Source organism: Dromiciops gliroides, chromosome 1 (assembly GCF_019393635.1).
Source record: "Dromiciops gliroides isolate mDroGli1 chromosome 1, mDroGli1.pri, whole genome shotgun sequence".
Classification (NCBI taxonomy): Eukaryota; Metazoa; Chordata; class Mammalia; order Microbiotheria; family Microbiotheriidae; genus Dromiciops; species Dromiciops gliroides.
The window spans coordinates 528500931-528645109 of record NC_057861.1 but is presented as its reverse complement, the minus strand read 5'-3'; the positions used below and the strand labels follow the sequence as shown (position 1 = coordinate 528645109).

The 144179-nt window shown below is 42.6% G+C and overlaps 1 protein-coding gene across 3 annotated transcripts; it reads left to right on the top strand.

Annotated features, from left to right (window-relative positions):
- Nucleotides 1–85635: 85635 nt before the first annotated feature.
- On the top strand, nucleotides 85636–142417 carry SLC29A4 (solute carrier family 29 member 4). 3 transcript variants are annotated; one of them, XM_043978315.1, is made up of 11 exons: nucleotides 85636–85752; nucleotides 102156–102328; nucleotides 107010–107153; nucleotides 115866–115979; nucleotides 120286–120414; nucleotides 125477–125551; nucleotides 127709–127974; nucleotides 135330–135465; nucleotides 136574–136761; nucleotides 140005–140245; nucleotides 142208–142417. In XM_043978315.1, exons 1-11 carry the CDS (start codon nucleotides 85742–85744, stop codon nucleotides 142348–142350), a joined length of 1620 nt encoding a protein of 539 aa, XP_043834250.1. In that variant the 5' UTR covers nucleotides 85636–85741; the 3' UTR covers nucleotides 142351–142417. The 3 variants fall into 3 exon arrangements, with proteins under 3 accessions (XP_043834250.1, XP_043834251.1, XP_043834249.1); XM_043978316.1 differs by lacking the exon at nucleotides 85636–85752 and adding an exon at nucleotides 86555–86695; XM_043978314.1 differs by lacking the exon at nucleotides 85636–85752 and adding an exon at nucleotides 87300–87513.
- The last annotated feature ends 1762 nt before the right edge of the window (nucleotides 142418–144179 follow it).

Genomic DNA, 144179 nt, shown 5'->3' with positions numbered 1-144179 from the left:
GGTGAGGTAGCTACTATCAGTGCCTGTGTTCCCATTTCATGGATAAAGTAAACGGAAGATCAGAGAAGTCAAGTGATTTGCCCCAAGTTAGTTAGTTTGGAGATGGAATTCACACTTAGCCCTTTCTGACCCCAGGCCCAGCATTTGATCTGCTACATCATGCTGTCTCTCAAGTCACTTCCCCTCTTCTGCCTCAGTTACCTTAATTGTAAAATAAAAGACTCAAATGATCTCTAAGAGCCTTTCTGACTCTAAACTCATGATCCTTTATACAGCTTTTCCCACTTAATTCCTCATCTGTAATGTGTTGTAGTCGGCTCACTCCCACCATAACCCTCTCCATAGTTCTTTGGGTGTTATTTAATATCAGCCCTTTGGAGAAGATGGTATTCTGTGATATCCCTGGAATATCAACAGAGAGGATTACCTTCAACACTTGACTCATGCATTTTTCAGTCAGTCAACAACATATGTTGAACCATCACCATGGAAAATACTGAGGGAATTTTATAAAGGAAGTAGACAGCACGAACACTCCTTTTAATTTTCTATAACCAAATTAATAAGCAAGGGTTAAAAAAAACCCCAAAGCAACAACATTCTACCAGGTAGAATGAAGATCACTTGGATTATTGGCCCCGGGAGCCAACAAAAATTTAAAATAATTAGACAAATGGTTAAAAATAGAGAGACAGATCAGTGGAAGATATTAGGTACATTAAAAAAGAGATGCAGGGGCAGCTAGGTGGCGCAGTGGATAGAGCACCAGTCCTGGAGTCAGGAGTACCTGAGTTCAAATCCAGCCTCAGACACTTAACACTTACTAGCTGAGTGACCCTGGGCAAGTCAGTTAACCCTAATTGCCTCACTAAAAATTAAAAAAAAAAAGAGATGTAAATGTATCGAATACGCTAGTGTCCAATAGACACAAAGAGGCGAAGAGTTCACTTCCAAGTCATTTTGGATTCATACCAGTTTTATATTTCCTTCTAGTTTCAATATTCTAGGATTTTAGGACCATATTTTATTTCCTGTGGAAAGAGCTTTAGATTTGGACTCAAAGGATTTGAGCTCTACTTCGGTGACCCTAAGTGATCACTCTGGACCTCCGTTTACTCCTCCAATCATAGCTCACATTCATATCATGCTTTAAGGTTTGCAAAACACTTTCACAAATGTTATCTCATTTGATCCTCACCATCACACTATGGAACAACTATTATTATTTCCATTTTATAGATGAGGAAAACCAATGGTCAGAAAGGTTATATTATTTGCCCAGGGTAATCCAGCCAGTGAGTGTCTAAGATGGGAATGAAACCAAAAGCTTCCTTTCTCCAAGACCAACATGTTATAAAACTGCATCAAGTTACCTCTCTGTAGAGACATCTCTACAGTCCCTTCCAGCCATACAACCTACGACCCCATAATCACTCAATATATACTGATAGGGATCCAGGATATGGGGTTGGAGAGAGTTAACAATGAGGGATTATGTCTGTTAACTATACTGAGGTAAAATGAGCTCCTGAGACCAAAACAGAGCGAAAGGTTTTGTGTCCGTAAGATTAAAGATGATGCTTCTGAGATTTTTAGGAACAGATGAGAAATCTGTAACTTTCACTAACTGATCCTTCCCCAAGTCCCTGTCACACCCCTGTTAAGATCTCACTTTATAAGGATTTTCTCTCACACAGAGGATTTACTGTTGCCTTAATCCTTTGGTTTCTTATTCTGGGCTCTGGGAATTGGTCATTTTAGCTCAAGTATAAAGAGATGTGTAAACAGAGGCAGCCTGGGGTAGTGTATAGAATGCTGGACTAGGAGTAGGGAAAACATGTGTCTGAATCCCATCTTAGACACTTCTGCGTTGGGTAACCATGAATAAGTCATGTAAACTCTGAGCCTCAGTTTCCTCATCTGTTAGTTGGGGACTGCACTGACTCTTTTGAGGCTTAAATGAGGTGATGCACATAGCGTGCTTTGTAAGCCTTAAAGGACTGTTATAAATGTCAGTTATTCTTAGTAACTATGGATTGCTGGAACATGATTTTTTTTATTTGTAAAACCCTTTAAGATTGCTCAAATTCATCTCACCTTTCAGAGGACCCTGGGAAGTAAAGTGAGTGTGCTTAACCCCATATTACAGGTAAGAAAATTGAGGCACGAAGCAGACCAGAAACTTGGCTGAGTTCACACAACCTCAGTGGGCCAGCTTACATCAGAGTTCCCATAGTTTCCAGTCTTTTTTATTCAAAATAAATTCATTATTCATAATAAATCACATATTTAATGCTTTAAGATTTACAAAGCACCATTTTAATGATGAAAAAAGGGGCAGCTAGGTGGCACAGTGAATAAAGCACCAGCCCTGGATTCAGGAGGACCTGAATTCAAATCCTACCTCAGACACTTGACACTTACTAGCTGTGTGACCCTGGACAAGTCACTTAACCTTTATTGCCCCACAAAAAACCAAACAAACAAATACAAAGACACAGGTCTAACATGGAGGGCAATTTGTTGATCAAAGAATGGAGATTCCAGGTATATGGAAAAATTGGAACACTAATGTATAATGTTGGTGGAGTTGTGAACTGGTCCAACCATTCTGGAGAACAGTGTGGAACTATGCTCAAAGGGCTATAAGACTGTGCATACACTTTGACCCAGCAATAGTGCTACTGGGTATGTACCTCCCAAAAAGAGCAAAGAAGCCCTGCATGTATAAAAATATTTAAAGCAGCTCTTTTTGTGATGACAAAAAAATGGAAATTGAGGGTATTTTTATTAAGTGGGGGGTGGCTGAACAAGTTGTGGTATATGATTGTGATGGAGCACTATTGTGCTGTAAGAAATGATGAGAGGGTTGGTTTCAGAAATACCTGGAGAAACTGATATGAACTGATACAAAGTGAAGTGAGCAGACCCAGAACATTGCACACATTAACCACAATACTGTAACAATGATCAACTGTGAAAGACTTAACTATTCTGATCAATACAATGATCCAAGACAATTCCAAAGAAAAATAAAAAATGATGAAAAATGCTCTCTCCCTCCAGAGAGAAAACTGATGAACACTGAGGGCAGACTGAAGAATGTTTTCTTTCGCTTTATTTTTGTTTGTAGGTTTTTTCCCTCCTGCAACATGGCTAATGTGTGTGTGGGCTGGAGAAGTGAAAAGAATGGGAATTCAACAAGGCAGAAAGGGTGGTTTAGGGTTGGATAGGATCATAGTGTGAGTTCTAACATGATTAGATATAACATAGGCTAATATGATTGGGTATAAGAGATTAGGGAATGGTGGCTTAAGGAAGCCAACTTTGCATGGTCTTCCTACAAGTCAGAATCACAGGAATTCTGGGGGTTTTGTTTGTTTGTTTGTTTGTTTGCGGGGCAATGAGGGTTAAGTGACTTGCCCAGGGTGACAAAGCTAGTGTCAAGTGTCTGAGGCCAGGTTTGAACTCAGGTCCTCCTGAATCTAGGGCCTGTGCTTTATCCACTGCGCCACCTAGCTGCCCCAATCACAGGAATTCTGAATCGAGCCATAGGACAGTAGATTGTCACATCTTTCAAAATAGTAATGATACTATTGATTTGACTATTATTCCTAAAACAAAAGCTGAAGGGGCTGGGGAGGATACACATAGAGCCGCAAGGCAGATAACCGGTCTGTGGTCTGCCTGATGTTAAAAGCAGGGATAATTAGACTCTTGGAGTACATAGCTGCTTATAGGGGGATGAGGTATGTCCCTCCCTAATCCACAGGGTACTCTGGGAGGGCAGGGGAGGATATGCTGGCAAAGGGGCTATTTTCCTGATTACCTTTATGTATCTGCTATCGTGGGCACCTGAGTGGTGGTAAGGCCTTTTTTTTTTTTTTTTGGTGAGGCAATTGGGGTTAAGTGACTTGCCCAGGGTCACACAGCTAGTAAGTGTTAAGTGTCTGAGGCCAGATTTGAACTCAGGTACTCCTGACTCCAGGGCCAGTGCTCTATCCACTGTGCCACCTAGCTGCCCCGGTGGTAAAGCTTTAACTGTCCTGATAGGCTGAACCCCAGTTCAGAAGGGGGAGGTTGGGAGTTTGCATGAAGAGCCAGGAATTGAATTCAGAAGACCTTGCAGCTTCCCAGTCCCAGACTGCTAACAAAGCATTTATGAAACAACCATGGATTCAAAGTCAATGCAAAAATAAACAGTAACAATTCTTTACTTACTAGCTGTGTGACCTTGAGCAAGTCACTTAACCTTTTATTTTCCTCACCTTTAAAATTGGAATAGTAATACTATCACTATGGTTGTGAGAAAATAATTTTGTAAACCATATGGCACTATATAAATATGTCCTGTTGTTATTTATATAGTGCTATAGAGTTGTAAGGTATTCTCTCTGTTTTATCGCATTTGATTCTCACACCAACCCGTGAAGCAGGTTATGAAAGTGTTACTATCCCCATTTTCCAGGTAAGGAAATTAAGGCTTGGAAAGGTTGTATCATTTGCCCAAAGTTACACAGTTAGTAAGTGGCAGAGCCTGGATATTAACCCAGGTCCATTGACTGTAAATTCAATGCTTTCCCCCGCCACTATATAATGCTAATGTATAATCATTTTGCTAAGGCTGGCTGACAGGGACTTCAGAGTGCTATCCTTTGAGGAAGCCTTATTAGATTCACACATGTTGCCTATGTAAAACAACACATGGATGATAAAGAACATTGAAACCAATTTGTGAGCCTTCAGTCATGCATAATTATAGCTTAAACACCCCCAGCATGCTTTCCAAGAATCACAGAACCCTGGGATTGGAAGGAACCTCAGAGGGCATCTAAGCCAACCCTTCCCGAAATCAGAAGTATGTATAGGCTGACATTTCAGGCAAACTATTTGAAGACTGTTTTTTATTAATAAAGTCATGATGGATGAGCCAAACAGACACTACACTCACTGTGGGCATTGGGTGGTTCTGTAAGGTCCAGAAATGGTTTATTATCATCTTGACAGAGCCACAGAACATTTCAATTTGAATCAACAAGCATTTATTGTTTGTGCCACAAGCATATTATTACATGAAACCATCCCTACCCTCAGAGAGCTTACATTCTTTGGGGGGGGGCAATGTGGGTTAAGTAACTTGCCCAGGGTCACACAGCCAGTAAGTGTCAAGTGTCTGAGGCCAGATTTGAACTCAGGTCCTCCTGAATCCAGGGCTGGTGCTCTATCCACTGTATCACCTAGCTGCCCGAGAGCTTACATTCTAACAGAAGGCCACAACATATTAACAGATAAGTAAATACAAAGTAATTTCAGAAGGAGGGGACCACCACAAAATGGAGGAGAGGGGTGGATCAGGAAGGTTTTGTGTAGAAGGTGGTACCTGAGCTGAGCTTTGAGTGAAGTTGTCATTTCTAGGATGAAAAGGGGAGGAGGGAGTTCATTCCAGGCAGGAGAGGCAGCCATGGAAAAGAACTGAAACAGAAGATAGGTTATCATATATGAGGGACAGCAGTAGACCAATTGGTTAGAATGGAGTATATGAGAAGATATAAGATGAAATGACTCTGGAAAGGTAGGTTGGATCCAGACTTTTCAGGGTTTTAAGTAACAGACGGAAGAGGTTGCATTTTGTTTTCCCTTTAGTTATTAGGGAGCCTCTGAAAACTCTTGAGGGGGAGGTGACCTGGTTAGACTTGTGCTTTAGGAAGATGATTATAGCAGCTGGTGAAAGGATTAGAGAGGGGAAAAAGTAGAACCAGAAAGAGCAGTCAGGATGCTAGTGTATGTCGAAAAGTAAATATGTTTTATTTGCCTGTCTCCTACAAAAATAATAATAAACAGATCAGAGAAATCAGTTCTATAATATCTCCTACAATTTGTTTCCATACCTGTCCTCTCCTATGAACAAAACAGATCAGAGAACATAATGTCTCTCCTATAGGAAAAACGAGATCAGAGACAGACAGGAAAAACATAATACCAATTTATTTTGTCCCAAGAAGAATTAAACATGATCATGTTGGAGACTCCTTCCAAGGGAGTTCCAAGATTCCCTCTTTCTAAGAGTATTTATTTAAGGTTTCTTTGCTTACTGGTTACAGGGTGATGTCAGGTTTTTTTTAGCATGATACAAATTAACCTAAAGCAAATACTGTATCAGGCAGCTTAAAGACACAGGAAGGGTCTACCAAGGACAGCCTGGATATTTGCTAAGGAGAATGATAAGATCTATTTACTCTTTGGGGGAAAGAAGATAGTGAATAGGGACTCATTAGTTGAAGTTTAGTCAAAAGGGACATTTTGATTTGTTTACTCTCTTGGGGAAAGAAGTTAGTAAATAGGGACTTATCTGCTAGCTATCTGGGTTCAGCCTGAAGTTTTAGTCAAAGGGCATTTTCCAGGGTCTCATAAAATCCATTTGGATAATAAGGCAGCTCCATCAAATCCAGGTGATCTGTACATTCATATTAACACATAATACCCCAGGCAAAGGTAATGAGAGGTGGCCTTCTGAGTGGAGAGCAGGAGACAGATGGAAGAGCTGTAGGAACAGAATTCATAAGAGTTGGAAATTGATTGGATGTGCCAGGTAAGGAAGAGCGAGGGGTTGAGAATGGCTGACTGAAGGCATGAGCCTTACTGACTGGAGAGAGGGTGGTGCCTTCGACCAAAATAGTAAAGTTGAGGAGAAGGGTGTATGAATTTAGGCGGAAAGGTAACAAATTCCATTTAGGACTTAAGTTCAAGATGCCTGTGGGAGATGGTAAGCAGTTATCTGGTGATATGACACTGGAGCTCAGGAGAGAGGATGAGACTGGCACAGCCCATTAATACTCATTATGTCACCCTCCCTAACTCAGTATGACATCCCAAATGATAGACACCAACTCTTAGAATTTTGAATCCCAGTATTTGCTCTGCAGGCAGTGGGGCAGAGAAAGAATCAGACAATTTCAGGAAAGTGCCTTCAGCCATACCTTTTTTTTCCCCCAGTCATACCTTTTGCTTTCTTTCTTCTTTGTCTGATTTTCCATTTTTTAGAACTGGGTCAAGAAGCAATTGCAAATGCCCTTCAGCTACCAAATGGAGACTCAGGACAAGGGAGATATAAATTATTAAACATCATTTAAAACATTTAAAACCCTACGAAAATGGAGATGTAACCAAACAAGAAACAGTCAGACCTTTCTCAACCTCTGCCTATAAAGAAAGGCCACACTAGGGAAAAAAAAAATAAAAGTGGTATTAATCCAAGATGACTTGGAAGTGAGTTAACTCCTTGACTTCTGATGCCAATAATCCAAATGATTTTTTAGAGGGTGGGGCAATGAAGGTTAGGTGACTTGCCCAAAGTCACACAGCTAGTAAGTGTGTCAAGTGTCTGAGGCTGGATTTGAACTCAGGTCCTCCTGAATCCAGGGCTGGTGCTTTATCTACTGCACCACCTCACTGCCCCAAACCAAAGGATTTTAACATCACCTCGTGCAATATGGGTGGATTTTTTTAAGCCTGCTCAATAATTTGGTTATGGAAAATTAAAAGGTATTTTCATGTCATTTGTTTCCTTTACAAAGTCCCCCAGAATTCTCCATTGAGATTGCCTACCATATGTATCATTCAGGTGCTCTCTGAATGCAGTTCTCCCTGTTGATGTTGTAGGTCTGTGATTTATAGAAGGCTCACAAGAGCAATGGAGAGGTCCATGATGGGCATGATCCTGCTGCAATACATTACAGACAAGGAATTAGACAGGATAAGTTGTGCAAAGGATCATAGATTTAGAGCTGGAAACGACCTTAGAGATCATTGAGCCTAAACCCCCTCATTTTGCAGATAAGGAAACTGAGCCTCAGAGAAGTTAAGTGACTTGCCTAAAGTCACAAAGCTAGTAAGTGTCCAAGGTGGAATTTGAACCCAGGTCTTTCTGACTCCTAGTCTTTCTTTCTACTACACCATGATATCATTAGAGAAATATATAATTGGGGGGGAAAAGCCAATGGACTGGTACATTTCAGGATGAGAACTAATAGACATCCCGTATGTTCCACTGATATTCCTGTAAGGTAAAGAGAGTATGAAGAAGGGCAGCTAGGTGATGCAGTGGACAGAGCACTGGCCCTGGAGTCAGGAGTACCTGAGTTCAAATCCGGCCTCAGACACATAACACTTACTAGCTGTGTGACCCTGGGCAAGTCACTTAACCCCAATTGCCTCACTAAAAAAATAAAAAAAAAGAGTATGAAGAAGGCCTTCAGCATGAAAAGTGGACTCCTTGTAGAGAATTTACTGGAGGATATAGATGAGAACTGCATAGGATGGACAGGCATGAATGGGTTTATCTCTGTACCATAGGAGGGAATACCCACATGGATAAGACCCCAAAACTGTGGAATATTGGAGTGAAATTAATATGGGAATACCCATCTCTGCTATAAAGACTGAGTGCTATGGAGTTGGAGGTACTGGTGGACTATCCAGGCCACATTGCCCCCCCCAGGCAATTGAATGCACAGGTCTAGAGATGGGTTTGGGACCCATCTGTTTCCTGCAGATGCTGATTCCTTCCTTCCCACACTATGTGATATCTCTTTTTGTATCTCCCTGTGCATATACCTGGAGTTTCCCTGAGCAAAATTGTAAACTCCTGGAGATCGGAATGTACCGTATGTGGTCTTTGTATGCCCAGGGCCTCATATATAGTAGGCACTTAGTAAATGCTTGTTGATTAATAAATCACCTTTCAATTCAATTCAATTCCATACACACAAAAAAAGACTGAGTGCTCCTAATTGGTTGCCATGTTTTTAGAGATAACCAATCACTTACCAGGTTGGAGAGTTCTAATCCGGCTTGATTGCTTTCTTTTTTTTGTTTTGTTTTGTTTGTTTGTTTTTGTTTGTTTTTTTGCGGGGCAATGGGGGTTAAGTGACTTGCCCAGGGTCACACAGCTAGTAGGTGTCAAGTGTCTGAGGTCGGATTTGAACTCAGGTACTCCTGACTCCAGGGTCGGTGCTTTATCCACTGTACCACCCAGCTGCCCCCTGATTGCTTTCTTAATGAGCTCCCTCTACCCCGATTGCCCCCTGAGAAGCTTCCAGCCAGAGCAGTGTCCTCCCAAGCAGCCTCAGCAGCCAGGACTAATTTCAACTACCGGCACTGCATCAGAATATACCACCACTGGAACCCAGAAAGGCAGCTTGGCCCAGAAATGGCTGTGCTTTAAGATGGAGCAATTTATTTAAAAGCTGAAGCAGGTGACTTGCCAAAAAGAGGATGACAAATGTCCAAGCAACAAATTCCCGAGCTCCTGACAGATGAAGATTGGGATCATGAGCAAGAATAGAATCAAATATTTTTCACTCCTTTCTTTGGGTACAGTCCTTGGGAATTTCAGTCTCAGTAATAGGATATTGAAGCTAGAAGGAACCATCTCTCTTCTACTCAGCTGTCAAATTGATCTTCCTAAAGTAAAAGTCTGACCACGTCCCACCCCCTCCCCATTCAATCTCCTCCAATGTTTCCCTAGTAAAACCAGGAGCAAATATAATCTGTTTGGCTTGTAAGGACTCTCTCTTTTTTTTCTTCTTTCTTTTGTTTTCCCCCATCGGGGCAATGAGGGTTAAGGGACTTGCCCAAGGTCACACAGCTAGTAAGTGTCAAGTGTCTGAGGCCAGATTTGAACTCAGGTCCCCCTGAATCCAGAACCAGTGTTTTATCCAGTGTGCCACCTAGCTGCCTCCCTAAGAATTCTCATAACATGGCTTCTTCCTCCCTTTGCAGTCTCCCTACACCTTACTCCCTGCAATGTGCTCTGTGATCAGTGAAATTCCATCTCCCAACTGGCCCTTTTCACTGGCTGTCCTCCATGCCTGGAAGTCTCTCCTCCTCATCTTTACCTCCTGGCTTCCTCCACATCTCACCTAAAGTCTCACCTTTTGCAAGAAGTGTTTCCTGGTCCTTAATCTCAATGCCTGCCCCTTGTGATTATTTGCAGTTTATCCAGTATATGTCTTGCTTGTGCAAAGTTGTGTTTATTTTGTCTCCTCCATTAGACTGTGAGCTCCTTGAGAGAAGGGACTATATTTTCCCCCTTTTCTTTGTATCTCCAGTGCTTAGTACAGTTCACATAGTAGGCATTTAATAAATGCTTATTGGTTTGATTCATTGACTGGTACATAGTAGGCACATAATAAATGCTTGTTGATTTAACTCATTGGCTTGATCATCTTTCATTTTGTTTTTGGTTTTTGGTTTTGGTGAGGCATTTGGGGTTAAGTGACTTGCCCAGGGTCACACAGCTAGTAAGTGTCAAGGGTCTGAGGCAGGATTTGAACTCAGGTCCTCCTGAATCCAGGGCCAGTGCTCTATCCACTGTGCCACCTAGCTGCCCCCAATCTTTCATTTTATATTGCAATGATTGGAGTGACGCCACCTGCTGGAGAATTACTGTAGGAAAGCTCCGCCATGAGGAAAAGGCGTCTGAGGGCAAGCCATGCGGCTTTTCCTTGGTGTCAAGAAGGGACATTTGCTTGTGGGTACTGTATATCAAAGCTACCAGCCAATTAGCTTGGATCTGTGTGTGTGTGTGGATGGGGGATGTTCCCAGTTTCACAGGAGGCTTCTGGGAGGAAGGAGAAAGTGTTGGGTCCTTTTTGTTCCTGACATTGCCATGGCAGGTGGGATGATGGGGTCTCTTAGAAATAGTTAGATTTTTACCTTTCTTTCTGATCATGAGATCCTAATGCTCTTTAATAAATACTTAAATACTCTTGCTAAAGCTTATAATTTATTGGCAACCACTTATTAGATATTTTAGACAGTATAGCTAGGATTTTAGCCCCTTACAATATAGAAGGGAACTAAAGCCCAGAAAGGAAAGGGGACTTCCCAAGGTCACATAGCTGGTTTGGGACCTGAGTCTTGAGTCTCTCCTGTCCAGTGCTTCCCCTGCCATACCATGTTACTTTTCTTCTTGATTCTTTACTTTTAATTCTACTGGGCAATCATTTATTAAGTGACTACTTTGTGCCAGGTACTGCATTAGTTGCTGGGGATATAATACAAAGTCACAAATCCCTGCCCTCTAGGGAGTCTATGCTGTACTGAAGTGAACAACATATAAATCAATAAGAAAATACAAAATAAATATAAATTAGCTTCTGAGGGTCAGAGAGAAATAACAACTGGGAGAGTATCAGGAAAGTCTTGTAGGAGGTGGCATTTGAGCTAAGATTTGAAGGGTGCTACAAATTTTAAGAGGTAGTGATGATAAAGGAGAACATTTTGGTTTTGCCCTTCCCTTCCTCTTATCTCCTTTTCTACTTCTTTTCTCACTCATCTCTTCCACTCTTTCTTTTGTCCATTCATTCATACATACCACAAATATTTTAGAGCCAATAATAATAACAATAGCAATTATAACTGGAATTTATGTAGGGCTCTAAAGTTTGCAAGGTACTTTATATAGGTCTCATTTGATCCTCAAAACAACTCTTTGAGGAAAGTAATAATAATTTTACAAATTGAAGGAACTAAGGCTGAGTAAGGTTAAATGATTTACCCAGAAGCTGAGAGAGATTAAGTGTTTCATCCAGAGTCACATATTTAGTAAGTAGCTGGGGCAGGATTTGAACTTAGGTCTTCTTAATTCCAAGGCCAACACTCTATCCTTTGTACCCATCTAGCTGCTACATATATATGAAGGATGACATGGTGTGGTGGATAGAGAGCTGGCCTTAAAGCCTAGAAAATCTGGGTTCAAGGCTTACCTCTGGCACATTCTGGCTGTGGGGTCCTGGGTAAACCACTTAACCTCTGGGTATTCTAGGAGAAACACTAAGGCCGGTGTTGATCCCCATTTGTAGAAGGAATTTACTCTTTGGGAGTTCCCTACACTAAGGAAGTGACAAGACCAAAATAATAATAAAATGCTTAGGCATATCTGTAGAGAAGGTACTGACCTGCATCAATAGAAGTTCTTTATACCAGTGAAATTACACATTCAGTACCTATTTGTTACAATCCATAAGGCACTGTGCTAAGTGCTATACTAATCCATCTTGTAATTGCTTTCCTAATAGACTGAAGATTATTTTCCCCCACTCAATGCAATAGGGTTGTTTGTTTGGGCTGCCATTCACAGTTTTGGTCAATAACAAAGTCTGAAGGGTCATTTGCTAACCAATGAATTTTTCAGAGAAGTAGGTTCTGGACCAATGAACTTAGACTTAACATAAAAAGAGGTCCTTGTTATTGGAACTCACAAAATTGTGTGAAAACTTGTCCAACCATCAAGCTCAGATTTCCCATCTCCTGCCTCTTCTTCCTCAATCACACAAAATCAAAGTGTTCTCTTTTTCCATACCTATTACATACCCATGACATTTATTTGGCATTTATCATTTATTGCCAGGTATTATTAATTATTTTTCCACAGGGGTTATGTCCTCTCTCCCTGACTAGACTCTAAGCAACTTGAGGGAGAAGGATCATAGTTTATACAAGATTCTTTGCTTTTACTATTTATCTTGAGAAATTCTTTTTATGTAGGCATTCAATTAATATTTGGTGGTTGACTGCACAGTGTTTTGTGGATTTTGTTGGGTTGGGGGGTTTTTTGTAGCTCATCAAGCTCTGGAAGGAAAGACCTTAAGTAACTTCTCCAGGAAGCAAGCCAGTCCAGATATTCTGACCTCAAAGAGAAAAGGGAGGGTAAAGTAGGGCAACAATGAATGAGGTGAAAGCGCTTGAGTTCATGCCATTCAAGGGATGATTAAAAGAGTTAGGCACATTTAACCTGGAGAAGAGTAACCAGTAGGGACATGATCATAGTCTTCAAGTAGTTGGAGGGCTCTCACCTGAAAGAGGATTTAGTCTCATTCTGTTTTAGAAAATCAAGTTAAGAGAAATGGATAGAAGGTGGAAAGAGGGAAATTTAGGCTCGATATGAGGGAAAATTCAGGAAAAATTAGAGCTATCCAAAAGTGGAATGGACTGCTTTGAGATGAAGTCAGTTTCCCTTTGTGGAAGCAACATATTGAACTGAAGTCATTTCCAATTTTGAAATTTTGTGATTCTGTAGCTAACAACAATATGTCATACTGATAGCTGGATCTTTATTCATGCTTCAGAATGGTTAATTGAAGTGAGTTGGTGACATTTTAGAAAGTAAAAAACCAAACAAACAACCCCACCAATTAAATTGAATTCAACAAACATTTATTAAACACCTAATGTGTGGGTCAGTACAGTATAGTGGAAAGAGCACTGGATTTGGAATGAAAGGTCCTAAATTTGAATCCTGACTCCTCTGATGACTACCTATGTAATTTTAAGCAAGTCTCCTCCTCTCTCTGAGCCTAGGTTTCCTCATCTGTAAAATAAGAAGAATGGCCAAAGGTTTCTTCCATCTCTAGAGCTATGATCCTATAAACTTATGGGAATAGGGCCCTGTCCAAGGTTCTGGAACAGAGATTCTTCAAGTCATAGTCGCTGAAGGATTGTAGGAAATATGCCTTTCCTGGAACATTGATGCTGTGGAATTTCTAAAGATAAATATTACTACTTAGCATGGAGGACATGATACTAAATGTAATTAGACACAGTTACTTCTTCTCGAGGGGTGGGAAGAGCCTTCCACCCGTGGCCTCAGATCTGCTCCTGTGCTTTACTGATCCCTCAGCTAGCTAACCTGATGGATGGGGTTGTCTTTGTTGGACTCCAAGGTGAAATAACAGATAACCTCAGGCCAGTAGCACTGATGTAAATTGCAGAGACTTAAATCAATCATCAGTAGTCTGAAAGCTTGTCATTTAGAAGCCGTGTTTGTCTCCTGGAAAAAAAATCCAATTTCAATTTTAAAAAAAGGATTCTATTAAAGATGCCTCTTAACTCTGCAGACTTTAACACTGCATTTGAAGCCTCACCAATTCCATCCTATTTCTGTTCTGCATTTTTTTAATTATCAGAGATGCCACTGTATTTGTCTCCTGCTCACAGCCCATCGTCATTTTCTGCCACTGAACTTGGCACAGAGCTCCTGGGATGAGTGCCATAGAGCCCTATGATATTATCAGACATCAGAGGCTGCTGCTTCTGTCACTGTAGAGCTCTACAGGAGGAGGAGGGGGTAGCACAGAGAGGGAGAGAAGGGTAGCAAGGTTGTAAAATGCAAGAGCTGCAAGGGACCTTTGAGGCCATCTCCTCCACCCCCGTCAGGATACAGAAAAGGAAACTGAAGCCAGAGAGAAGAAGTGACAACCAATGCTCACATAACAAATATTTGACAGATCTGAGACTAGAACCCAAGTCTCTTGGCTATCTGTATGCACAAGTTGATGCTAAAGTATTTTTATAAGCACTTGAAAACAGATGGCTGGCCTACACTTCTAAGTAGGCTAAACATTTTCCTTAGCTACGTTATTAATTTACTTAGCAAACACCCCTCTTTTTTAATTTAATTTTTTTTTAGTAAGGCAATTGGGGTTAAGTGACTTGCCCAGGATCACACAGCTAGTAATTGTTAAGTGTCTGAGGCCAGATTTGAACTCAGGTACTCCTGACTCCAGGGCCAGTGCTCTATCCACTGCGCCACCTAGCTGCCCCTACCCCTCTTTTTTTTTTAATAGATAGTGAAAAGGCAAACCTTAGTCCCAATGTGCATGAATTGTAAGCGAAGTCCAGAACACTAAGGCTTATTCAAATACATGCATATATGTGTATATATACATATATACATGCATATGTGTACATGCATAAACATTTGAAGATATATATGTGTATATATAATATAAAGAGACATTTACATGTGAACATAAACAAAGATATCCTTAGCTATGTATATGTGCTTTAGTATTTCAAAAACCCTTCTATTCCACTAATGCGATCCACTGAATATACCGTCCACTGACACAGACAGACCCCTCCAGGTCTGTCAGTCTTCATAAGCTGTTATGATCCTCTTCCCTTTAAAATCATCATGAACCTCTTCAGACTTAACTGACCCTCACATAATAGATAAATAAGCTAACACTAGGTCTGGAAACCAAAGAACTTTGGACTTTGTAAAAACTCCCAAGTTATGCCATATAGTATGATGACCTTGGGTCACATCTACACTATCATAAGGCATCAATAGATTCTTAGTGGAGAAGATATGTATATCTCTACACAAACATATACATATTACACACATACACAAACACACATAGATATATGTTGTTGTTTGGTCATTTCAGTTGAGTCCAACTTTCTGTCACCCCATTTGGGGTTTTCTTGGCAGAGATACTAGAGTGGTTTGCCATTTCCTTCTCTGGCTCATTTTACAGATGAGGAAACTGAGGCAAACAGAGCGAAATCATTTGCCCAGGGTCTCACCACTAATAAACGTATGAGGTCAGATTTGAACTCAGGAAGATGACTCCAGGCCTAGCATACTATCCACTGTGCCATCTAGTTGCCCTACATGCATGCATGTGAGTGTGCATGGTTACACATATGCACACCTGTATATACATACACGTGTCTGCATGCACATATATATGTGCATATATGTATTTGTGTGTGTATATATATGTATATATAAAAATGTGCAGGTGTACATACTTACCTAGGGCTATCCACATAGCCCATAAAAACATGATCCCTTTTACAAAATGTAAGCACACAACTCTTTTCTCGTCCATGGAAACCAGAATAAAACAGTGAGAACTTGATGTTAGGAAATTAGATAGTTTCTTGATGAAAAAACCCTGGAAGTCTGGTCACTGCCAATATCACCATTTTGACACAAAGCACCTCAGTGACTGTTGGGGAGGAAGTGCTGCTCAGGCTAAGTCTGGCATCCCTTTGAGCCATCCATCTGACCCTTTTCACCAGCTCAAGGGAGACACCAGATCTAGCTGGTTATAAGCCTATATCCTCCTGGATTCTGGAAAAGGGAGTTGGTACCAGAGGTTCACAGCTGGCAAAGTCCCAGTCAGTCCCCAGGAGAGGCCCTTGCTCTCTTCCAGGTAAAACATAATCACACTTAGGCCACAGGTTCCTTCCCCTTTGAGGCCTGGAATAATGAAGTGCTTCTTAATGTTAGAAGCTCTTCTCTGAGTAAAAAGGAACAGTTTGTCATTGTCTACCCTGGGCAAACCTCCAATAGCACAGTACTGCCTGGCCAGCCTTTTTTCCTTTCTCTTTGCCCTGACCAGGACTTTAACGGTAAAGGATGGAGATCCTGGACTGTAAGCTTTGACCTCATAGTTAAACAGCCTTAGGGTATGATGGGGATTTAGTCTCTTTACTGCCACCAACTCCTCAACAGTAACATTCCAATTCAAATAAACAAATATTTATAAAATTATACTAATCAAAAGGAACCGGAGATACAAAAACAAAATTGCCCCAGATGTCAAGAGCTTATATTCTATTTATTCTACCACGGAATTATCCAATCAACAAGCATTTATTATTATTTATTTGTTTATCTGAGGCATGAACCCAACCCTCCAGCCTGCACAACAACAAAATTTCAACTTTTTCTTCAACCTTCATAGAATGTTAGGGCTAGAAAGCACTTGGTCCCAGAAAGGGCACCCTGAAGACTTGGGTTCACTCCTGCCCCTCTCTTCCTGAGTCTTGCTGATGACTGGAACTTGAGTCCAGGATCTTGTACATAGAGTATTCTGAGAACCTTAAAGCATTGTATCAACGAAAGTTATTCTTCCAGAAGTCAGGGCTATAGAGTTGAACCATTCCAACTCTCCCTCCTCCTCTGCCACATTCAAGTTTGAAAAGTTGAAACCTCAAGTGTCTTGAGGTGCTTAATAGGTAGCAACATTTTATGCTAAAGAAATGGGCAAGATGACTGATTTGGTTGGTGTGACCTTAGTCTCTCCACCAAAGCAACTTCCCCATTCTCCACCCGGTTATATCCCTATGGTTATTTTTTATCCCTATATAATCTTTATTTCCCTGAAGAATTAAGGGGGTGGTTTAAAGAGCTAACTCTCACAAATGACTACCACTGTCCAAAACATGTTAACTTCATAGGAGGGCTACCTATGATGTAATAAGTAGGTGTAAATCCATCACCAATACTTCAATTTAACGGGAAATCTTCAGTTTAGTACTTCTTGGTTTTGCTACTCATCTGACACTTATCATTTTCTGCCTTTTGCTATTTTATTTTTACAGCTATTGATCTTGTCTGTCCAGATAGAAAAGTCGCTGCCCCTCCCTGGGCCTCAGTTTTCTCATCTCTCAAATGTGGACTTTGGACCACAAGATCTCTAAGATCCCTTGAGTGGTTGTAGTCAATGAAGTGAGCAGAATCAAGAGAACAATTTATCCCATAACAACATTCAAAAAAGGACCAATTTTGGAATACTTAAGAACTCTGAACAACACAATCATCAACCAGAGGACCTATGTATGAGAAATCATGCTTTATCCTCTGGACAAAGAGGTGTTAGATTAATATGCAGACTGAGACATACTTTTTTGGACATGGCCAATATGGGAATTTTTTTATCAACTATATTTATTTGTTGCAGGGTTGTTTTTCTTTGTTCCCCCTGGGGAAGGGGTAGGAAGGAGAGAAAATAGATTCTTGTTAATGCAAAAGTTTTAATTAAAAATACTGTAAGCCAAGGAAGGATGAACATATTAAGAAGGACCCAGAGGCCCATAGATGCCAGCAACAAGAATTTGGGCAGCATAGAGTGAACTTTATTGTTACTCATCAGTCTTCTCCCCTCAATTCTCCCAGTCAGTTCTATATTTCTCTTTTCTTTCCATGGATATCTTTATAGCTGAGACACCTTTCTGAAAGAGGCGATTGAAACTGAGACAGAGGATAGAAATAATGAATTCTAGAAGTCCCCAGGGATCCTAGAATTTTAAATCAGATATTCTCTCTAATGTAACAGAGTTTCTTACTCTTCTGGCAAAACCTTAGAGAACACAGGGCCTCCTGCACAGGACAAAGGGGCAGCAGAGAACTTTATGGTAGTAGCTCAGGGATGGACTGCCTACCAAAGTTCAGAGACAGCCAACCCTAAGCTGACCAAAGGGTGTAGAATTTTTTGGGGCATAGTAACTCTCAAAAACCATATAATAAATTGTAGAAGGGTTTAAGATCAGAACAGTTAGATCTACAGCTAGAAAGAAATTTACATGTCATGAAGTCAGATTCCTACATTTTATGGACGAGGAAGCTGAGGCCCATATTAGTTAAATGACTTGTCCAAAGACACAAGGCAGTAATGGGCAGAAATTGGATTTAAAGGCAGGTCCTCTGATTTTAAATCCATTTCTCTTCCTCACTGGACCATGCTCCCTCTCTTGAGAGAGTGACCTCACCATTGAAATTACAGGTCCCGGAGAAACTAGGTGGTGCAATGGATAGAGCACTGGCCCTGGATTCAGGAGGACCTGAGTTCAAATCCGGCCTCAGACACTTAACAATTACTAGCTATGTGACCCTGGGCAAGTCACTTAACCCCAATTGCCTCACCAAAAAAAAGAAAAAAAGAAATTACAGGTCCTTCAAGTATGGAAGTCAATATTCCTCAGAATTAATTCATCATCATTTCCTATCATTCACTGACATAGACATAAATTTCCCCATGTCCCCATGCCTTTATAATGAACACAATTTTAAGCATTTTAAAATAATGAAAAAGAAGAAAACACAGGGTTAGATCAAAGGAGACTCTGATCAACTCTACATCTAAAGGAGAAAGCAGCCCCCTCCTAAAAAGCATTTTCTGCTGATTTTTACAAGAGATGGAGTCACTAGTTCCATTCTATATTCTATCACAATGGGCAGTTAGGACTAGTCACTTCACTGTCAGCTTCAATTTCTCTCCTGGTAATAGTAGGCTGGGTCTTTATTTCAGACTCTTTAGAATCATTGTAAGAAATAACAATCTGCCTGCCTATATTTGATCATTCATCCATTTTAATTCATCAAACAAATATTTATTGAGCATCTGTTATGTCTAAGGTCCTTCTCCTCCTTATAATTCAGCAGAGGAGACGAGCGATACGAAAATAACCAAAGGATCAGGGAGCCAGTGATGGGTGCCTTATGGAAGCACAGCATCATAGATTTAGAGCTGAAAGGGACTTTAGAAGCCAGCTCTCATTTTATAGATGAAGAAACTGAGACCCATGGGGGTTATTTGGGGGGTTTTTATAGGTTTATACACACATATATGTATATGTGAACAAATACAGATCTATATATGGGGCAGCTAAGTGACACAGTGGATATAGCACCGGAGTCAGGAAAACCTGAGTTCACATTTGGCCTCAGACACTTACTAGCTGTGTGACCCTAGGCAAGTCACTTCACCCTGTTTGCCTCAGTTTCTTCATCTGCCAAATGAGCTGCAGAAGTAAATGGCAAACCATTACAGTATCTCTGTCAAGAAAACCCCAAATGGGGTCACAGAGAGTCAGACACGACTGAACAATAACTGTCAGCAATGTTGCAGATGAGACTCCTTCTTTTGGTTGTATTTGTACTAGGTGGCATCTGAGGTCCCCACTAGCTCTATGATTCCATGAATGTGAATTATTACTGAATAATTAATTGCATTGGAGATGGGGCGAGAGCTGCCATAACACTAAATACTGTGGGACAAAAGAAAGAAGAGATCCGGATCTGTTTTGTGACCCAGTGAAGCCTTTCCATCCCGATGTGAAGTTTCTTTCTCATGCCTCATGCCTCATGCCCCAATGACAATGCAGATTAGGTGACCTGGAAAAATAGCTAACATTTAAAAACACTTTAAGGTTTGCAAAAGCACCTTACAAATATCATCTCAATTTGTCTTCACAACAGCCTTGGAAGGTAGTTGTTATTTTTTTAAATCATAAAAGTATTTTATGATTTTCCAGTTATATGTAAAGATAGTTTTCAACATTTGTTTTCATAAGATTTTTCGTTCCAGATTTTTCTCCCTCCCTCCTTTCTCTCCTTTCTCTCAGACAGAAAGCAATCTGATATAGGTTATATATGTACAATCACACTAAACATACTTCTGCATTAGCCATGCTGTGAAAAAAGAATCAGAATAAAAGGAAAAAAACTAAAAAAAGAAAAAACCCCAAAAGTAGAAATAGTATGGTTCAATCTGCATTCATAAGGTAGTTGTAATTATGATCCCCATTTTCCAGATGAGGAAATTGAGGCAGAGGTTAAATTACTTGCCCAGAGTCACATAGCTAGCGTCTGATACTGGATTTGAACTCAGGGCTTCCTGCCTTCAGGCTCAGCTCTTTATCCACTGCTAGACCTGACCCCAAAAGTAGTGGGGGATGGGGGTCTCCCCAGACCTTGTGTATGAAGTGAGCTGGCCATGTTTTGCTGCTCCACAGAAAGGTGAGCTGGACTCACTGGGAAATCTGAATGTACATTCTTCTTTATCACTTCCTATAGATACAGAAGACCAAGCCTCAATTAGTCAGGGACTAAGGCAGAAATTCTTCATCATTTTTTGGGGGGGAGGTACTTTTGTTATTCCCATCTTACAGATGAAGATAATGAGGAAAATAGAGGTTGAATGACTTACCCAGGGTCACACAGCTATTAAGTGTCTGGGGTTAGATTTTTTTTTTTGCGGGGCAATGGGGGTTAAGTGACTTGCCTAGGGTCACACAGCTAGTAAGTGTCAAGTGTCTGAGGCCGGATTTGAACTCAGGTCATCCTGAATCCAGGGCCAGTGCTTTATCCACTGCGCCACCTAGCCGCCTGGGGTTAGATTTAAACTGAGGTCTTCATGAACCCAAGCCTAGTGTTTTATCTACTGCTAAGGCAGAAATTCTTCATCTTTTTTCTGTGTGACCCCTCTGGCAGTCTTGAGAAGCCTATGAACCCCTTCTCAGCAAAAAGTTTTTAAATGCCTAAAAGAAAAGACATAGGATTACAAAGGAAACCAACTAGAATGAATGCCAGTTATCAACATATTTTAGGAGCCGTGATGTTGCTATCATCTTCTGAGGGAGCACCTAGATCGTCTTAGTCACTAAAGAAACTTTCTATGGCCCTCATCTTTCTCTGTCTGCTCATCTTGCCTCTCTTTTACTTTACTTTTAACTCTTTCTTAAAGTGGGGCACTACTTCTAGGATGTACTGTCCCAAGCTTCAGGGAATCTAAGGTGGTATTTAAGGAGGGAAAGGTTTTTTACTTGCCTGGCTTGTTCTCTGGTCCATAGATAACCCCAAGCCAAGTTGCTAATTAACCAGGCAGTAAAACTTTGTGTTCTGTGGTTGTTAGCTCCAATGAGCCTATATTCCTCCCCAACCTGGGCCACCACTACTCAAGCCTACATCCTGTTTCCCAGCAGGGGTGAAACACCCAAGTTCCACCTCAGCACCAGCAGAGACCCCTGTAATCTTCCCCTAACCAACTGCTCAGCCCTTTCACTAGACCGTGAGCTTAATTCCAGATGACACTGGTGCTGCAGCTGATTCAGTGGATCCTTGGGTCTCTTTCTCTGGTGAAGCCTACCTGAGACTGCATCTGTATCAGTGTGACCACAGGGTTGGGTTCCACTCCTGCCCCAGCACAGCAGTCTCCTCCTGCTGACCTTCTTTTTTTTTCTTTTTTCCTGCTGATCTTCTAAGCTGTCTTGGGCTGAAAAATAATCTCTGCCCGTTCTTCTTTTGTGGGTTCTGCTGTTCCAGGAATTGTCCTATGGCATTATTTGGAGGTTTTTTGGAGTGATCATGTTGTGAGTTCCTCTACCAGGGGAAATTCCTCAACATATTTTAAAAGGAAAGTTCACATGGCAAGGCAAGTAAGTAGTACAGCAGATAGAATGTTGTGCCTGAAGTCAGAAAGACCTAAATTCAAGCAAGTCACTTACCCTCTCTGTGCCTCAGTTTTCTCATCTGTAAAATGGGAATAATCATAGAATAGCACCTACCTCCTGGGTTGTTGGGAGGATCAAATGAGAGAATATTTGTGAAATGCTTAGCACAATACCTGGCACATAGTAGGTGCTAGATAAATGCGGGTTATCCCATATCCTAGGTTTAAAACTCCTGAAAGGGAAATTCCCAGTGAGGGGGAGTCCACAATTTCTCAAGGCATCCTGTTGTACTTTGGCATTACTCTAATTATCAGAAGTTTTTCCTGTAGCAAGTCAAAGCATGCAAAGCTCCTGGCATACAATAAGTGCTTGTTTCCTTTTTTTCTTCCCTCCCTTCTTGTTTCCGTCTTTCTTTGTACTGCCATACCTTCCTTCATCCTTTTTTTCTTTCCTTCCTTCCTTGTTTCCTTCCCTTCCTTCTTCCTTCCTTCATTCTTTTGTTCATTTGTTTCTTCCTTCCTCCCTTCTTTGCTTCCTTCCTTCTTTGCTTCCTTTGTTCCTTCTTTGCTTCATCCTTCCCTCCCTCCTTCCTTTCTTCCTTTCTTTTCCTTTCTTCTTTTCTCCCTCCCTCCTTTCCTCCCTTCTTCCCTCCCTTCTTTCTCCTTCCCCTCCCTCCTCCCTTTTTCCTCCCTCCCTTCCTTATTGACTCTATCCACTGATCCTTCTGACCTCTAGAACCAAACAAATCTAATCTCTTTTCCATATGACAGCCCTTCAAATATTTGAAGACAGTCATCCAACTCTCATATCCTGCCTCTTCTCCATGCTAAAAATTCCGTTTCTTCAAGTGACTCTCATGTGACACACTCTGATTCCCTTCTCTTCCTCACCCACTTGAGTGTGCCAATGTCTTTGTTATAACATGGGACTCAAAATCACATATAAATCAATCAATAAACATTTATAAATCACATACCATGTGCCAGACACTGAGCTAGGCCCTAGGGATACAAAAAGAGGCAAAGGACAGTCCCTGACCTCAAGAGACATGATACTCTGGGTGTGGTCTGTCCAGAGCAGGGCTCAGTAGATGATCTCCTCCTGGATGCTAGGTTTCTATTAACCTTTTGTTGTCATTGAGTCATTTCAGTCATGTTTGAATCTTCATGACCCCATTTGGAGTGTTTCTTTTTTTTATTTTAATTAACCACAAGTGTTCTCTTTATCAGTTCTTTCTATAGGGGTGCATAGTAAGCTTCCTCATTAGTTCCTTGGGATTGTCTTGGATCATTGCACTGTTGAGAGTAGTTAAGTCATTCACAATTGCTCATTGAACAATACTGCTGTCACTACGCACAATGTCCTCCCAGCTCTGCTCACTTCACTATACATAGATGTTCATTAGTCTTTCCAGGTTTTTCAGGGATCATCCTGTTTGTCATTTCCTCAGCACAAGACCATTCCACTACAATCATATAACACCGCTTTTTCCATCATTCCTCAATTGATGGACATTCCCTTGATTCTCAATTCTTAGCCTCCACCAAGAGTTGCTATAAATATTTTTTGTACAATTTCCCCCTTTTCTCTTTTTCATGTTACTATTGTTAACTGTTTCCCTTCCATCCTATTCCTTTCCCCATGATATTTATTCTATTATCCATCTTCTTTCATCCTATCACTCTTCACATCACATCTATCTTGCTTCTGTCTGTCCCCTCCCCGACTCTGCCCTTCCTTCTTTTGCCCCTCTCTCTTTATCCCCTTCCCCTCCTATTTTCCTGCAGGGTTAGAGAGATTACTCCACCCAATTGAGTGTGTCCATTATTCCCTCCTTGAGCCAATTCTAATGAGATTGAGGTCTTTGAGCCAATTTTGAGGAGGGTTAGGCTCATTTACTGCCCAGATTAAACAGATTACTCCATGCAATTGAGTGTGTCTGTTAGTCCCTCCTTGAGGCAGCTCTGATGGGTTTAAGGTCTTTGAGCCTTTTCTGATGAGTATAAAATTCATTTACTGCCCTGCTCCTCTCCCATCTCTTCCCCCACTCCATAAGCCTTTTCCTGTTTCTTTCATGTAGGAATTCACCTCTGCCCTTCCCCCTCCCCTGATGAATTCCCTTCACCCCTCAACTTAACCCTAAAGATGTCATCACCTAGCTAAGTGACACAGTGGACAAAGCATCACCCCTGGATCCAGGGGGATCCCAGCCAAAACCCGGCCTCAGACACAAGACAGTCAGTCGCCCACTGTATGACCCCAGGTATGTCCCCAGCTCCAATTTTTCATGGTTCTCTAGGGTCTTGTATTTGAAAGTCAAATTTGCCATTCAGTTCAGGTGTTTTCATCACAAATATCTGAAAGTCTTCTTTTGTATTAAAGTCCCATTTTTTCCACTGAAAGATTATGCTGAGTTTTGCTGGGTAGGTGATTCTTGGTTGTAATCCTATTTCCTTTGCCCTCTGGAATATCATATTCCATGTTCTCTGGTCCTTTAATGTAGAAGTTGTTAGATCTTGTGCTATCCTGACTGGGGCTCCACAGTACTTGAATTCTTTCTTTTTGGCAGCTTGCAATATTTTCTCCTTGACCTGAGAGCTCTGGGATTTGGCTATAATATTCCTAGGAGTTTTCTTTTTGGGATCTCTTTCTGGAGGTGATCAGTGGATTCTTTCAATTTCTATTTTAGCTTCTTCTTCTAGAATTTCAGGGCAATTTTCCCTGAGAATATCTTGGAAGATGGTGTCTAAGCTCTTTCCTTGATCATGGCTTTCAGGTAGACCATTAATTTTCAAATTATCTCTCCTGGACCTATTTTCCAGGTCAGCAGATTTTCCCAGAAGACATTTCGCATTGCCCTCTATTTTTTTTATTCCTTTGGATTTGCTTTATTGTATCTTGGTTTCTCATAAAGTCACTGGCTTCCATTTGTTCAATCCTCATTCTTAGGCAATTATTTTCATCAGAGAGCTTTTGTACCTCCTTTTCCATTTGGCCAATTTGACTTTTCAAGCTGTTGACTTTTTTCTCATGTCTTTCCTGCACCCCCCTCATTTCTCTTTCCATTTTTTCCTCTACCTCTCTAACTTTATCTTCAAAGTCTTTTTTGAGCACCTCTATGGCCTGAGACCAATTCATATTTTTCTTGGAAGCTTTAGATATAGGGGCCCTGATGTTGACATCTTCCTCTGAGGGTGCCCCTTGGTCTTCCTTGTTACTGAAGAAACTTTCTATGGTCCTCACCTTTCTCTGTCGGCTCATCTTGCCTTTCTTTTACTTGACTTTTAGCTCCTTAAAGTGGGACACTGTTTCCAGGCTGCAGTATCCCAAGCTTAAGAAGTCCCAGGTGGTATGATTTAAGGAGAATCAGGTTCTTCACTTGCGTGGACTGTTCCCTGGTCCTTAGATGACCCCAGACCAACTTGCTAATCAACCAGCTTTGTGTGTTGTGGTTGTTAGCTCTGATGAGCCTGTGCCCCTCCCCCACCTGGGCCACTGCTACTTGAGCCTACCTCCTGGTTCTCAGCAGGGGTGTAAAATCCAAGTTCTGCCTTAGCACCAGCATAGACCCCTGTAGTCTCTCCCCTGCCCAGGGTTCAGCCCACTCACCAGACTGTGAGCTTAGTTCCAGACGACACTGGCGCTTCAGCTGATTCGGAGGCTCTGGGGGTCTGCTTCTCTGGTGAGGCCTTCCTGGGACTGGATCTGTGTCAGGGTGACTGTGGGGTTGGGCTCAACTCCTGTATCAGCACAGCAGCTCCCTACTTCTGACCTTCCAAGTCGTTCTTGGTTAGAAGATGATTTCAGCACATTTTTCTATGAGTTTTGCTGCTCTGGGCATTTTCCTAAGGCATTACTTGGATGTTTTGTGGAGCGATCACGCCGGGGTGTTTCTTGACAAAGATACTGGAGTGGTTTGCCAATCCCTTCCCCAGCTCATTTTACAGATAAAGAAACTGAGCCAAACAAGGTGAAGTGGCTTGCCCAGGGTCACACAGCTAGCAAGTGGTAGGATTTGAACTCTGCTCTTTCCTGATGCCAGGCCCAGTGCTCTATCCATTGTGCCACATAGCTGCCTAGTATAGAACTTTATATCTATTCTTATTAAGGTTTTCTCATTAGCTTTGGCCCATCATTTTAGCCCAGTGAGATCTTCTTATATTGCGACTATCTCATCCAACATGTTAGCTGTCTGTCCTGGATTTATGTCATACGCATATCTCACCAGCATGCTTTCTTGTCCATCCACATCACTGATAAAATGTTGAACAGCATAGGTTCAAAGACAAGATCTCTGTGGCACTCCATTTGAGACCTCCATCCAAGATAACATCGACCCATTAATAACGACTCTCTTGGTTGGGTCACCGAATCTTCTCCAAACTGGCTCAATAGTATTATCACACAGTCCATTTCTCTCCATCTTGGCTTGTGACAACAAGGTTTTGTCTGATGTCCACATGTCCAATATCTGATCCTTAGTTTATAGTCTCTAGTGATGGGAATATAGAGACCCTCTAGTTTAGACCCCTAATGTGTCTGGGAGGGATCTGAGGGCCAGAGATTTGCCCAATAATGCTGAGCAAATTAGCAGCAAGGCTGTGATCTGAACCAGGTCTCCTAGTAGTTAGAACCATCTCTCCTACCTTCTAATTCAAGACTTATTGTGCTACTACTCACTGTTGTGAGAAGAAAGGAAACAAGCATTTATTAAACACCTACTATCTGCCAGGCACACTGCTAAGCCCTTTCTGACTATTATCTCATTTTATCCTCACAAACAACCTTGAGAGGTAGGTGCTATTATTATCCCCATCTCACAGAAGAGAAAATTGAGGCAAAAGTTAAGTGACTTGCCCAAGGTAGTTTATGCAGATGGATAAAGGCCTGAGGTCTGGGGACTGTCAGCCTACACAGGGGAAAAAATGAGCCTTGGTTTTGTGCTTATGTGGAAACTTTGAAAATGAACATCAGAGGGACAATATAGGGTAGTGGATGGAGAGTCAGTTTTGGTTTGTAGTAAGGAAATCCTGGGTTCAAATCCTGCCTCTGAAACATACTGGGGCAAGTCACTTACTTGCTCAGAGCATGGAAAAAAGAAGGAAGTAAAGAAAGAAGGAAGAAAAGGAAACAAGGAAGGAAGGAAGGAGTGGAGGTACAAAGAAAGAAGGAAACAAGAAGGGAGAGAGGGAAGAAAAGAAGGAAACAAACATTTATTAAGCACCTACTATGTGCCAGGTTCTCTGCTCAGGATACAAATAGAAGCAAAAAGAAAGGAAGCTCCTGCCTTCAAGAGTAAGAGTAAGAGTTTGAGGTTTGATTTGAGCTGAAGTCTTCCTAACTCCAGATCCAAGACTCTATCCACTGTGCCACCTACTGCTTGGCATGTGGATATTTGGAAACAGAGTGGCTTTCATTACTCTTCAGACCAGATCTGTGATTTCTTTAGTTTAGGTCACTTCTGATGTGAAAACTCTCCCTACCAGGGGAAGCTAGGTGGCACAGTGAATAAAGCACCATCCCTGGATTCAGGATGACCTGAGTTCAAATCCGGCCTCAGACTCTTGACACTTACTAGCTGTGTGACCCTGGGCAAGTCACTTAACCCTCATTGCTCTGCAAAACAAAAAAACAACAACAACAACAACAACAACAAAAAGAAAACTCTCCTTACCAATGCATATCTATACTTGCTCTGCAACTTATAGTCTTGGAGAATTTCCTGGGGGCACTAAGCAAGTAAGTGACTTGCCCCAATGTTTCACAGGCAGAATTTGAACCCAGGATTTCCTTACTACAAACCAAAACTGACTCTCCATTCCCTATCCCATATTGTCCCTCAGGTGTTCGTTTTCAAAGTTTCCGCATAAGCACAAAACCAAGAACTAGGCTGGTGACTCTTCATTTTTTATTTTCCCTGCGTAGGCTGACAGGCCCCAGGCCTCAGGCCTTTATCCATCTGCGTAAGCTGCCTAAACCTCTTGGCTGGTGCTGGGTGAACATTTACCTTTCTGCCTGCTCGAATCCCTTCATGCTGCCTCTGAAAAGGTCATTAGAAGCTAACACCTTCTAGTCTGTGAAGCTCAGATCCTCTAGTTTATTACCTTCCTCTAGAGATATGAGACTTCCATATCCAGTCGTCAGCAAGTAATGTCCTCCTAGCATTCAAAAGAGAACACTTTGCTCTCTCCTGGGAGCTGTCCAGGGTGCTGTCCACCACCAAGCCCCTTTCTCCCCTACCCTTCCTGCCCCACATCCCCGCTTGGCTCTCCATGGCATGTGCAGAACAAAGTAAATGAGTCTAATAGGTTTTAAGTTAATAAGTTCAGAATAAATTAGGTTTCAGCTCCACACGAAGCAGATGGCACAATGATGTCGTTAACTGGAACGGTCCATTAGAGATGGGCTCTGTGGTTTTCCTGGGCTCTTTGTTTTTGTCTTTTACCTAACTCAGAATACTTGTTAGACCTTTTCTCTGCTGTTGCTATGGGAGTGAACAGAGATGCCCATTTTATTTGACATATTTATTGAAAAGTTGTTTGGGAGAGGCTCCTCGAATTGGGTCAGTTCCACATACAGAATCCCCAAGGATGGCCTCCCTTTGCATTTCTATCCCCATCATTCTATGATGGTGCTAATTGCCTGCCAGGTCAAGAAGTGCATCTTAAATGATAGTGTTTTTATTTTATTTATTTATTTTTGCGGGGCAATGAGGATTAAGTGATTTGCCCAGGGTCACACAGCTAGTAAGTGTCAGTGTCTGAGGCCTGATTTGAACTCAGGTTCTCCTGACTCTGGGCCCAGTGCTCTATCCACTGCGCCACCTAGCTGCTCCTGATAGTGCTTTTATTAAAGGAGAGACTATATAAACATTGCGGCATATGGAGCTGCTTTGGGTGATCCTAGCTGGTGAGACTCCACATCCACAGTGCATCATAAGCATTTACTATGTACCAATCAATCAATCAACATTTATTAAGCACCAACTATGTGCCAGGCACTGTGCTAAGCCAGGCACCATGCTAAGTTCTGGGGATGCTAAAGAAGGCAAAAATAATCCCTCACAGAGCTTATCTTCTTCTTCTTTTTTGGGGGGGAGACAGGACAATGAGGGTTAAGTGACTTTCCCAGGGTCACACAGCTAGTAAGTGTCAAGTGTCTGAGGCCGGATTTGAACTCAGGTCCTCCTAAATCCAAGCCAGGTGCCTTATCCACTGCACCACCTAGCTGCCCCAGAGCTTATCTTCTAATGGGGGGCAGGGCATACAAAATGAACTGTTGGTCAGCAAGAGCAACACCTGCCCCTGCTACCTGAGGGAGCCTTGGCCCTCCCTGTAAATCAGCCTGGTTGCCACAGTAGAGGGCATACAGGTCATAAGTTTGTCTACCTCAGCCATCACCAGGGCCAGATGGTGGGGAAAAAGACACGGAAAAGACCCACAGAGAGGCCAGGACTGAAATGTTCTCTCACTCCCTCCCCAAATGACTCCACGCTGAGAGAAGATCCCATATTAGGGATGAAGAGTTTTACAGTTAAAAAATGCAAATGCGGCAGGTATAGGAAGATAATAACATAAACTCCTCTGTTTGGCTTTTAAGCCTTTCACAAGTTGGTCTCAACTTCCCTTTCCATCCTTATTTATACATTATTACCATCCCTGCCATTACGAGTCAGCCAAACTAGCCTTCCTTACTGTTCCTTACATACAGCGTTTCATCAGCCTCTGCACAGGCATCCCCATGCCTGGAGGGTTCTCCCTCCTCACCTCCAATTCTTAGAATCCCTAGCTCAGGGGCTACCTTCTACATGAAGCCTTTCCTGTTCTCCCCAGCTGCTAATGCCTCCCTTGTTCCCACCCCCAAATTATACATATCTATTTGCAAATACCAATATTGGTGCATCTCTCCCATGTTTTTCCCAAATAACTACACCACAAATTCCCTGGAGGTTTTTGTCTCTATGAAAAACACAGTGCCTGGCACACAGTAAAAATTTGATATGTTCTTGTCGACTGACTGATTGAATATAGTGACTACCTCTAATGTACATTGTGAATCTGTGAATGAAGATAGAGTGAAAGAGAGAAAGATCATAGTCTCATTGATCTCAGAGAACTGAAAGAGACCTAAGAGGCTGTCTAGGACAACCCCTCATTTTACAGATGAGGAAACTGAGGCTCAGGGAAGATAAGGATCCAGGGCTACATGAAGGACAATGGAATCCAAATGGCCTGACTTGGAGTAGGGATGAGGGGAGCTTGAATGGCAGTGGCCCAGGTGGGAGAGGGGCACGGGTTTGTCAGAGCTATCAACCCAGTGAAATAAAAATTTTGTTTTCTGGTTGAAGAGCAAGTAGGCCTGGGCTTATTTACAGACCAGGGCAGTGAAGAACCTGCCACTCCTTAAATCATGCCACCTTGGACCCCCTAAAGCTTGGGACAGTGCATCCTGGAAGCAGTGCCCCACTTTAAGGAGTTAAAAGTCAAAAAATAGGTGAGCAAGATGAGCAGACAGAGAAAGATGAGGACCATAGAAAATTTGTTTAGGGACAAGGAAGATCGAGGTGCACCCTCAGAAGAGCATAGCAACATCAGGGCTCCTATATCCAAAGAAACCAAGAAAAATATGAATTGGTCTCAGACCGTAGAGGTGCTCAATAGGGACTTTGAAGATAAAGTAAGAGAGGTAGAGGAAAAAATAGAAAGAGAAATTAAAGTGATACAGGAAAGTCATGGGATGAGGGGAAGGAGTGTGCAATTGTGTGGAGTCAAAAAGATTTGATCCACGGCTATTGAGAAAGGATATGTTTGGTGAGGGGCAGCTGATGGCACAATGGATAGAGTGCTGGGCCTGGAGTCAGGAAGACCTGAGTTCAAATGTGGCCTCAGGCATTTACTAGCTGTGTGACCCTGGGCAAGTCATTTCGCCCTGTTTGCCTCAGTTACCTCATCTGTAAAATGAACTGGAGAAGGAAATGGCAAACCATTCCAGTATCTTTTTTTTTTTAAAGAATGTAAATTCATTATGACTAAAGGTTGTTTCATTCTTTGGACTTATATTCTCAGTGCCTAGCATGTTGCTGGGCACAGAGTGAATGATAATAAATTCATGTTGATTGTGTTTTACCTAAGACCCATAGAATCTCAGAGGGATTATGGAGTGGGATTATGGAGTTCTGAGGTCTCCTAGACCAGGGCTTCTTAAACTTTTTTTCTACTCGCGACCTCTTTTCACCCAGGAAATTTTTACATGACCCCAGGTACATAGGTATATAAAATAGGTATACATAACTTTTTACTGTTGCCAAATTTTCATGACCCCCACATTCATTTACATGACACCATATGGGGTTACGACTCACAGTTTAAGAAGCTTTGTTCTCAACCAACCCGTTCAAAGCAGGACTCTCCTTTATAACTTCCAAGACAAATGATCAGCCTGCCTCCACCTGAAGAACTTCAATGATTGGGGTCTCACTACTTTTCAAGGCAGCCCATTTCACTTTTGGACAGTTCTAATTGTTAGGAAGGGTTTTTCCTTTTTATCACACCTAATTTTATATTTATGCAATTCAGTGCCATCCGCAATTCCTATTTTTGCCCAGTCTCTTCCTACTTCCATATGTCAGCTCTTTAAACACTTGAAGAGTACTATCATGTCCCCATTTGGTCTTCTCTTCTCCAGGATAAACATGCCTGCTCTTTTACCTCAGCTTTGAATGATGTGGTTTCCAGGCCCTCTCCCCCATCCTGTTTTTACTCCTCTGTTCATTCTCATAAACGTCCATTCTTCCAAAAAATGTGGTGATCAGGATGAAATGCAATACTCCAGATAGGCTCTGAATAGCACAGAGTAGAGTGAGTCTATCACCTTCCTTATTCTTTACCCTAGAATTTTATTCAAGAAGCCAATATATCACATTCCCATATATTCATTTTTCACCTGATTGTACTCATGCCCCAGAAACCTGTCCATCACATTAGCCCTTTAACTCATACCTCATCAATACCCTCTGTTCCAGGTACCCCTTCTTCCCTCTGAATGGAATGTGGAGACATCTCCTTCCAGAACCTCCATTTAAGGAGGGGACTCAAGTCAGCTATATCTTCATTTTGCATCTTTCCTTTTATCTCCAGCTCTTAGCAAAGTCTTCGAATATAGTGGGTGTTTAATAAGTGCTTGTTGATATGGCTAATATCGACATATATTCTGCATGACCTTATATATATAATGGTGTTTCTTGCCTTCTCAGTGGGTGAGAGAGGGGATGGGTGGAAGGAGAGATTTTAGAATTGCAAATAATAATTTTAAATTAAAACTGGAAATCCTTTAAAGAAAACAAGTTTTCATTCACTGACCTTAGATTTATGACTGCCATAACATGCTACTGACTCCCATGGAGCTAGAAATCCAATATTCAACAAAAATACCAGGTCCTTTTAATTTGAAGCATTGCTTCACCATATCTCCCTCATCCTGTACTTATGTGGGTGATTTTTTGAACCTAAGCATCAGACTTTACATTTATTACTATTAGATTTCACCTTAATAGATTTAGCCCATTGTTTTATACTGACTAGATCTTTTAGGCTCCTGACTTTGCTGTCTATTGTTTCAGCTGACTCTCTCACCTATATATAGTTGGTATCTCCAATTTCCATCACATTACGGTAATATTTAGCTGTGCATTTTTTTGCGGGGCAAGTGACTTACCCAGGGTCACACAGCTATTACATGTCAAGTATCTGAGGCCAAATTTGAACTCAGGTACTCCTGAATCCAGGGCCAGTGCTTTATCCACTGCACCACCTAGCTGCCCCTAGCTGTGCATTTTTGCTGGGTCCTAGCTAACAGTGAATAAGAGAAAGAAGTATGGGTAGAGAAGAGCATGTGGAACAAAATCTGGAACTTAGGGGTATGGTCCTAAGTGAAGGGATTTTTCCTACTATTTTCCTTTGGATAGAGGAAAGGAAAAGAGAATTCAAAAATCTACCATGGACAAGACAGGACACCTTATCCTAGGTTGGCACAAGGTGCCCCTGAGACAACAAGGGCTTCTAGACTTCAGGAAGGAGTTTCTGGTGACTACTATCCCAAAGGAATGAACACAGGCAAGGTTTGTCTTTAGAGGTACTCTCCCCCAATTATCATTCACCCTTCGTTTTCAAAGAGGACCAATGACATCATGGGTGATGTCTTCTGTGTGAAATGGATTTAAGTGAGGCAGAGTTGCACAAAGTCATCAGTCTCACTCTTTTTCCAGAGTCATCAAAGTCCAATGGCAAGATAAAAGTCAAGCTGACTGGGAGTGGCCAGGGATGCAGGACGACCTTGGTGTTTTCAGTGTCTGACCAAGCTCTAAGCACTCCACAGCACCTGTTTCATCTATCTTCATGGCCATTGGAACAAATTGTTTTCATCTGCCGATCCTGCCAGATGAAGTCTTCACATGCTCCTCCTAACTCGCCGATAGGTTTGAGGACTGTCAGTTACCCTCTGTCTGGTCTAGCTCATCTGGAGTGTAGTCACTGCACATGCTACAGCTTCTTGGGACCAGAGGTGAGGGTTGAGTTGAGGTGGACACTGGAGGTGGATAAGCAGCTCTGAAAAGGGCTCAGCAAGCCCTCATATCAGAGGTACTGGTCTTACTTGAATACCCCATACATCCCATCTTTACTTGTTAAGACTTTTTTCCTCAATTAAGCTCTCCTAGAGACAACTAGGTGATTCAATGCTGAGCCTGAAGTCAGGAAAATCTGAGTTCAAACCCAACTGTAATGACTCTGGGTAAGTCACCTAACCACTTGCCTATGTGCCTCAGTTTCTTTACCTGTAAATTGGGAATCATAAATAGCACCCACCTCCCAGGGTTTATGACAGGATCAAATGAGATTATATCTATAAATTTTCATGAATGCGATTTTCTTCCTTCTCACCCCTCTCAAGCTGCCTTGGTTTGAGAGAAAAAGTTCTGATGAATTTGTTAAGAGAGTTGAAAGAAACCATTTAGTTAAAGTATTATATATTTAGAGCTATAAGGGAGGTGAGAAATAATCTAGGCCAACTCCTTTGTTTTATAGTAGAAGAATCTGCGACCCAGAAATGTCAAGTAACTTGATCCAAAACACTCAACTATGGTGTTAGGAACCTAATGTGTTCACCTTAGGAGATAGGCTTCAAAAGAGGAGCCTGGAGGGGGGCAACGTATAGCACAAAGGCAAAATCTCTATAAGTGAAATTTCAGACATTGGTTCATGTGTATGTGGAGGGAGGTTGGGATCAGCAGGAGGGGGAGATTTTGTAACTGACCCCTCAGCCCTGCCTGCCTTCTTGTGAACAAGGCAGTCTCAGAACACAGTCACCCAGATATCTGTTGCACATTTTAACTCCACTACACTGATTCAAACAGGAGTTCCCCATTCTTCCCCATCCCACACATCCATCTTTAACCGATCTGCAAAACTGAGCTTTAAACTATAACCTTCCAATATGAAGAAATATAAGAAGACTCCAGAAAATAATGCAGAGTGAAGAAAGTAGAAGTGTCATAACATATGCAATCACCATGGCACTATCTGTCTCTATCTCTCTCCATCTCCATCTGTCTCTATCTCTCTTGCTATCTCTCTATCTAATCTATCTATGTCTGTCTGTCTAACCATCTATCTTTAAATAACAGCAACAATAAAAAAAGTCCACAGATGAAAAGAGATCAGAGATTCAGATCTGGGAAGGACCTTAGAAATCATCTAATACATTTTCCTAATTTTACAGATGAGAAAACTGATGCTGTGATGATCAAGGTAACAGAGATGACCTTAATCACCTTAGTCACTTAGCAGGTAGTAAAGCTAGACTTAACCTCTGTCTGCCTCAGTTTCATCATCTGTAAAATGGGGATAAGAAATAGCACCTACTTCCCAGGGTTATTGTGAGGTAATGAGATAATGTTTGTAAAGTGCTTCACAAACCATAAATACTAAACATTATTATTATATGCTGAATGTTCTTTTTAGTAAACTACATAGTTTGATGTGTATGATTTTGAGCTTGATTTAATTGTAAAATAAATATTTTGGGGGCAGCTAGGTAGCGCAGTGGATAGAGCACCGGCCCTAGAGTCAGGAGTACCTGAGTTCAAATCCAGCCTCAGACACTTAACACTTACTAGCTGTGTGACCCTGGGCAAGTCACTTAACCCCAATTGCCTCACTAAAAAACAAAACAAAAACCAAAACAAATAAATATTTTTGTTGAAACTATTTCATTTTTCAACCAAAAAAATCCTCACTGTTTTAAAAAGTGACCTTCCTTGCTGTTGGCCCTCAGGACTGAGACGGGAAGTCCAATCCCTTCTTTATTGATTTTTTTGCTTTTGTCTGAACGTTTGTAAGTTCTTTATATATTAGTATTTTCTCTAATTACAAGCTCACAGAGGCAAGTATCATGTCTGTGTAATTCCCTTTATGCAGTGCTATATGTAATTGAGAGGCAGCAAGGTTTCACAGTGGATAGAGTTCAGGACTTGGAGTCAAGAAGACTCATCTTCCTGAGTTCAAATCCAACCCCAGAAACTTACTAGCTGTGTGACCCTGGACAAGTTGCTTAACCCTGTTTGCCTCAGTTTCCTCATCTGTAAATGAGCCGGAGAAGGAAATGGCAAACCACTCCAGTATCTCTGCCAAGAAAACCTCAAATGGGGTCATGAAGAGTCAGATAGAACTGAATAATAACTGAAATATATAATTGAGGGCTTAAATGTTTTTTAAAATGATGATGGGGGAAAAAAGGGGAAGCTAGGTGGCTCAGTGAATAAAGCACTAGCCCTGGATTCAGGAGGACCTGAATTCAAATCTGGCCTCAGATACTTATCACTTACAAATTGTATGACCCTAGGCAAGTCACTTAACCCTCAGTGCCCTGCCAAAAAAAAGAAAGAAAGAAAGAAAGAAAGAAAGAAAAGACAAAAGAAAATGAGGATGAGGATGATGTAGTTTCTAACTTGATTAGGTATGCATGTTTCTTTCACTGATTCAGATAAATAACACATAGCATAGTGAAAAGACCAGACACTAAGATCTGGGAATATGGTTCAGCATAGTAGCATGAAAAGAACATTGGTTCTAGACTTGGGTTCAAATCCTGCTCCTGATGCTTACTACTTAGGTGACCCTGAAAAAGTCACCACCTTGCTTGCCCTTGGTTTCCCTATTTATAAAATGAGGAAATTGACTGGGCCACCTAGCCATCCAAGCTCTATGTCTACCATGCTATGGTCCCAGATTGGAGCATGGAGATCGAAGGAGACATTTCCAGTTTGGGAAATCGTCTAGTTATCTAGTTTGGCTGGAGCCTAAACAATGTCAAGAGGAATAATGTGAAATAAAGCTGGAAAGGTAGGTTGGAAAAGAAGTTAGAAGAGGGTCACAAACAGGGCGATTCTGTTACTGCTTCATTAAATGTGACGTGTACTTTAAAAAACCACATAACAGGAGCACACACTTTCATATGCAATCCTCTTTTGTGTTCTTGGCATATTGGAATGTTTGTGTTTATTTAAGATTGCTAAGTTCAAGACAGAAATTTTTTTTAAAAAAAGAAAGAAAGAAAGAAAGGCTGGAACCAAGTTGTTTAGTACCTTGAACGCCTGTCCTTAGACTATATATTTTATCCTTTTGACAATAGAGAGCCACTGACAGTTTTTAAGGAAGTGAGCACTCTTAGACCTGTACTTCAGGATGGGTTGGGTTTTGGGGTTTTTTTTGGTAACTGTATGGATTGAGAATAAACAATGGTGGTCCCAGATAACCAAAGGTAAAAACTGGGTATTTTGTGGATAGGATTCTTTTTGAAGAATGAGTTCAACTAAGCAGGTACTACAGTCCCTTCCTTCCTTTTCAGAAATTCTGTCATTCTTCGAAAACATGTTTTCTTCCTTCCTTGGATCTGACATTTTGGAGCAAGGTAGTAAAAGTACGATCATCTTCAATCTCTCTCTTTCTTATAGGATGGTTATCTTTACACCTCTTAAATCTATTCCCTAGATAGCACGATACCTCAGTTACTTTTTAAAAATCACTGTTAAATTCTCACAAAGCAGGGGGCAGCTAGGTGGCACAGTGGATAAAGCACCGACCCTGGATTCAGGAGGACCTGAGTTCAAATTCAGCCTCAGACACTTGACACTTACCAGCTCTGTGACCCTGGGCAAGTCACTTAACCCTCATTGCCCTACCAAAAAAAAAAAGTAACTGAATCCCTTCTGAGTAGCACTTGTAACCCCCCAAATGACAGAAAGGCAGTTGTGTTTTGGGACCCAGCAGCATTGTAGATAGATGGCTCTTTTCCTGTCTTACAGATGGCTATGATGCCAACTTCAGATCTGGGTCACACCACCTGCTAGTGAGAGATTGTACAAGCAAGGGCTCTTTTTCTGAGCCTCTGACAAACCTGCCAAGATCCTGCGTCCCGGACCATGACCAACGCTATGGTCAACTGAAGTTACTACAAATGTAAAAAAAACACAAATAAACAATATTGCACACCCAGTGGGATAAATGACAGTTTCTATTATTCCCAGCCCTCAGTATCAGCCTGGCCACTTGTTGGCCCATACATTCTGTTGGTGCTTAATTGGCTTCATTTTTCATCCTGGCAGATGGCATTTCTTCAAGAGAGTGGTAGTGCTAACAGGGAAGGAGACACAGATTACCATAATCCTTGCTGCTGTCAGCAAAGAAGGGGGTGTTCAGTTGGTGTGGGTTTGATCTAAAGTGACAACGTGATGCATCCTGTTCCCTTCGTCCACAGCTCAGGATCCAGGGCACAGATTGGACTGGGATGTAGAAACGGCTCAGACCATCCTTTCCTAGGCTAAGCTTCTTTTCCCTTCTCCTACCTCTAATTCTTACCCCAACCACGATGATAGCCACTGACCCGTGTGCTGGGAATACAGGTTTGCCTCACAGGGTAACTAAGCCACCTGTTTCCCAGAGCTTCTTGCTGCAGAGTAGATCCTCACCTGACTTCTTAGAAGGCTTGGGTCTGAACTTCTGCTGTCTAATGGGAATGAGAGGAGATCAACGGAGAATAGTTTCAGGCTAGTGCAAATCCTACTGACCCACCTTAGGCCAGAAGCAGTATTTATTAGCCTGTCCCCTATTCTTGCTTCATGGGAAAATGCTTTTATTTTTTTTATTTTTATTTTTGGGAGGCAATTGGGGTTAAGTGACTTGCCCAGGGTCATACAGCTAGTAAGTGTCAAGTGTCTGAGGCCGAATTTGAACTCAGGTCCTCCTGAATCCAGGGCCGGTGCTCTATCCACTGTGCCACCTAGCTGCCCCTGGGAAATGCTTTTTCATGATCTCTGTGACCACTGGCTTCTTTACTGGTCCTCAAACAATACACTTCATCTCCTAACTACGGACATTTTCACTGGCTGTCCCCCATGCATGCAGTCCTCTCTCTCCTCATGTTCACCTCCTGCCTTGCTGGCTTTCTTTGAATTCTAGCTAAAATCTCAGCTTCTGTAGGAAGCCTTCCCCAATTCCTTTTAATGCTAGTGCCTTCCCTCTGTTGAGTATCTCTAATTTATCTTGTTTATAGCTTGTTTGTATATAACAATACATAGTATATGTATTATACATACTATGTATGTACATAGTAAATATCTGCATGTTGTCCTTCCCCTATTAGATTGTGAGCTCCTGAAGAGAAAGACAGTCTTTTACCTTTCTCCAGATCTCCGGTGTTTAGCACAGTGCCTTATTGATTGACTGACTATTAGTAAGGCAGCTTATGGGTCTTGCATCACTTATGTCACCAATTGCTGCATCGTTGGTTAAGTCACTGACTGGACCTCAGTTTTTCCCTCAGTAAAATGAGGGGGTGGGACTAGATGGTCTTTCCCAGTTTTGATATTATATGAATTCTGTGGCTTTGCATTTAATTTGCAAGGGTGGTTTATGGGAGTGACTAAGGAAAGGACATGACTCTGAGCATGCATTGTCCTCAATTCCTCACCTTCAAATATGTATATTTCACCACAGCCTCTGGTTCCTGAAAGAACAGTGCTCGACTGAATGTCCTTTCCTTAGTCACTCCCATAAGCCACCCTTGCAAATTAAGTGCAAAGCCACAGATTATGTAAGCATACAGGGTCTTCAGAGAAATATTACATTTAAAAATAAGACCTTCCTGTGGTTAGCTAAAACACGTCCAATTGTATTCCCCACTATCAGTCAATAAACAAGTATTATAATATCGTGAGATCAGAGATTTAGAGCTGAAACAGACCTTAGACAACATAGAGTACAACTCCTTTATTTTACAGATAAGGAAACTGAGGCAGAAAAAATTAAAGTGATTTGCCCAGAGTCAAACAGCTAATAAGTGAAACAGGATTCAAACTTAGGACTTCCTGACTTCAAGTCCAGCACACTATCCCCTTGTGCCACCAAGAAACCCTTATTATTAGAACTCTGGGCATGGAGTCAGGAAGACCTGAGCTCAAATTTGAACTCAAATCCTTACTGGCTGTTTGATCTTGCACAAGTCATTTAAATTCTGTTTACCTCCGTTTCCTCAATTATAAAATGAGGATAATAATACCTGGAAGGGTTGTTGTGAGGGTAAAGTGCTTAGCACAATGCCTGGCACATAGTAGGTACTATATAAACTCTAGCTATTCTTATATTAAAATTAATTTTACTCAATATTTTACTGCTACTATACCAAACCAAATGAATAAATCTGAATCTTTTGGGGGGGGGCAAGCCAATGGGGGTTAAGTGGCATCTCCAGGGTCATAACACTAGCAAGTGTCAAGTGTGTGAGGTCAGATTTGAACTAAGGTTCTCCTGAATCCAGGGCTGGTGCTTTATCCACTGCACCACCTAACTGCCCCACTAAATCTGCATCTTAAGGTAGGATTCTTTTCACTATGTTATGTGTTTTTTCATCTGAATCAATGAAATAAACATGCACACCTCATCAAGTTAGGAAGTTTTAGAAGTACGTACTACAGGGGGCACAGTAGATAGAGCACCAGCCCTGGATTCAGGAGGACCTAAGTTCAAATCCAGCCTCAGACACTTAACATTTACTAGCTGTGTGATCCTGGGCAAGTCACTTAATTCTCATTGCCCCACAAAAACAAAAACAAAACAAAAAGAAGTACATACTACATCATTCCCATCATAATTTTTAAAATTCATATTATATATTCATATTAATAATAATAATATTGCTCTGTGCCAGGGGAAACAAGCTATGGAGATGCTAGCTATTATATTATTATAAATGTTGTGGGGCAGCCAGGTGGCGCAGTGGATAGAGCACCGGCCCTGGAGTCAGGAGTACCTGAGTTCAAATGTGGCCTCAGACACTTAACACTTACTAGCTGTGTGACCCTGGGCAAGTCACTTAACCCTAATTGCCTCACTTAAAAACAAAACAAAACAAAACAAAAATGTTGTTATGTGCCATGCATTGGAAACACAAAGACAAAACTCTCAAGGAACTTATACGGTGGTTCTTGCTTTATGTAAATTCACATTGCAAATCTGAATATGTTAAAAATTCTGAAAAAAAAAAATCTGCATTCCAAATAAACACCTCTGTTAACTTTACTCAACTGCGCTCTCTCTCTGCTCCTGCCCCTCAGTTTGGGCCTTTGTGGCCTCCCAGCCCCCTACCAAAAAAACCCCAACCTAAACCCCCCCCCCAAAGTGAAAGCAGAAGCAAAGGGACCACCCTCCCCTTCGGCCTTGCTAGATGGGGGCTTGTCTTGAGACTTCCAGCTTAGGGAGGAGATCTTTGTCCCACTCTGCTCCCTCCTCCCCCAAGTCAGGGTCCCGAACTCTATCTTCTGTCTGTCATCTCAGATACCTTGTGTCTGTCCCTGGGGTCTCTGGTCCTCTGCTGTCTGTGTCCCTGTCCGGCTCCCACATGTCTGCCCCTGAGAGTTCTTTCTTTCCTTCTGGCCAGGCCAACATGGCTGGCCCCAGCCCGGAGTGTTCTTCCTCCTGCTTTCCTCTGTCTGGGGCCCCCATGTATCCTTGAATCACATGTCAGGCACCTTCCCCCACCTCATGGGTGGCACGGCCCCCTTCTTGCCTCCTTCCCTCTCTTCCCCACGTCTGTGGACATATTCCCATTACAGTCAAGAACTATCTGTATTCTACTGAGGGGAAATACAAAAGGTTCAGTAAAGTCAATACAAGAAATAGACAAAATAAATGTGAAGTGACTAGGGAAAGGAATAGAGAAAGGCCACTTAAAAGAGGTGACAATGAGCTGAACTTTGAAGAATAAAAGGTAGGAGATTTTACAGATAAAAAAAAGGCTCAAAGATGTCACAAGGACTTGTTCCATATAATAAAAGGCAAAAAGAAAACCTGGGTCTCCTGCCCCCAAGGCCAGTGTCCTTTCCAACAAAACCATGATACCTAGTGCCAACTCAAAGCACATGGCCATCCATCAGCTGTAGAGAAGCCTTATCTTCTCTCTCTCTCTTTTTTTTTTTTTGGGGGGGGGTGAGCAATGAGGGTTAAGTGACTTGCCCAGGGTCACACAGCTAGTAAGTGTCAAGTGTCTGAGGCCAGATTTGAAATCAGGTCCTCCTGAATCCAGGGCTGGTGCTCTATCCACTGTGCCACCTAGCTGTCCCTGAAGCCTTATCTTCTCAACATTAAACTTCCCACTCCAGACTGGCTGGTCTTCTTGATGTCCTGCCCACAGTTTGCCTTGTATATTCCTTATCTCTAACATTATTCATGCCTTTCCCCTCCTCTCAGCCTATTCATATACTACTACTCACCCTCCAACATCCCATTCATGTCTCACCACTTCATAAGGCTTTCACTGACTACTATGAGCACTGTCTGTCTGTCCGTCTCTCTGTCCCTACCTCTTTTTCTCCCTCTGTGTCTGTCTCTCTGTGCGTCTATCTGTCTGACTGTCTCTGTCTCTCTATCTCTCTCTGTCTCTATCTTAGTCTCTCTCCTATTGTCCATTTATTTTAGTCATGTAGTCTCCTGTGGTAGTATTTATTCTCTTTATCATTCGCTTGATCCTTATTTTATTTTCAACTAGATAGATAGTAAGTTCTATGAGGGTCAAGACCATATCTGTCTTCTCTTTCTTTGAATCACGTGCAATTCTGGTACTGCCTTGATTCACTTTCCTGATGGAATATATGAAGACCTGTGGTAGTTTTTCCATATTACTGCATAATCATTTAGTTAAAGACAACTGGCTATAAGGGGAGCTCCCGATTTTGTAGCATCATAGAATCCTAGATGGCCGCTAGGTGGCGCAGTGAATAGTGTCAGGACTGAAGTCAGGAAGACTCATCTTCCTGAGTTCAAATCTGACCTCAGACACTTACTAGCTGTGTGACCCTGGGCAAGTCACTTCACCTTGTTTGCCTCAGTTTCCTCATATACAAAATGAGTTGGAGAGGAAAATGGCAAACCATTCCAGTATCTCTGCCAAGAAAATCCCAAATGGGGTCATGAAGAATCGGACACGACTGACAGAACTGAACAACAATTACTGTGTGCTAGTCATTGTGCTGAGCACTGAGGATACAAAGAAAAGCAAAAACAGTCTCTGTTCTCAAGAAACTCACAATCTCCAAATGGAGTCATCTATATATAAATGACTATGTACAAACAAGATAGATACAGGAAAAATGGGAGATGATTTCAGAGGGAAAGCACTAGTGTTAAGAAGTACAGGAAAAGGCTTCTTTCTTTGGGAGGGGAGCGGGGCAATGAGGGTTAAGTGACTTGCCCAGGGTCACACAGCTGGTGTCAAGTGTCTGAGGCCATATTTGAACTCAGGTCCTCCTGAATACAGGGCCAGTGCTCTACACATTGTGCCACCTAGTTGCCCCTAAAAGGTTTCTTTCAAAGGTATCCCCTCTAATTCTATAAAAAGACATTGCTCTAAGAAGCAAGACACTTCAATTCTTTGTGTGTGTGTGTGTGTGTGTGTGTGTGTGTGTGTGGCAATTGGGGTTAAGTGACTTGCCCAGGGTCACATAGCTAGTAAGTGTCAAGTGTCTGAGGTCAGATTTGAACTCAGGGCAGCTGGTGCTGCAGTGGATAAAGCACCAGCCCTAGAGTCAGGAGGACCTGAGTTCAAATCCAACCTCAGACACTTGACACTTACTAGCTGTGTGACCCTGGGCAAGTCACTTAATGCTCATTGCCTTGTGCAAAAAAAAAAAAAGAAAGAAAAGAAAAGAAAAGTAGATGCCTTGTTGTTTGTCCTTAGTTCTCAAAAAAGGACCATGACATCCGGGTGATGTCATGACTTGCACAGAATTAGATTTAAGTGAGGGAGGGCTGAAATGCAAAGTAATCTGAGAGGGGAGGGCACTGGAGGGAGAAGGGGAACCTGCAGAAGGTAGGATTTAATTGGAATATTCCAGGAAGCCAGGGACGCTGGGAGGAAAGTGCTTTTTGCACGCCTTCAGGAACTATGGAAATAGGAGCTTTGTTATTTTCATTGTTTCCCTTTTAGGCTTCCCGTGTCTTCTCTTCCTAAGCCAGGAAACTTGGGACACTCCAAGCTGGGGGTAGTCCTGAATGGAAAGGCAGGTGGGGAGAGGCAGCCTCCTCCCCTGGCCCAGAGAAGATCATAGGCAGACACCTTCCGCTGATTTCTTTCATCTCCCTCCTTCACAGGCCTTTCTTTAGAAGGGAGGTCCACAGGGGCTCTGCGTAGGTGAAAATGGGGACTTTTGGGATGCCTGGGTGGGGAGCGTCTCGGCTATTTCCAGCTCCTTTTGGCTCCTTCCACCGAGGCAGGCAGAACTGAGGGGGAGCAGAGCGTGGGCATTTGTGCCAGGACGCTCAAACAAAGCTGCTTCCGACTAATTTTAGGCCCCCTGCCTTGATGCTGTCTCTCTTGCTGTGTGTTTTTGGGTTCCCTTGACACAACATGTCCAGCAGCTGGCCTGACCCATGGGGGTGTGTGATGTATGCAAATGGACCTATATTGGGATGACAGAGAAGAAGGGTAAAATAGTATATTGTCATCTTTCTGCCTTCTCTTTTCTAGTCCAGGCTCTGATATTGATTTGTTGTGTGGCCTTGGGTTGGTCACTATTCCTCTCTTGTCCTCCACTTGTTCATTGATTTTTTTAAAAGTTTTATTGGTAAATTTTGTTTTCACATTACAAATATTTATAGACTACCTTCTCACTCCCCACTTGCTGACCCATACAAAGAGAGGTCTCTCTTTTTTTTTTTTTTGGTGGGACAATGAGGGTTAAATGACTTGCCCAGGGTCACACAGCTAGTGTCAAGTGTCTGAGGCTGGATTTGAACTCAGGTCCTCCTGAATCCAAGGCCAGTGCTTTACCCACTGTGCCACCTAGCTGCCCCCCCCTCCCGCAGAGGTCTCTTTTAAAAATAAAACAATTGGGGCAGCTAGGTGGCACAGTGGATAGAGCACCGGCCCTGAAGTCAGGAGTACCTGAGTTCAAATTCGGCCTCAGACACTTAACACTTACTAGCTGTGTGACCCTGGGCAAGTCACTTAACCCCAATTGCCTCACTAAAAAAACAAACAAACAAACAACAAAAATAAAACAATCAAGTAAAACTAATAATACAATGACCTCATCTGAAAGCGCATGCAGCATTACACATCTGTAGCACCCCCTCTCACCTCTCTATTTTTTCTTAAATTAATAGAAATCTATTTTTCCCTTCCACTCTTTACTCCACTGGGGGGAAAAAAGAAAAGAAAAACAAACTTCTTGTAATAAATATACATAGTCAAGCAAAACAAATTTCCTCAGTGGATGTATGAGAGATATATGGATGTCTACACATACATACATATACGTCATATATGTGTATTTATCTGTATGTCTGTATATGTGTATTATGCATGTATGTATGTATGTGTAGCTGTCTTATTCTGCCCCCTTAAATCTGTCATGTCTCTGTAATGGATAGCATGTTTCCTCATCAATCCTTTGGAATCATGAATGCTCATTGTATAGATCATAGTTCTTAGAGCTTTCCCAGTTTGGGGGGAGGTTTTTTACATGTTTTTGTCATTCTATACATTCATCTCCTGCTTCTGCTAATTTTATTCCTCATCGGTTAAAAATCTTTTCTTTTTAATTTTAATATAATATTGGTGTTATGGTAGACATCATTCTCCGACTCCGCTCACTTCATTTTGTATCAGTTCATGTCTTTTTGAAATCATCTATTTCCTCATTTCTTAGAATACAACATCACGGTGGTGGTGATGATGAATAGCATTCTATTAGATTAGGGATTTTTTACCTGGGATTTATGGACAAGCAAGGAGCATGAGAATAGATCTCAGAGCATTCTTGAACTTGGAAAAAATGACATCTTTATTTTTACCAACTTCAAACTGAAATTTGGTATTTCCTTCAATTTTTGAAAAAATCTTATCTTGAGAAAGCATCCTAGGCATCACCAGATTTCCAAAGGGCCAGGGACCACACCACAAAAAAAAAGGTGAGGACCCCTTGCATTAGATCATTGGTAGGCTTTTGGGGATGTTGTTGAAGGGGAAATTGGGATGAAAGGCTCATAGCTCTAGAGGCAGCAGAGACCCAAAAGGCCAGCTAATAAAATTCCCTCATTTTACAGATGAGCACACTGAGTGAGGCCTGTGGAGGTAAAGGGATTCTTCCAAGGCCATATGAATAGTAAAGATCAAAGATGCCCTTTCAACCCTCTGCCTTTAGAGTGAGTGCACTTAGGGGCAACTAGGTGGTGCAGTGGATTCAGGAGGACCTGAGTTCAAATCTGGCCTCAGACACTTGACACTTAACTAGCTGTGTGACCCTAGGCAAGTCACTTAACCCTTATTGCCCTGAAAAAAAAAAAAGATTGGGCCATCTCGATCTGAGTCTACTGAAGGGATGAAGCTTTGAAAGATGGAGAATATGGTGGAATTTAATAGGAGGGAGGGGAGAGGAAAGAAGTCTGGGATTCCATGACTAAGACCTGGAGTAGATGAGCAGAACTTATCAGGGCACCATAATGGAAAGTGTACTGGGCTTGGAGCCAGAAGAACCAAGTGTGAATGTGTACCCTGGTATTTACAAGCTGTGTGACTGTAGGCAGATTGCTTCATCTCCTTAAGCCTCAGTTTCTTCAACTGTAAAATGAGGGGGATTAGATTAAATAAACTCTTTGGACCTTCATGATCTACCATTCTATAATTCTGTGAGTAGAAGTAGTCTGTTTTTGCACAGGGTGTTTCCCATGCCTAGAATGGCTTTCTGCCTGAACTGGGCTCTTGTAATTAGCTTCATTCCAGTTTCAGCTCAAGTACTACATGAAACCTTCTTTGATCCCCTACCCCACTCCAGTTGTAAGCACTTATCTCCCCATGGAAATCACTTTGTATGTATTTTGAATTTATTTACCTGTGTGTCTGTGTTGCTGTCCAGCCCCCAATCCCTATGGAATGAAAGTTTCTTGAGGGCAGGGAATCTTTTCATTTATGTCTCAGTATCCCTAGTACCTAGCACAGTGCCTGGCACATAGTAGGCATCTAATGAATGCTTATTGAATTGAATTGAATTGAATTGTGTTGAATTGAGTTGAGTGTCTGCTATACCCAAGGAATGGACAATGTCACAAAGTGTCACAAAAAATAGGGCTGGTACCTAGTAGAAATGGAATATTCATTACCATGTCCTGGAGTTCCCTGACTGGTACATTAAGATTATCTGAAGTATCACAATCACCACTAATTAATATTCATAAATGAATCCTGCTCATGCACATATTGCTCATTACGGGCTCTCCACTGCTCAAAACCTTTTGATGACTGCTTGAAACCTTTCCATGATGCCTCATTGCCTTCAATGGTGAGTAGTTCCCAACTTATGGATTGCACAGACCATTGAGAAGGGGGGAAGGACACAGAGTTATTGCCAGAGCTCTGAAGATCCTTTTTTAAAAGTACATATACCTACCATAGGCAAAAAAGCTGTGTCCTATATACAGGAGCACTTAGGTGGCACAGTGGTTGGAGTGTCAGACCTGGAGTCAGGAAGACTCATTTTCCTGGAGTTTCAAATCCAGCCTAAGACACTTACTAGCTGTGTGACTCCAGGCAAGTCACTAACCCTCTTTCCCTCGGTTTCCTTATCTGTAAAAATTAGCTGGAGATGGAAATGGCAAACCACTCCAGTATCTCTGCCAAGAAAACCCCGAATGGAGTTATAAAGAATCAGAAATGACCAAAAAAGATTGAACAACAACAACCTGTATACAGGTGTTACAGTTTTCAAATGTGCATATATGCTGTTGTGATTAATAAAATGCAAATGCATTTAAAAGACTTGATCCATAGCAACTTTTTGTCATATGTTTTTTCATTGAACTAAGGGGAACACAGCCATCATGTAAGGAGTTATTTTTTTTAATGTTTCAAAGGTCCCTCTGTGATCAATGGTTGATTTTGCTAAAACAAAAACAAAAACAAAACAACAACAACAACAAAAAAAACAATTCTAATTTATTCTGTTTAAATCTTTGCTACAAAGGCAGTTGGCTTACTAGGTAGAAGGGAGGGGACAGCTAGGTGGCACAGTGGATAGAGTACCAGCCCTAGAGTCAGGAGGACCTGAGTTCAAATCCAGCCTCAGACACTTGACACTTACTAGCTGTGTGACCCTGGGCAAGTCACTTAACCTTCATTGACCCACAAAAACAAAAACTAAGTAGAGAGGAGGGGCATGTTCAGAAATAAATGTAATCAGAAGAGAAAAGACATCAATAAACAATTTTTAAAGGGGGTCCTCACTCTTGAAAAGGTTGGGAAGTAGCAGAATATAGGATAAAGTCTATGGTGAAAGGCCTTGGATTTGGAATCAGATGACTTGGGTTCATTCTCCAGTTCTGCCACCTATTGCCTTTATGACCTTGGGCAAGTCACTTCACTTCCAGTCAGGGCCTCAGTTTGCTCATCTGTAAAATGAACAAATTGTACAAGATACCTTCTAAGTTCCCTTCCACCTCTAAATCTATGCTCTTATGATCTTTAGTGCAGTATTCAAAGTATTCTACAAATGGTCTTTTTGGCCTTGTTTCATATTACTCACCCTCACATATTCTAGAGGTAGCTAGGTTGTATAGTGGTTAGAATACTACCTTGGATGTTTTTTGTATGTTTCCTTCTCCATTAGAATGTGAGCTTCTTGAGGATAGTCACCATGTATTTTTTTTTCCTTAGAACTTGGCACAGTGCCTAGCACATAGTAATTACTTAATGAGTGTTTGTTGACTTACTGGCTTGAAATCAGGAAGATATGAGTTCAAATATGGCTTCAGACACTTACTAGCTGTGTGACCCTGGGCAAGTCACTTAATGTCTCTTTGCCTCAATTCCCTCAACTGTAAAAGAAGGATAACAGTAACACCTTCCTCCCAGGGTTGTTGTTAGGATCAAATGAGATAATCTTTGTAAAATGCTTAGCAAAGAGTCTGGCACATAGTAGGTGCTTAATAAATGCTTGTTCCATTCCTTTCTTCCATGTGGCAGGGACCATCTTGGTTTTTAAAAAAATTAGTGGTAGACATTTTTCCTACCCCAATACTAAAGCTTGAATCTAGTCATGAAGTAGGCAGTGATCTACAACCAACTAGGGTCTTCCTGAGCTTTAACAAACACTATACCAAAAAAAGTCTAATTTTCCTCTCCTCCTAGACATTAATGAGCTATATTATCTTTCTCAAGTTATTTAATATTTATGGGACTCAATTTCTTCCCCCCTTAGGTTCATTCTGAATCTAAGATTCCAGGATCCCATCTCCTTAAAAAACAAACCTCGGGGGCAGCTAGGTGGCGCAGTGGATAAAGCACTGGCCCTGGATTCAGGAGTACCTGAGTTCAAATCCGGCCTCAGACACTTGACACTTACTAGCTGTGTGACCCTGGGCAAGTCACTTAACCCCCCATTGCCCTGCCCCCCAAAAAGCAAAACAAAACAAAAAAACAAACCTCAATTGTGTTTAATATTATTTTATTCCACCAGGGGGCACTTCTGGCCAATAGCCTGATCTTATTCTCGACAAGGGAGCTGGGCAATTTCATGTTCACCCTGGCAGTTAAGCATTCAACTCCAACAACAAGAGCACTTGGAGGAAATGCCAGGTTTTCTGCTATCTTTTTCTTCCTAGCTCTACCCCTATTGTATATAAAAGTTCTTATTTCATTAGTTTAGGGTTGTGGATTTTGTGAATTTATCCAATTAGTGTGTAATAGATCAAGTTCCCACCCACTGGGAAAATACCAACTTCTTTTATGGTACATTTATTTCTATTCAATAGACCCCACTGGGTGAATGGGTACAATGGAAAAGGCAATATAACCATTGCTGGGCTTTTTATAATTTTTATTCATGATAAAAACAGTAAAAAAAAAATACAATAAAAAGATTTTCTTTAAAAATTTCCCAGTCCCAGGCCACCGACAACTTATAGGCACTCCTAAGCCCTGGATTTTCCTAACACTGTTCAGATGCTTGGATTCAGCCAACTGCTATTATTTCTGTGTCTCAGACTTTGGATTTAACAACCATTATTGATGCTTCCACCTCCAGGATGATCACAGTCAAGTTACCTGGGTAACTCAAGAACTGGTGGCATATTTCTTACTTAGGCTCCTCCTCAATTCTAGGTGCTCTCAGGTTTGCCGGCTTGATTCTCTTACCTTTCATCTCATACTTCTCCTTTACACACACTATCAAGTACAGTAGATATGAATCCCCACTGGATAGGTCTCCTCTACCTGTCCATTGGCCAGAGGAAACACAAATAGGCACCCTGGCAACATTATTCCATCATCCTCTTTCCTCCCCTCCTCCTTTTTTGGCTCCCAAACATCATCTCCTCAAAGCTAACAAAAAACACTAATGTGGTTACTGTTGCCATATCCTCATCACTTCTGCTCCATTTGGCACTTGGTCTTGGCATTATGGGCAAGGCTGACCAGAAACAATGACTAATGCTCCTCAGCTACATTGATATAACCCCCACTGCACTTTTGTTTGTTTTTTTGCGGGGCAATGGGGGTTAAGTGACTTGCCCAGGGTCACACAGCTAGTAAGTGTCAAGTGTCTGAGGCCAGATTTGAACTCAGGTACTCCTGAATCCAGGGCCGGTGCTCTATCCACTGCGCCACCTAGCCGCCCCAGCCCCACTGCACTTTATAATTTACAATTACACATTATTTTTAGTTCACAGAAACCTTATGAGATAAGTAGTACAAGTAGAGAGAGAGAGACAACATAGTAGAAAGAGTGCTTAACACCTACAGTCAGGAGACATGGGTTCGAATCATGGCTCTAGTGAAATTTATTCAATTTGTTTCTTAGCCTCTATGAGAAGTGTTTGCAAAATGGGATACCACTTATACCCCTATCTGGAAGGATTATCAGGAGAAAAGTATTTTGCAAACAATCCAAAGTATTCCAGAGTAACAAAATATTTGAAATCTTAAAAATGAGTTTTTATCAAACTTAGCTACTCTGATGAATACAATGATCCAATATGACACCGAAGGATTCATGATGAAAAATGCTATCCACCTCAGGAGAAAAAGTTGATAAACTCTGAGTGAAGATTGAAGTATATTTCACTTTATTTTTCTTGCTTATTTTGCAACATGGCTAATATGGAAATATATTCTGCATGTTTTCACATGTATAATTGATATAGTATTGCTTGCCTTTTCAATGGATGGGAGCAGGACTAACGGAAGGGAGAGAATTCAGAACTCTAATTTTTTTAAAGAATGTTAAAAATAAATAATAAATTTGTTCTTTAAAAACGTATGAAAGTTTTTTAAGGGAGTTTTTATCATCTTCATTTCATGGAAATATCAAATGACTTGTCCAAAGTCATACAGCTAATAAGTAACAGAATAATGTCATGAACCCAGGTCTTTCTGTTCTCAGTCTAGTGTTTGGTCCATTCTACCCACCCAGCCTTTCTTAGTGAGCAGAATGTTCTTCTGTAGGATTTTTTAGCTTTGTACACCTATGAAATGGAGGAGCCTTAAGGAATCAGCAGGATGTAATGGGAAATGCATTGGATTTGGACTCAGAAGATCTGGGTTCAAATCTCAGACATGACATTTATTATCTGAGTGACCTCAGGCAAGTCCTTTCACTGATCCAGGCCCTGGTTTTCTCATCTATAAAAATGAGGGGGTTGAATTAGATAATCTCTAAGGCTCCTTCCAGCCCTATATCCTGCCGAAGTTTATGAAGTCATCTTTCTTCTTCTGTCTAAGGTAATGCCATTTCTCAACCCCAGTGGGTACAACTGAGGGTCATATTTTCTAGGAGTTATTGTTGAGTAATTTTTTAGTCAAGTCCAATCTTTGCGATCTCTTTGGGCATTTTCTTGGCAAAGATATCAAAGTACTTTGCCATTTCCTTCTCTAGCCTATTTTACAGAAGAGGAAACTGAAACACAGGGTTAAGTGACTTGCCCAGGGTTACACAGTTTGTAAGTGTCTAAGGTTAGATTTGAACTCAGGAAGATGAGTGTTCCTGATTCCAAGTTCAGTGTTCTATCCACTGTTCCACCTAGCTGCCCTATTTTCTAGGACACCCCTTATCCCACCAGTTTTGAAGAAGAGTACTACCAGAGGGGAAAACTAGTATACAACAGTGTGAAAGAACACTAGATTTGGAGTAAGAAGACATAAATTAAAATCCTACTTCTGCCATTTACTATTTTTGTGACCTGAAGCACATCACAGACTCTGGCCTCGGTGTCCTCATCTGTAAAATAAATAAGTTTGGCTATATGACCTCTCAGATTTGAAAATATAAAAGGAAGGGCACAGCTAGGTGGTACAGTGGATAGAGCAGTGGCCCTAGATTCAGGAGGACCTGAGTTCAAATCCAGCCTCAGACACTTGACACTTACTAGTTGTGTGACCCTGGGCAAGTCACTTAACTCTCATTGCCCAGCAAAAAGAAAATATAAAAGGAAAACATTTTCTTTATTCTTTTGTTCTATTCTGGATGTTGGGGTAGAAGTCACCTCCTTAGTATGTGTCTCATTTCCAAACTGTAGTAGATTCCTAGACCTCTGGATGACCTTGCAGATGTTTTCTGAAGTTGTTTTTTGGGCATCTGTGTCTGTTTCATGGTGAGGCAAAACTACATTGGTTAAATGCTCCATTTAGGCATTCTGAAAGGTTTTGTTTCATTTGAGAGTGACAAGGCCCTGTCTTTGAGTGTGACAGATACAGCTGTCTTCTCTCTAATACCTCAGGGCTCCTTAATTTCTGGACCACAGTACAGTAGAACATTATAGGCGGGCACTTTGAAATACCACTCTCCAACCCCTCTGTTCCCTGTGAAAGTTTTCAGAGACAAGAATAGTACCAGACGCCAACTTTCCATTGGTATTGCCAGGGCATGTGCTGGTCAGATCCCCTATTGGTAAACGCAAATGTTGATGAAGAAGTTAGCTGTCAAGCAGAGCTGGGCAAGGATCACAGGAAGTGAGGTTCAGCTGAGTTAAATTCAACCAAATCAGCAATTCACCAAAAAGATATTAAGCACCTACTGTGTGCAGAGCATTGGAATACAGACAGAGGGGAACATGCAAGAACAGTTGAATATAGGAAGAATGTCACATCAGAAAAAGTTGTTAGAATTCCAGTGGAGAGCAGAGTCAAAATGGAGGAGTATAGGAGCAACCCAGCTGAACTCTCTTAACATTCCCCTCCAAACAACTTTAAAGTAATGCCTCATTATTTGGAGTGGCAGCATCAACAAAAGGTCAGGGTGAGACATTTTTCTAGCCTAAGACAACTTAGAAATCATCAGAAGAGGTCTGTGATGCCGGGTTAGAGACTGGCCAGAGCACAGTGTAACATCAGTTGTGGGCTTTGGAGGCAGCTCCAACAGTGGTGGAAATAGCTTCAGGAGTTCCCAGCCTACAGACAGTAAAGGGGTCAGACAACAGGTCAGAAAGAGTTTACAGGGAATCCTTTATTGGCACTGGGTATAGCTGGTGTTGATTAGCAATTCTTATTGACTACATGCAGTTTTGGGTCATGGTTCCATGGTGGAGAGGAATGCTTGTGTTTGATCACAAGGGAGCAAGGGACCTGGTTCCAGGACCAAGAAGAACACTATCATTTGCTGGTGCAGGGCAGCAGGGTCCCTTCCTGGGTAAAGACTAGAGCACAGACCAGGAAAGCAGGGACCACACCTTTTCCTGCATCACACCACCTTGGAAGCACCAAAAACTTGCAGACCTTTAAAACTATCTTTGAAAACATCATCTTTGAAAAAAGTCTGAAGCTTGGGACAGTGCCTCCCTACCTCTAAGTGAGCAAAGCCTAACTTTAACATAAAGTTCAAAGTCAATAAATATGATGGGAAAATGAGCAAACACCAACAAAAAAGAACTTGACCATAAAAAACTACTACAGAGGGGGCAGCTAGGTGGCACAGTGGATAAAGCACCGGCCCTGGATTCAGGAGGACCTGAGTTCAAATCCGGCCTCAGACACTTGACACTAGCTGTGTGACCCTGGGCAAGTCGCTTAACCCCCAATGCCCTGAAAAAAAAAAAAAAAACAACCTACTACAATGGCAGGGAAGATGAAGACACAAACTCAAAAGAACACAATAATGTGAAAACATCTACACACAAAGCTTCAAAGAAAAATGCTAATTGGACCCAAGCCCAACAAAAATTCCTGGAAGAGTTAAAGAAAGAGCTAAGAATAGTAGAGGAAAAATTAGGAAAATAAATGAGAGGGATGCAAGAAAATTATGAAAAGAGAATTAATAGTATGGTAAAAGAAGCACAAAGCATACTAAAGAAAAGAATGCCTTAAAAAGCAGAATAGGCCAAATGGAAAAAGAAGTACAAAAACTCTTTGAATAAAAGAATACATGAAAAAGCAGAGCTGGCAAAATGGAAAAAAAGAGGTACAAAAGCTCACTGGAGAAAATCATTAATTAAAAATGAGAATTGGGCAAATGGAAGATTAATATTCCATGAGCCATCAAGAAATAATAAAAGAAAGTCAAAAGAATGAAAAATAGAAGAAAATGTGAACTATCTAATTGGAAAAACAAATGACACAGAAAATAGATTGAGGAGAGATAATAAAAGAATTATTGGACTACCTGAAAGCCAGGATTTTTAAAAAAGAGCGTATACATCATATTTCAAGAAATTATAAGGGAAAACTGTTCCAATGTCCTGTAACAAGAAGGTAAAAAAGAAATTGAAAGAATATACCAGTCACTTCCTGAAAGACATCCCAAATGAAAAACACCTAGAAATGTCATACACACATTCAGTTGGGCATAGGTATAGAACTCTATCTTACCCAATAAGGAAATAGGAGGGAAAAGGAATAAGAGATATAGGGGAAGGGAGATGATAAAAGGGAGGGTAGATTAAGGGAGGAAGTGGTCAGAAGAAAGAATTGACTTTTGAGGAGAGATAGAATAAAAAGAGAGAGAAAGATAAACAAAAGAAAATAGAATGAAGGGAAATACACAGTTAATAATCATAACTGTGAATGTGAATGGGATGAGCTAACCCATAAAACAGAGTTAAAATAAAGGGTTGGAGCAGAATCTATTATACTTCAGCTAAAGTAAAAAAGGCAGGGGTAGCAATCATGATCTCAGCAAAGCAAAAGCAAAAGCAAAAGCAAAAACTGACCTAATTAAGAGGGGTAAGTAGAGAAAATACATATTGCTAAGTTTCCAGAAACAATGTAATATAAAAAAAATTATATCGTTTCTTCAATAAAGGTCTTCTTTCTTAAATTTATAGGGAATTGAGTAAATTTATAAAAATAAGGGTCATTTCCCAATTGATAGTTAAAATATAAACAGTTTTCAGAAGAAATCAAAGCAATCTATTGTCATTTGAAAAAAATACTCAAAATCACTATTAATTAAAGAAATGCGAATTAGAAAACAACTCTGAAGTACCACCTCACACCTATCAGAAATTGATGCATTAGGTACACTAATAAACTTGGTGGAGTTGTGAATTGGTCCAACCATTCTGGAGAATGTTTTGGAACTATGCCCAAAGGGCTATAAAACTGTGTTTATAATTTGAACCAGCAATACCGCTACTAGGTCTGTACCCCCAAAGAGATCAAAGAAAAGTAAAAGGACCTAACTGTACAAAAATATTTATAGTAGCTCTTTTTGTTGTGGCAAAGAATTGGAAATTAAGGGGATGCTCACCATTTGGAGAATGACAACAAGTTGTGGCATATGATTGTGATGGAATCCTATCATGCCATAAGAAATGATGGGAGAGTGATTTCAGAAAAAAAAAACATGACAAGACCTATATTAACTAATATAGACTGTAGAAAGAAGAGACAAAAGAAGTCATTGTGTACAGTAACTACAATGTTAGAATAACGATCAATTATTTGTTTTTTTGGTTTTTGGTTGGACAATGAGGGTTAAGTGATTCGCCCAAGGTCACATAGCTAGTAAGTGTCAAGTGTCAAATTTGTTTTGTTTGTTTATTTGTGTGTGTATGTATGTGTGTGTGTGTGTGTGATATGGCTAATATGGAAATCTGTCATATACTATTGTTATTTTCAGTTGTGTCCAACTCTTCGCAATCCCATTTGGGGTTTTCATGGCAAATATATTGGAGTAGTTTGTCACTCCTCATTTTACAGACGAGGAAACTGAGGCAAACAGGGAGACGTGATTTGTCCAGGGTCACACAGCTAGGAAGTGTCCGAAGCTAGATTTAAACTCAGGAAGATGGGGGCAGCTAGGTGGCACAGTGGATAGAGCACTGGCCCTGGAGTCAGGAGGGCTTGAGTTTAAATCCGGCCTCAGACACTTGACACTTACTAGCTGTGTGACCCTGGGCAAGTCACTTAACCCCAATCGCCTCACCAAAAAAAAAAAAAAAGTTAGGATAAACTCAGGAAGATGAGTCTTCCTAACTCCAGGCCCAGTACTCTGTGCACTATGCCACCTAGGTGCCCTTGTGCCATTTTGCTTGCCTTCTCAGTGGGTAGGGAAGGAGTGGAAGGGAGGGAGAGAATGTGGAAGTCAACATTTTTTTCCTATTTTTTTATTGAATAGAATTTTATTTTCCAAAATATATGTTAAAACAAATTTTAGCAACAATTTTGTTAAAATTTGTGTTCCAACTTCTCTCCCTCCTCCATTCCCAACCCCCACCTACTAGAACTCAAGCATTTCGAAATAAGTTATACATGAGTAGTGATGGAAAACATTCCCACATTAGCTAGGTTGTGAGAAAAAACAGTAAAAAAAAAAAAAAACCCAAACTTCATATTGAGGAATTGTCAAAGAGGAAAAAACATTTTTTTAAATGTGTTTCCATCTATTTTCAGATACTATCACTTCTTTCTCTGTAGATGGGTTGCCATTTTCATAAGTCCTTCAGGGTTATATTGGATCATTGCCTTGCTGAAAATAACCACATGCTTCCCAGCAGATCATCTTACACTATTGCTGTTATTTTGTATACAGTACATTTCACTCTGCTTCAGTTCATGTAGGTCTTTCCAGGTTTTTCTGATAGTATCCTGTTCATTATAAACTGAATAAAGTACCTTAAACTTAACAGAATTTTCTTCATATTAGCCCAGCAAAGTAGGTACCATACATTTTGCCATTATATTAAATCATCATAACTATTTCCCTCCATCCTATTTCCTTCCCATGATATTTACTCTATTTTCCATCTTTTAACCTATTCCTCCTCAAAAGTGTTTTACTTCTGACTGTCCCCTCCCCTCTGCACTCCCTTTTTTTCACCCTTCCTTCTTTATCCTCTTCCCCTCATACTTTCCTGTAGAGTTAAATAGATTACTCCTCCCAACAGGGTGTGAATGTTATTCCCTCCATGAGCCAACTCTGATGAGTTTAAGGTCTTTGAGCTGATTCTGTGTTCCAAATTTTCTTCCTCCCTCCCTCCTCAACCCTCCTTATGAAATCAAGCAATTCAATATGTCATACTTGTGCAGTTATGCAGAACATCTTTACCTTTCTTGAAAGTGTTTGGCTTTTTACTGCTCTCTCCCCCAATCTGCCCTTCCCTCCTTCCCCTCTCCCCCCACCCTCTTTCTCCCTCCTCTCCTTCAGGGCAACAATATATTACTATACCCACTTGAGTATGTATGTTAGTCCTTCTTTGAGTCAATTCTGATGATTTTAAGGTTCACGCACTCCCCAGTTCCTTCCCTCTCCTCCCCTCCCCTCCATAAGCTTTTTTCTTGTTTCCTTCATGTGAACAACCTCTCCCCAGACCATCTCTCCCCTTCCTCCTCCCCCAGTCTATTTCTCCTACACCTCAAACCTATTTTAAAGATGTCATCATGGGTTAGTTAGGTGGCGCAGTGGACAATGCACCAGCCCTGGACCCAGGAGGCCCCAAGCCCAAATCTGGCCACAGACCTAAGACACCCCACCCTGTCTGCCCCACAAAGAACAAAACATAAATGCTTTACAGATATCATCCCTTCATATTCAGTTCAGACCTGTGTCCTCTGTGAATTCCTTACTGAGATAGTTCTTATGACTTCATAGTATTATCTTTCCATGTAGGAATATAAACAGTGTGATCTTTTAATATCCCTTGTGAAGTCTTTTTCCTGTTTATCTTTTTATGCTTCTCCAGGGTCTTGTATGTGAAAGTCAACTTTTCTATTCAGTTCAGGTCTTTTCATAACAAATGCCTGAAAGTCTTCTTTCTCATGGAAATTCCATTTTTTCCTCTGAAAGATGATGCTTAGTTTTGCTGGGTATGTGTTTTTTGGCTGTAGTCCCAGTTCCTTTGCCCTCTGGAATATCATATTCCATGCCCTCCAGTCCTTTAATGTAGAAGCTGCTAGATATTGCTTTATCCTTATTGGAGCTCCACAGTATTTGAATTCCTTTTTTCTAGCTGCTTGCAATATTTTCTCCTTGACCTGTGAGTTCTGGAATTTGGCTATAATATTCCTGGAGGTTTTCCTTTTGGGATCTCTTTCAGGAGGTGATCAGTGGATTCTTTCAATTTCTATTTTAGTTTCTGCTTCTAGAATATCAGGACAAATTTCCCTCACAATCTCTTGGAGAATGGTGTCTAAGCTCTTGTTTTGGTCATGGTTTTCAAGTAGTCCAATGATTTTCAAATTATCTCTCCTAGATTTATTTTCCAGGTCAGCTGTTTTTCCAAGGAGATAGTTCACATTCCCCTCTATTTTTTCATTCACTTGGATTTGCTTTACTGTGTCTTGGTTTCTCATAAGCTTCCATTTGTTCAATTCTAATTCTTAGGCAATTATTTTCAACAGACAGTTTTTTAATCTCTTTTTCCGCTTGGCTTTTCAAACTGTTGACTTTTTTCTCATGACTCTCCTGCATTGCTCTCATTTCTCTTTCCATTCCTTCCTCTCTTTCTCTACATCTTCGTTCTATCTCTCCTACTTTCTCTTCAAAGTCCCTTTTGAGAGTTTCCATGGCCTGAGACCAGATCATATTTTTCTTGGAAGCTTTGGATGTTGGAGCTTTGACCCTGTTATTATCTTCTTCTTCTGAGGTTGTATTGTGGTCTACTTTACCCCCAAAAAAGTTTTCGATGGTCTTCTGCTTTCTCTGCCTACTCATCCTGGCTCACTATTTCTTGGCTTTTTACTCCTTTTTAAAGTGTATCGCTGCTTCCAGGACACACTGTTCGTGCTACAGCGTGGCCCAGGGGGTGATGGGGCTTCTTCTCAGCCTGCCTGGCTTGTGAGTAATCACAGACGCTTTCTCTTTGACCCAGAAACAGAAGTCTGATTGAACTCTGATTCTCTATGGTCAGAAGCTTGGCATGCTTTTGCCCCTTCCCCACTGGGCCACCACCACTCGATTCAGCCCACTAGTTCAGACAGAGGGCGCTATGCGCAAGTCCAGTAGATACTGCCTCCACTTCACCCCAGTCTACCGCTAAACCCCTTCACCAGTCCGTGATCGGAGCCTCAGAAGCTGCTGGCGCTGAAGACTCTGACATGTGCTGGAAGCAGTGTCCCTGGCTGGGTCCGGACTGCCGAAGTCAACATTTAAAAAGAAAAAAAATGTTAAATATAAAAAACCCTAAATTTTAAAAGAGTTGTTAAAAAGTTTAGAACAGATTAATGAAGGATATTGTGCAATTTTTATCCCTGGTGATATTACTAATATTATTAATAGTAATTTATTAATACAGATTATTCAAGAAAATGGCAGCAACTGGATAGCCAGTTGCAAAACTTTAGCGCCCACTAGAAATTATATAACCAAGGCTTGCCATCTTTCAAAAACCAACAGATGACAAATCCCTATACTATGAATGTAGACCTTCAAAATATCCTTTAGAATTCAACAAACTGTAATGAAAGCAGAACAGTATCACAGACTAAACTGTTGCCCATCATTTCCCCGAAATAACATTCCCTTGATTTTATATCTCTTCCTTTCCAGTTCTTTTCATTTAGATGAGCTCATGAGACCCTGCCTCACCAGTCACTCTCTCCAGCACTGACTGCACTTTTCCTCAGGCCCCCTGCTCCTTGACACACAAATGCATGCACTGATCTTGCAGATGGTGTAGGAATACTCTTTACTCCCCATTGCCATTTATTGACTTTTTTTTTATTGGCATCACTCAGCAAACTCTCCCATTAAGGTTCATGTCATTTAAATGTATCACCCAAGGGGGCAGCTAGGTGGCGCAGTGGATAGAGCACCAGCCCTGGATGCAGGAGGACCTGAGTTCAAATCCGGTATCAGACACTTGACACTTACTAACTGTGTGATCCTGAGCAAGTCCCTTAACCCTCGTTGCCCAGAAAAAAAAAAAAAATAAATGTATCACCCAAATGACATCCTGGTAGCAGTTATCTGTCACCCTAAGACATTCTCACTTCTTTCTCAAAGAGTTCTGTAGCTGTCTCACAGTCATGTCCTTCAACCCCAATTCCTAGGCTTATACTAAGGGACCTCAGCATTCATGTAAAGGTCCCCTGAAACACACCAAGTTCCCAATTCCTCAATATCCTTAATTCTCGTAGCCTACTCCATGCCACCTCTGCTACACCCAGGGGTGGCCAGTTCTCACCATGACCCACAAATGTTCCACATAAGTAATCAAACTCCAAAATCCCTGTATCAGACCATAACTTTCTATAAGTATCATTACATCTCTTCCTATTCCTTACCCCTCCTAAATCTTTTTGTAATGAGGGCTTGGGGAAGGAGTCAGGGAGACTTGAGTTAAAATCCAGCCAACTATGTGACCTTGGGCAAGTCATTTAACCCTGTTTGCCTCAGTTCCTCATTTGTAAAATGAGCTGGAGAAGGAAATGGCAAACCACTCTAGTATCTTTGCCAAGAAAGGCCCAAATGGGGTCACAGAGAGTTGGACATGACTGAGATGATTCAACAACAACAGCAATGAGGACTTTACTTTGTAAATTCCTAGATCACCTAAAATGGAGGAAGCCAGAGACCTGTTCCTAGGAGAAGGCATTCTGCATTCCCAACAGATTGTATATTTAAAAGCACAATATTGAGACACTCTTGATCTTTCCCACAGCCTCTAGAAAGGGTGAGGAATCCAAGTTCACCCACAACATAGGTACCATGAAAAGACTGGGCAGGGGTAGTGACTACCCTACCTTCCTTCCCACTTTGACCTTGCGACCCTAAAAAAAGGACTTGTCATTGGGATTCTGGTTTGGTTTGTTCTGTTTCATTTATCCTTCTCAGTTCTAGGTATAGGCCATGGAATCCCTACTGGATCCTAGAACTTGAGCCTTGATGACTCTGGAGGCAGGATTCCAGGTTGAATTGCAGCCAGCCAGCCTAGCAGGGAAGCCCTGAAAAGCTAGGATGCCTAGGACTCAAATCCAATGGGAGCTTGAGACTTGAAATTTAGAACTTCGTTATTTTTTTTAAGTGAGGTAATTGGGGTTAAGTGACTTGCTCAGGGTCACACAGCTAGTAAGTATCAAGTGTCTGAGGCCAAATTTGAACTCAGGCCCTCCTGAATCCAGGGCCAGTGCTCTATCCACTGTACCACCTAGCTGCCCCCAGGACTTTGTTATATAGGAACTGAGCTAAAACTAAATAGTGAACCTAATCCCATTCTCCTCAAAGTATGAGGTCTATGGGATGGAGAGAGGGGTGGAATTATGCCCCCAAGCACTGGGGAAAATGTTTGTATGTTTATTCTTATTATACTTTTGAAGGTATATTAATATTCCTTTGTAAAAAGTTAACCTGACTATGAATCGGTTAAATGGAACTGGGATGCAAGGGACTCCAGCAATTGGGGGAATCCCATCAGTGGTCATTGAATCTAATAGTAGAGAGCCTGTATGTCTCCCAGCCTCCCTTAATGATACCAGACAATCTTGAGGGACAGTGAAATGTAATCCACCTGGCCTTCAGGAAGAGGGGCCAAAGAAATCACTGTACATCTTCTGTCTTTACCAGGAGCCCCAATCCTTCCTTTGCTCACTATTCTCCCAGACCATAACCCTTACCCTGGCTACACTTTCTTTCCTTCCTAGTTTCAGCCTCTTGTCGAGCAAGGTCAACTCTGTACATTCTTCTACTTTCTAATGCCTTGCTCCAATGTCCTATTAACTTTCACAGTTTTCCACATCCCAATCCTGGATTACTCTTGCCATCTGCTTCCCTCACGCCTACTCACATTCTGCTGAATGGAGCTGAAGGAAATCACACAACTGAGCTGACTGCTTTCACAATAATTTTATGTTATCTAATCTCAGCTGAGCCCTCCCCACCAGACAATCCTTTTGCTCTTCCCTAATTGATTCTTTATCCTGCCGTCAACAGAGACTGTTCCAATCTTCCTCTTTTCTCCTCAAACCTCCTTCATCTTCTCCTCCCCCTCCTGCTCAGTTCAAAGTTTTTCTTTGTATTTTAGTGAGAAAATAGAGGCGGCAGCTGTGGACTACTTCTGTGACCTTGGGTAAGTCACTTAACCTCATTGGTCCCTTCCCTCTAAATCTACGATCCTATGCTCCTTTGTCCAACATAGTTTCCAAATGGGAGAGGGATTCCCTCCAGATAGTGAGGTACTTCATTCAGATACTCTAATATGAAGATAACCTGTTGGTTGCATGAAGACCTGGAATACTGCAGCCTGAGAGGAGGCCACTATGGAGAAGGATCCTCATGGTCCAAATGGTTGGCATTCCTGATCCTTGGATTTCTAGAAGAGTATCAAGAATTTCTGATTTCCAGGCTCCTGGATGATGGAGGGGTGAATTCCTGGGCTGTACAATCCCGAATCTAGCCTTATAGCAAGAAAAGAGGTATTTCCTGGGTAGTACCAATTTGGGGCTTGCCCTCTTAGCAATTTTAAGTTCCAGAGTTTGAGAATCCAGTCATCTTGTGAGATAAGGAGGAAACAGCAGGGTGACATGGAGAAATGTACTAGAACCAGTCACTTGCAGAGAGAAGAGGACAATGCACATGATCTGATGGAAAAGGAGTTGACTCTAGCATTCCCAAATTTTTTTCCTCTTAGTGGGAGTGTATGTTTCTTATCATAGCACCATAAGATTGGATGCCTCCGTGAGTTCCAAGTGAAAGATCTCGCTGGAATGTTGGAGAGGGGAGAGAGGAGTTTCATCTCTAGCAACTCCAAGTTAGTTTCACTTCCACACAAAATAGGGAATAGACCATGAGGAAAAAATGGGACTCACCAGAGAAGGAGAATTTTCTCTGTTGCTGAAGGGCTACTGTGCATACTTTATGAATTTTCTGTATTTTCTAAAGATTGGAATAAAGGTTGTCCATCACCTGATCTGTGCAATGGTACCTTGAATGTTGGTATTGGAGTTGGTGACTCTCATTTCCATCCATGGAAATCTGGACTCAAGCAACACTGGTACTATTTCCTAAGATTTTTTTTTTTCTGACTGTATGTCTTTCTTATGACATCCTTTATACCACTTCTCCTGGGCAACTTCTTATTGGTAAACTATTGCAGATTACTCATATTCACTATAAAGAGGCAGTTAGGTGTGTAAAGAATTAATTGTTATTTGAGGTTTTTATGCCTCAGCACACACTGGCCTGGGGCTCCGCAAACCGCACAGTGCTCCACCCACTGGTTGTAGCTGTTGCCATGGCGCTAGCACCTCACGTCATCACCACTCGCCGATGCCTACATGGGCCTGGCAAAATTATAATGATTGGAAGCCTAGTGAGGGCAGTCATGTGACTGTCGGAGTGGCCATCCCATTGGCTGGGACTGTGTTGGGGTTTTTCTGGGATTGGGGGAGGAGAATTGGGCATTCTAGCTGGACACTGGAAGGCGACAAGAGTTCTGCTGTGTATTCTCAGCTGATTCCTGGGTGGTGGTATCTTTTCAGGTTGTATAATTTCCCTTTCCCCATTTTATTTCCTTTCCCTTGATCCTACTGATCATGTTTGTGTGGTTTTTTAAGTTCGTTCTTATTAAAATAAATTCTGTTCTGTTTTGAGGGAAGCTGCCGGTCTCCTTCCTTGCCCCAATACTGCGGCGAGGCACTTAGCTAACACTCCTCAATTAAAAATTGGTCCCCACAGTTGACACAGTGGATAGTGTACTGGGCCTGGAGTCAGGAAGACCTGAGTTCAAATCCAGCCTCATATATTAGCTGTGTGACCCTGAGCAAGTGACTTAACTTCTGTGTGCCTCAGTTTCCTCAACTGTAAGATTGTGATAATAATAGCACTTAACTCCCAGATTGGTAGGGAATCAAATAAAACATTTGTGAAGCATTTATCACAGTGCTTGACACATAGAAAACACTTAATAAATGTTTATTCCCTTCCCCACCCAACCATGTACCTCTCCACTGCCCTTAGGGTAATCCACAGCTTAAAGTCTTTAGATACCATGACTCACAGTCATACAGCATCACTAGAAGAATATTGATGTTAATAAACTGGGGTCACTAAAAGCACCATGCAATTTCACAAAAGTAATGCAGCTAGGGGTAGCTAGGTGGTGCAGTGGATAGAGCCCTGGAGTCAGGAGGACCCGAGTTCAAATCCAGCCTCAGACACTTAACACTTCCTAGCTGTGTGACCCTGGGCAAGTCACTTAACCCCAATTACCTCACCAAAAAGAAAAACAACAACAACAAAAAGTAATGCAGCTGACTTTACTCTCCCTGTTTGGTTTGGCATCTCACTGTCTATTGTTCATGAATAGTGTGTGTCTAGGATATATGGATGGATGGACAGATATATGGGTCACTCATTCAATTGAATGTCCTAGTCTGGACAATAGACATTCTTCATCCATTAGGTTTCTCCTGTGTGAATAGTTTGTGATAAGTGAAGAGTTCCTATGCGGAACTATTTTGGATTTCATTTAGGAAATTACAATGTTCTAAGAACTCAACATCTTATCCTCAGACAGAAGCATCTGTTCAACCTCTCTACCTACAGAAATTCCCTATTCCATGTGGACTCTGTGCTGGACTAACAATCATAAGGGGACCTTTGAGATCATCTAGTCCAACAGGGACTTAAATGGATTTAAACCCACGTCCTCTAATTTCAAATTCAGTGTGTGCCATTCTTGATTAATGCTTGATCAACATTTTAAATTTCTGTGGTAAATACCTTCGGTGAGCACACATCTGCCTGCTTTATTCCTCATTTGATCTTCATAAAGAGGGGGTCTTGGTACAAAATTATCTCCATTGTTACCTTTTTCAAGGACTTAAATAATTTTGATGTATGTGTGGGCAGCACATTGTTGGAGGAAAGACTTCATGGCAGTGTTTCCCTCTACAAATCCAAATGCTTTTCTATAGCCAACAAATAAGTACCGTTGGATCTTGCATTCTCTATACCTTTCCATCAATTTTATGATTGCAAAGATATACTTTTTTCTGTAAAATACCATTTGCCAAAGTCTGCCTATTCCCTTCTTTGGTGGAACCATCACATCTGAACTCTCAGCAAAGATGCCCTAGGAGCAGGTGTAGATTTTGTAAAGCTGGAAAAGTAGACATTTGGGTCAGAAGTTAGTGGTATCCTATTCATTGCCTTTGTCCCCACTAAAATCTTTGGTATCCCTTCTTTCAGATATCTTGTGGATCAGTCCCTTGATGCCCTTGAAACTGTATCAAATCCAGTAATTGGGCCTCCTCTGTATATCTTTGGTCTAGTTCAGTTGCTTTTCCCATCCTTGTTTTCTTTAGACTTTTGTACTTTTTTTTTTTTTAGTGAGGCAATTGGGGTTAAGTGACTTGCCTAGGGTCACACAGCTAGTAAGTGTTAAGTGTCTGAGGCCAGATTTGAACCCAGGTATTCCTGACTCCAGGGCCAGTGCTCTATCCACTGTACCACCTAGCTGCCCCTTATACTTCTTACAAAACATCTCTGACACTGTGAAGTTAAGAGTCCAGATGTGGTGGTTCCACCATCACTGATTTAGAAAAGAGTTTCTTCTAGAAATATTCACAGATATTTTCTATTTTTCATCTATTCAATTATATTCTTTCTACTTTCATCCTCAAATACCCTCAGGATGATTTGGCTTAGTTGAGTCTTTGGCCCAGCTTTCTATAAATTTGCTTTCCTTTTCATTGCTTCTCACTGTTTTTTGAAGCAACACTGCTCATAACTTTCCACCATTCTCCTCCATAAGATTTTACTCATTAGTTTATCTTTTACACTAGCATTGCCTTTGGCTACCATTTCTTTCTGCTTTAGAAGGTGCTATTTGCTGGCTAAGATTTTCCTAGGCCCTATGCATGCCACGATTGGAGTTTTAATTTTATTTCTATCCATTAAATTTGCATAGGATATTGAGGCTTTTCTCTTATCCATTTCCCATTTGTTACCTCATCATCTTTTTTATGTAGGTGAAATCAGAATTGCCTTAATTGTGCAAATATCTTCTCATCATTGTTTCTTCTAATTTAGAAGAAATGCTTTTTATCTTGACTCAAATAAGTCTGTGGTTCACCTGACATAGACAATTGCGGGGGGGGGGGGGCAGGGCAATGAGGGTTAAGTGACTTGCCCAGGGTCACACAGCTAGTGTCAAGTGTCTGAATCCGGATTTGAACTCAGGTCCTCCTGAATCCAAGGCTGGTGCCTTATCCACTGCATCACCTGGCTGCCCCCCTGACATAGATAATTGATTTGAAAATGACTCCCACATCAGCCTTGTTATTTCTCATCTATCAAAATATAATGTTTTGTAATCTTACTTGGTACTTTTAGAGGCAATGTGGCATAGTAGATAAAGTGGTGGGTTTGAAGACAGGAACAACTGGGTCCTAATCCCACCTCTGATTCTTGCTATTTGTGTGACCCAGAGAAAGTCATTTGACCTCTCTGTACCTCTGTCAACTCCCTAGGACTTTTCTACTAAAGTCAGTTGTGTTTGTAGAAGGAGTTTCCACATCAGGAGTTCTCCATGCTGAAAAATAAAAAATGCGTCCAGTACTCAAATTTTTGTTCTTTATGTCCTGGCTCTCTTCTGAAAATGGTATTCATAACCAATCACAATTCTAGAGGACTGAGGATGAAGCAAGCTACCCACCTCCTGATAGAGAGATGATGGACAGATACTTTTGGAAATAGGCAATGTGTCCATTTGTTTTGCTTGACTTGGCACACTTACAACAAAGGTTTTCTCCCTCCAATTCAATTAACTTTTCCTTTAAGTACCTAGCTGTTGTGTTATTAGGTGCTCTTATTAAGTATTAATATGGATTCATTATCTATGGTACATTTTAGCTTAATGTAATTTCCCTGCTTATTTCATTTATCTTTTCTATATTTACTGAAGCCTTTTTTGAAATCATGATTGCTACCCCTCCTTTTTTAATGCAGTTAATAATAGATTTTTCTCTGGCCCCTCATTTTAACTCTGTGTGAATCTTTGTGTTTTAAGTTCCTCATAAAGAACATATTATCAGATTCTCCTTTCTAATTCATTCTGCTTATACTTTTCTGTGTTATAGCTGAATTCATCTCATTCATATTTATGGTTATGATTGTCAGTTGTATATTTCCCTTTATCCTGTTCTCTTATACATTTTCCTCTCTTTACCTCTACTTCCCTCTTTATAAACAAGAAAAAGGGGGTAGAAAAAAGGAAAATTGTCTAACACAATCTTTTTTTTTTTTTTTTTTTTTTTTTTTAGTGAGGCAATTGGGGTTATGTGACTTGCCCGGGGTCACACAGCTAGTAAGTGTTAAGTGTCTGAGACTGGATTTGAACTCAGGTACTCCTGACTCTAGGGCCAGTGCTCTATCCACTGCGCCATCTAGCTGCCCCCCTGACACATAATCTATACATGAAACCGTTTCTTTCCTTTCTGTTACAATTCTTCTCTACTTCTTCTCCCACCCCTATCCCATAGTTTTATACTTTTCTTCCTTTTTCCTTTAATCCTCCCTTCACATTCCTTCAGCATTTGAGATAATTTTGCTTATGACTGTTTCTTTATCTATCACACCCTCTGTCTTAGACCTCACTTTACTCTCCTTTATCCCTGTCCCCTCCTATTTCTTTTTTTATGTTCATATATTTCTATACCAGATATGGGTGGAGGGATGTAATAAATCTTCTTTATCCAATTTAATGGAAGTGGGGTTCATGGAATATTCATTCCACCCATGTTATATATACTTTTTCATCTTATGCACCTCCATTATACAGTAGTAATTCCCCTCCCTTCCTTCCTCCTTTCCCTTCTCAAGATAGTCTTCTACCCCCGTCTTTTGTCTTCTCCAAAACCACTTATATATCTTGTCATTTTCTTTTTTTCTCTGATCCTTAGAAATAGTAGGGTCTGAGAAGACATCTGCTTCATATCCCATTATTAACATGTAAACATTTGTCTCCACAAATACCCTTTCCATTATAAACTATATTTGCCTTTCTATTTTTCTCTTGTTGCCTGCATTTCCATTTCTACTCAGTTCTGGTATTTCATTAGGAATTTTTGGAAAGCTTCAATTCCATTAAGGTCCTTTTTTGCCTGTAGGATTAAATTTAGTTTTGTTGATAGGGTAACCTTCATTGTAAACCTTTATCACTGACCTTTTGGAATGCCATATATCCAACCTCTTATCTCATTTACATTGACAGCTTCCCAAGTCTTGTGTAGTCCTTTTTGTAGCTCCTTGGTATTTGAACTTGTTCTTGTTCAACTGAAGTATTTTCCTTGGCTGTTTCTGGAACTCTAGATTTTGGCTATATGGTTTCTGAGAGTTTTCATTTTAGGTTCTAGTTGAGAGGAGATCAGTGGATTCTATTTTTCACTTTGCCTCCTAGTCTAAAAGTTCTGGCAATTTTCATCATAACTTCCTGAATTGTGCCATTCAGACTTTTTGATCCGTATTTTCAGAGTCTGATAATTGTTAGATTCTCTCTCCTTTATCTGTTTTCCAAGTCAGGTTTTAGTTTGGTGGGGGTCTTGGGGGGAGGATTTTCTATTTCTTAGATTTTTTTTCCTTTTTTCAATTTTTGGTTTTGCTTTGATAATTTTTTTATTGTATTATTGAGTCATTGTTTTTCGTTTGGCCCATTTCTAATTTTCAGACAATTCAGTTCAAGTGTTAGTTTTTCTTGCCTCCTGAGCTTTTTTGTTCTCGTCTTATTCATTTCTTCCAGTTATGCTTGAAGTCCCTAGGTCAGGGCATCTTATCTCTGAGACTTTGCCTGCACTCATTGTGGGGTTGACATCTTCTTCTGGGTTTGCTTCTGGACATCTCTCAAACCAAGGTATTTTACCATGGTCTCAGAGTTTTCCTTGGTTTGCTCATGGAGTGTAAGGGGAGGGGGGGGGAATACTTAGATCAAACTCTACAACTGAATAGTGTCTGCAGGTCCTGAGGAATATGGGGATCTCTCTTTCTTTCTTATTACAAAGCTCTGGGATCTCTCCCTGCTATAGGCTCCAACTCTGACCCTTACTCCTTGGCTCAGAGTTTACTCCTGTTGCTAAGGTTCCCACTACAGGCTTCAGGGACTGCTGAGTTTGGATTTTACCTAGTGCATTTCTCCCATAGTTTGACTGAAGTCATTGGCGGCCCACTTGACCTTACCTGAAAGTTCTGAGGCTAAGCTCTCTCCTAGACTAGGACTGGGTTTGGTTGGACACTGTTGGGATGGAGTTGATCTCAGTCTCTCTTTATGAGATGGGTCTAGGCAGCCAGTCATAGGTTTGAGGAAAGCTTGGTCCCTGCTCTACTTGAGCGAGAAATATTGCTCCAAATTGCCCGGAAAGAGTTGCCACCCACCCCCACAATGGCTCTCCTACGACCACGGTCCTCATAGTAGGCTAGCCCTTGGCTTGGGCAATTTGGAGCTTAGATAGGGAGCACTAGACCTGCCTTGAAAGCTCTTTGGTAGCTGCCTGTGCTCAGCCTCTGTATTTTCTTCTTGGCTTACCCAGCAATTTATATATTCCAGGATCTTTGCAGCTCTTTGTGGGCTACTCTGTAGATTCCTGGGTTGAGTGGGGGAGTCTCAAGATTATTCTTTCTATATCTCATAGGGTGGCACATCTCTAAACTCCAGTGGAGTGTTTTTGTAAGATCTGAGAACCTCTCTGCCTTAGCACAACTTCCATCTTCCCACCCCCAGAGATTATTTAAAGCCTTCCATAATCCATCTCCCACCTACCTTTCCAGTTTTATTTCATATTATTGCCCTTCACAATTCTCCATTCTAATCAAACCAAACTACTCGCTGTCCCCTTTCTAGAACATTTATCTTCTGCCTCTGAGTTTTTTCATAGGCTGTCTACCATATCTGGAATGTACTCCTTCTAGACCTCTCTTATCTTGTAGAACCTCTAGCCTTCCCTGATTCAGATGCACCATTCATTCATTCAACAAATATTATTGGATAATAAATTGCCTTGTGGTTCAAGACATTTGTCTATTGGTGATGATCAATACATATTTGAGAGAACATAGGTGCCAGGCCACTAGGAGATATAGCTGAGGACAGGTGGATTCAATGACCTCTGGAAGTTGCTGGGATTCTGGTCTAGATTGAATTCAGGTTTCCTACACTGCATTCTCTGGGAAGTGGTGTGGTTATAGAGCTCTTGAGTATTTATTTACTTGATCATTAATTCATTCACAAGAGCTATAATTTTTTTAACTTTTTATTTTATTTTTAATTTATGGAATAAGACACACATTTCCATAACACAGTACATTAAAAAAGATGATTGCATATGAAACTGCAAATTTACAATGCACAACTTGCCATTCCTTTCAAATATACAACAAAATTATTATGTAAATCTCCTTTTTTGCTTCCCTCTCCCCCTCCCTCCTAGAGAGGGCTATCATTAGACACAAATAGGTATATATATGAAAAATTATTCTTTACATACTTCTATTTATCAGTTCTTTCTGGATGCAGATAGTTCTATCTAGATGCAGATAGTGTCTTTCTTCACCTGTCTAAGAGCTATAATTTATGACATTAATGGCCCAGGGAAAAGTTTACTGCAATGGGAATCATAAGAACTGGGTCCCACTCCTGAACAGAACCATAACTAGCAATTCTGAAGCCCAGGTTAAGCAGCAGAATAGCCACTCCAAAAGCTACTTTTGAAGACAAATTCATTTGGGAGAAGGGAAAGACCCCAGAATTTAGGACATAAAAATTCATGGAAGAAGAGCCCTGTGCTAGGTAAGGCAAAGATCTCAAAATGCTGTACCATTAAAGGGAAGCCCTGGGACACTGGGAGACCACAAATGGGACGTCTACAGGTGAGGAGGCAGAGTGAAACCAGCTTAAGGTAGAGCTTGTGCAGGAGAAGAAAGAGGAAGTGCCATCTGATAGCTTCCTATTTCAACTATTTATTTTTGCTAAATGCTGAGCTTATTTGATTATACCTGCTGAAGAACTACTGCTTTCAGCACCTTCTAAATTTCCATACCCTGGGGCAAAACTCCATTTGTCCTTCCCCATGGATTGGTTTAGGATTTACCTCTGTGTCACCATGTGACCTGAAGCAAGTAACTTTCCCTTTTGGAGCCTCAGTTCCCTCCTCCCCTAGTCAAATAAGGGGGGGGGGGACTAGACAATCTTTGAGGTCCCTTCAACCTCTTATATTCTGTAGTTCTTTAGTAATAGCTCTTCTCTCCCATTACTGTGAACTTCACCATGTCCCATTGCAATTCAATTCAATTCAGTAAATTGCATAATAGGCAGCAATACTCCTTCTTTGTGTCCTTTGGAGGTTCCTCTTAGTACTGTGCAATCAAACAAAAGGAGGAAAATGAGGCGATAAACCGGAATCATTTCTAATTCTATTTGAGTAGTTGGGAAATTTGGAGGTGGTTGGATTGGGTAAGTGATTTGGTCATTTATTTCCCAACGAAAAGAGATAGATACTATTTCTATCACCAGCATCATGAACATCTTGTTGTTAAAGAAGCATTGACAGCAGTGAAACAATCGTGTCCTTTTTCGGTTGTTTTTAAAATATGAGACATGACTATAAATAACATAATGACACTGTCACTTTGCCTTTGTTTCTTTGAACAAACATGGTAGAACTTTGTGATCCAAATGAAGTGCTCTCTCCTTCAAGGACATCCCCATCTGTGACCATGCCTTGATTCCAATAGAATCGCCATTACTCAGAACACACTTGGTCTTTCTCCCGATCAATGACCTTCAGAACCAAGTACATATGAGACACAAAATTTAATCTCTTAACAGTAGCTGACATATATACAATGCTTTGAGAAACAGTGTCCTGTGGTAGAGAGAAGGCCTGACTTTGGTTCAGGAAGATGTGGTTGTGATTCTGGGCCACTCGCTTAACCTCTCAGTGACCCCAAGAAACTCTTTTAAGACTGAAAATCTTAAGTGAGTTGATTTGAATTGGATGGAAGGAGTTTCCATACTGGGAGTTACCTAAAGGAAGGAAATCATAGGTCTGGAACAACAATTAGAGGGGGGGGGTGCACGCATGTGTAAATGGCAGAATCCTTAAAGGTTTACAATATGCTTTCCAAATATTACCTAATTGAGCCTCACAACAACGTTTGAGATACTATGGCTTCTACAGACATTTTGATCCCCATTTTACAGATGAGGAAACTAAGGCTCAAGGAGGTTGGTTAACTTGGAGGCAGAGGAAAATTTCCTATACCAATAAAATCACAAATCCGGTGTCCCGCATCACCAATAGTCTCTTTATTCTTTTATCCTTTTCCTCCAGCACCATTATGTTTAGACCTATGGATGTTAAAGATAAGTGTCATCAGAGGAAAATCCCCTCGTGCTACAAGACACAAGTGTCCGATTTGTTGGGCCTAACTACACGTGGATGGAGCAGAGATTTGGTGGACAAGGCTATAGGATCATGGGATCATAGATTTACAGGTGAAGATCAATTCTGGGTTATTGAATACAACCCCCTTGTTTCAGAGCTGAAGAATTTGATGACCAGAGAGGTCAAGTCACTTGTACAAGTTCATACAGGTAGTAAATGGCAGGACCGGATTTAAACCCAGGTCCCCTGACTCCTAATCTAGTTCTCTTTGCAATGCACCATGAGTCAATGTGGTTATGAAATTCAAATTCCTTTCACAGCTGGGAATGAGAAGATAATGTGGTATAATGGAAAGAGCCCTGGGTTTGCACCTAGAACTGGGTCAGGAACTCTGCATTCTCTCTCTCTTTCTCTCTCTGTGTCTCTTGTCTCTCTGTCTCTGTCTCTCTCTCTGTCTGTCTCTGTCTCTCTGTCTCTCTCTCCTCTCTTTCTTCCTCCTTCTCCCTGTTTCTCTCCCCTCTCCTTCCCCCTCTCTCTTCTCATCTCTATCTCCATTTTTCCTCTTCTCTTTGTCTCTCTGTCTGTCTCTCTTTCCCTCTGTCTCTCTCTCCTCTCTTCCTCCCTCTCCCTGTTTCTCTCCCCTCCCCTTCCCCCTCTCTTCTCCTCTCTTTTCTCTTCTTCTCTTTGTTTCTCTGTCTCTATTTTTTTCTCTCTCTCTCCTCTCTTCATCCTACTCATCAAGCCCCTCCTGAGATTTCTTTGCTTAATCATTATGAATGCCCCCCACCCGGCCAATTACCTGGGGTATACCCAAGGCTCTGTGCTGGACCCTCTTCCCTACTCCTTCTATACTCTCTCTTGGTGATCTCATTCCCTCCCATGGATTCATTCATCATCTCTGTGCTGTTGACTCCTATATCTATGTATCTAACCTGGTCATTCTCTTAACCTCTAGTTCTCTGTCACCAAGTACCCACTGGACCAGGAGACCAAACAGTCGTCCCATGGCCATCTCAAACTCAACATGTCCAAAACAACTCATTATCTTTCCCCTAAAACAAGTCCCTCTTCCCCACTTCTCTCTCTGTTGAAGGGACCACCACCTTTCCAGTTCTCCATGATCACAACCTCAGAGTTCCCTCAACTCCTCCCTCTCACTCACTCCACATATCTGATCAGTTGTCAAACATTGTCCATCCTACATCCACATTATCTCTGGCATCTGTCCTTTTCTTTCTGCTCACAGCAACCACCTTAATTCAGGCCTTCAGCATCTTTCTCCTACACTACTGCCATAGCTTCCTACAATAATTGGTCTCCCTGCCTCCAGTCACTTCCACTCCAATCCATCCCCCACACAGCTGACAATGTGAATTCCTGAAGCAGGACCCTGATCATGCCACTCCACTACTCGAAAAAGTCTTAATCACTCCCTATTACGTCTAGAATCACAAACTTGCCCCCATTTGGAATTGTAATCCTTTGCAATCTGATTCTAGTGTACATGTCTGGGCTTATTTACATATTGCTCCCCTTCAGTTATTCCATTCTCCAGCCATGCTATTCCTCACATACATTATTCTATCTCCAACCTCCATGCCTTTGCCTGGGCTGTTTTCCCATGCCTGGATGCCCTTGGAATCTCTTTCTTCAAAGCTCAGCTCAAGTTCACTTCTGCTTGAGTCCTTGATACCTCCAGTGTTAGTACTGACCACCACTCCTCACCAAATAACCCAAAAAACAACTTATGTTTACTTTTATAACCTGATTTCCAAAGCATGGGAATCAATCATAGCCCAATACACTTTGTATTTGTATATATTTATTTATTGTTTTTCAGTCGGGTCTGACTTTTCATGACCCCATTTGGGGTTTCTTGTCAGAGATACTAGAGTGTTTGCCATTTCCTTCTCCAGCTCATTTACAGATGAGAAAACTGAGGCAAACAGGGTTAAATGACTTGCCCAGGGTAAGATAACTAATAATTGTATGAGTTCAAATTTGAACTTGGGTCCTCCTGACTTGAGGTCCAGTACTCTATCTACTATGCCACCCTAGCTACTCCATATCTATTTATAGATGTAAACATATCCCTTTGTTAGAATGTAAACTCCTTTAGAGAAGGGACTGTTGTTTTTGTCTGTTTCCTCAGCACCCAGCCCAGTATCCAGCACATACTGTTGTTGTTGTTGTTGTTATTTATCCTTCATTCTGGAAGAGGACCAATGACCTCAGGAAGGTGATGTCTCAACTTGCTGTGAATTGGATTCGAGGCAGGGCTAAGCAGTCACCAGCCTCACTTTCTCCTCCAGAACCATCTGGGTCCAGTGGCAAGATATAGATCAGAATGACTGGAGATGGCCTGAGATATAATGGGACACCTTGGCCTTTTGAAGCTAAGGTCTTTCCCAGGTTTGTCTGAGGCAACACCCATTCAGTAATTAAGGCTAGGTAAGAATGAGGCAAAAAAAAAATGGCTTCTTACCCTTACTTGGGAAAAAAAACAATCTGAGAGAAGACCCTCAGGATTTCTGGCTAGGATAGAAACAAATGCTATTTGCTCTCACTCTGAACTAAAACCCAAACAATGCCTAACTGAGATTTGGGTTTGGGCCCATTATTGGCCAATCAGTGAAAGCCAGAGTGATTTGGTTTAAGGTATTGTCTAGTAACTCCATTTGAATCCCAATGGCTTTATCAATGCCTGGTTTCCAGAGTTCTATTTCAAGAAATTTATATTCCTTGTAAGGTCTTTCCCAGGTCTCAGTTTGTCTGAAGCAACACCCATTCAGTGATTAAGGCTAGGTTAGAAATGACATATAATAGGCATTTAGTAAATGCTTTTCAAAATTCTTTGGGACACACTTCCTTATCTGTAAAATGGGGACAATAATGCCTGCCCTGCCTACATCTCGGGTTGTTATGAAGATCAAATGAAATCCAGAGACAGCTAGATGACAACAGGGCCTGCTGTCAGGAAAACCTGAGTTCAAATCCACATTTCCTACCTCTGTGACTCTGAACAATTCACTTAACTTTGGTCTGCCTCAAGTTTCTTAATGGTAAAATGGGGGTAATAATGGCACCTGCCTCACGGAGTTGTGAGAGTTGAATGAGATATTTATAAAAGCCTTAGCACATAGTATGTGCTTAATAAATGTTTGTCCCCTCCCTCCCCATATATGTGAAAATCCCTCATAGACTACAAAATGCTATGCAAGTGTATGATATTACATTATTTATTACAGAGATACTGAAACCCAGCCAACAGATGTAGGTTGGTTCCCATTGGTGCTAGTCCGGTTCTTCACAGAGCCAGAGATATCTGGAAAAGCAATGCTCAATATTGAGAGACCTTTGGAGCAAATCTCCAAGTCTCCCACCCCTCTGGATAAGTAAAAAAAAAAAATCAGTAAGGCCTTTTTGTAGTAGTAAAAGGAAAGAAAAGTGAGTGCCCATAGATTAGGGAATGGCTAAACAAAAAGTGATACACAAGCATAATGGAATATTACTGTGCCAGAAGAAATGGTGACTACAGGGGGGCAGCTAAGTGTCATGGTGGTTAAAGCACCGGCCCTGGATTTAGGAGGACCTGAGTTCAAATCCAGCCTTAGACACTTGACACTTACTAGCTGTGTGATCCTGGGCAAGTCACTTAATCCTCATTGCCCTGCAAAAAAATCTAAATAAATAAATAAAACAGTCCTTGCCTTCAAGGAGCTGACATTCTAAAGGAATGTGGTTAACCTTAAAAAAAAAAAAAAAAAAGGAAAAAGAAAAGAAAAAAGAAATGGTGACTACGAAGAATTCAGAGAAACCCAGGAAGGCTTGTATGAACTGATACAGAGTGAAGTAAAAAGAACCAGGAGGACAATTTGCCCAGTACTCTCAATAGTGTAAAGGATAACATTGACCTTGTTTTAGAATGCGTAAAAGACTCCAAAGCTCTGATCAGTACAGTAAGCCATCTTGACTTAGGAGGACTTAGAAAAACTTGTCCCTCAGCTCTTGGCAGAGTGGTGGTGAACCAGAGAGGGAAGAATGAGACAATAAAATACCCACACACACACACACACACACACACACACACACAAAGGGGGGAAATTGAAGTTCTTCAGCCCTTGTGAAGGTCCTATCTGTCCGCTAAGCCAGAGGCCTCTGGGTTAAGTTTACTCACCTCCATCTTATTTGGCTTCTGAAAACAAAGGGGACAAATTATGTCCATGGGAACTCTGCCAGGCTCCAGGTCTAGCCAACTCCCCTCTGCCCTGTTCTTTTAGCACAGCTTGTAAATTGTACAGGGGGAGATACGGATCTTTTTTCAAGCAGAGAGAAAAAGGAGGTGGGTGAGGAGGAGCTTGCTGGAGGGTATGAGGGGAGAAAGAAGAAGGAAAACAATTGCAATTTGGGGAAAGGGGGGAGAGTGGGACATGACATGAAAGAGGAAGGGAGGAGGCATGGGGACATTCTAGGCTGTCTAGATTTGGGTCTTGTTTGTTTGTTTTTTTAAAGATTCAAATGTCCACACCCCTCCCCCACTATCAATTCCACCCTTGGTTTATTTCTTTTCCTTGGAGGGCCATCAAAGTAACGCTCTGAGCCCCTTTTCTTGGGGTGCAAGAACCCTAACACCCCAACTCACCCTCCCCACATCTCCCTGGGAGGTGGAGAAAAGGTCACAGTTTCAGCTCACCAAAGCACATGGCTTATTAAAGCATTAAAAAAAAGACCCTGTTTTATTGCCTTGTGTGAAGTGTAATTACATTAGACAGAGCAATGGACCCCTTCTCCTTGGTGGGCTGTCCCTGACAGAGAATTAACTGCTTGGGAAAGCCAGAGGCTGGGACTGAACCCTGGAAAACACATTTGCATGCTTTGGAAGGAGCCAGACAGCTCACTGAAGCTAAATGTAGAGGGAAATCACAGTGGGCTTGTGATTTTGAGGGGAAAAACCCTTCTACCCCTCCCCGCTCCTCACCCCCCCCCCCAACCATCAGAGGTGCACAGAGGTTTGGCTAAGCCTATGGTTTTACTCTAGTTGACTTCATGCAAATCCAGAAGCAAGGTCGGTGATCAACAAGCAAGGTAAGTGGCTTTTAAAGGCCTTTGTCCGGAAAATGAGAGGACTTTCTGGCTTCAAGGACGCGAACAGTTCTCCCCAAGGGTTCTATTGTCTAGACTGAAGAAGGAACTGTTATGAGCCTGGGTACTGAGTGCCCCTCTCCTCCACCAAGACTCTAGGCAGAGCCATCTATTTCAGGGAGGAAAAGAAAGCAAACATTGAGAAAGCTATGTTTTGGAGCCATGTTCCGCTAAGCATCCCATCTCTCTCTCTCTCTCTCTCTCTCTCTCTCTCTCTCTCTCCTGTCTTCTGTCTCTCTGTCTCTGTCTCTGTCTTTCTCTTCCTCTCTTGGTCTCTCTGTCTCGCTGTCTCTGTCTCTCTCTGTCTCTGCCTCTCTCTCTGTCTTTCTCTTCTCTCTCTCTCTGTCTCTCTGTCTCTATCTCTATCTCTATCCCTCTCTGTGTCTCTCTGTCTCTATCTCTGTCTCTCTGTCTCTGTCTCTCTCTGTCTCTGTCTCTGTTTTTCTCTTCTCTTTCTCTGTCTCTCTGTCTCTATCTCTATCCCTCTCTGTCTCTGTCTCTCTTTGTCTCTGTCTCTGTCTCTCTCTCTCTCTGTGTCTCTCTCTCTCTGTCTCTCTGTCTCTATCTCTATCTCTATCCCTCTCTGTCTCTCTCTGTTTCTCTCTGTGTCTTGTGTCTCTCTGTCTCTCTCTCTGTGTCTCTCTCTCTGTCTTTCTCTTCTCTCTGTCTCTATCTCTATCTCTATCCCTCTCTGTCTCTCTCTGTTTCTCTCTGTGTCTCTCTGTCTCTGTGTCTCTCCGTCTCTGTCTCTCTCTATCACTCTATTTCTCTGTCTGTCTGTCTGTCTCTCTCTCTCTGTCTCTCTCTCTCTGTGTCTCTCTCTGTCTTTCTCTTCTCTCTCTCTGTCTCTATCTCTATATCTATCCCTCTCTGTCTCTCTCTGTTTCTCTCTGTGTCTCTCTGTCTCTGTGTCTCTCCGTCTCTGTCTCTCTGTCTCTATCTCTCTGTCTCTGTCTCTCTTTGTCTCTGTCTCTGTCTCTCTGTCTCTCTCTGTCTCTCTTTGTCTCTGTCTCTGTCTCTGTCTCTCTGTCTCTCTCTGTCTCTCTTTGTCTCTGTCTCTCTCTGTCTCTGTCTCTCTGTCTCTATCTCTCTGTCTCTCTGTCTCTGTCTCTCTGTCTCTCTCTGTCTCTGTCTCTGTCTCTCCCTCTGTTTCTTTTGCTGGAACCCAGTTAATTAGGGTAACCTCTTCCTACACATTGCTTTCCCTCCACTCTAAGATTAACACTCCACTATCATGACCACTAAGTACCATTCCCTTTCTTTTCATTTCCTCTCTTGCTCTTTCAACAATGTAGCTTCCATCTTCCCAAATTTTGGTGGGAAGATGACTTTAATTTTTTTTTTTTAGTGAGGCAATTGGGGTTAAGTGACTTGCCCAGGGTCACACAGCTAGTAAGTGTTAAGTGTCTGAGGCTGGATTTGAACTCAGATCCTCCTGACTCCAGGGCCGGTGCTCTATCCACTGCGCCACCTAGCTGCCCCGGAAGATGACTTTATAAACCATAATGAGGTTTATCCTGATCCTCCTAGTTACTAATGCTCTCTATGCTACCACTGACATTTCCTTGTAACATATATGTACACATATTTGCATATATTACCGACATATTTCTATGTATGTGCATACATAGAATATATGTTTATATGTGTGTGTGTGTATACTGAGATAGACAGACAGAACTGAATTTGGAATCAGAGGAACTGGATTTGAATTCTGACTTTATCAGAGTTACACTACCTGTGTAACCTTGGGAAAGTAATTTAACCTCTCTGGTACCCAGCTTCCTTATCTGCAGAATGAACTGGTTGGACCTCTAAGGTCTCTTCCAGCTCTAAATCTATGATTTAGATTGGGAATTCTTAACCTGGGGTCTGCAAACTTTTTTTAAAATATATTTTGGGGGAGCTAGGTGGTGTAGTAGATAAAGCACCGGCCTGGGATTCAGGAGGACCTGAGTTCGAATCTGTCCTCAGACACTTGACACTTACTAGCTGTGTGACCCTGGGCAAGTCACTTAACCCCCATTTCCCACCAATACACACACATATATGTATATATATATATATATATATATATATATATATATATATATATATATATACACACACATATATATGTATGTATGTAACTGTCTTTTAACCCAATTGGCTTCCTTCGTAATTGTATGGATTTGATTTTATACTTTTTAAAGCATTATTTGGAGGAATCCTTAGGCATCACCAGAATGCCAGAGATATCCATGACATAAAAAAGGTTAAGAACCCCTGATCTGGAATGTAGCAGCTGTTTGGCATAGAAGCTACATTCTGGACCAAGAGTCAGGGAGACCCCAATTCAGATTCTTACTAGCTATGTGACCTGGCCAAGTTATTTAACCTCTCTAACCTCAGTTTTCTCATCTATAAGCATGGAAGAAATTTTAGCACCTAGCTCAAAGTTGTTGAGAGAGTCGTATAAGATGACATACGATGACATAAAGCACTTTGTAAACCTTAAGGTACTGTATAAATGCTAGCAGATATAATGATCTTGGGGTCCTGTTCCTGTGGACTCATTTAGGGCCATGCTGTCTTCACTGATAGAAGGTAATCTCTTCAAGAGCAGGGACTGTTCCCTGTTTGCCTTTGTTAACCCCAGTACTTAGCACAGTGCCCTTAGGTACTTCATAAATAACTTCTTGTTGAATGAATGAATGAATGAATGAATGAATGAATGAATGAATGAATGAATGAATGAATGAACGAACGAATGACCTCAGTCTCCAAACCCCTTTTCTAATGAAAGTCTTCTAGGAAGTGCCGATGGAAAGGTTGAAAACATGATAAGAAACTGAGACAATGGGGGAGGAATGAAAGAGTCCTTGGGGAGGAGGGGAGAGCCAAAGGACCCTGAGTTTCAGTGCTGTACCTGTCACTAACTTCCTTTATGACTTTGGTCATGTCATTTCAATCTCATATCTCTGGATCTTTGGACTAGGTAATCTAAAAGTTGTTCAGTCATTTCAGTTCTGTCTAACTCTTTATGAACCTTTCTGGGGTTTTCTTGGCAAAGAGTGGTTTATCATTTCCTTCTCAGCTCATTTTCCACATGAGGAAACTAAGGCAAACAGGGTTAAATGACTTGTCCAGGGTTACACAGTTAGCTAACATCTGAGGCCAGTTTTGAACTCAGATCTTCCCGAGTTCCTGGGGCAGCTAAGTGGTACAGTGGATAGAGTGCCAGGCCTGGAGTCAGGAAGGTTCATCTTACTGAATTAAAATCTGACCTCAAACACTTACTAGCTATGTGACCCTGGGCAAGTCACTTAACCCTATTTGCCTCAATTTCCTTATCTGTAAAATGAGCTGGGGGGCAGCTAGGTGGCTCAATAGATAAAGCACTGGCCCTGAATTCAGGAGGAACCGAGTTCAAATTTGGCCTCAGACACTTGACACTTGCTAGCTGTGTGATCCTGGGCAAGTCACTTACCCCTCATTGCCCCGCAAGCAAAAAAAAGAGAGAGAGAGAGAGAGAGCTGGAGAAGGAAATTTCAAACCACTCCCATATCTTTGTCAAGAAACCCCCAAATGCAAAAAAGAAAGAAAGAAAGAAAGAAAATCCCAAATGGGGTCACAAAGAGTAAGATAGGATTGAAACAATGAACAACAATCTCCTGATTCCAGGCCTGTGCTCTATCCACTGTGGCATCTAGCTGCCCTTAATCTAGAAGCAGCATGGTGTAATGGAAAAAACACTGGGTTTGATATCAGAAGAAGAAGAAAAGGAGGGGTGGGAGTACTTGGATTGGGGTCATGGTGGAGGTCAAAAAAGTCCCACATGAGAGCAGCTGGGTGGGAAATGAGGGAGTGTTTGTCCTGGCCCCTCCCCTTAAATGAAGCATGAGGAGTTCATGACTTTCCCCTCCAGTCAGAGGGCAGAGGGTACTCATGAAGTGTGAGTACCAAAGACTGATTGGATCTTGCCAAGTGTTAAGATTTCCCAATCATGAGGTTGCTTCATGATGGTGAAGTCAAGGAAGCTCAAAATGAGGTCAGCCAGGTGGGAACAGAACTCAGATCTGGCTTTCTCTATGTCTCTCTCCAGTGACTGAGGGAGGAAAGGGGAGGGAATTATTTAGGGGCAAAGGCAGAAAGAGGCAGTGCAGTAGAGGGGAAGGAATGCTGAACTTGGAGTCAGGAAAGTCTGGGTGTGACTCTTCTGTGTGACCTAGGCAAGTGACTTAACATCTCAGTGACCCAAACAACTTTCTAAGACTATTTTTGTTTGTTTTTCCTTTTTTTGTATCCCTAGCTTTTAGCATAGTGCCTGAAAAGTGCTTAATAAATGTTAGTTGGTGCTTAATACTAGGTGCTTAATAAATGCTGGTAGGTGCTTAATAAATGCTAATTGACTGAATAATTTGCAGAGCAGGTACTGATCTATATTAGTAGAAAGGATGTCCTCACTGGGAGTTCCCTACAGCAATGAAGTGACAGGTCAGGTCCAAAATAATAATAAAGCCCTGAGACACACCTGCATCATGATGCTATCACTGGATACGCAGTGGCTTGAGAATCAGGAAGACCCTGGTTGCAATTTGATCACAGGTAAATCATTTAAGTTCTCTGAGTCTCAGTTGCCCCATCTGCCCCATCTGCCCCAAATGGAGACAATAATACATATAGTCAGGACATTCTGGTAAATGTTTGATAATTGGCTCTCCAAAAATGTGCAGCAGACTCTTAAATTTAATCTACATTATTAACATCTAGACAATCAACAAAACAATAAATCAAACCCTGATTTGTAGGATTTGACGATTTCTGAGGTGTAAATGTTCATGACAATCATCTCCCACAATCTTATATGAACTGGCTCCACCATACCTCAGTCTATAGTCCTTATCGTCTGCTCAAATGTGATAGCTCAAATTGTGAAGCTCAAATGAGGCAATATAGTTGTCAACCAACATTTATTAAGCACCTATTATGTTCCTGGGTCCAAATCTGGCTTCACTTACTAGCTGTGTGACCCTGGGCAAATCATTTAACCTCTATTAACCTAGGAGGCAGCTAGATGACTCAGTGGATAGAGAGCTGGACCTGGAAGATCTGAGTTCAAATCTCATTTCAGATACTTAACTAGCTGTGTGACCCTGACCAAGTTACTTAACCTCCCTTTGCCTAGTAAGCAGCTAGATGGCTTAGTGGATAGAAAATTGGGCCTAGAGTAAGGAAGAAGTAAATTCAAATCTGACGTCAGACACTTACTAGCTAGAGGCTTACCAGGTCCCTGCCCAAGTCACTTAACCTCAGTTTGCCTTAATCCACTGGAGAAAGAAATGGCCAACTAATCCAGTATCCTTGCCAAGAAAACCCCACAGACATTATTGCTGTGCTATGGGCCATTAGATCACAAAGAGTTGGACATGACTGAACAACAGCAATGTTCCAGGCACTATCTAGAAGCTGGGATGTATAATGTATGCAAAGTACTTTTTAAACCTTAAACAGATAAATATCAGTTCAGTTCAATCCACTAATTAACTACTGTGATCCAGGAATAATACTAAGCATGAGGGATTCAAATACAAAATACAAACACAAAATGAAACTATGCCTACCCTCAAGAGGCTTACATTCTATTTGGGGAAAACAATATGTAAATAAATAGGTGAATACAGAATATATAGGAAGTAGTTGGAGAGAAATAACTAGGAGGATAAGGAAAAGTCTCGTGTGAGCACTTGAGCTGAACTTGGAAAGAAGCTAGGGATTTTGAGGGGCAGAAGTACGGAAGGAGAATAAGGGCATAGCAATGAAAAATATCAGGCCACATATGGATTATATCAAGTAAACCAGACTGAGTGGAGTGTAAAGTGTAAGAGGGTGAGTAATGTGAAATTTGTCTAGCTAGGTTGGAGCCAGTTTGTGAAGAGCTTTAAATGACAAACAGAAGAGTTTGTATTTGATCCTAGTAATTTCCTTTGTAATCCTATGTATTCTATTTTATGCATTTAAGAACATTATTCTGAGAAGGGGTCCTTAGGCTTAACCACAGTGCCAAAGAGATCCATGACACAAACAATGTGAACCACCCGTTACGCTAGTTATTTGCATGTTCTCTTCCCTATTCAGTTGTTAGCTCCTCAACAGGATAAAAAACCCTTTTACTTGGCTTTATACACCACCCCCTAGTACATAGTAGGCACTTAATAAATATTTATTGATTGTCTAGAGGTAATAAAAAGCCACTGAGACTTTGTAAATAAGGGAGTGACATGGTCAGACTCATGCATTAGGAATCAATTAGGAGGCTACTTCGGTGGTTCAGAAGAGAGATGATGATGGCCTAAAGGGGTGTGATGGTTGCTTAAGTACAAAGAAGGAAACATATGTGAGAGATGCTATGGAGGTTGAAGCAATAAGTTTTGGCAACTGGGGTAGTGGGGGAGAGTAAAAAAAGGAAAATTACTCTGAGGTTCCCCATGTAAATGACTAGAAGGAAGGTGGTGCCCTGGATAGAAATCAAGAAGTTAGGAAGAGGGAAAGACGGCAAGCTGTTTTTCATTCCTTGGGACTTCACCCCAGGAACCTCTTCCTTTTGGAAGATAACTTCAGTCCTGGAATTCACAACCTCATCAGTACCTGGAGTTCCTCCCTTTGACTAGAGAGTGGAAAGATCCTCCAAGAACCTTATATAAGGAGTGTGCCCAGGCCAGCTATCTGTTCCTTTCCCACCCAACAGAACTCCTGGACTTCATCATGCCTTTGTCCTGGGTACTTCCTCTTCTCCCCATTACCCCCACCTTTCTGACTCCCTTTTATGTATTATCTTTTCTGGTTAGAATGTAAGTTCCTTGAGGACAGGAGTTGTCTTTCTTTTTGCTCTTATTTGTATTCCCAGTGTTTAGTACAATGCTTGGCATAAGAGAGGCACTTAATAAATGTTTATTGACATGTGGAGTTACAATGCCTATGGGGACAGCTTAGTGGAGTTGTAGAGCAAGCCATTTGGAGCTGTTGTTGTTTGTCCTTCATTCTCAAAGAGGACCATGACATCAGGCTGATATCAAAAGACTTGCAGTGAATTGGACTTAAGTGAGGGAGGGCTGTGCAAGGTCACCAACCTCACTCTCTCCTCCAGAACCATCTGGGTCCCGTGGCAAGATCTACATCAGGACGACTGAGATGGCCCTGGATGTTTAAGGCAATTGGGGTTAAGTGACTTACCTAGGGTCACACAGCAAGTAAGTGTCTGAGGTGAGATTTGAATTCAGGTTCCTCCCAACTTCAGGGCCAGTGTTCTAGCCACTGTGCCACCAAGCTGCCCCTATTTGGAGCTAAGAGAAGGGGTGAAGTGGGTGAAGGCTAGATAAGTAGGTTTGGAGGTCATCTATATGGAGACCATAATTGTATCCATTGGAAGTTGAAGGACCTTGGGTCTCTATTATATGAGGATGGGTTGAAGGAACCAAGGATTTTTAATCCGGAGAAGATGAAAACTTCAATGGGTCACCAAACTGTGTTCAAGTATTGAAGGGTGGTCATAAGTAAGATAAGACCTATTCTATTTGAGCCTAGAGGGCAGAAGCAGGAACAATGAGCGGAAACTGCAGAGGTAAATTTAGGTATGCTGTCAGAGGGAAAGCTCCTAAAATTTTTTGATGTTATTGTTGTTTGTCCAGTCATGTCCAGCTCTTTGTGACCCCATTTGGGGTTTCCTTGGCAGAGACTGGTTTGCCATTTCCTTCTCCCCCTCATTTTACAGATGAGGAAACTGAGGCAAGCAGGGTTAAGTCACTTGACCAAGGATCAGATAGTAAGTGTTCGAGGCCAGATTTGAACCCAGGTAGATGAATCTTCCTGACTTCAGGCTCAGCATACTGTCCCACTACGATGCCCTTCCTATTAGAATTGTACAAATAAACGTGGGCTGCTTTATTAGGTGCTGAGTTTTCCCTCATTGGAGGTCTTCAAGCAGAAGCTGAATGACCATTCTTTGGGTATGTAATAGCGAGGATTTTTTCAAGGATGGGTTGGACTAAATGGTTTCTGAGGTCCCAGCAGTCTCTTAAATTCTTCACTTCTGTGAGCTGATGAGATCACCAGGAGAGAGTGTAGAGAGAATCAAGGACAAATCCCTGGAACTCCCCCCCCCCCCACACACACACACACGGTGGGACCTGGATGATAATCAGGTAAAGGAGATTGAGAAGGAAGACTGCTAGGAGAACCAGGAGACAGCAATGTCACACACAAGAGGCTGAGAAGGAAGGAAAGCAATATCACCAAAACATGAGGATGGGGAAGGGGGTGGTGGTGCAGCATCACTCTGCAGACTCAAGAAGAATGAGGAACGAGAAAAGGCCACGGGATTTGCCAATTTGGAGACTTTTGGAGGCATTGGAGAGCTCAGTTTCAGGTTGAGCAGTGAGGGCAGAAGCCAGTTTGCCAGGGCTAAGTAATGTATGAGATGTGAGTAAGTCAATATTGTGACTTCTTTTTCCCCCCTTCATCCTTGGCTTGTGTTTTAACCTGATTTGACCTCTCTGACAACACTGGCCGGCCGACGATGAGAATGGGGAAGGAGTACATAGCGTTCTGTAGAGTCACTCTTTCCCTCAGGGACTGCACAAGGGAAGAACCGCGGGACTGAGGAAGAAAGCAGGGTGGTGTGGTCGGGAGGGCGAATAGGAAGGGAGAAGCGGCCACATTACTAGAAGCTAACCCATCCTTTCTGAGTGGCACAGGCAGAGGGCCTCCTCTGAGCCTGCTTCTTTCAGGGCCCCTCCCTTCCCGGGGTGGCTGCCTGCTGGAGAGCATGCCCGACAGAGGGGCCTGCTGAGAGTGACCATCGGGCTACCCCATCCCGTGTCTGTGTGGGGTGTAGTAATGCCAACTTTCGGGTTCCCGGGGTCCTGTCTGCCTCTGCTTCTGCCTCTGCCTCTGCCTTGCCAGAGGAGCCACCTGCGGGTTCAACCCCACGGTGGGACGGAGAGGGGAGCGGGGAGGCTCCGGGCGCCGGGTTGGTGGGGAGGCTAGAGAGGGAGCGATTGGAGGAGAGAGAGCTAGAGGAGAAGAGGAGGCGGCAGGCAGGGGCGAACCCCAGGCACCGGTGGAGCCCGCCGGCGCGGCGCTCGCTCACTCGCCGTCTCTCACACATACATTCACTCGCACACACATACACACGCGCGCACGCTCAGCAATTCTCCCCCCGCCCCCGCCCCCAGCCCCAGTCCGGGTCCTCGTTCGCTTCCCCCACCCCTTCTCCCCGCCCGGGGAGCATCGCGGGGAGCCCGGGGCTGGCTGCATGGAGCTGGCGGAGGGGCGCAGGGAGGCGGCGGCGACCGGGGCATGGCTCGCACTGGCCAGCTGAGAGCTCCCGGGAGGCGGCGGCGACGGTGGCTCCAAGACTGAGGTAGGGGACTGAGTGGGGGGGAGTTGCAGCACCCCCAAGGAGGCGGCTGCCGACCCCCCCAGCCTGGCCCCGAGGTAAGAGAGACCGACAGGCGGCTAACCTGTTGGAGCCCTTTGTCTGCGGCTGCTGGGCTGCAAGGACAGCCTTGGAGGGGAAGACGGGGACGGATGGAAGGGGGCTAGACTTGGAGCTGACCTAAAGGAGCTTGTGGGGACTCTGGTTCAAGGGTCCTCCTCCCCAGGGGTCGGAACGAGAGCGAGGCGGACTCTCAGAAAATATGAAGCTGGATATGTGAGACTTGACCCACCATGACCCCCAACTATTGTTCCGTTCCGGGACCCTGCCTATTTCTGGGCGCTCCATGGCTGCCCTCTTCTCTTGGGGTAAAACAGACTCTTTATAGGTGCTAAAACAAAGTCCCCCCCCCCCCAGGCCCCCTCCCAGCCCAGATCCTGGCTAGATGCCAGTTGGGCGTATCCGGGGCTCCCCCTGCTGGTATGTGGGTTGGGGAGGAAGAGCCTCTTCTGTAAAGGGACAGCCTTACACCTCCCCCCCCCCCGGCCCCCCGCTCCGAGCCTTGATGAGGGAGGGAGGGAAGAAGGGAGAGGAGAGTCCAGTGTCTCGCCAGGGATACAGCGACGTTTAATCTCTAAGGGTTGGGCTTGGTCGGAGCTAACTTGGGGGTAGGGGCTGTGAAGGGGACTGCTTGGGCACTTTGTTGACTGCTCGAAAGCCAACGTGCGTGAGATGGTTTACACACGACTTGCTAGAAGAAATTCACCAACCCATCAGCCTACCTTCCCCAGGGAGGTCCACAGGTAATACTTTGCCAAATTTACCACTTACTTCCTTCCGAGAATGCTTACTTGGCCAAGCCAGGGTCTGGTCTCAGTGCAGTGTGGCCAACACTCCTTTATTTCCAGAGGGCATGAGCGGGGAGGTCAAAGGGGGTCCCTGCCCCCCCCAACCCAGCAGATTACCAGTCTCGAGGCGTCCTCCCCAGAGCTAATACCTTCATGCATTTTTTTCCATTCGCCATCCTTCCAACTCTGCGCAAGAAATTGTGGCAGCCCTGAAGGGCACCGAGAGGGCAGGACACAGACATGGGTGAGGGAGGCAGAAAGGGTGAGTGAAAGAGGGTGAGGGCCCGTTTACTTCCACCGCCACCCCAACTAAGCATTTCTGCAAGGCCTCCCCTCTCGCTCTCTCTCTCTTTTTTAATGTAGCTCTTCTCTCCAGTGGTAGCCCAGAATCAGCCACTAAATATACTACTACTTACCTTAAATTTCATCAGCCTTCAATGATTTCGGCATTTTTGCCTCAGAGATACTTGCTAAGATAGGACATCTTCCCTTCGTCCTCGCTCTGCCTCTTTCCAGCTTCCGAGCTACCCCTAAGGCTTTTCAACTCTTAGGAAATAGTGGTTTCTGCCTTAAGTTTTTCACTTGGTGTTGCACGGTGGCAAGCGGGGGTATATACACTGCGCCGTGCTTTACTATAGAGGTGTATGGGCCAGACCTGATGGAAAGTTGTTGATGCCGGGTTGGGCATGAGGATTATGACAGCTTTTATACTCCGAGCGATCCTCTGCGAAAACTAGCTTTTCCTAAGCTTTGAGTTGGCAGGTGACATAGAAACCAAATGCTACTTTTTTTCTATGAGAGTTTGCTTGGGATTCACATGTTTTCAGTCAGACGCCTGTGCTGTTTGGGGTTTGAATGTAAGCTGTTTTATTTGTGCGCCTGTGCGTAGGGGGGTGGGGGTGGGGGGTAAGGGGATGGGGGTGGGGTGAAGGATGGGAAGGGGTGGAGTCTGTTGAAGGAAATTAGCAAAAGGTTAATGAAGCATGACTCTTCCTTCGTGAAAGAAGAAACACTTCCCTTTTGATTCTGGCAACAAAAAAATAAAAAGTGAGAAGTTTGTATTTGACTTTGGGAAGGAGCTTAGTGGGAAAGGACGAATTTTAAATCCCTTGGCCGGTTATACAAAGGCTGGGTGACTCTGCTAGTCCCCATAAACAACATGGTTCAGGGGCACATGGATTCAAATCCTGGTCCTGCCAACTTACCACTGGTGTCACCTTGGGCAAGTCACTTAACTTCTCCTGGTCTTAATTTTTTTCATCTGTAAAATGATGACTCCTAAGGCCCCTTCCAAATGTAAAGCTCAGATCCCCTGATCTACAGCAGGAGTTGTTAACCTTTTGTGTTGTTTTTTTTTCATGGATCACTTTGGCAATCTGATGAAGCTTTCTCAGAATAATGAGGTTTTGGTGCTGGTGTTGGGTTGGGGTTTTTTTGTTTGTTTGTTTGTTTGTTTGTTTTAATAATTGAAGGAAATGTTAACTTCAGTTAGAAATTAGTGAAAATAAAGATGTAATTTTTTTTCTTCATCTACATTGACAGACTCTCTGGAATCTTTCCAGTCACCCCAAGGTTAAGAACTATTGATCTATAGGTTCCTTAAGGAGATAAGCACCCATGCCTACTAACAAGGTTCCCACCCAGAGAAGAGAGCTCCCAGTCTGGTTGTTGAACTTAGATTCAATTTCTCTTTTGCCCTGGGAAGGATTCTGAGCCCAGGCTTTAGGAACCTGGGCCAAAGTCAGGTCTGGAGAGTGACGTCACATTCCATTCCAAATGCTTGGCTCCAAGACAACAGATGTCGCCCAAAGAGCTGGGCTGGCAAGACACTCACTTCCATGATGGATGGTGAAAGTTATAAGTAGGGCTGGGAGGTCCAGAGGGAGCGGATCTCCTATGGGAACTGTAGGCGTGAAAGAGATGAATGGCCCACAGAAAGCTCTGAATCCCTGTGTTTGGAAGTTTCTCCTCCCATGAAGACTCAAAGCTGCTTTAGGTGGGAGAGGGGTGGGGGAGGAGTGGCAGAGAGAACAATATAAGTTACACTGGATGCTCCTGAGTTGGCCTGAGAATAGCTAGTTTATCATTAGCAAATGCTATTTTGAGGACCCGCTGGACAGTCTGGACACAGCCTTATGGAAAAACACACCAAATATCAAACCAGACCCATGTTTTTAACTCACCCTTCCCCCACCAAAGAGTAAAGACCAAGGCACTGAAATATAGCAAATAAAATCTGCGTTCTTTGCTGCTCATCCAGCATTAATCAATTCAGCCTGACCTGGCCTGCATCATTCAGCCAAAGAGACCAAGGGTAGCTTTGGTATTTATGTTAGGCCTGGAGCTCATCTCTAGCAAATGCCTTTTGCCTACAAGCACATGACAGGAAATGTTTGCTCCTCCAATGAGGATGCTCAGTAAGAAGCAGTGTGGCCTTAAATGCTCCCCTGAAATCCTCTTACAGAACTTAGATAGTGGTGAAGTAGAAGGAAGAGCTTCTCTCATGTAGCATTATCTCCTGACCCTGTGACTGGACTTTCAAAGGATGATGGCAAAGTTTTCATAGAATCATAGAATTTAGAGCTGGAAATGATCTCAGAGATTAGCTAGTACAACTCCCTATCTTACAGATGAGAAATCTGAGGACCTGAAGGGAAGGGATTTACCCAACCAAGGTCATGGAGATTGGATTTAAAATAAGATTCCCAATGCTAATTTATTCCTCTTCCCCATACCATGGAAGAGGTCATCTCTTCTGTGGTAAAAATTATTTGTGGTAAAGATTAATATCGCAAGTTTTAGCTGAATCATTTGAGAGATTGCACATGCTACTGAAGTGGCTTTTGAAGGACCTCCCCTTTTGGAGAGGAACTCGAGAATGCGAGGAACTTCCAGATGCCAACTTAAAATCAAGGGCAGGAACAGAAGTTGGCGTTCTCTGGTTGTTAAACTTAACTGTGGCATGCTGGTAAGGGGAGTTCAAAACAGTGGTTGGTGTTCGGCCTTGGGTGTGCTGGTTCGAGCCTTGTGGGCAGTTTGGGATTCGATGAGTTTTATAAAGGAAAATCCTAAATTCCTATAAACCAGCTTAATCTCTGGGATCAAATAGACTAAACTTAGATCTAAGACCATTCATCTGTATTTCTACTTCCCTATTTCCCTAATTGGTTTCACCTTTAATTGGCTAATTAATTCCCAAGCAATAAAAACTAATCCCTCACAGATTAAGGCTCAGAGGCTCCTTTTTCTTATTGGTCTGGGAGATATATATAAAAGGGAAAAGTTAAAGGGGGAGATTAATGCTCTGTATATCCAATTTTAAATCTCACAGTTTCAACCTTCTACTTCCAACCAAAGCCATATTTAAACTGTTCTAGCCCTAGATCTAGAGCTGGAAGGAAAGGATCTCCGTTATTTTAAAGGTAAGGAAACCAAGACCCATGGAAGTTAAGTGACTTATCCAAGGTCACACAAGGAGTATCAGAGATGACATTTGAACCCAGGTCCTCTAAGAGTGTTTTATTTTGTAAATAATCCTTTCCTTAAAAATCACCAGATGGAGAATTTCCATAGTCTGGGGGGGGGTGGTTAAGAGGGATATAGTGAATACAGGGATAAACCAGGAGTCAGGAAGACATGGGTTCAAATCTTGTCTGTAGCACTTATTCACTGTATTACCATGGAAGGTCACTTCACTTTTCAGAGGCTCAGTCTTCATCTGTAAAGTAGGGATAATATCCTCTCTTGTAGGGTTGTTGTGAAATCCAAATGAGATAATGGATATGGCCAAATGAGATCATTATTGGTATCCTGCTCCTGCATGTCATGAAATTCTGAGCTCTGCCTCTCCACCTCTCTTATTCTGATCTATTTAAATAGAGGATGGGTTTGGTTGTGGTCATGCTCTCTTTCTTAGCAACCCCTTTGTATACAGACAGTAACAAACTTATGAGCTGGTTGGGTTCCTAATGATGGTGGGTCATGCATGTGGAGCAGAACCCCAATAAACTAAAGGACTAGACCAACCCTCTCCATACAGCTGAAGAACTAGATCCCCCCAGTGCAGCTGAAGGACTAGACCCTAGCCCACTCCCCTACCCCTGAGACATCTGAGGAACTAGACCCCCTGATGAAGCTGAAGGACCCTTGGACTTTGCCAAGGCTTTTATTAGAACCAGAAAGATCTCTGGACCTTTCCACCTTCCTTGCAACTGAACTCAGACATATATTGTCTTCCCTAACTAGAATGGGGGATCTTTAAGAATAAGGACTATCTTCTTGTTCTAGCTGTATGCCCAGTGCTTAAAGCAGTGCTTGACACACTTAATAAATGCCCATTCATTCATTCCTATACTAATGAAATCACAGTTCCAGTTCCTATCTCCATCCCTATCTCTGTGTTTCTTTCCTACTTGCAGATAATTTCATACAACTTTAAGGGAAAAATTTGTTTAGCCAAGTCTCATTTCAACCTTTTCTACTTTAGGCTAGATCACCTCTTCTGAAAAGAGCCAGGTTCTGTGTACTAAACCCCCAAGCTCCAGTTTCTGTAGCACAAGGGCTCTTAAGCTTTTTTATGCCATTGACCCCTCTTGTCAGTCCAGAGAAACCTATGATCTCCTTCTCAGAATTATGTTTCTTGCCTTATATTCATATTTTATTTTTTGCAGGGCAATGAGGATTAAGTGACTTGTCCAGGGTCACACAGCTAGTAAGTGTCAAGTGTCTGAGGCCAGATTTGAACTCAGGTCCTCCTGAATCCAGGGTCGGTGCTTTATCCACTACATCACCTACCTTCCCCTTTATAAAGTATTGCTAATGTTCAGTTAGAGGTTAGGGAAAATGAAGATGTAATGTTTTTCACATCCAAATCCATAGACTCTCGGGAATCTATCCACAAACTCTTTGGGAATCTATGGATCCCATGTCAAGAGACCCCTGATCTAACAGATTATAGAAAATCAAGGACTTTGCCACCGGTGTGAGCTAAAACTGAAGCTGTGACTTAGAAATTTTTCTGAATGGAACCCTCTGAAATTTTGTGAAGGGTTGTGGGGGTTGAGATATAAGGCAACAGGGAGCTCCCAGTTCAGAAAAACTTCACTGGGTCACTCACTCCCAAAGCCAAGACAGCCGAGTTGGGAATAGGATGCTTGGGTCTTCTTTTTTCTTTTGTTTTTGGTGAGGCAATTGGAGTTAAGTGACTTGCCCAGGGTCACACAGCTAGTAAGTGTCAACTGAGGTCAGATTTGAACTCAGGTCCTCCTGACTCCAGGGCCGGTGCTTTATCCACTGCGTCACCTAGCTGCCCCATGTTTGGGTCTTCTTGAAGCAAACCCATAGGCCTCAGCAACAGTTCATCATCTCAGTGACTTGGCATCTCCTGATGACAGTTGTGGCAATTGCTTTTGAGGATCCACCTGTACATGACGGTGATGATTTAGTGATAAGTGCATGGATGCTAATCCATCAGAAGCCGTGGGAGTTTTAACTGGGTCTGGCCCTTGTACTGAAGTGGAAACATCTGGAAAGTAGATCTTCTGAGCAGGAAGAAAGCTGTAATCACAGTTTCCCATGGGAAAAATCAGTCATTCTCAAAGTTCTTGATCTTGAGACTCCTTTACACTCTTAAAAATAATTGAGGACACTCCCCCAAGATCTTTTGTTTATGTAGATTATATCTAAGGGTGTTCCAGTAAATGTTTAATAACTGGATTTCAGAGGGAAAAAAGGTACATGGGACACATTTTAAAGTTTAATCTTGGGGTAGTTAGGTGGCACAGTGGATAGAGCACCGGCCTTGGAGTCATGAGGACCTGAGTTCATATCCAGCCTCAGACACTTAACACTTACTAGCTGTGTGACCCTGGGCAAGTCACTTAACCCCAATTGCCTCACCAAAAAAAAAAAAGTTTAATCTGAATATTAACATTTTCTCCATCACTTTATTAAATCTAAATAACCAATAAGACAATAAATCAAGATTTGGAGGTTTTTTGCCAATTTCCAATCCATAAATGTTCACACTGAAAATGTAACAATAGTCTCTCTGGAGTCTCTTTGAGCTGCATCTGTCACACCCTTGATTGTATCTAATAATATTTATCCCATCTGATCCTCACAACAACTCTAGGAGGTAAGTGCTATTATTAATCCCCATCTTACAGATGAGGAAACTGAGGCAAACAGAGGTTAAGTGACTTACCCAGAGTCACACAGCTAGTAAAGTGTCTGAGGCTGAATTTGAACTCAGGTCTTCCTGATTCCAGCTCTCCCCACTCCCCACTCCCAACAGACGACACTTTGAGAACCCCTGGGATAAATAATGATTTCCCATTGATTGAAGGCTAAAATAAGACCTCTCCTGCAAGTGCCTCAAGGAAAATGATGCCCAATTTGGAGTACGTCAGTGGTTAAGATGAAAGATTATTGGTAAAATATTTTAAAATTTAAATATTTTATCAATGCTTATTGTTTTCCTATATTTCTTGTCACTTCCCAAATAACCAACCAACCTTGAACCCCTAGCTTTAACAAAAAAACAGTTAAGTAAGGGGGCAGCTAGGTGGTGCAGTGGATAGAGCACCCGCCCTGGATTCAAGAGGACCTGAGTTCAAATCTGGCCTCAGACACTTGACACTTACTAGCTGTGTGACCCTGGGAAAGTCACTTAACAACCTATTGCCCTGCCAAAAAAAACAAAAAAAAAAAGTTAAGCAGGGTGACATACCAAACCTATAGTCTATACCTGTTTGTCTAAAGGAGGGAAATAGGCTTCATCATCAGCCAGCTTGGTTGGTCGTTTGATAATACAAATTTTGTGATGAATATTGTTGTTTTTTATAGAATCTTGAGTTAGAATTGTCTTACCTGGTGGGTCCCTCATCTTCTAGGCCCTTCTTTTGCTGGTTACTGTTGAGTGTCAGACTTCAGACAACCCTCCCCATCTCCTATCCCCAGACCTCTTGTTAGGACACATCAGACAGCCTTCTTTGTTTAATTTTTTTATTACCCTGAAAGCACTTATTATGAAGAGCTGGAGAAATGCATTCCATGCTTGGAGTGGTTCTTTGCCATCATATGAAAAGGCTCAACTGCCTTTGTTTGAACTGTCTGAGGATGCCTAAACAATCTGAGAAAAGCTTCTGTCTCCGGGGGAACTAGGGTACATGACTCTCGGTACTCCGGAAAGTGGGGCAAGAGGCTGGTGTCCTCTACTCATGGTACAAGCCGTAGAAAGAAAAGAAAGTTGGTAGACTATGCTCTGCATTGGCCCCCAAATCCACTCCTATAGGGCGATATTGAGTTGTCTTCAGGTGATGCTTAGGAACAATGATTTTAAAATGGAAGAAGAGTGGTATATCTCTGCCTTTGATGCATACTAGTACTGCCTCTAGCCAGCTTCTCCTCACTCAGTCTAGAACTCCCTGGGTCATTAAACTCATGGACTGGAGGGGCCACCCCCTTGGCATTTTCTTTGAATGAAGCAGTCTAACCTTTGAGATGCTGATGGTGAGACCCAGAGAGGGAAGAACAGAGACTTTCTTCTTTGTGTCAGGAAGAGGGAGAGCCATGTTGGAGACTTCAGAACCAAGATTTGGGGCGGGTTGGAGGAAATGCAGAGGAGAGCAATAAAAATAGCTGGAACTGGAATGGTTGACTTGAAAGGCAAGATTAAAAGCTGCTGGTGGAAGCTTTTGGCTGAACAGTAAGCAAAGGGGAGAGATGATCAATGTCTTGGCTTGTCTCCCAGAGCCCAAAATATGCCACTTTCTTCTAATATAGTTTCTTATGGGCTTTGACCCAACCCTATTCTGTGCACATACACCCTAGGTGACAAACAAAAACATTTATTACCCACCCACTGGCCCTCACCCAACTCTTCTCCCCCCCAAGAATAGAAACCTCAGTTTGACATCAAACAGTCAATATATTGAGTGCCTGCTCTGTGGGAGACACCATGATGGGCACTGTGGGGGATGCACAAAAGAAAAAAAAGATAAGGTATGATCCTTGCTCTGAGGAGGAGGCAGCCTAAAAGGAAAGTTCAGCCTAAGAAATCAGGGATCTAAACAATAAATAAAAATAAAATAAAAAATAAAAAAGGGATCTGGGATTCATAATGACTCCTATTATTTCCTATGTTCCCTGAGCTGAGTGGTGCTAATGCTATTATGCCAGCCATCTCAGTTAGCCAGTAAATGTTCCTCCTCTGAAGGGTCTTCCTGGCACAGAGCTCTAGGTCTGGCCTTGTCTCAGGGCACCAACACAAATAAATAGAATCGGGGGTGATTATGCTGAGAGGAGAGTAGCAGAGTTTCAGGAATGCTTCTGAACCTGGATCTCTGGACAACCTCTCATTCATCAAAGAACAGGAGTTCTTAACCTTGTATCTATGAACAGGGATGGGGAAAAAATCCATTTTTATTTCCACTAATCTCTCACTGAAATTGAGCATTTCCTTCAAATATTAATATTTTTTAAAATAATTATTCTGAAAAGGTTCACCAGACTGCCAAAGGGGTACACATCATATCCTCCAAAAAGATTGAGTCCCACTTTGAGAGAGAGAAGCGCCAGAGTTTAATTCCTCCTCCAACACTTACTTGCTGTGTGACACTGGGCAAGTCACTTAAATTCTGAGCCTCAGTTTCAACATCTGTAAAATAAGAAAAATACTATTTCCCTTCCTATAGTTATTGTGAGGATGAAGCGAGATTGTGTGCACAAAGCTCTTTTCAAGCCTTAAAGCATGATATAAATATGAATTATTCTTACTCTACAGAGAGGATTTCTTTAGGATACATTCGTGGTCATTATAAGCAACAGAGGAGGCAGGATGGCTCGCTGCCAGTGCCCTCATCCTCCAGAGGCCTAGTGTATTAGCTCTCAGGACTGTTTGTTAAGTTGACTTGACACCCTAGTTGGATGAAGTGAGGGGGTGGGGGTGGGGTGGAGGCTGGGACTAGGGTGTCTTTACAGCTTGCCTATGTAGGTGGGCTTTATTCTCCCCAGCCTTTGTGGAAGTTTTAACAAGGGTCAAAACTCAGTAACATTGTAGGGCAAATTACATGTTTTCCATTCAGTTGTGTTTTTAGCTCAAGGCTTTCTCAGATCAGGAGGGAGGCTTTACAACTTGAGGAGGAAAACCCAATGATTTCATGACTTTCAATCAATAGGTATTTCTTGAGTACCTACCAAGTACAGGGCACTGTTCTTGGAGTGGCATGAGATACAGTAGCACCTCACTTATCTTGAAGCTTCAATTTCTGTAATACATTCAGGGAGAAAGGGAAAAAAATTTCTTGGACCAAGCAAAAATAAATGTCATGGAGTTCATGTATTTTATTTATAGGAGAGACCTTCAGACCCCTCACTCTAAACCCATTTGCTTTTTAAAATTAATTTTAAAATATATTTTGTTATTACATTTATTTCCGAATGTTTCCCTACCTTGTGAGCCCTCCCTTGTGTGAAAAAACAAAAGAGAAAGAGAAAAAATGGCAGTTTAGTTAACCTAACAACACATCAACTGAATATGACAGTATATACAATTAAACCCATTTACTATAATTTCATATAGTTCTTATAAATTTCATGATCTGGCTTCCCAGCACATAAGAGACTAGAAACAGCAGATTAAAAGGAGATGAGAAGAGGGAAATGGGACTGCTAGAGTCAGACATACTGACAGGAGCCAGAGGTTGCTGACAGCTTTATAGGGAGGTTGGAGAAAAATATGTATTATGTATTATGTGTGTGTTGTGTATGTATATGTATGTATATACATATATGCACTGTATATGTGCATATACATGTGTGTATGTGTTGATATATCCGTATGCATATCTGTATTCACCTATACATGTGTGTTTATATATCTACACACATACATACATGTGAGCATGCACATATGCATATAACTGATAACAAAAGAGGGGGGGAAAGCCCAGCAGTTGGAGCCACTGAATGTAGGGGGAAACTGGCATACCTCACTAGCCCCGATCTCACTGTTTTATAGCACAGTGTAATCATTGATATTCATAGTGATTATCCTGAGCCTTCAAGAAAAGGTTGAATTATGTTGTGTCCTCTGTTTAAGAAGGCAGGGAAGTGAATAATGCATTTTAAAAAGATTTCCATCACAAATTATTAAAATCAAGAGCTTTGACACTTAAAGGTGTAAAGTGGCATAGCCCAGGCCGAGGTAATGTTGAATAAATGAGGTGTCCCTGTACTGAGCACTGTAAGAGAAAGCCTATTTTGGTGCAAAGAGCACTGGACTTGGAGGTAAAAGACCCAGCCAAATTCCAGTCCTGGCTCTGCCACTAAGTTGCTGTGTATCTGTAGGCAAGTTATTTCCCAACTCTATAAAAAGGAGGAAGGGTGGGACTAGATCATCTCTAAGGTCCATTCTACCCTTGCTTACAACATGGTCTGTACCCTTAGGGACCTTACCTTCCAGTGAGCTGTCCGTGGTACTAAGGGGGAAAATATAACAATAAAGTTCACAGCCAATTCTAAAGCTTTTATTGTTAAGAGGTTCAGCATCTTTTCCCCACATAGTGGGTTTTTTTTGTTTTTGTTTTTTTGTTTTTTTAGTGAGGCAATTGGGGTTAAGTGACTTGCCCAGGGTCACACAGCCAGTTAAATGTTAAGTGTCTAAGGCCGGATTTGAACTCAGGTACTCCTGACTCCAGGGCCGGTGCTCTATCCACTACGCCACCTAGCTGCCCCCCCACGTAGTGTTTTACTAGAATTGTTTGCACATTATTAAATTTACTGATTTGGGTTTCACTTTCTTCCTGGCTCTCTTTGCTCTTTGATGGAGATGCTGGAAGGGAGTTAGTAATCAGCCCCTGAAACTGGCTGGTGCTGGTAACAGATAATTGTGATTTTAAAAGCATAAATTTATGGTTGGAATAGATTTTTTTTTCGGTGAGGCAATTGGGGTTAAGTGACTTGCCCAGGGTCACACAGCTAGTGTCAAATGTCTGAGGCCGGATTTGAACTCAGGTCCTCCTGAATCCAGGGCCGGTGCTCTATCCACTGCACCACCTAGCTGCCCCCGAGAAGCCCACATTTTCATTGGATTTAGGTCTAGTTGGAGGAAGAGAGTGGATACAGTGCAGTTGATTCTTTTCATGTTTCATAAATTAGCTCAAGGATTCTTTTCCTTACTCCATATCATGTGTGGACCAGTACAATAGATTAGGCTAGACCATCACCAGAAGAGGGAATTAAGTGTCGTGGTTGATAGCATACTGGACTTGGAGTCAGGAAAAACCTAGGTTCAAATTCTGCTATACTTCCTAGCTATGTGACCCTAGGCAAATCACTTAAACTCAGCCTCAGTTTTTCCATCTGTAAAATAAACTGGATGACTTCTGAGGTCCCTTGCAGCTCTATAGCTAACCCTATACTGTAGATTAAACCGTTTCTGGGTAATTTAATAATTTTATTAATAAGGCCAGCAGGTTATTAATAAAAGGATGGACATTTGGCAATCTCTCTTAGACCAGGATAATAATGGTGTCAGGCTCAGAGTTTATATACCTTTCCAATAGGAGCTGATGTCAACCTGGACAAAGAAAATATCTCTATGCCAGAACATTCCCAGCCTTGGGCTATTTAGACAAAAGGATCTGTCTTCACCCAAGCTTAAACAGAACACAATAGGCTTCCCCACCTTAGATTAAATTTTTTGCAGGTTTGGGTGGGGACTGACCAAGATCTAGAAAAGTCAATGCAATTTCATTATTAGTAATGTCCTTCAAGAAAAAGTGAACTTTTAAAAATGAGGAGTTAGAAAAAAGAAATCTCCCTAAGATATTAGTTATTAATCATCATTTATCACAAATGGTTTGGGATCCTTGATTTTTTTAAAAAGCTCTCTGGAAACCTTCAGGATTTCCACCCTAGACTCTCTAGAGCCTATACTCTAGAGGCTGTACTAAGTGGTCTTTAATTGGACTTATTCACAACCACCTGTTAGGCATTTCCAACTGGATATCTTGTAGGCATCTCAAACTTCACCTGTCTAAAATATTATTCATTATTCTCTTTCCCAAACAAGCTCCTTTACTAAACTTCCCTATTTCTCTTGAGGTCACCCCCTTCCTTCCAGTCACCCAGCCTTGCTATCATCCTCAGCTTTCCCATTTCTCAAACCCCTCCCTCTGCATTCAGTCAGTTGACAAGTCTTGTCAATTTTATCTCCACAGCACCGCTCATCTGGGTCCACTTTCTTCCATTTACAGAGACCTCACCCTACTTCAGGCTCTCATCATTTCTCACCTGGACTGTTGCAATAGCCTCCTAATTAAACTCCTGGCTTCAAGTCTTTGCCTTCCCCAGTCCATGTTCCACACAGTGGCCAAAATAATCTTCCTAAAGCACAAGCCAGGCAATGTTCCCTCTTCAAAAAACCTCCAGTTACCTCTAAGATAGATACAAACTCCTGTTTGACATCTAAAGCCCTTCACAATCTGACTCAAGCTTACCCTTCCCATCAGAATACATACTACTTTCTCTTCCCACACTGTATGTTCCAAACAAACTGGTCTCCTTGCTGTTTCTGCTATGCAACATTTCACCTCCCAGCCTATGCATGAGCTGTCCCCATGCCTGGACTCATGGAATTGCAAAATGACAGAATTTTATTGCTGGAAGGAACCTCAGCAACCATCCAGTCCAACCCATACCTGAAAGGAATTCCGACTGTAACACACTCAGCTCCTGTAGCCTCTGCTCGAAGACCTCTAATAAAAAGGACCCCAATACCTCTCTGGGTACCTCTGGTTCTTAGAATCCCTGGCTTCCTTTAAGGCTCAGCTGATGTAGCACCTCCTACAGAAATCCCTTCTTGATCCCCTTTGTGCTCTCTCCCCTCCTCAAATTATCATGTGCATATAGTAGAAGGTAGAATTTTTGCTCTTTGAGCGCAAAAACTCTTCTTTGTTTTGCCTTAGTGTCTCCAGTGCCAAACGTAGTGACTTGTACACAATAGGTGCTTAATCAATGCTTGTTGGCTTGGATTGAATTGGCTTTCACTTCTCTGAATCTTCCTTCCTGAACTAGACTTGGCTTTCTGGTTGAACTTATGCCACTGTCCCCAACTGGCAGCTAACAGCCATCTGAGGAAAGGGAGTGGTGGGGGAGAGGGGTGATGGGAAAGGCAGGGGCTTACAAAAGTATATCCTGTCACTGGAATGAGGCAGCTTGAATTGGGCTGGGAAATATGTTCCCTATGTCCACCTCAAGTAAATAGGGGAAATGAGTTTTTAATTGTAACAAGAAAATGATGTTAGGCCAAAAGAACATGGAACCTGTTGAATACTGAAGCATATTTTCCAAAGGAGAAAATATAATTTCTTACCCTGAAGAGGAGGAGGAGGAGGAGGAGGAGGAGGAAAAAGAGGAAGAAGAAGAGGAAGAAGAAGGAGAAGGAGAAGGAGGAGAAGAAGGAGAAGAAGAAGAAGAAGAAGAAGAAGAAGAAGAAGAAGAAGAAGAAGAAGAAGAAGAAGAAGAAGAAGAAGAAGAAGAAGAAAGCAGTTAGGTGATGCAGTGGTTAGAGTTCTAGGCTTAGAATCAGGAAAACTCATCTTCCTGAATTCAAATCTGGCCTCAGACACTTACTGGCCATGTGACCCCTGGCAAAGGCACTTAACCCTATTTGCCTTAGGTCCTCACCTATATAAAGAATTGGAGAAAAAAATTGCGAACCACTTTAGTATCTTTGCCAGGAAAACCCTAAATGGGGTCAGGAAGATTTGAACACAACTGAAATGACTGAACAACAATAATAACAATGATAATAACTCCAATTCATATTTATATAATTAGTAACTGAACCTGTCCTTTAACTTCTTGGTTCTCTAGACAACCCAACCTTCGATGGTAGAGAAAGTTTTCCCTTCCAGGAGTTTTCTGTATCTTTGAGACCATAGTCTAGTTCCTAGTCCCTAATATTGATTTAAGATTTACAAAATACTTCTGTAACCACACTCCCTATAAAATAGTGAGATTATTTTTTATTCCCATTTTGCAGGTGAAGAAACTAACACTCAGAGAGGTAAATAATAACAAAAATATTTACATAGTAAGTGAATTTTTTAAAGGTTTATGAAGCATTTACATATTTTATCTTCTTTGAGTCTCACAATAATCTTGTGAGATAGGAAGATGTGTATATACTGATGCAGAGGGAAGTGAGAAGAACCTGGAGGACAAGTTATACAATAACAACAATATGGTAAAGACAAACAACTTTGAAAGACTTAGGAAGTCTGATCAATGCAGTGACCAGCCACAATTCTAAAGGACTCATGATGAAACATTGCTACCCACCTCCTGATAAAGAGGTGAATTCAGAGTGCAGATTAAGGCATCATTTTTTGGACATGGCCAAAGTAGGAATTTGCTTTAATTGACTATTCATGTTTATTTCAGGGATTGGGGATTTTTTTCTTTATCATTGTGGAGTGCATGGGGAGAAGGAAATTTTCATTGATTAGAAAAATAAAATTTAATAGCAAAAAAGAGGAATTCTATGCTTTTTTCCACACCTGCTCATTCTCTCTTTTTTTCTTTTAAAGGACAGTAGCCATGGGGTCAGTTGGGGGAGACCACTTCAAGGAGCTCAGTCCAGTAGTAACACCGGAGGGAAATGTCGTGATGAGCTTCAGTTTTGACAGCTACCAGTTGGAAGAAGAGGAGCTCCAAGCCAAAGGGAATCAGGCCAAAGGAGTCCTGACTTTCATGGAGCCAGGTAATAATAATGAGGAAGTGGCCTCCAAAGAGAGGCTCAGGGGTAGTCTCCCCAGATATGGGCTGGGAATAGAGTTAGAGTTGGCATCACCAACTGCATGGTTTGGTTTAAGTGAAGCCCTGAGACAGGAGAATGAATTAAATGACCCCTCAAGATTCCTTTCAACTTCTAGGAGTCTTTGATTCTATAGCCCTTTCTCTTTACTTCCATCCTCTACTGAGTCATAATTGAAAAAGTGACATTCAACAAGCATTTACTAAGAAGTACCTACGTGGTCTAGTGGATAGATTGCTGCACTCAGAGAATCAGGAAAACCTGATCCTTCCTGGCAAGGAGACAGGGCATCCCAGTGGTTAGAAAGTGGGAAGGGGGGACAGCTAGATGGTGCAGTGGATAGAGCACTGGCCCTGGATTCAGGAGGACTGGAGTTCAAATCTGGCCTCAGATACTTGACACTTACTAGCTGTGTGACCCTGGGCAAGTCACTTAACCCCAATTGCCTCACCAAAAAAAAAAAAGAAAGAAAGTGGGAAGGGAACTTGGATTCTATAAATTTCTCCTCTGACTCCTTTTCTGAAAACCTGTGGCTCAGGCATGTGACTTTCCAGACCTCAGGCTCTGCCTGTGTAAGGTGAAGATGGTGGCTGGTGTCTGCTGTGTGAAACTCCTGACCAGTAATAAAACAAAGGTCTAAAATAACAAGGAAAGCACGAAGCTTTGGAATTCTTAAATGAAAAGTGCTATTTAAATACTAAGTGTCACCATGGTACTGAGAGTATAACTATATTTAATGTAACTCATATGATCCTTGAACTGAAAGGGATCTAAGGAGCCATGGAAGCCTATCCTCCTGACCTCAGATAGGTCAGTAGTTCAGCCATTATCACCAGTGGCATAGCCCCCACCAGACCTTGAGAGAGGGCAATGGGGAGGTATTGCATGGCAGTGGATTGAGCATTGGATTTGGTATAGGAAGACCTGGGTTTGAGTCCCAGCCCTGCCACTTACAGACTAGAGACATTTCACATGACTTTTTCTGGATCTCAGTTTCTTCATCTGCACAGTGAGGAATTTGGACTTGATGATCTCGCTAAGGGTTCTACTAACTCTAATTTATGATACTATAAGGTTTCCCAGGCCTCCTTGGTCTTCTGCTCCAACATCTCCACAAATTCCCTTGGGGAATTTGGAGCTTTGGACTTGGGGCCAAGACCTAGGTTCAAAACCCAACTCTGACAGTTACTATCAGTGATCCTTGGACAACTCACATAACCTTTTTTGAGTCTCAGTTTCCTCATAAAATGAGGATACTATAAGTTCTGCTGTCCACCTGATAAGGTTATTGGAGGAAAAGTTCATTGTAATCCTTGGGGTTTTAGGAGAAAAGGAAGTAGCTATAGGATTTTTTTTTAATGGGGCAGCAAGATGGCACAGTGGGTAGAGCTCTATGCCTGGAGTCCGGAAGACATGAGTTTGAATCCATCCTCAGATACTATCTATTTGACCCTGGGCAAATCATTTAACCCCTGTATGCCTCAGTTTCTTCATCTGTAAAATAGGGGTTAACAATAGCACCTACCTGGGGCAGCTAGGTGGAGCAGTGGATAAAGCACCAGCCCTGGATTCAGGAGGACCTGAGTTCAAATCCGAGCTCAGACACTTGACACTTACTAGCTGTGTGACCCTGGGCAAGTCACTTAACCTCCATTGCCCTGCAAAAAACAAAAAACCAATAGCACCTACCTCCCTGGATTGTTGTGAGGATCAAATCTGATAATAATTGTCAAGCATGCTTGGCACATAGTAAGTGCTATATAAATATTAGCTATTATTATTTTATAGAGGGATGCTGCTGCCCAATTGGGCCCATTGAACAACAGCATTCCCGTCTTTGGGCTGTCTCCAAGTGCTTCCTCCATTCTCCAAAATATTTAATCCTCCATCCCTCCTGCTGCAAAAGCAAGGGGGAAAAAGTCCCTCCTTTGCTCAACTGCTGGGAGGTTTTAATTAGTTGCCTCTTGGAGAGCTCTTGGGAGACAGTGGAGATGATTTCCTATTTAGATCTGCACTATTTGACACCACGATAGGGTCTCCTTAGTAACAGAGAATAAAGACACTGTGGAGACAATGATGGGAAAACCACCTACCTGGCCAGTAGGCTCCCTTGAAATGGGCAGTCCCAGCCACTGGGCCAGGGGGAGAGCCAGCTGTGTTTACATACTTAGTATCAGTCCTCACCCTCCCGCCTGTTGCTCAGTGTGGTTGTTCAGGTCTTGGCTGCCTCATACTAGTCAACTTTGATCCTTTGTACATCACCAGAGGGGTAATTATGCTTCCCACTGCTTATCCTGGCTGCTCTCTTTGTCTACACAAAGAGAACTCTGGGATGCTAGCTATATTTATCCCTTAGTTCTCAGCTCAGATGCACTATTGATCCTCTGCCAGGCCCTAGGGGGACTTCCTGCTGTACAGCCACCCAACCTAGGACCCTTCCTGTCCTTCACTTACTCCCAAGCACCTCCTGACCTTTACTGAGGCATGCCCAATTGGGATACTACAGTATGCTCTTAGTGGAAAAAGATTTTTCTAATGGGTTAAAAATATAATACCTGGAATTATAAAACCCTGGTAAGTGAGGGGCTATTATCAATTAAACAAGTGATTCTGATCTTGCTTCTGGATAAGAGTTAAACTCATAGAGTAACCCTGCCTGCTTATCATTCCTAGGATGACAGAGTCCCCATGAAATGATGGTTGTGGTAGTGATGGATAATCTTGGTGAGCCACCACAAAGCCAGATGGATGCTTAGCCTTTAGGCCCACAGTCACATCTTTCTTCTACAGTTTGTCAGTCCACTTTTGAACAGACAGGCATGTTTGTGTCCATTTTATAGATGTGGAAAACAGAGATACTGACAAGCTACCTTATTCTGTCTCACCCCCAGCATATATGTTCTTCTCTTTGTGGTCCCCTGAATATACCAAACTATAAGAAAGGATAAAGGGCTGGACTTGGAAGTCAGGATGCTTGGGTTTGAATCTAGCACTAGATACTTACTAGCTGTGTGAACAGGGGCAATCCACTTAATCTCTTCAAGTCTCGGTTTTCTCATCAGCAAAATGGGGATAATTACACATTTTGAGAACACAGTCTTACTTTTCTATTTGTCTCTCTAGGACTTGCTCATACTAAGCACTTGACAAATGCTTTTCATTCTTTCATTCATTCACATAGGCCTGTCATAGAATCACCGTGGAGGAAGCATCTTGCAGACCTTAAAACCACTATACAAATGTCAATTATCAGGGTGCACATATCTCTGCTTATCTGGAAAGCCCTCAACTCCCCCTTCCAGACCAAAGAATCATAGACTTGGAACAAGAAAGGACCTCTCAGGTCATATAATTCAACCTCCACCTTTTACAAATGAGGAAACTGATGTCCTGTGAGGTTATGTGATTTGTTCCAGGTCACACAGGTGGCAACAGAAATGGATATGAATTCAGGTCCTCTGACTCCAAAGTCAGTGTTGCCTCTCCAAATTCTCTACCTCTCTAAATTCTACCCATTTTCGAAACCCACCTCCTCCCCAAAGCTTTCACCAATCTCCTTTTCTTAACTCTAGCTCTTACATAGTATAATACTCAATTACAAATGGTCTTCTACCATCCTGTTTCACGTATATTGGTACTCCTTTCCAACTAGATTGTAAGTGACTTGAAGTTGAGGCCACGTCTTATTCTCCTCATGTCTTGTCTAAGGAAATTAGCAAAGAGCTGGGTACATAGTTGGTATTCAGTAGATAAACTGCTGATTTAATTAACAAAAATGAGTCAATAGACCTGTCCTGGTCAAACCAACTATAAAACCTAAGACTTCTGCAGTCATGGATTCTTACCACAGCACTGTATGTATACACACACACACACACACACACACACACACACACACACACACACACACATACACACACACCCTCAACTATCCCTCTCTTTTGTCTTCCTAGATATAAACAGTTACAGGATGATAAAGCTGAAAGGGGCCCAACTAAAGAAAAAAGTTACAGAGCCAAGATAGCAGAATCCTAGATTTAAAGCCATAAGGGACCTTAGAGACCAACAAATTAAACCCCATCCCTACCCCCATTTTAGAGATAGTACAACTGGGGCAGCTAGGTGGCGCAGTGGATAGAGCACTGGCCCTGGAGTCAGGAGGACCTGAGTTCAAATCTGGCCTCAGACACTTAACACTTACTAGCTGTGTGACCCTGGGCAAGTCACTTAACCCCAATTGCCTCACTAAAGAGAGAGAGAGAGAGAGAGAGAGAGAGAGAGAGAGAGAGAGAGAGAGAGAGAGAGAGAGTACAATTGAGGCCCAGAGAGTTTGAGTGACTTGCCCAGGGTCATACAGTTAATAAGTTTCTGAGGGAGAGTTTGAATTCAGGTCTTCTGGCCTCTGAGCTCAGTCCTCACTCTATCTACCATACCACCTAGCTGTCTCATATTTTCCTTTGAGTATTGACAAGGTGAGATGCCAGAAAATGGAGATCCAAACAAATTTGACATCCGGTTCAAATGAGGTAATCCTGTTAAGCAGTTTGCCAACTTTCAAACACTAAAATGTCAGCTGTTCAGTTGGGATATGAGTCTGACCTTCTCTCTCATATGTTTGGGGTTTTAGTGACCGAGGAGCCTGAGCCTGAGCCTGAGCCTGATGACCAGTACCATGGGATATATTTTGCCATGCTGCTGGCCGGAGTGGGCTTCCTCCTACCATACAACAGTTTTATCACGGACGTCGATTATCTGCACCACAAATACCCAGGTAAGTTCTAGCCTCCTGGTGGCAAATGGGCTCCTCCCTTTCTTAGAGCCTTAGAGTTCCAGGCTGTGTCGGCAAGAGTCACATTGGAACTGGAGTCCGGGTGTCATTTTGTCCGTCCATCTATGCAGGAAGAGGGGTCTCAGACTGGCAGGGGCACAAGCGGCTTGGGTTTACTGTGCCCCAGTCAGCATCCACCCAGCCTACTGACATATACTGGTGGGGACCAAATAATTAGGACGAGATGAGTCCTAGAATTCCACAATGGGATGGATCATAGGGATCATTCTGTCCAATACCAACCATGAAGTTAAAGGTACTTCATGGCTCAGCCTTTGTTTTCTACCTGGCTTCCTGTGATGAGACCCTAGCCAGAGTCTGATGCAATGAAAAGGGTACTGAACTTAGAGTCACAGGGCCTTGTGACCTTGGGCAAGTCACTTAATCTCCATTAGCCTCAGTTTCCCCACCTATTAAATGAGATTGGACTGCATGGCATTTTACATCCCTTCTAGCTCTAGCAATGATCCTTAGTACTTTCTGTGTGACCTTGGGCAAGTCACTTTATCTCCATCAATTTCATCTATTAAATGAGAAGGTTGGACTAGATGGCCTCCAAGGTCCCTTCTGGCTCTATTTCTATGGTCTTCTGTACCAGCTGTGTGATCTTGGGCAAATTCCTTAACCTCTCTGGGTCTCAGTTTCCTCATCTATAAAATGAGGGATTTCAGGAATTAGACAAGATGATGTCAAAGGTCCTTCAAGTTCCCTATCCACCATCCTTGCCTAGCTTCACCATCTCTAGTCCCTTGCATCCTTCTTTGTCCGAAGTTGAGCCAAGACAAAGGGTAGCCATGATAAGCAGCTGCCCAGGGCATAAAATATCACAGGTACAATTAGGGATACTTCTGATATTTCCTCTTTAAGTGAACATTTTTTAGCATTAGAAAATTCTATTGTCTCTAGCACATGACTTTTGAATTTTTTATTCTACGAGGTACTGCACAGGGGATACAAAAATGAAAAACAACTCGATTTCATCTCTCAAGGATCTTACAATCAAATGGAGTGGGAGGTGGCAGTCATTGAATCATAGATTTAGAGCTAGAAAGGACCACAGGGGTCATCAAATCCAACACTCTCATTTTACAAGTTGGGAAACTGAGGCTGATAGAGTTTAAGTGACTTAACCATGGTCATACAGTAATACGTATCTAAGGTGGAATTCAGACCCAGGTCTTCATGACTCCAAATCCTGCATTCCATACACTATCCCACATGTGCACAAATAACTATGATACAAAGTAGAGGCAAAGGAGAGATCCAGTAAACTGCACTAGGGAAACTTGAGAGGAGGAAGATCACCTTCAGGTAAGGGGCATTAAGGAAGGATTCATGGAAGAGGTGGCACCTGAAGAGAAGGAAAGATTTCAGCAGTCTGTGTGAAAACGAAATATATTACTGTTGCAAAGCAGTATTAGGTAGGAGGTAATGGATGGCATGTCAGGTTTGGGAAACAGCTACATTCAGGATCAACTATAGAGTACATCAAGGGAAAGAATGTGAAATGAGTCTGAAAAAAAGTAGGTTGGACCTTACATGCCAGGTTAAGTAGTTTGTACCTTTTCCCAGAGGCAATAGGGAGCTATTGAAGATTTTTTGAGCAGGAGAGTGCTATAGTCAGAGCTATACGTTAGAGAAGATTGAAAGCTATGTGGAGAAAGGTTTGAAGAGAGAGTCAGTGGCAGGGAGGTAATTCAACAGGTAATGGGGGTCTATTCCAGGATCATGAATAGAAACAAAGGGAAGGATGAAAGAGATATGATGGAAAAAAAGAGCAGGGTTTAACAGCTGATTAGATATGAGGGTTTAGAGATTGTTGTTGTTCATCCTTCAATACTGAAGGGGACCAATGGTATCAGGAGTGTGATATCTTGACCTGCAAGTGAATTGGATTTAAATGAGGTTGGGCTGTGCAAAATCATCAGCCTCATTCTCTCCTCCAGAGTCATCACAGTCCAGTGGCAAGAGACTAAGAATGAAGATAAATTAGAGGTTTTGAGCTTGGGTGACTAGGAAGAGCTACCTTTTGATGCATTTTTGCATCACCAAAAAGAGGGAAGTAAGGAGCAAGGACAGATTTGGAGGGGAAGATGGTTAGGAGTTCAGTTTTAGAAACATTGAGTTTGTGATAGGGCATCTAGGTGGAGATGTCTGACAGGCAGCTGCTGATGCAAACCTGGAATTCAGGAGAGAGATTGGAGCTGGCCATATAGTTAAATACACAGGATGGATCATTGTAACCATGAGACATGAGGAGGAAGATGAGCCAGTGAAGGAGACACAGAAGGAACAGTCAGACAAGTAGGAAGAGAACCCAGAGAGAATGGTGTCATTTATCTCCATCAAACACATGATTTGTTCCTCCATCTCTGATCCTGAGACCCTGGGTGCTGAGAGGAACCCAAATAGGGTTTGGGGTCCGTGTAAATTAAACCCTTTCAAGGTCTGGATGGAAACTACTGAGCAAGGAGGCAAACTGGGATGCATCAGAACTGTTTTAGCTACTGTGATTTTTTTGGATTTTGGTTCTGAATGCTCCACTAGGTGGTACAATGGAGAGAGCACCAGGACTGGAGTTAGGAAGACTCATCTTCCAGAGTTCAAATTCAGCCTCAGACATTTACTAGCAGTGTGACCTTGGACACTTCACCTTGTTTGACTTAGTTTCCTCATCTGTAAAAGAGCTGGAAACAGAAAAAGCAAATCACTGCAGTATCTTTGCTGAGAAAAACCCCAAAATGGGGTCATGAAGAGTCAGACATGGCTGAAACAACTGACCCACAAACCCAGCAGTGCTGCCCTCCTGTTTGCTGGGGCAGGGATAGGAAACCATGCAAAATTTTTATCATCAGTTAATGTGCTCAGGAAATACAACCTAAAATGACTCAAAATCCTTATAAATAAGCAAGCCCATGAAGGCACGTAAGCAAAAAAAGAAAAATAAATACTTCTCCAGGCTATTCATTATATACATAGTAAAGGTGGTGGTAACCTTCACTGTCATCTATGTACCTGGGGAGGGTGCTTTGTATTAAACGTGACTGGTTAGCTGTATGGCTGGAAAATAATAAGAGTGCACATTTATATGGTACTTCAAATAGCCCAGGTGGCCAGAGTGTGGCATTAGGGAGGGCAAGGTTAGGGCTTTAGTCTCTCCAAGAGGTCCAGATTGTTTTACTTTGCTAATTTTTTTTGCAGGGCAATGAGGGTTAAGTGACTTGCCCAGGGTAACACAGCTAGTAAGTATCAAGTGTCTGAGGCCAGATTTGAACTCAGGTCCTCCTGAATCCAGGGACAGTGCTTTATCTACTTCACCACCTAGCTGCCCCCCTTACTTTGCTATCTTTAATCTTGTCCTGTGCCTTTGGTCCTGAGAGGAACCATGGCAAGCCCATCACCAGGATTAGGAATCCAGTTCATAGCAACCAGTGGTGTAGCAATGATTTTTTGTGTGTCCAGAGATATAAAGTGATGAGACTGGGTCATTTTAAAAACAAACTAAAATATGTTCATCTGGGTGAGTGTTGGCCCCTTCAAAGTAGTCACCTCGGGAGACTATGCACTTATTCCAATGGGAGGCTACTATTGCTTACACCATTTGGGGAACCACTCATTGAGAAGAGCCACCAAAGTCAGTTTACAATCCACATGTCAGAGTCACTCTCTTTATAGCCAGGCTTTGTCACATCTCCCTCTCCAAACAGCCTGATAAATCTGCATATTAGTCACCAGAATGAACTTTGAATGACTGAGCCATTTCCAAAAATCAAATCCATCCTCAAAAGATGAGGCTTTGCCACTACTGAGGATATTGTAAAAAATGGTAAGTAGGTGGCAGAGTGGATAGTATGCTAGACTTGGAGTCAAGAAATGAGTTTAAATCCTCATTCAGACATATGTTAATTGTGTGAACCTCGGGCAAGTCTCTTAAACCTCTATCAGCCTCAGACAAATGCTAGAGGGGCTATGGAGAAATAGGTACATTAATGCATTGTTTATGGAACTGGTGCAGTCATTCTGGAAAGTAATTTGGAACTATGCCCAAAAAACTGCTAAACTATGTACACCCTTTGACCCAGGGATGCACTCTTAGATCTATATCCTCAAAGAGATAAAAAAAGAAGAATATGTTTGTACTTATGTGTACAAAAATAATCACAGATTTTTTACAGGCAAAGAATTAGAAAATGAGGAGATGCAAATAAATTGGGAAACGGCTAAAAGAATGTGATGGAATATTGCTGTGTTATAAGAAATGATAAAGGGGGAAAAAACAACAAAAAAAGAAATGATGAAGGGAATGGTTTCAGAGAAACATAAAAAGACTTATACGAACTGATAGGACATGAGAAGAACCAGGAAAACAATTTATGCAATAACAACAATATTATAAAGACAAATAAGTTTGAAAGACTTGGCAAATCTGATCAATGTAATGACCAGCCTCTGCTCCAGAGGATTCATGATGAAACTTGCTGCCTAGTGATGGACTCAGAGTACAGATTGAGACAGAATTTTTTTAGACATGGCCAATGAAGGAATTTGTTCTGCTTGACTATACATGTTTGTAAAAGAGGTTTTGTTTTTTCTTGCTTTCTCAAAGGGGATTAGGGAGAGGGAAATGGGAGAAAGAGAAGGCAGATTGATTGAAAAAATATTTTTAATTTTAAAAAAAGAGAAAGGTAATTAAGGTGTCCAGAGGACTGACAGCTATGCCGTATGAAGATTGCTTAAAGGAACTGATAATGTTTAGCTTAGAGAAAAGAGGACTTAGAGGGGTTGGGGATAGGAACTTGAGAGTTGTCTTCATATATTTGAAGGACTGTCATGTAGAAGAATTCTACTTTTCTATTTGGATCTAGAAGGATTCCATGATTTTAAATCACAGAGCAAGTTTTCAGCTCTGTATAAGGAAAAATTCCTAATAACTAAAGCTATCCAAAAATGGAGTGGGCTGCCGCCTCAAGAGGTAGTGAATGACAAATATGGTAATGTTTTACATAATCATATGTGTATAGCCCGTTATCTGATTGTTTGCTACCTCTAGGAGGGGGGAGGGGAGGGAGGGAAAGAGGGATAAAAATTGGAACCCAAAACTATGAATAAAAATGTTTATTAAAAAGAGGTGGTGAGCTCCCCATCAGTAGAGATCTTCAAGAAGAGGTTGGATAACTTTTCACCTGGGTTATCATAGAGAAGATTTCTGCTTTGGCATGGGCTGGACTAGTTGATCTTTGAAGTCCCATCCAGTTCTGGTATTCCCCGAAACAGTTCAGATAAGTAATTTCTGGTCTGGGGAGGAGGTGAAAAAGTCCCAGTTTAATGACTTTCCATGGTTGAAAATTCATGGCCCTTTTATAATAATTTATTAAATTTCTCCTCATGTTTCTTCAGATGTTGGGGTCACTATATGTGGCAGTGGTGCTAGGAAGATCTGAGTTCAAATCCTCACTCATATACTTACCGGATATGCGACTTTGGACAGATAACTATTCTGTGTCTCAGTTTCCTCATCTATAAAATGAGGGGATTGGACTCAGTGGCCTCTAATGTCCCTTATATCTCTAAATCCAGGCTCCTCTGATCCTAGGCATGAAGCTGGTGAAATGTCAGTGTATGTTATCCCCAAGGTAATGTTAATATTCATGCCAGGCTCTCTTCAAAGAACTGCTAAGCTGTGATTTGCTTTTGTTCAGTTGTTTCAGTTATGTCTGACTCTTCATGATCTCATCTGGGCTATTTTGGCAAAGATACTAGAGTGGTTTAGCATTTCCTTCCCCAGCTCATTTAACAGATAAGGAAACCGAGGTAAACAGGGCTTAGTGACTTGCTCAGGGTCACACAGTTGATAAATGAGGACAGATTGAACTCAGGAAGCTGAGTCTTCCTGACTCCAGGCCCAACACTCTATCCATTGTAAGGGATGTTGGGAAGAAGAGTGGATCCTAACTGGACCTAGACTGGACCACCACTACTCTGCTCCCTTCAACATGAAAAAAAACAAACCCTATTTGTTTGTGTTGACAAAGAGGAAACTTAGAGATGACCTATAGTGCTGGGAAACTTTCTACCCCTTCTAGGTAAGAAAGTAGTTAAGAAGCTGATCTCTCTAATCAACAGGTACTCATTAAGCACCTACTATGTGCCAGGCACTGCACTAGACACTGGACATGCAAAGACAAAAATGCAACATAACTGTCCTCAAGAAGCTTACATTCTATTGGGGAAACAACATCTTTGCATGTAAGGAAATAAAATCTATACACAGAGTAAATGCAAAGTGATTTCAGGGCTGGACACTTGCAGCTGGGGAGATCAAGAAGGCGGTGCTTGATCTGAGCTTTGAAGGAAAATAGAGATTCCGAGAAGTGAAGGTGAGGATGGAGTGCATTCCAGGCATAAGGGATAACCCATGCAAAGGTATGGCATTAGGAGATGGAATACTATGCAAGGAGAATAGCCAGTTCCTTAGTAGGCCAGTTTTGCTGGAGTAAAGAGTGTGTGAAGGGTAGTTACATCTGATAAGTCTGTAAAGGTAGGCTAGAGGTAGGTTGTGAAGGACTTTGAATGCCAAACAGAGAAGTTTGTATGCGATCCTAGGGGCAAAAGGGAGTCATTGAAGCTTATTGAGCAGGGGAACGAGTGACATGGAGAGATTTGTGCTTTAGGAATTTCACTTGGTAGCTTTGTCGAGGATGGTTTGGAGTAGGGAGAGATGTGAGGCTAGGAGACAATTGTAGTAGTCTGAGTGAGAGGTTATGAGGGTGTGAATGAGGGTGGTGACTATGTGGGTGAGAGAATGGGACAGATGCAAGAAAGGTGGCAGTGAAATTGATATAGAGATTTAAGTCACTAATTGGACAAAGAGAGTGAGGATGACTTTGAGATTGGAAATATGGCTGACTAGCTAGATGATGGTTTCCTTAGTAGAAAACAGGACATTGGGAAGAGGAGTGGGCTTGGTGGGGATTGGGCAATAGAGGGAAAGTTATCATAATGGAGGAAATGAGAAGAACTGAAATGCAGAGTTTTGAGAAGAATTTCAATGAACTGTGCCACCCACTGTCAATCATGAGGAATGGTTTCTGAAGCACACAAAGAGGCAATAGGATCATTGTAGGTAATTCAATGCCCTTTCCCGTTTCCCAAGTCCCTCATGAATGGGGCATTTGAGGGAAACATATCAGTAAAAGGCTGGGAAAGTGATAAGGTCTTAAGAGACAGCATGATGTGGTAGACTGAATATTGAATTTGGAGTTAAGAAGACCTGGGTTGCAGGAGAAGCTAGGTGGCAAAGTAGATAGAGCACCAGCCCTGGATTCAGGAAGATTTGAATTCAAATCCAGCCTCAGATATTTGGCACTTACTAGCTGTGTGACCTCGGGCAAGTCACTTAACCCTCATTGCCCCCCCCCACACACAAAAATTTTAATTAAAATTTTTTTTAATTTTAAAAAGAAGACTTGGGTTGAAATCTGGCCTCAGATACTTACTAGCTGTGTGACCCTGAGCTTAACCTCTCTGGGCCTTAGTTTCTTCAACCGTAAAATGAGGGTGGGGGTAGGAATTGATAATTTCTAATGTCCCTTCTGGCTCTATGATACTAATAATGATAATAATAATTCATACTTATATAGGTTTGCAAAATATGTCTCACAGAAGAATCCCACAAGCTGGATAACAAAAGTATGATAATCTCCATTTTATGGATGAGGAAACACGTTGTGTCACATGATCATATAGTAGGGGCATTATTTGAACCCAGGTCTTCTGAGTATAGTGGGCAGCTAGATTGCTCGGTATATAGAACTCCAAGCCTGGAGTCAGGAAAACCTGAGTTCAAATCTGGCTTCAGACATTGACTAGCTATGTGACCCCGGGCAAGTCACTTCACTCTGTTTGCCTCAGTTTCTTCATCTGTAAAATGAACTAGAGAAGGAAATGGCAAACTACTGCAGTATCTCTGCCAAGAAAACCCCAAATGGGGTCACAAAGAGTTGGACACAAGTGAAACGACTGAATAACAACTTTTGAGTTCAGCACTCCATTACATGACATTACATTACTCTCTGTGCTTCCTTCCCCCTACCCACTAAAGTTGTTGGTCAGAGAGAAATTTCAAAGACTTGGGAGAGAATCCCTCATCTTAGCCAAGATGGGCCTCTCTGTCACTTACCAGCTGCTGCTTCTTGACTGTCTAAATGTAAGCCACAGTGTCTGAGAGAGACACAGTCCTAACCCTATCTCTTCCTCATTTAAACGGCCTAGCAAGTAGTGGAACCTGGGCGGTTCAGAAGAAAAAATGACCTGTGTGTGATGAGAGCCAGACCAAGTCCTTTCCACAAAGAACATCAAAAACAGAGGAGGGGGGACAGCTAGGTGGTTCAGTGGATAGAGCACCAGCCCTGGAGTCAGGAGTACCTGAGTTCAAATCCAGCCTCAGGTACTTAACGCATACTAGCTGTGTGACCCTGGGCAGTCACTTAACCCCAGTTGCCTCACAAAAAAAAAAAAAAAAAACCAGAGGGGAAGGTCTTTTCTCCTGCCTGGTCCCTTTGCAGAAGCCAGCACCAGGCCTTTTGGGCAGGGAGAGGACAGACAGGGGAGGAGCTGCTTTTTTTTTTTTCTGACCTCCGTCACTCTGTGCTGCAGGGACTTCAATTGTGTTTGACATGAGCCTCACCTACATCCTTGTGGCCTTGGTGGCTGTCCTGCTGAACAATGCCCTGGTAGAGATGCTGAGCCTACACACCAGGATCACTGTGGGTAAGTCAGTGCCCTTCCCCCTTCTCAGGGCTGACTGAAGGCTAGACATTGTTCATCTTATCTGTGGGACAGGAAAAGGCTTGTCTTCCTCAAAAGAAGCTCTACCCCACTGACCTAAAGTTCCAATCATAATAAGCCTAGTATTTATATTGTGTTTTAAGAATTGCAAAACACTTTTAAAAAATAATATTCTATTTTTCCCCAATTACATGTAAAGGCAATTTTTAACACTCATTTTTTTTAAACTTTGAGTTCCAAAATTTCTCCCTCCTTCCTTCACCTCCCCCCTCCTTGATATGGTAAGCAATTTGATATAGGTTATACATGTGTAATCAAACTGCAAGACACTTTACAAATATTATCTTATTTGATCTTTACAACAACCGTAGGAGGTAGGTATTATACCCATTTTAAAGAAGAAGAAAGTGAGATAGACTGGCTAAGTTCAGGGTCACATAGCTTACTAAGTATCTGAGGCTGGATTTGAACTCAGGTCCTCCTTATTGAAAGTCCAATGCTCATCATCACAATATGGCATTCTTGCCCAGAAGGCCCCAGCTAAACAGATACATGGACAGCTAGGTGGTACAGAGGACAGAGTGCTGGGACTGGAATCAGGAAGACCTGAGCTAAAATCTAGCCTCAGACACTTAATAGCTATGTGACCCTGAACAAATCACCTTACCCTGTTTGCCTCAGTTTCCTCATCTATAAAATGATCATGTTAGGGTAAATGATTCCTTCACATTTCTAACAGAATCACTACATTGAATGTGAAGGTATATGGTCCTCTCAACAGTTGATATTTGATTTATCAATCAAGAAGTACTTATTAAACACCTACTATTTGCCAGGCACTGTGTTAAGTGCTAGAGCTACAAATACAAAGTTAAAGTTCCAAGGATCATAGATCTAGAGATGGAGGACATCTATTTCGCAGGGGAGGAAACTGAGACTGAAAGAAGTTAAGTGACTTACCCAAGGTCATCTAAGTGGTAAGTGGCAGAACCAAAATTCAAACATGGACCCTTCGAGTCCAATCCAGAGATCACATCACCCTAGTCTCTGCCACAAACCATGTGACTAAACAAAGTCATACCCTTCCTATCTCAGGATCTCAGTGTCCTAAGGCCCTGAAAACGATGATGATGATAACACATTTAGATAGCACTTTAAAGTTTACAGAACACTTTTCTTACAACTTCCCACTCTATGAAGCAGATAATATGTGTATTGTTAGCCCATTTTACAGATGTGGTAATAGGTTCAAAGAGATAATGACTTGCCTAAAGTCACACAGACAGTAAATACTGGAGCCAGGATATAGTTAAGAAGAAGGAGAATGAAGAAATTTGAAAGGACTAAAATCAAATATTTGGAAGTTCAAGCTAGGTGATACAGTGAGTGGCTAGACCTAGAATCAAGAAGACCTGGGTTCAAATCTGTTATACACACTGCCTAGCTATGGGATCTTTAGCAAGCCACTTAATTTCTGTTAGCCTCAGTTTCCTCATCAATGGGGTCAAAAGCCACCTTCCAGGATGGTTGTAAGGATCAAATGAGATAACATAAGTAAAGTACTTTGCAAACCTTAAAATACTAGAATTATAATTATTATAATTATTAATTATTACTACACAGAAAAGACCTGTATAGGGGGAAGCTCAGAAGGGAACACAGACAAGCAAAGTAGTTTTGTTATGACTACTGTGTTAAATTTAGTAAATATACACTTGGAAAAAAAGGATGATGGGTCACTTTTAAAAATCATTTTTTTCTATTTTTTGCATAACAAAATGTTCATGTTTATTGAGTCCATGGTTTAAAAAAATAATAATTTTTAATTAATATGAAAAAAACAGAGCCAGAAGCCCAAGGGAACCTTGGACTATATAAAAAGACTATATAGGGCAGCTAGGTGGCATAGTGGATAAAGCATGGGCCTTGGATTCAAGAAGACCTGAGTTCAAATGTGGCCTCAGACACTTGACACTTACTAGCTGTGTGACCCTGGGCAAGTCACTTAATCCCCATTGCCCTGCAAAAACAAAAACAAAAACAAAAACAAAAACAAAAAGACTATATAAAATCTATCTAGAAATCCAGTAGGGAACTGACAAAGAAAAACGGTTGAAGTAGAACAGAAGGAAGATAAGTTGTTATGAGATCTGTAGGTTGAAGGTGTTTTAAAAGTTTAATAAGTTGCAAATGTATTCAATTAATTTTATTGTTGCAAGTTGGGTTCACAAGCAATTACTTTCTTTTTTAAAATGAAGGCAGAGCATCAGGTAATCAAAGAGTTACAACCATAAAGGACCTCTAGCCCAGCAGGTCTCAAACTTTTTGGTCTCAGGGCTCCTTTACAATTTTAAAAATTATTGAGAGGGGGCAGCTAGGTGGCGCAGTGGATAAAGCACTGGCCTTGGACTCAGGAGCACCTGAATTAAAATCCAGCCTCAAACACTTGACACTAGCTGTGTGACCCTGGGCAAGTCACTTAACCCTCATTGCCCTGCCAAAAAAAAAAAAATTATTGAGAACCTCTAAGAGCTTTTAATTAAGCAGATCATATCTATGAATATTTACCATATTGGAAATTAAAGCTCATAAACTTAAAAAATATTTTCATTAATTAAATTTAAAATAAGAACAATAAGCCTAATACATATTAACATTCATGATATATTTTAATGAAATTGATTATATTTTCCAAGACAAAAATTATTAAGCATTATTTTACATATTTTTTTTCAAATTTCTTTTTTCTTGTTTTCAGTTGTGTCTGACTTTTCGTGATGCCATTTGGGGTTTTCTTGGAAAAAAATACTGGAATGGTTTGCCATTACCTTCTCCAGCTCATTTTACACATAAGAAAACTGAGGCAAACAGGATGAAGCAACTTGCCCAGGGTCACACAGCTAGTAACTGTCAAGTGTCTGAGGCCAAATTTGAACTCAGATCCTCCTGAATCCAGGGCCAGTGCTTTATCCACTGTGACACCTAGCTAGCCCCAGGTCTCTAGTGTTAAATCCATCCCTCTTTCCTCTAAGGCCTTTCCCAGTTTCTACCATTTTATGACTGGGTATCACCTTCACTTCTCAGCAGTTCACATAATTTTTGTATAACTATACAGTGACACCTCCCCTTGCTACACCTTATGGCATCCAAAACAAAGGGTCCTCCCACCTCTATCCTCTCCATCCCCTTCGGTTACAAATCACTGGATTCCATTGTGTGAATGTGAAATTAATCCACTCACCTACTTGTTTCTTTGTAGATAACCTTAAGACACTAAGGAGCTTTCAGCAGTACTTAGTTCTATCTGAATATTGACTGTTGAGGGGTTAGGGCAATGAGAAAAATTAGGCAGCTGACGGATTCTCCAGGGATTTTTCTCTCTCTAATGTGATGTAGTGGAAGACAGTACTGATTCCTGAGTAAAAGGAATCTCTTACTTTCTCTTACTTGTCTCTTACTTTCTACCTTTGTAATCTTGGACAGCTTGGTAATACAGTGGATAGAGAACTGGGCCTGCAGTTCAAACCCAGCCTCAGATCCTTACTAATAACTATGTGACCCTGGGCAAATCACTTCACCCTGTTTGCCTCAGTTTCCTCATCTGTAAAATGAGCTGGGGATGGAAATGGCAAACCACTTGATTATCTTTGCCAAGAAAACCCCAAATGGGGTCATGAAGAGTCAGGCACAACTGAAAATGATGGGCCTCAGTTTCCCTATCTGTAAAATAAGGAGATGGAGCTAAATCAGGGGTTCTTAACACTTTTGTGTATCATTAAACCCTCTGGACAGTATAGTTAAGCCAATGGACTCCTCAAAAATTATCATTTCAAATGCATAAAATAAAATACCTAGGGTTACAAAAGAAACTCAGTTATCAAAATATTTTAAAAATAAGTTTACAGGGCAGCTTAGGTGGTGCAGTGGATAAAGCACCGGCCCTGGATTCAGAAGGACCTGAGTTCAAATCCAGACTCAGACACTAGCTGTGTGACCCTGGGCAAGTCACTTAACCCTCACTGCCCCCCACACATAAAATAATAATAATAATAAGTTTACAAGTCCCAGGTTAAGACTCCCTGAATTCAATGATCTCTAAGGTCTCTTTCCATTCTAAATCTGATCTTCATATGGGTGGGACAGAAGGCTGAGGCTGAAGCTGCCCTCCTAACTGACTTCTTGGGGAGAAGGTATAGAGCTCCTTCCTTCTGAGCCTTAATCGAGTAGATGAACCCCAGGCTTCCTGCAGCCTTACCCCTGACTATCCTGGATGTCTTCTCATCTTCAGGTTACTTCTTCGCAGTGGGCCCCCTCCTGTTTGTCAGCATCTGTGATGTCTGGCTACAGCTCTTCTCCCAAACCCAGGCCTATGCCATCAACCTGGCTGCAGTGGGTACGGTGGCCTTTGGTTGTACAGGTAGGTAAAGGCTGTCCCAGAGGGGTTAAGGGAGCAAGGGACCCCTCCATTATTGACAAGGCCCTAGCTTTTCTTAGGGGAGGTTGGGCCTAGGTAAACACAAGACCTGGGAGGGGATGAGCCAGGGGAAATGTCTCCTCTTAAGTCTCAGGTGCATGCCTGGGCCCTGGGCTAGGCCCAGGTCCTGGAAAGATTGGCCTGGCTCTGAGGCTGACCTTCTTTTAAGGGAGGTCAGTGGGTCTGGGAGTCCTGATAGAGGTCTAACCCTTTAATTGACCCCAAAGGTAATAAAATCTCTATGATTTGGGGGGTTGGGGACAGGAGGCAGGGAATGAGAGCTCTCTTCCATGTCTGACCTTGAACCTGATCTCTAGGCTACAGGAACTCAGTAAGCAAGAGAATAAGTAAGAAAGGAAAATCACCATTTCAACCTCACCCACTTTGGGGGTAGTGTTGGGACTTAGCTGCACCAAGGTCACTTTGCCAGGGGAGTGGGGAAGGTAAAATGAAGAAGTTGAAATAGGCGGCCTCTGAGGTCTCTTCCAATTTTTGATCTATGTTCTTGTGACCTGGGAAAGGCCTTTAACTTCTCTGTGCCTCAGTTTCCTCCTCTGTAAAATGAAGGGATTTGACTCAGTGACCTCTAAGGACCATTCTGTTTCTAAATCTGCACTCCTGTGACTTCCTGAGTACCCTATAAAAGGGGAAGTGGCCTGATATCAAGTGGTCCTAAATAGCTGAATATTCCTCAGTCTTTTCCAATATACCAGGCACTATACTGAACCTGCTCTCACCCTCAGCCTCTAGCTCCCAGAAGCTTCTATTCTGATAAATCATGATCAATAAAGGATGGGGGGGGTGCAAACCTTTGTGGATTGATTCTGTTTTTAGTGGTTTTAAATTGAGTCAGGCGTAAGGGGCTAAAATTCTAGCTAGTCTGTCTAAAATATCTAATGAGTGTTCGCCAATAAATTCTAAGTTTTAGCAAGAGTTAGACTTTTAAGCATTTATTAAGGGAATAAGAATTTGGTAAAGAGAGAGAAAAAGGCCTAGATTCATCTACCTATTAAAGGGAGAGTGCATTTCACACTCCCCTCTCCACCAGAGTCCTGACGAAAGAGAGGGAGAGCACTAGCCTCGCCCCCTCTTCCTCCCACAAGCGTCACTTCCTGACGCCAAAGAGCCGCATGTCTTGCCCTCAGACGCCTTCTCCTCATGGCAGAGCATCCTGCAGTAAGTCTCCAGCAGGGGGCATCATTCTAATCATTACACAGGGATTTGGGGAGGGGGACCAGGAAGGGGGAGAAAAAGGCTTCAGCATCATGTCTATTCTGTTCACAGGCAGGACTCAGTTAGCCCAATAGGATTCTTTCTATGTCTGCCCTGGGGGAGTGATCTTTCCCAGACCTTCATGCCAGCTCTGTCAGTGGCACAAGACAGAGCAACTCGTTAATGGTCAGGAAAGCCTCCATCTGCTTGCTGTAGTCTGGCCAGATATTTCACCCACTAAAACCTAGGCCTTTGCCAGCTGATCGGCGCTAACTACTCCCACCAATGTTTATGGTCTGTTTTATGGCTTCTTTATGAGCTGGGTGAGCTGGGCGGCCTGCAGACCCAGGGAGCGCTCATCCTTGTCTGCAGTGAAGATCCAGAGGGCTCTTGGCTCCTCTAGCTTCTGCCCAGGAAAGAGAGGGGTGGGGGCAATTCAGGAAGGGCTCAGCTTCCCAGAACCAGATATGGAAAGGCAAGTGGTATGGGAGCTGTGGAAGGCCCTCCTGGCCCCACGAGGCCTTCCCTTTCCTTGTTGTAGTTGTTGGAGGGAGTTGGACCAGTGAGGGGGTAGACCTGATCAATAATCCATCCATCTATCAACAAGCATTTATTAAATATTTATGGGTCAGCTACAGTGCTAGGCATGGGGATACAAAGGCAAACTTGAAATAATCCCTGTCCCCAAGAGGCCTTTATTCTACCTGGAGGAGACAACACGTGTGTGTACACACACATGCATATCTGCCTATGTGAATATGTGTGATTATACACACACACATATAGTATAGGTATAATATGCCTATATGTTTTCACATGTATGTTAATACATGTGCATGTATGCACATATACATACACACATAATTGCGAGACTGATGTAATTTTGGAGGAAGACATTCAAAATTGGACTTCTCCAAGTCCACTTTGCATGACTCTGCCTGGCTTCAAATCGATGGACAAAATGACCCTCCCAGGATAAGCTCATCACTTCTAAACTCACCACCTGGACTTCTCACTCAGGCTTTGATTTTTGATTGACACCACCTCCAGCCTTCTCTCTCTCTCTCTCTCTCTCTCTCTCTCTCTCTCTCTCTCTCTCTCTCTCTCTCTCTCTCTCTCTCTCTCTCTCTCTCTCTTTCTCTCTCTCTCTCTCTCTCTCTCTCTCTCTTTCTCTCTCTCTCTCTCTCTTTCTCTCTCTCTCTCTCTCTCTCTCTCTCTCTCTCTCTCTCTCCCTCCCTCCCTCCCTCTCTCTCTCTCCCTCTCTCCTTTCTCCCTCTCACTCCTTTTCTCTCTCTCTCTGTCTCTCTTTCTCTCTCTCCCCTTTCTCTCTCCTTTCTCTCTTCTCTCTCTCCTTTCTCCCTCTCTCCTCTCTCTTTCTCTCTCTCCTTTCTCTGTCTCTTTCTCTCTCTCTCTCCTCTCTCTCCCTCCTCCCCCTCTCTCTGTCTGCGCCCCCCCATTAGAGGACTGGAAGGCAGAGTAGCAAATTCCTCCCAATGCCTTCCTTTGTAGAAGGCTAGAAACTGGACTCTTGGCTCAATCCACTCTGCATCTGCTGCTCTGCCTGGCTTTAATTCCATGGAACAAGATGCCTCCTGGTATTGTCTCCCTCTTTTGATTGTAAGCTTCTTAGGGCAGGGACTGACTTTATTAATTGTGTCCCCAGTGCTTAGCACAGTGCCTGGCACATAGCAGACCCTTAATATATGTTTATTGGATATTGGATTTGGGGATATTGGTTGAGGGGATCAGGAAAAGTTTCATATAGAATGTAGTACCTGAGCCAAGCCTTGAAGGATGCTGGGAATTCTAAGAAGTGGGGTTAAAAAGGCTACCTTTTAGGGGGCAGCTAGGTGGCGCAGTGGATAAAAGCACCAGCCCTAGATTCAGGAGGACCTGAATTCAAATCCAGCCTCAGACACTTGACACTTACTAGCTGTGTGACCCTGAGCAAGTCACTTAACCCCCATTGCCCCGCCCCCCCCCAAAAGGTTACCTTTTTAGCTAGAACTAGAGTATATTTGGTCTAAGACTAATATACTAGATAACATTTATGTAGTGTTTACTCTGTGACAACATGGTAGTTTATAATTATTATCTCACTTGGTCCTCACAACCACCCAGGGATGTACATGCTATTATTATCCCTATTTTACAGATGTGGAAAATGAGGCAAATAGAGGTTAAGTGACTTGCCCAGAGTCACACAGCTCCTAAGTGTATGAGGTCACATTTGAACTCAGGTGTTCCTGACTCCAAGCACAAGCGCTCTATCCACTTCACAACCTAGCTCAACTCAATTCAATTTAACAAGGACCTATTATTAAATGTATTATTCAATGTAACAAGCCTGATATTATTTAACAAACACCTCATATGTCTCAGACACTTTGTTTGGGGCTTAGGATAAAAAAAAAAAGCAAAAATATAAAATAGTCCCTGCCCTCAAGTAGCTTACCTTCTATGGGAGGTAGGGGGAGGGAAAGATGGTTCATCTGGTCTAGAACAATAGTCTCCAAAGTCCTGACGGCCTAACCTCAAGGAATATGTCATCAACCAGTCAAAAGATGGGAAGAGGTCAAATCTCACCCTCCCTTTAATAGCGGGACTTGTCTCCAACATAAATATATGTATATTTATCACCCAACACTATCAACTCCCTCCATGGTTCAAACTCCCAACTTCTAGCCTTCTGAGTTAGGCTTCAGCCCCCTCCCAGTAGTTAAAACCTAACCTCCACTCACACACTCACAATAGCTACACGGGTACCATTGGGAAAATCCCCCATCCCCCACCCCAGCATACCCATCCTCCCTTCCTCCCTTCCTCCCCCACCCCAGATCACCTCGTAGCTGTAGCAGGAACCTCTAGGAAGATGATAGGTTCCTTGTTGCCAAGCAGTGGCCCATAAATAAGAGTTCTACCAGAGTTCACCAGAGTGAGCCAGCACGGATGTGTTATAATCATGACAAGATCTTTCTCCCCAAACCCACCCCTCTTCCCTGGTTCCCTATTTCTGTCAAAAGCACCACCCTCCTTCCCATCAACACCAAATCATAACTTTTGCCTCCTCACTCAGTTTCATCTTACTGATGTCTAGTTACTTTACAAACCTCATCTGTTTCTACCTTCACAACATTTCTTGAATCTGCCCCTCCTTACTCTACTCACACAGCCATCAACCTTGTTCAGTCCCTCATTGCCTCTCACCTGGATTCTTACAACAACCTTCTCATTGGTCTCCCTGCCTAAAGTCTCTCCCTACTCTGTTCCATCCTCCACCTAGCTGCCAAAGTGATCATCTCAATATTTACATGGGAAATTTCATGGGACTCTTCTCATTGGTGGAGAAAATGATTGCTATCCAGGCCTGAAGGAGGGCAGTGTTGGAGACTAATCATCCTCTCTACCAATGAGAAGAGTCCTATGCAAATGTAGAGGCTTCAGCCTCAGGTTACATACTCACCTGTATATTGAGTCACATATGCAAATGCTTAGGCTCCAGCCTTCAGTGACATATAATTAATAAATGTCAATATACACATACGGGGTGGGGGGGACTGCTCAAACATATTTTACTGGGAAAGGGGGGGGTGGTTGGGGAGGCATGCATGATTGAAACAGTTTGGAGACCACTGGTCTAGAGGACTAATTAAAAAGTCCCAGAGATTTCAAGTACACACTAGGGTAAGTTCCCTGGATCTCCCACTCTCTCTTCCCCACCCCCCACCATGGGGGGGAAGTAATAACATAAATTTTTTTCTTCTCTTCTCTCACCCACCCCTCTCTCTTCAAGTGCAGCAATCCAGTTTCTACGGTTACACAGGGATGCTGCCCAAGAGGTACACCCAGGGGGTGATGACTGGAGAAAGTGAGTATCTGCATCCAGTAAACGTCAATGGCCCGATCCCCTACCTTGCTTTCTCCCACATGGTCATCCTCCTGGTCTACCCTGACAGGAGGTGGGGCAGGACATGAGGGAGGCAGAAGGTGAGAAGTACATCTGAAGTGATTCGAAGTGACTTCCTTTCCCAAAGGTCACCCTGAAGCCTTGCCTGCTTGTTACCAATGTGGAAACTCTAGGGGATGGATGGGGGATCAAGGCAATGGGAGAGGCTAGTCTGGCTTTGAGGAAGCTAGGCTAGGCTTCCCACAAGGCCAGGACCTGAGACAGGGTCCAAGGTTTCTGGTTCCCACTACCCTCCTCCCTGCCGAAGACCAGCAAAAATGTGCAGGGTTCTTCCTGACCAAGCCATTAGGCAACAAGAATGGAGTCCCATCCCTGAGTTCTACAAGTAGAGGTGTCAAACACTCAGCCTGAGGCTCAGGCTGCTCATAACCCACAACACTCCTAAGTGCAGCCTGAAGCAGATTAAAATGTAATTAGGAAATATTTAACAAAATAAATAAAAAATACAAATCAAACATAGATAACATTACATTTTAAAATTAAGTCAATAATTGAGGATCCGTGGGGTTTAGTGGTCCCCATTTCTATTTGTTTGATACCATTGTTCTATAGAATCCTAGCCTTTCCTCCCTCTCCCTTGTTTGTCCCCCTTCTCCCCTATAAAACTTAAGCATCTCCTGAAATGCATGAGGCCTCAGCTCCAGTCTGAGGGTGAAGCCAAGTATGGGTGTGCATGTGTGAGTTTGGGGAGCAGGGAGGAGCAGTTTAAGGATTTGTGGAGAGACGATCTGTTTGTGAGGGAACAATGTGTGTCCGGGACTGTATGCGCATGTGGTGTGTCTATAAGTGGTGGGGGAGAGTAGTATGTTTGTATAGTTGTGAGTGGCTGTGTAGAAACAGTGCTACTCCCAACTCAATGGAGGAAAAAAGGAAAACAAATTCCTTGTAACAAGTATGCATAGTCAAGTCGAGGCCATAGACTTCTGGTGGCTCTGCCTGCCTCAAGTCTCTGCCCATTCCCGTCCATGCTCTGTTCAGCCACCTGCCCACTCAGTGAAGTCCAGTGGCTTGCTAGCTCCAGGATCAAAATACAAAATCTTCTGTCATTCAAAGCCCTTCAAAACCCAGCAACCTCCTCTCCAGTCTTCTTACACCTCACTCCCCAACACCTACTCTTCAATCCAGTGACACCCGCTTCCTGGCTGTGCTACAAACAAGACATTCCATCTCTTGGCTCTGGGCATTTTCTCTGGCTGTCCCCCATGCCTGGAAGGTTCTCCCTCCTCATTTCTGCCTACTGCCCTTCCCTGGCTTCCTTTAAGTCCCAACAAAAATCTACCTTCTACAGGAAGCCTTCCCCAACCCTTCTTAATTCTAAGTGCCTTCCCTCCTTTAATTATTTCCTATTTCTCCCGTAAAGAGCTTGTTTGAACATATTTGTTTGCTTACTGACTCCTCCAATAGATTGTAAGCTCCTTGAGGGTAGGGACTGTCTCCTTGCATACCTCTTTTTGTATCCCCAATCCTTAGCACAGTGCGTGGCACTTAATAGGTATTTAGTGTTTATTGACTGACAAATTCCCTCATTGGACGTATTGTTTATGTACAAGGTGTCTCAAAACTCTTAGTTCAGTTTTGAGCAATAGGCGTAAACACCTTGTATTCTTTGTACGTGTTTGTGAGAGCTGTGCATACACAGTGTGTGCAAGCAGTGTTTATGGTGGGACTAGTGTATTTGTGGATGACTGTTTTGTGTAAGCAATGTGTAAGCATTATGGGTGCTTGTGTAAAAGTCTGGGAGGGGAAGTGTATATGTATATTTGGGGGGGGCAGCTCTGTGTCTGTGTATTTCTCTGTAAGTCTGTGGGATCAGGGCCTGTGCATCCGTTTGTGGGGGGCAGTAGAATGTGTATGCTTGCAGAGGACAGAGACCAGTGTGTGTGTTTGTGTATATTTGATTGGGGGTGAAGGGTATGGGGCAGGGGTGGAGGTGTCAATGTATGCAAGTAGCCGTGGGTTTCTCTTCATGGAACAGCATGGTGTATAATGAATGGGGGCGGGTCGGCTCGAGCCCCCCACCCCAGACCCTGATCAGACCCCTAACCCCCTCTTGCTCAGGCACCGCTGGGGTGATCATCTCGCTCAGTCGCATCTTCACTAAGCTGCTGCTGTCGGACGAGAAGGAGAACACGATCATTTTCTTCTTCATCTCCATCGGCATGGAGCTCATGTGTCTGCTGCTGCACGTGCTGGTGAAACGGACCCGCTTCGTCCGGTACTACACTGCCCGCTCCCAGGAGGGCGCGCCGGACCTCAAGGGCAGCTTGGGCACTGGCACCGGCTACCGCGTGCACCATGACGTCACTGCCGAGGAAGTGCGATTTGTAAGTATTCTGGACCAAGGCGGCTGTGGAGGCGGATGCCCTGTGCTAGCCTTGGCTGGACGCATCCCAAACCAGTATACTTCATCATTATATTCCTTTGGGATTGTCTTGGATAGGGTACTTCCTTCCTGTGGAGATACAGGTACCTGTAGCTCCCCTGAGGTCCTCTGTCAAAGCTCTGGCTTTCTCCTCCACAAGATCCTTCTTATGGACTTCGACGTCCCACCAGCCCCTTTTCTCCAGTGTGACTGGACTAATAGTTAAATTATCATTATCATTAAATTATTTCAATTCTGGGGGCGGCTAGGTGGCACAGTGGATAAAGCACCGGCCCTGGATTCAGGAGTACCTGAGTTCAAATCCGGCTTCAGACACTTGATACTTAACTAGCTGTGTGACCCTGGGCAAGTCACTTAACCCCCATTGCCCCGCAAAAAAATATATATATATATATTTCAATTCCACAACCCATCTATTCCTGACAACTGTTTTTTACCCCAGAGGAAAATATTCCTAATCACAGCTGTGTACTTATTAGTTGGATGTGACCTTGGGTAAGTAACTTAATCCCTTTACACCTCAGTTTCCTCATTGATAAAATGAAAGAATTGGACTAGATCTCTCTAAGGTCCTTTCCATTTTAACCTGGAGGTCTCAGTTTCCCCACCTGCCTCTTCCCTGCCCTAAATCACAGGAATGCTTTGAATAAGGTTTATAATAACAACATATATATATATTGCTTTAATGTTTATTCTCTCTCTATATATATATATACGCATACACACATACATATATACATATATAATCTCATTTATATATTATCTCATCACAACATGTATATGTGTGTATATGCATGTATATATGTATATATAATATATAAGTAAAATCTCATCACAACCTTGTGAGGTTATTATTCTTATGTTATAGATGAGGAGAATAAGACATAGAGGTTAAATACTTGCCCAGTATCACACAACTAGTAAGTATCTGAAGCAAGATTCAAACTCAGGTCTTCCTGACTTCTAGTACTGTACTCTGTCCATTATGACACCTAGAAAGAAAGGTATGATTGTAGACTGGAAATTCACTAGAAATTGTCATTAATGGTAGAGCACCAGCCCTGGAGTCAGGAGGACCTGAGTTCAAATCCGGTCTCAGACACTTGACACTTGCTAGCTGTGTGACTCTGGGCAAGTCACTTAACCCCAATTGCCTCACACAGACCAAAAAAATGTCATTAGTTCACATGACAATACTTCTTCATATCAGTCTATGACCAAGACATTTTTATCTCCACAAGAGACTGTAGCATCTAGAATTGCAAATGCAGAAGGGAATACATTGACCCTCCCACCCTTACCTGGAAAAAAATTCCCTTCTACAACATCCCTAGCAAGTGGGTATTTTAGCCTTTACTTGAAGACTTCCAATGATGAGCAACCTGCCATCTTCCTGAGCAACATATTCCACTTTTGGACACTCCTACATTTGCTTCTTTGTAGCTAGGTGGCCCAGTGCATAGAGCACTGGGGCTGGAGTTCAAATTCAGCCTCAGACACTAGCTGTGTGACCCTGGGAAAACCATGTAACTTCTGTTTGCCTCTGTTTCCTCAATTGCAAAATGCAGATAATAATAGCGCCTACCTCCAAGGTTTGTTGTGAGGATCACATGAGATATTTGTAAAGCGCTTAGTAAAGTGTCTGGCACGTAGTAGGTGCTTCATAAATGCTTGTTTCTTTCTTTTTTCAACTTCCAAACCTCACTCCTAGTTTTGTTCTCTGGGACCATAGAAAATAAGTTGACTCTGTCTTTCAGGTGATAGTCCTTCAAAACTAGAAGACATTACTGTGGGATCAGAGATTTCAAGTTGGAAGAGACCTTAGAGATCCCCTAGTCCAGAGCTGACACACTCATGAAAAACTAGACAAACCAGATTAATGGGTAATTGGTAAAGTTTGGCAGCAAAACCCAAAACACAATGCAATATAGATGATGTTAATTTGTGGTTTTTTAAGTCAATATGTCACTTAACTATTTCTATCTGAATTTGGCACTAGTTAACTCTATTTTCTAGAGAAGGTGGCTAGCTGTGTCCTCACAGCTCTCAAGCCTTTTGGTCTTAGGACCCCTTTACACTCTTAAAAAATCAGTGAGGATCCTCCCAAAGAGCTCTTGTTTGGGGGAGATATATATTGATATTCACTGCATTAGAAATAAAAATATCTTAGTGTTATTATGAGAATAACTTTGGTCTTGTGGACCCTCAGTTTCTTCATCTGCACAGAAACTGGAAATGGAGTGTTATGGGTGAGGACCTATTCCCTAAAGACTCCCTTAAAGGATGCCTTCTACCTCTGAAGACTTCAAGGTGATAGGATCAGAGTTTTAGTCTTGAAGGGAACTCAGAAGCCATCTAGTCCAATCCCCTCATTTTGCAGATGAGGAAACTGAGGCGAGAGGTTAAATAACTTGTCTGGAGTTATAAAGTCAAGTCAGAAAGTATACATAGCATACAAAGAAAAACAAAAGACAGTTCCTACCCATAAGGAGCTCACTGTTTAATGGGAGAAACACATGTAAACAACTATATGCAAACAAGAGATATACAGAATAAATTGGAGGCAGTCCCAGAAGGAAAGTAGTAAGATTAAGGGGGAATAGGAAAGGCTTCTTGTAGAAGGTGAGATTTAATCTGGGACTTGAAGGAAGCTAGGGAGATTAAGAAGGAAAACATTGGGGCAGCTAGGTGGTGCAGTGGATAAAGCACCAGCTCTGGATTCAGAAGGACCTGAGTTCAAATCCTGACTCAGATACTTGACACTAGCTGTGTGACCCTGGGTAAGTCACTTAACCCTCATTGCCCCACAAAATTTTTTTTAATGAATTAACAAAAAGGAAAGCATTTCTTGCATGGGGTCAGCCTGGGAAAGTGTACAGAGTTGGGAGATGTCTGACATGTTTGAGGAAGAGCAAGGAAGCCAGTGTCGCTAGAACCTAGACTGTGAGGAGGGGAGTGGGGTGTAAGAAGACTGGAAATCCAGGAAGGGCTTTAAATGCTAAAAAGAGTATTTTTATATTTGATCCTGGAGGCAATAGGGAACCCCTGGGCTTTATTGAATAGGAGAGCAAGATGCTCAGACCAGGTAGGAAGCCCCATATGGGACAGAGTTAGGTGGTGCAGTGGATAAAGCACTGGCCCTGGATTCAGAAGGACCTGAGATCAAATCCAGCCTCAGACACTTAACACTTACTAGCTGTGTGACCCTGGGCAAGTCACTTAACCCTCATTGCCCCGGAAAAAAAAGGGGGGGGGACAGAGTCTAGGTCAGGTGCTAAAGCCTGGAAATCTCCAGCAATGTCTTTCCCTCCAGACTTGAGTCCCCTGAGAAGCTGTCACTCATCTTGCCTCCAGCGGCCCTGGCCCCAGGGCTCGGTGGATGGGAGATGACAAAGTGGGCCGATGTGCCCCAGCCTCCTGCCCATCTGGCCTGAGAGGCTTATTTCTCAGCTTGGCGGAGCATGTGAATGGGTGGGAGATCGCTAACTTGAAGAGGATGTATGAGGGCATCCCTGACGATGGGCATCAAGGGAGCGTTTGCTGGGCTAAGCAGAATGCTCATTTGGAAGCAGGGACTTTGGGCTGGTCCCACCACAGCTGTATCCCAATTAGCCTGATCAGAGGAGGCTGCACAGCTGTTCCTGCTAAGTGTGGAATGCCATCTAGTGGTGACTGGAGGTGATGCACCTACGTCTCCCTGCTCTAAAAGGCTCCAACGCCAAAGGACTTGGAGTTTTAGAGACTTTAGGGACTGTCTAAGCCAACCTTCTCATTTTCCAGATGAGTTCACCGAGGCCCCAAGGACTAAGTGATTTTCCAGGGTCACAGAGATAGTAAGTGCATGAGGAGAGATTCGAACCCAAAGCTTCCCGATTCCTAAGTCCATCCCTCTAACCAGACCACCATGAAACTGAACCATGATCCTTTGATTCCAAGCCCTGCATCCTTTTCCCTCTACCATGATTTCTCTTATGGGACCTTTTCTCCTCTCCCCACAAAAGCCAGGATAAACTTCTCGGTCTCTGTCCTTTCTGCATAGCAAAAACAATAGCATTATCCTGAATTCCTGGAAATTCAGCATTCTGACCAGGTCACCATGCTAGAGATGTTGGCTCTGGAGGCCCTTGATTCCAACCGCCACTCTCCCATTGTACAGATGAATAAACTAAGGCCCAGAGATGTTGAGTAACCTGCCCAAAAGTCACACAGGTGAAAGAATCTGGACTTGAAGCCAGGTCCTTTGCCTCCAGAGTCACTTCTCTGCTGTGAGAAATTCAACAAGGGAACAGAGGACATTATGGACAGAGGAAACCTACTGCTGTGCCACGCTGCCTCCAGGAGATACAAATTTCCATTCAGGAAAGTTGCCTGCCCTCACAGAGCTTAAATTCTAGTAAGGGGATAAGACATAAACATAGATAACTTTTTTTTTTTTTAGTGAGGCAATTGGGGTTAAGTGACTTGCCCAGGGTCACACAGCTAGTAAGTGTTAAGTGTCTGAGGCTGGATTTGAACTCAGGTCCTCCTGACTCCAGGGCCGGTGCTCTATCCACTGCGCCACCTAGCTGCCCCAACACAGATAACTTTAATATTACCTGATGCAGGAACCATGGTATGGTGGAAAGAGCACTGGGTTTTGAATCTTGGCTTTGCTCCTTACTACTTGGATGACTTTCACCAAGTCATTTCACTCCTCCAGGTCTCAGTTTCTCATTATTGACGATGATGATAACTAACAGCTCTTTAAGGTTTGCAAAACAGTTTACATTATCTCTTTTGAAAGAGTTGGACTAGGTAACCTCTAAGAAGGCTTCTGGCTCTTAATTTATGATCCCATGATGTCAGTCAGTTACCAAGCATTTATTTATTAAGCACTTGTGTTCTAGGCCCTATGCCAAGAAGTGGGGATACATAGAAAGACAAAAACAGAAAGGCACAAAATGATTGCTAGGTAAAACATGGAGGGAAGGTTATTGATGGGAGGAACGCATCTGAGAAAGCTTCGGAGAGCAGTTATATTTTAAAAGGATGTGTAGGAATTCAACAGGGTGATAAGGGACAGAGGAAACATCTTTAACAAAGGCACAGAGACAAGAAGGCTAAGGATGTGTTTAGGAGATAGAGACACGTCCAGTTTGGCTGGAGTACAAGCTTCATAGAAAGGAACAGTTCATGATGAATCTGATAGAAAAGATTGACATGATTTCCAAAGGCTGATATATCTCCTGGCTCTCAGCAGAGATCTGGTGGGCCCTAGTTATGAAATGAGGCATGCATTTTCACGCATGGCCAATGTGTGGGTTTGTTTTGCTTGACTTATTTGTTACAGGGGAGGTGTGGAGTCATTAAGAAATGATATAAGGGGCAGCTAGGTGACGCAGTGGATAGAGCACCAGCCCTGGAGTCAGGAGGACCTGAGTTCAAATCTGACCTCAGACACTTGACACTTACTAGCTGTGTGACCCTGGACAAGTCACTTAACCCCAATTGCCTCACCCAAAAAAACAAAAAAACAAAAAGAAAGAAAAAAGAAAATTATATATAAAAGAAGATTAATAAAACATTTTAAAAGAAACATGTAATTGGGGGAAAATGAAATATATTAATTTTTTAAAATTAGAAACACAAAAGAGATTGGTACCATGTTGCAAAGAGCTTTGCAGACCAGGCAGAAGGGTATGAACTTTACTAAGTTAGCTTTTCTCTCCCTAATAAATAAATATTTATTAAGTGCTTACTAGGTGCCAAGTACTCTGCTAAGCACTGGGGATATAAAAAGAGGCAAAAGAAAGTGCCTGCCCTCAAGGAGCTTATATTCTAATGGGGGGGGGGGAGGGACAACATGTAAACATAGATAGATGATAGATATATAGAAGATAAATTGATAGAGAGATAGAAGATAGATAGATGATAGATGATAGATGGATGAATGTACAGATTGATGTGCAAGATATATACAGGAAAAATCAGAAATAATTAATGGAGGGAAGGCACTGGAATTAAGAGGGGTTAGAGAAGGCTTAATGTGGAAGGTGGGATTTTAGTTGGGACGTAAAGAAAGCCAGGGACTACAGTAGGCAGACATGAGGAGGGAGACCATTCCAGGAATGGGGGACAGTTGAGTTAACTTTCTTTTCTTTTTTTTTCTTTTGTGAGGCAATTGGGGTTAAGTGACTTGCCCAGGGTCACACAGCTAGTAAGTGTTGTGTCTGAGGCTATATTTGAACTCAGGTCCTCCTGAATCCAGGATCAGTGCTTTATCCACTGCGCCACCTAGCTGCCCTGAGTTAACTTTCCTAGGCAGGGAGGCTCCGATGATTTTTGAGCAGAAAAGTAATATGACCAGATCTCAGGGAACTCTCTCTAGTGACCTGAGCAAGTGAGGACTTTCTCAACCTAGTCTGAAAAGGTTGTCCTTCCTCCCCTGCTCCTTCTCTCCCAATTATAATGAGGGGTTCCAGGAACTTGGTACCCTGTTCTGGGCCTCAGTGCTGTCCTCTATAAAATAAGGGGAGAGGGGTAACACCTCTTGACAGAGAGGCAATGGACTCGAGATGCAGAATGAGATGCATGCTTTTAGAAGGGACCAGTCTGGGAATTTCTTTTGCCTGACTGTTTATATTTGTTATAAAAAGCTTTGTTTTTCTTTTTATCCAATGCAAGGAGTGGAAAGGTGAGGGAGGATTAGAATAGGGTAACCCAAAGATTGACAGAGAGAGAGAGAAAGAGAGAGAAGAAACAAAAAAATCATTGAGGCATCTTTTTTTAATGGTAAGAAAAATGCAGAAGGAAGGTTAAACAAACATCATTGCTTTGGAAGCTATAATTAAAATGTATTGGAGCAGTTAGGTGGTGCAGTTAAATAAAGCACCAGCCCTGGAGTCAGGAGGACCTGAGTGCAAATCCAGCCTCAGACACTTGACACTTACTAGCTGTGTGACCCTGGGCAAGTCACTTAACTCCAATTACTTCACACACACACAAATGTATTATATACTTAAAAAAAGAAAAGCAGGGCATGCCTAATAGGGATCTGAAATTTCATGTACAGTGTTCTCTCTTTTTCTGTTCTACTGTGAATATGCAAATATCTCCATTAAGTGCAAAATATACATTAAAATCTTTTTTTTTTTTTAGTGAGAGGGTTCAACTAGATGATGTCCAATGTCCCTTCCTGCTCTGATGTTCCAGGATACGAGGTTCCCTTTGCTTGCGTGCTGGTGTCCCCTTCCCCCTGCAATCATGCTTACCCTGACTCCTTTTCCCCTTTCTTCCCCACCATCCCCACCCTTTCAGGAGGATCGGCGCCATGGCCCAGGGGGTTCCCCTCAGGGCAGCGTGGGCCATGAGCCTGAGCTGGCTGGTGGTGGGACCTACATGAGGTTTGATGTCCCTCGGCCCAAATTCAAGAGGAGCTGGCCCAACTTCCGAGGTAGGGGAAAGAGTGTTCATCCTGATTGGGCTTAAGGGTAAGGAAAAGGGATGGAGTTGGGGCAGGAAGGAAGTGAGATGGTCTGATCATTCTTCCTGTTGCCAACAGTGTTGAAGGTCTTGGTGAGGTATAAGGGGATTTCAGGGTCCCTTTCACTGCTTCTCATGGGACCATCCCAAAAGAGACCCTTCTTTTGAGCCTGCTCTCCCCCACCAGATTAGCAAGGGCAGCCATTCTTGTCCCAGGCTTAGCAACATGTGCCCCTCCTCACCTCACTTATTTCTAGTATGGGGAGTCAGAGGGGATAGAAGAGACCACACGTCCCTGTCGGAGTTGAAACCATCGAGAGGTTATGTCAGTGTCCCCTTGAATGATGCCTGGATTACTACACCATCTAGCTCTTGCCAATTCTAGCAATTCCAGAGCCACCAAAGCCCCATTTCAAGGACTGTATTCCTCCAAAAAGGAGTCTGAACTGGAGGCATTGTAGACTTGATTTTGCCTCTAACTAGCTGTATAATGTTGGGTGGGTGGCTTCACTTTTCTGGATCTCAGTTTCCCTATTTGTAAAATGAGAGGTTGGGGCAGCTAGGTGGCGCAGTGGATAGAACACTGGCCCTGGAGTCAGGAGGACCTGAGTTCAAATCCGGCCTCAGACACTCGACACTTACTAGCTGTGTGACCCTGGGCAATTCACTTAACCCCAATTGCCTCACCAAAAAAAAAGAAAGAAAGAAAGAAAGAAAGAAAGAAAACGAGAGGTTGGACCAGATAAGCTCTTGGGGCCCTTCCTTTTTCTTTGGAGCAGCCAGGTACCAAGTGGATCCCAGGGGGCAACCACAGTAAGAACCACTTCTGTGGATATAGTGAGTTGATGGAAAGACCACTTGACTTTGAAGGATCTGTTCCTCCCAGAACGGGGTTCAAGTTCTAGCTTAACCCCCAAGTGACCTTGGATGAATTTGTTTCCTCCTTTGTAAAATGAGGAGTTTGCGCTCGGTGATCTCTAGAGTGCCTTTGGATTCAAATGTTCTATGATTCTGTGATGGGAAAAGAAGGAAGAGGGGCCACACAGATGATAAAAGCTTTGGGTGTTTCCTCCCTCTAGCCATGATGCTGCAACGCTATGTGGTGTCCCGGGTGATCTGGGCCTACATGCTCTCCATAGCAATGTCCTACTTCATCACACTGTGCCTCTTTCCTGGGCTGGAGTCTGAGATCCGCAACTGCACTCTCGGGGAGTGGCTCCCGATCCTCGTTATGGCCATATTCAACCTCTCTGACTTCGTGGGCAAGGTAGGACCCAGAGCCCAGGCAAGGGAAGCACATCAAACTGATACAGAGCCTAGTGAAAGGGTTCTTTTCACTGAATCTAGTGAAAAGTAGCCTTATGCATTGGTGAAGTAGGTGGCCACCTACATGTTCTGATTTGACAGATACTGGAAAAACCATCTCATAGGAATTATCTCCCAGTCCCTACCCCCTTAGTCTTCCAAGACCTAAAAATCTACCTTTCTGAGTTTTCAGTTTTCAAGAGGCCTACATTAAAATGCAAAGGCCTTTGGGAGAGGGGGTAAGTTGCTATTATTAGTCACCTCATTATAGATTGGTATGCCAACTGGGCATAGAATAGGATCCTGGAATCACTGTGCCCTTTCCTCCTTTCCCCACCACTCCTGTAGTAGGACCCCAGCTTCCAGACCTCTCTCTGCCTTTTCTCTAGTAATACTCACCCCAGCCTCTGCCCCTATCTCTTCAGGGCCCTATTTTCTCTGAAGTGAAATAAGTAATAATGAGTTGGCCAGATAAACTAATTATGCATCCCTCTCAGATAATATAATGCTTTAACCCAGTTATCCTAGCCCCCTCCTCTCCCATCATGAGGCCAGGGACATATAAGGCATGTGTCTGCATAAGGCTCTTTAATGGTATATGTGTAATAGGTATCATTTAGGTATGATTGCCTTCTCAGTGGGGGTGGGGGAGGAGAAGGAGAAAGGGAAAGAAGTTAGAACTGAAAATTAAAATTAAAAAAGGAATGTCTTGGGGGCAGCTAGGTGGCACAGTGGATAGAGCACTGGCCCTGGATTCAGGAGGACCTGAGTTCAAATCCAGCCTTAGACACTTGACACTAGCTGTATGACCCTGGGCAAGTCACTTAACCCTCATTGCCCCACCAAAAAAAAAAAAAAGTCTTGTCCTGAGACAAGTTAGTGGGAGAGATATTGGTAGGAAGAACAATTGATAGTCGTCACATGATACTATATAGGCAGCAATATGCCTTCCCTGAGAGCCAGGATGGTTCAGGGAAAAAACACTGGCCTCAAACTGGGTAAACCTGAGTTCAAATCTTGATTCCACTGGGAACTTTTGGGTAGGTCATTTACCGTTCTAACCCTCAATTTCCTCAGCTGAAACAAAATGAGGATAATATTCCAGGACCTGCCTGACTCCTGAGGCTCTGTAAGAATCACAAGTAAAGAGAAAGAAATTTGTTCGTACTGTTCTTGGGTCCCTTTCTGTGATTGATCTAAATTTTGACTTTGGTTGTCCAGGAATGAGTAAAGAATCTTGTTTGATTTGACTCATAAGCCAAGGCCAGGGCGGGGGACGGGGCTTGAAGCTGGGCATGAATGGACTCTGGTTTTCCATAGGAGAGTAACCCAACAATTTGTAGCACCTTCCTAGAATGCAGGCCCTTCCACTTCACATTCTAGAATCCAGATTCCCAGCACAGAAGCTTCTGCCAATCTGAAGCAACCCCACCCTGGAGGAAGGCCCGGTACAATCCAATCCAGTATCCGGGACTTGGAGTCAGAAGTCCTGGGTTCAAATTCCATAACAGTCACTTACTACCTGTGTTACCATGGACAAGTCACTTCATTTGGGGGCCTCAGTTTCCCTACTATAAAGTAAAGAGTCAGACTAAATGACCTCAAAAGTCCCGTCCAGCTCTAAGTCTCTGATCCTTTGACTATTCACTGGCCTCCCAACAGATCATCTTGACCACACTGTCTCTCCTCTCCAATTCACCCTTCACAACACTACTAGTGGTGCTATTGTTCAGTCATTTTAGTCATGTCTAACTCTCCATGATACCATTTTGGAATTTTCTTGGCAAAGATACTAGAGTGATTTGCCATTTCCTTCTCCAAGTCATTTTACAGATGAGGAAACTGAGACAAACAAGTGACTTGCCCAGGATCACACATCGAATGTCTGAGGCTGGATTTGAACTCAGGAAGATGTGTCTTTCTGATTTCAAGCCAGGCCTCTATCCATTGCACCACTTAGCTGCCCTGGGCATATCACTCTAGCATAGCCACCCTTCAATGACTCCCTACTGCCTTTCAAATCAAATTCACACTCCTTTACCAGCATTGAATGTCCTCTCCAATCCAATCCTCTAGCTTTCCAGGCATATCTCATATTACTCCCTTCCACATACTCTGTTCCAACCAAACTGGACAGCTCTTTGTTCCTTAAGCTCACCCTGTCTTTTCTGTCCTTCATTCTTTGTCTCACACTGTGCCCTATCCCTGGAACATCCCACCTCTCTCTCTTTACCTACTGATTTCCCATAATTCTTTAAATTCTAACTTTGGATGTTACTCTAGTGGCCTTCCCAGGTCTCCACTCCCCACTCTAACCTATAAGAACTTTTTTCCTTTTCTACTCTGTTAGAATGGGGATAGAGATTGGATCTGTTATTTCATCATACAGGGAATTCCCTGAATAAGGAAACTTCGTCTAGCAATGAAGGTCATTTGTTGCTGTTGTTGTTGAGTCATTTCAGTCGTGTCCAACTCTCCATGATGCTATTTGGAGCTTTCTTGGCAAAGATACTGGTTTGCTATTTCCTTCTCCAGCTTATTTACAGATGAGGAAACTGAAGCAAACTGGGTACAGTGACTTGCCCAGGGTCACGCAGCTAGTTAGTGTCTGAGGCTGGATTTGACCTCAGAAAGATGAATCTTCCTGACTCCAAGCCCAGCACTCTATCTACTTAGTCACCTACCTGTCCCATGAAGGTCACTTGACTGAGAAGTCAAGTGACTTGCCCAGGGCCACACAGCTAATATGTGTCAGAGTTGGGATTTGAACCCAGGTCTTCTTGGTTTCAAGGTTAACTCTAGCCTCTCTTCGGAAAGAGGTACTTTGAATATTTTTCTACTTAATTGTTATAATTTCCCTCTTTTGAATGTCCTCTTTTGCTCCTCCCAATCCATTTGTATCTTGAACACTCTCCCAAGTTTTCCTGGTTTCGTGGCTGGCTCTCTACTCACTATGCAGCACTTCCTATCTTCTTCAATATTCTGTCTAATAGTTATTTGTGGTTTTGTCCATAAGCAACACAAGGGCAGGGGTCATGTCTTATCTGAACTTTGTATCTTCCTCCCAAGTGCCTAGCAGAGTGATCACTAAAGGTTTGCTGATTTGAATTGTTATGCCTGCCAGCATGCCCCTACTCTGCCCCCCCACACCCCGGCTGGGCACCGTGTCTACTGTGGATCCCATGCCTTTTGCTTTCTCTTTCAGATCCTGGCAGCCCTGCCCTACGACTGGCGAGGGACCCACCTACTCATCTACTCCTGCTTACGGGTGGTCTTCATCCCTCTCTTCATCCTGTGTGTATACCCCAGTGGGAAGCCCACCTTCAGTCACCCTGCCTGGCCCTGCATCTTCTCCCTCCTCATGGGCATCAGCAACGGCTACTTTGGCAGCGTGCCCATGATCCTGGCTGCGGGCAAAGTGAGCCCTGAGCAGCGAGAGCTTGCAGGTATGGGGAACTGGCTCAGAAAGAGGTCTGCTGCCCATGGGTAACCTTGGGCAAGGCAGAATACCTCTCTGAACCCAGTTCCAGAGGATCCCAAACTTCCCATTGGGTTAAAAACTCATGATCAGGGCAGCTAGGTAGCGCAGTGGATAGAGCACCAGCTATGGAATCAGGAGGACCTGAGTTCAAATCCGGCCTCAGACACTTAACACTTACTAGCTGTGTGACCCTGGGCAAGTCATTTAACCCCAATTGCCTCGCCAAAAAGAAAAAAAAAAAAAACCTCATGATCGCCCATCTCAAATACTTCCTCATCCTGTCTGCACCCCCCTCCCCACCCAGGCCATTCTAGGAGGTTCATAGTATAACAGAGCTGGGAAAGACTTTGGCAATTATGTGGTGTAACTCCCTAATTTTACAGCTGAGGAAACTGAGGCCCAGGAAGTCATCTCTTATACCACTGCCACCTATTGGAATGGCCTGACCTCGGCAAAAATTTGATTTCATTGAAGTTTGTCTTTGACCCTCCCCCCTTTTTTCTGCCCTTCCTCCTCACCCACTGCTTTCATAATTATTTTCATCTTCCATTTCCCTTCTTACCCGCTGTCAGTAGTCTCTGCTCTACTAATGCCCATCTCAGTATGAGAAAGCCAAGTGTATGGTGGCTAGAACAGGTGTCTTGGAATCCGGAAGGCCTGAGTTTGAATCCCATCCCAGATGTTTGCCCAGGGTCATACACTTAGCCTGTGTGGCCCTGAACAAGTCATTAACTTTAGCCTTGTCTATAAAATGGAAATAATAATAGCACCTCCCTTGAAGGGCATTTGTGAAAATCAGTTGAAAGAGGGGGTTCCTCACCAGGAGTTCCAATGAACCCCCCCAAGTCTAGTCCTCCCTTCCCCCCAAAAAAAACTGAGACATATTATGTGCGATTCTAGAGGACAGAGCTAGGAACAATGGGCAGATGCTAAGTGGGACACAGATTTCAGTCAAAGAATTTCCCAGTAAATAAAGCAGATGACAAAGGAATGGTCTGCTTTGTGAGGGGGTAGTGAGCTTCCTGTCACTGGAAGTATACAAGCAGAAGACTGGATAACCATCTGTCAGAGGTGCAACAAAGGTCTGCAGCTGAGTGGGAGGAAAGGCAATATGCATTTACATAATGCCTACTGTGTGCCAGGAATTGTGCTACTCACTTTTAATTTACTTTAATTTTTTTCCAATTATGTGTAAAGATATTTTTTGAATTCCAAATTTTTCTCCCCTCTCCCTCCCTTCCCTCCCCTCTCCTGAAGCAAGCAAACAATCTGATATAGGTAATACATTACAATCGTGTTAAACATGTCCACAGCCAAGCACTTTTTATAAATATCTCATCTGATCCTCACAACAGCACTGTGAGGTAGGTGCTGGTATTAGCCCATTTCACAGTGAGATAAAAAACAGGTTAAATGCCTTGCCCAGGGTCACCCACAGCTAGGAAGGGTCTGAGGTCACATCTGAACTCAGGTCTTCCTGACTCCAAGCCCAGTGTTATATACCATGAACCTTCCAAGTAACAGGCACCTCCTTCCCCATCACCAATAGTACTTAGATGCCTCCCTCACCCCCAAATGGAGGTTGGGGGATGGGCAGGGTGGGGCATACCTTCTTTTTTCCTTTTCTGTTTTTTTGTGGGGCAATGGGGGTTAAGTGACTTGCCCAGGGTCACACAGCTAGTAAGTGTCAAGTGTCTGAGGCCGGATTTGAACTCAAGTCCTCCTGAATCCAGGGCCAGTGCTTTATCCACTACTTCACCTAGCTGACCCCTAGGGCATACTTTCTTAAATTACTTTTCAGGGGAGAAGCTGCAGGCCTGCCCCCCCACATCGAGGGTCTGGGGTCACACCAGTACCTCCCTCCCTCCACAGGTTCTGGTACCTGGACTCAGGAGGACTAAGTGGGGGCTCCCCTTCTCTTTTCCAGGTAACACTATGACGGTTTCCTACATGACAGGACTCACTCTGGGCTCAGCTGTGGCCTACTTCGCCTATAGCCTCACCAGTACCTCCCATAGCACCTGCTTCTACACAGAAACCTTCAATAACACCTTCACATCAGGGTACTGAGCGGGCCTCAGGGCCCGGGGAAGGAAGATCAGCTGGCCAGTGTGTGTGCGCGTGTGTGCATGTGTGGGCGTGTGTGCATGGATGTGGGGGTGGAGGGGGAGTGGAGCATCTGGGGCCTGGATTCTATGAGGAGGTTCCACTCTTCTGCCCGTGTCTAACTTAAACCTCCCTCCCTTTCCTCTGCCCCCTGAAACCCAATCCCCTAGCAAAACAAACAAACAAAAAACCCCATCCCTCTTCACTCCCCCAACTAATGCCTCCTCTTATTCTGCCTAACAGCAATAGGAAAGATGGGAAGTACTTGTGAGGAAACCTCAGGGCATGGCTTCAAAGAGGGGGCAGCTAAAGGAGGCAGACTTGGACTGGAGGAAATGACAGATCCAAGGCTGAGGGGGAATATGAGCAAGAACCAGTTCCCCACCCTGACCTGGGAGGATATGTGTGAAAGAGTGTGTGTGTGTGTGTGTGTGTGTGTGTGTGTGTGTGTGTGTGTGTGTGTGTAAAAAATTAAAATAAATAAAATAAAAAATAATTTTTAAAAGGGGGCAGATAGGTGGCATGGTGGTTAAAACACCACCCTGGATTGAGGAGGACCTGAGTTCAAATCCAACTTCAGACACTTGACACTTTCTAGCTGTGTGACCCTGGGCAAGTCACTTAACCCTCATTGCTCCACTAAAGAAAGAAAGAGAGAGAAAGAAAGAAAGAAAGAAAGAGAGTGTGTGTGTGTATGTGTGTACGTGTCCATATGTGGAATCCTCTCCCTGAAGATTCCTCTCTTCCTCTCTCCTGATTCTTCTTGCCTCCTGCCTCAGTGATTCATCCTGACTATTGGGGTGCAACCTGTGGAGCAGAGATTCTGGGGCTGGTGTGGAGGGAGCAGGCCAGAGGGGGAGTCCAGCTGTGTCAAGGCAACCCAAAGCCTTATTATAATCAAGCCATGCACCCCAGTCCTACATATACCAGGCCTAGCCTGGAGTCCCACAGTGTTCTTGGGGCAGGGAGGGGGAAGAACAGATGCCCCAAGGGGAAGAAAGGGAAGTGAACTATTTGAACCTTTAAAGTAGCCAGATTCTCCCTGATTATAAAGGGGTTGACCCTTGGCCCCCACAAGGACTTCTGGGAGAACCTTTCTCAGGCAGGGGCAGGTAAGACCCAGGGAAGGTCAAGGCCAGGGCCAGTACAGAATCCTGAACAGGGGTCTAGTGAATCCTGCCCCCCCCCAAGCCACACCCCTGCTCTCTTCTTACCTTCTTGATATTAGTCTTCCTTAAATCAAGAGGATCCAGCAGAGACCCTGACTGAGCAGTTCAGCCCAGGGATTGCTTCCTCCTAGCCAGGTTCTGGGGAGGGAAAGGGACCCCTGATCATCTTTGTGTACCTGTCTACCTCCCTGCCCATCTGTTCTCCAACACTGTGCCTCCTGCTACCCTATGTGTGGGCTGTTCAAAGAAGGGGGAGCCCAGAACAGATGTATGGGAATGTTGCTGCCCTGGAGCTAGGGAGGGAAAGGATATGAAACCTAACACTGGCAGTATGGTGGTGTTCCTAGGAGATGCAGGGTGTATATCCCAGAAGCAGGATGTAGACCCTCCCACCATTTCTGACAGTGGGTCCTATGGTCCCCAAGACCATCTGGGAAAGAGGCCAGCCCCCATTGTCTAGTTTGCAAACCATAGTCTAGCCAAGTCCTTCTCCTCCAACCATTATTGCTATAGAGTAGGCCTGGGCTTGGGCCAAGACCACTCCACTGTCTTTCCCCTTGTAGGGGCTGGGATGGATAATGTTTTACTTCCCAAGGGGGAAAACCCCTCCTTCCAGTGAACATG

Coding starts and splice junctions, on each gene's coding strand:
- SLC29A4 (XM_043978314.1), top strand. CDS start 87,443: ATGGTTTACACACGACTTGCTAGAAGAAATTCACCAACCCATCAGCCT. Junction 115,980..120,285: donor ACACACCAGGATCACTGTGG/GTAAGTCAGTGC, acceptor TCTCATCTTCAG/GTTACTTCTTCGCAGTGGGC. Junction 125,552..127,708: donor GGGGGTGATGACTGGAGAAA/GTGAGTATCTGC, acceptor CCTCTTGCTCAG/GCACCGCTGGGGTGATCATC.